The sequence below is a fragment of the Zootoca vivipara genome, chromosome 13 (assembly GCF_963506605.1).
Source record: "Zootoca vivipara chromosome 13, rZooViv1.1, whole genome shotgun sequence".
In the NCBI taxonomy this organism is placed as follows: Eukaryota; Metazoa; Chordata; class Lepidosauria; order Squamata; family Lacertidae; genus Zootoca; species Zootoca vivipara.
This window is the reverse complement of record NC_083288.1, coordinates 45,071,998-45,214,810: the sequence shown is the minus strand read 5'-3', so window position 1 is coordinate 45,214,810 and position 142,813 is coordinate 45,071,998. Positions and strand designations below refer to the sequence as shown.

The following is a 142,813-nucleotide window of genomic DNA, read 5'->3' as shown; positions in this document are numbered from 1 at the left end:
ACTTTCCTATAACAAAATTATCCATTGTTGGATGTATTGAAAGCACATGTTCCCCAAATGTGTGGTTTCACTATTATTATTATTATTATTATTATTATTATTATTATTATTATTTATTTTTAAAAAATATTGAAGAAAAAGAATTTTTAAATAATACAAATTACCATAACATAGCCAATTACATTTCCCCCCTTTCCCCCCCTTCCACTCCTCCCTCTCCCACCCTCTCCCACCCTCTAAGGACTTCCCTCAGCTCCCCTCTTTGATTTGTTTGTACATATTTTTTTCTGCATGTTATAAAATTATACATATCATTACCTTACCCATCATGTGTTCTACTAATAAATTGTGGGTGTTTATTCAAAACCTGCCAAGGAGTCCAGATCCTTTTGTTGTCTTTTTAAATAGTTTTTAAAAAGATCCCATTCTTCTTTGAAGTCACAGTTGTCCTCAAGTAGTCTTTGCCAACTCCACAAAACTCAGGCCCTGGAGACTTACCACTTTTTGTCCAATTTATTGCCTCTAAAACCTCTTGAGCTGTTATTTGGGTATTCAGAATCACTAATTGTTCCTCTTTTATTTATGGCAGTTTAGCATTTTTTATATATTCCTCTATATTGGAAAAAAAATCATTTCCTTTTTTTATACAAATCTGAGAAATATTTCACAAATGCATCTCTTATTTCCTTCATCTTATCTGTATTTTTCCCATTTACATTTATTTTATTAATAAAATTTCTTTGTTCACTTTTTTCAATTGCCATGCTAACAATTTTCCTGAGCTATTGGCATGCTCAAAATATTTCTGCTTCACTCTTTTTATTTTTCAACTTATTTCTTCATTCACTATCATGGCGTATTGAGCTTGTAGTATTTTAATTTTAATTAAAAATGCTTTCACTATTATTAACATAGTTATATAATAGATTTTACCTTCTTTGTAGTAGATTTGGTGCGCTGCTTATTTGATGTCAAGGACTGAGGCTGCAACCCTATACTAACTGGAAATAGGTCTCCTTGAACTCAATAAGCTTTACGTCTGAGTAGTTATGTACAGGGCTGCATTGTTATTTATTTACTTATTTACTTTCCTAGTTTATTTATTAAAATGTCTTCCATGCAGCTTTTCAGGTTGATAGAACTTTCCAAGGTGCCTTACAATAAAAAAGAACACAAAGAATAAACACTTTACTAACTACTCAATTAAATTGGGAAATAATCTAAAACTTCTTAAATACAAAATGAATGCAAATTTATTCTTTTATTAACCCCTCCATTTAAGCTGTGTGTGTGTGTGTGTATGTACATTTGAAGAAATGTTGGAGGGTATGGTAAAGGTAAAGGTAAAGAGACCCCTGACCATTAGGTCCAGTCGCGGACGACTCTGGGGTTGCAGCACTCATCTCGCTCTCTAGGCCGAGGGAGCCGGCGTTTGTCTGCAGACAGTTTTTCCGGGTCATGTGGCCATCATGACTAAGCCGCTTCTGGCGAACCAGAGCAGCACACGGAAACACCTACCTTCCTGCCGGAGTGGTACCTATTTATCTACTTGCACTTTGACATGCTTTTGAACTGCTAGGTGGGCATGCCACTGGCGGGCAGGCCAACGTCAGACATTCATGCACGACCCTGGTACAAAAATGACATATGCAGCATGTAGGCAAAGCTGCAAGCGACCTACACACAAGTTTTAGAAACAGCAGATCAGCAATTTTGACCAAAATAATAATAATGGAGCAACTTGTTGCTAGACACTTTAATTCTGAGAACTATAGCCTGTCGGACTTATCAATAATTGCTATAGAGATTCCAACAAAGATTTGGATTAACATACTAGACATATTAACACCACACGGCTTTAACCTGGAGGATGGTATCAGCATTTCTTCAGCTCAGTGAAGCTTTCCATTCCAAAAGTTCAGTACTGTACGTACTATATTGGACAGCATAATTTTTATCGGAGCAACAGAGAGAGAGAGAGAGAGAGAGAGAGAGAGAGAGAGAGAGAGAGAGAGAGAGAGAGAGAGAGAGAGAGAGAGAGAGAGAGAGACTACAATATTTCTTTTCTGTGATTCAGTTATGGTGCAAAGCTAATGTTTACTAGGTATTCAAGTGCCTGACATTAGGAACGTTGATAAATAAGATTTATTTGACAACCATCCAATTTCAACTTGTATTTCTGCAGTTGCTAAGGCAAAGTGTTTTTAACTTCTGATAACTTCTGATCCTCCGCAGAGCTCATTAGAGGCACACAGAGGGATTTCCCAGCTGCGAACTTTGCTGAATCTTTAATTGTCTCATTTGTTGCTAATGGCTTTTGGGTCATGCATTTCCCCCTGTCTAATTAAACAGCACCTGTAATTAGAGCCCTCCCTGGTGTTTAGTTAGGAAAGGCCTTGGGAGCGGCACCAGTGTTCAAATGCTTAAGGAGAGAATTCAATGCCCCATGCAATTCATGGCACGGCCGAAATGGAGACGAGCCAAAGTCAGATCAAACATTTTGAACTCCTGCCGTTCCCTCCAGGCCAATTACAGCATTAACAGGTAACAATAGGTATATTCGAGAGGCAGCTGTGTGGTTCCTATGCTTCGCACACACTCTGCAAGCAAGCAGTGGGTTTAATGTTCCAATTACACCAATCGGGGAGGTCACTCGATTGATTTCATTAGCACGGCAGCTGCGCAGAGTTCATTCCCCCTGTGAGTTTCGCTCTCCAGTGAAATGAGCAAATGCTAAGCAGATGCTGAGGACAGGGGAAAGGATATCGTGTAACATTTCCGAAGCAAATGGACTAGTGAGGCATGCTGGGGAATGAAAAACAAACGCCTTTGCTTCTCTTGGAAATGCTGCTGGCTCAGTAGCTCAGTGGTAGAGCTTCTGCCTTGCCTGCCAGGAGGTCACAGGTTCAAACCCCTGTGGGAAGGGCAGGGAAAGATCCCTCCCTCAAACTCTAGAAAGTCTCTGCCAGAGAAGATACTGAGCGAGGTGAATCAGTGGTCTGACTCAGTGTATGGCAGCATTATGTGTTCCCATGTGTTGGCATGCTTAAGGGATGAAACTAGTGAGGAAACAGGAAATAGAAATATCAAGCAAATCGACTAGTCCAGCAGCATCCTCTCTCAGCAAGCCAACCAAATGACTAGGGGAAGCCTGCAAGCAGAAACTGATCACAATACCACTCTCGCCACCTTTGATTCTCTGCAACTGCCAATCAGGGGCATCTGACAATGGAGTCAGAGGTGTCTTACCCATAGATGTTAGTAGCGCAGGGCGTCCAGATTTTGGAGGGCGCCACAGGCTGGGTGTCCAAGAAGGAGAGTCAGGGCATGCTCCATTCGCCGCTCTGGGGCAGCCCGCTCCTCTCCTCTCAGCCACCTATCAGAGCACGTTGTGTCTGGCTCAGGGAAGCCCCTTCACGTCCCCTCCCGCAGGGGCTGCCTGGGTGCCTGACGGGCGTGATCGGGGCAGGGGCGGGGCACCTCTCTCTGGCCATGTCGCTGCCTGTGCGCCTCCCTGCGGAGTCTGCGAGAGGAGCAGGGAAGTGCCCTGTGCAATCCCGGGGCCGAGCAAGGATGGCACAGCCGGCAAGCCACCTGATCTGCTTGCTGACCCTCCTGTGGCGCAGACCTACCCAGACGGGGGCAGGTAAGGGGCACCAGGTGCTTAGAGGGAGGCTTCGCACGAGGCCACCTGGGCTGCGATCCAGGCACCTCTTACTTACATGCAGCGCCGAGCGCACATCAGACCACGCAATGTAAATGAGCCGGACCGAAGCCCCCCCCCCCCTTAAGAAAGATTGACAACTCTGGGAAACCGGGGGGCGGGGGCGGCTGAGAGATATTTGCACCATGGCACCCGATATGCTTAAGACAGCCCTGAATGGAGTAGACCATTGTGGTTAGGAGCCAATGATAGCCTTATCCTCCATGAATTTGTCTAATTCTCCTTTAAAGCCATTTAAGTTGGTGGCTATCGCTACCTGTCTGAAGAAGGCCGGGTGAAATGTACTCGGAGTCGAGAGTGAATTTCATGCTCTTTATTCAGCTCATAGTCATCAAGGAGAAGAGGAGAAGAAGAATGGCTCTTTTCCCAAAACCATCTGCTTATATACATTATTTACACAATGGGCCTTGCGTGATTGGCTACTTCAGGGCTACACCTGTGGGCCAATTATATTGTGGATTGACTTCTGCCTGCAGCCTGATTGGCTGCTCCAGCAGGCCAATCAGGTTGCGGATTCACTTCCACCTGGAGTTGGATTGGGTAGCTCCCGCTGTTTCTGAATCCTATTGTTCTAGGATTCAGCTCAGTACATAACACCCCTCCCCTCTAAGTTCCAGTCCTGCCCGGGAAGTTGCATTCGTAGTCCCCAAGGTCTGCTGGCCGCCTCCGTGTGCGTTGTGGCCTGGGGTGTTCCTTGGTCAGGGGTTCTGGTTCTGGCTCGTGTTCCGAGGCTGCTGGCTGTGCCGGGGCTGTCTGGTCTGGCGCCACTGAACCACTAGGTTGTGGCTCTGGTTCCGGTGTCCTTCCAGCCTCGGGGCGCCCCTCTGTGCCTACTGCTTCTGCTTCCCCTGCCCACCCCTCTCGCTCTACAGGCCTCACTGCCCTGCTGTCCCCTTGGGACCCCTCTGTCCCGCTCTCCTCCCGGGTTCCTCCTGGGAATCGTCGCCGTAGCTGGTCGCAGTGGCGGCGCCAACATTGCCCCCCTTCCGTTAGTACCTCGTACGACACGGGACCGGTCACCTTGGTGACTGTGGCGGGTACCCATGCTGGGCCTGCCCCAAAATTCTTTGCGTACACTGCGTCCTGGGCCACAAATGTCCGGGGGTTCCTGCCTTTCCCCACCACTACCTCATCCTGAGCTCTGTCGGGGTGAAGTCGGTCCAGTCTAGTTGCAAGGCGCCGGCCCATTAGTAGTTCAGCTGGGCTCCGGCCCGTCGTTGTGCTTGGGGTGCTGTGCTGTGCTAGAAGAAATGCGGCAAGGCGGTATTCCCAGTCCCCTTGTGTCATGCGGCGGAGGCTGTCCTTGGTGGTCCGCACCATGCACTCCGCTTGGCCATTGGTGGCAGGGTGGAATGGTGCTGAGCGGATGTGGCGGATGGCGTTCTGCGCTGTGAAGGTCTGGAACTCCTCTGACGTGAATGCGGTTCCATTGTCCGAGACGAGGGTGTCAGGGAGCCCGTGGGTTGCAAAAAGCTTACGTAGTACCCGGATGGCTGCCGCCGTAGAAGTGGACGGTACCAGTGCGACCTCCAGCCATTTGGTGTAGGAATCCACCACTATGAAGAATGTTTTTCCCTGGAAGGGGCCAGCGAAGTCCACGTGCAAGCGTGACCATGGATGTCGGGCGGACTCCCAGGGCTGGACTGGGGCCCTTGGGGGATCCGGGCGGGATTCTTGGCAGGTCTGGCAGTGTTGGACCCAGGCCTCTATCTCTCTGTCAATCCCCGGCCACCACACATAACTCCTGGCAAGGGCCTTCATCCTCACTACCCCTGGGTGTGTCTCGTGTAGGGCTGTGAGGACCCTTTTGCGGAGGGGCTGGGGAACAACAACCCTGCTTCCCCATAACAGGCACCCCTTGTGGGCCGACAGTTCATGTTTGCGGTTTGTGTAGCCAGCGAATTCTGGCCCGGGTCTGCTGCTGGGCCATCCTCGCCACACCCAGTCCAGGACCCGGGAGATGACCCTATCTTTTGTGGAATGGTGCGCAACTTCTTGTGCCTGAATGGGTCGGTCGGGAAGCAGCTCCAGGGTCATAACCTCTTGCGCAGGCGCTGGGTCGGGGCCTGTTTCTGGTAGTGGTAGCCTGCTGAGGGCGTCTGCGTGGCCCATCGCCTTCCCAGGGCGGTGGATTAGTGCATACTGGTAGCCGGCAAGGAAAATTGACCACCTGAGGACACGTGGAGACAACACTTGGGGGGTCTGCTTCTCGGGGGCAAACAGGCCAAGCAACGGCTTGTGGTCAGTCACTATGGTAAAGGGCCGCCCGTACAAGAAATCATGGAATTTTTTTACGCCCTTCACGATTGCCAGACCCTCCTTGTCAATCTGTGAGTAGTTTCGTTCGGCTGCAGCAAGCGTCTGGGAGAAGTATGCCACCGGCACCTCTCTTCCATCCGGGAGTTGGTGTCCCAGGACAGCGCCGATGCCATAGGGAGAGGCGTCGCATGCCAGCACCACTGGCAGCCTCTCGTCGAAGTGTGCCAAGACCGAGTTCGAGACGAGCAAGTCCTTGACTGCCTGGAATGCGGCCCTTTGTCGCTGGCCCCACACCCAAGGGGCCCTTTTATCTAGGAGTCTGTGTAGGGGCTCCGCTACCGCTGCCTTATGCGGAAGAAAGGCATGGTAAAAGTTCAATAGTCCCAAGAATGACTGAAGTTCGGGCTTGCTCTTGGGCGCTGGGGCCTCACAAATGGCCCGTACCTTGTCACCGGTTGGATGGACCCCTTCTGCGTCCACCTTAAATCCCAGAAAGTCCACCTGCGGCACTCCCAGTAAACACTTTTCCCGCTTCACCTTGAGGCCCGCCGTCTGGAAACGGTGCAGGACGGAGCGGAGGCGGTCCTCAAATTCCTCTGGTGTGGGCCCGGCGATCAGTACATCATCGAAGAAGGGGGTGACGCCAGGAATCCCTTTAAGGAGAGAGTCCATTAGATTCTGGAATATGCCTGGTGCCACGCTAACGCCAAATTGCAGCCGCTTTACTCTGAATGCCCCTCTGTGCGTCACAATCGTCTGAGCCTCTGCTGTGGCTTCGTCCACAGGCAACTGTTGATACGCTTGGGCCAAGTCCAGTTTGCCAAAGATTTTTGACCCAGCCAGGGTGGCGAGGACATGGCTGACCACTGGCACTGGGTATGCATGGGCCGTGAGAGCCTTGTTTATGGTGCATTTGTAGTCTGCACAGATGCGGACCGAACCGTTAGGCTTGACGGGTGTGACAATTGGAGTTTCCCAGGGGGCGTTGGGCACCGGCTCCAGCACTCCTTGCTCCACGAGTCGGTCCAATTCCTCGTCTATGCGGGGTTTCAGGGCGAACGGGACCCGGCGGGCCTTGTGCCTGATGGGTCGTACCGCGGGGTCTAGCTGTAGGGCAATGGGGGGTCCTGTATATCGTCCCAATGCCCCATCGAAAACCCCTGGAAACTCTTTGCATATGGCGTCCACGTCCACTTGTAAGCTAGTGCGGTTCACCCCGGTAACGGCTAGCCCCAGAGGTCCAAACCATGCCAGTCCCAGTAAGCTAACGTAGGGGCCCTTAACTACCAGCAAGTCCAATTGTTGCTTTCGCCCTCGATATTGCACCCTGAAGGTCCCCACCCCCATTGTAGGGACCTTACGTTTCTGGAAGTCCCGGAGGGTGAATGGGGCCGGCCTTAGTTTGGGACCCCCATTAGGGCACAGTTCCCTTAATGTTCGGGCCGAGATTATGGATAGAGTTGAACCCGTGTCCAGCTCCATGCGGCATGGGGCTCCCTCTATCTGTACCTCTATATAAATTTTCTCTGTGCTGGGATGGGGCAACTGGAATACCTGGTAGTCCGTGATCTCCGTCGAGTTGCCTTGGTGCATGGTGCCGTGTGACCTGGGGCTCCTGGGTCGGTCATCTGATGCTTGTCGACGGGTGAGTCGAGCCCGACACACCCGGGCGATGTGTCCCAATTTTCGGCACTGCCTGCACTCTGCGTTGCGGAAACGACAGGTCCTCCTCTCGTGGTTCTCCCCGCAGCTTGCACAGTTCCCTCCTTCTCGTCGAGGCTGCTGTGGTGTGTGTGCTGCTTGAGTGCGCCGCTGTACTCGGTGTACTTCCTCCCTGTCAGATTCGGATTCGTCGGTGAGGTCTTCGTGGTAGACCCTCGGTTGGGATGGCGGGGCCGGTCGTGCCTCTTGCGTTGACCTCTCGGCGGCTTCGGTTGCCAGGGCTTCCTCCAGAGCAATCTGGAACGTGAGGTCTTTTTTGGCGTAGAGGCGTCGTTGCAAAATCTCGTCCCTCAGGCCACCGACGAGGCGGTCACGAAGCATGTTCTCCAACTCTGAGAAGTTGCAAAGCAGGGCGGCTTGGCGGAGGGAGGTCACAAACCCAGTTATGGTTTCCCCCGGGGCTTGCCGCTTTGCGTAGAAGGCATTTCGGCAAGCTACCACCGAGGGCTGTGGTGAGAAGTGCTCCTTCAGCCGTTCCATTATTGTTTTGTAAGAGATGGTAGCGACATCTCTAGGTGCAAGGAGAGCCCGGGCGATTTCAAACGTCTCCTCTCCACAGACGCTGAAGAATGTCGCCCTCTAACACCAGCCAAAATTGCGAAAATTTGCAAAAAGAATTCCAACATATGCTGGAAATGTAATAAGGAAATTGGCACCTATTACCACTGCTGGTGGGAATGCGACGAAATTCGGAAGTTTTGGAACAATGTTTATGAAAAACTGAAAAAGATGCTGAAATTAACGTTTGAAAAAAAACCTGAATTATTCCTATTGAATATGGTCCCGAATAACATCCCAGAAGAGAAAAAGAATGTATTGTTGTATGCAATTGTAGCAGCTAGATTACTTATAGCCAGAAATTGGAAAGGAGGGAAAGTACCATCAATCTATGAATGGCAGGAAAAATTAGTAGAGTTTATGAATTTGGCCAAAATGACCGCGGTAATTAGAAACATCCCCAAACAAAAATATATGATTGAATGGAAAGGTGTAGAGGAGTATTTCAAAAAAGAAAAATTTAATATTGATTTGGTGATTTGTCTAAATTGAAAAAGAAGCAGGAAATTTTATTAGATATAATGATGTAATTAATGAAATAAAGAGTGAGAAGTAAGTTAAAGCAAGAACAGAGGGAAAGAAAGAAGGAAAGCGATGCATGAATAGTAGGAAGTATTTTTGCTGTATTTTTATTTTCTTTTTTTGTGTATTTTATGTATTATAAGTAAGTATTTTAGATCTATCCTCGTTCCTTTACTACTTAAGTCTTAATTGAAATATCGAAATTATGGTTTGAGTAAAGGTTCGGATTAAGATAGGTTATGTTATGTTAATTTCTTTATATTATGCTAATTTCTTTATTTTGTTAATTTTGTTAATTTGTTATTTGTTGTTTTGCCAATTTGTTTATTGATTTGTTAATTTGTTAATTGTCTATTTGATTTTGCTTTGTCTATTTTGTATCGTTGTATAATTGAAATAAAGTTTTTTCTTTAAAAAAAAAAATGAAGAATGTCGCCCTCTTCATGGCATCGTTGGTGACTTCTTTCGCTTGCAGGAGGAAGTTGAAACGGGCGGCGTACCCTTCCCAGTCTCCTGATGCTGGTTTGAATGGCGAGAAGCTGCTGTCGGTTGCCATTCTGGGTTCCTTGGGTCCTGGAGCTGAAGCCTGGATGCACGGTGCGATGCAGCGGTGCAGCGGTGCAGCAGGTGGCGGTGCTGCGGTGCAGTGCGTGGTGGCGGTCAGCTCAGCAGGATCCCATCCTCGTCGCCAGTGAAATGTACTCGGAGTCGAGAGTGAATTTCATGCTCTTTATTCAGCTCATAGTCATCAAGGAGAAGAGGAGAAGAAGAATGGCTCTTTTCCCAAAACCATCTGCTTATATACATTATTTACACAATGGGCCTTGCGTGATTGGCTACTTCAGGGCTACACCTGTGGGCCAATTATATTGTGGATTGACTTCTGCCTGCAGCCTGATTGGCTGCTCCTACAGGCCAATCAGGTAGCAGATTCACTTCTGCCAGCCGCCTGATTGGCTGCTCCAGCAGGCCAATCAGGTTGCGGATTCACTTCCACCTGGAGTTGGATTGGGTAGCTCCCGCTGTTTCTGAATCCTATTGTTCTAGGATTCAGCTCAGTACATAACACCGGGTCAACCCATCCATGAGGCACCTGGGGATGGCTGTAGGCAGGATTTCTGAATCAAAGATAGTTGGGACAGGATTACCCTTGAACCCCACAAATCTCTGATCCTCTCAGGTCTCTTGTGAGATCTCGCCAGAGCCTGGAAGCTGCCGCCAAACCCATGTGACACCAGTGAGTGAGGTCCCATCTGCACTATACATTTAATGCCACGCCAGACGTTTGGCTTCCAAAAATTGTTCAAAAACCAGAACACTCACTTCCATAGCTGCTAAGTTTTCCCTTTTCTCTCGAGGAAGCCTATTCAGCATAAGGGAATTTCCCTTAAAAAAGGGAGAACTTGGCAGCTATGCTCACTTCCGGGTTTCGATTGTCCGGGAGCCGATTGGTTTGGGAGTCAAGGCATTCAAGATCCAGGGTACGACTATATACATAGCACATACCATTTACACTAGTCGTGGCTTCCCCCAAAGAATTCTGGGAGCTGTAATTTGTTAAGAGCTGTTAACAGATGTGCGCTCAGCGCTCCCCTCACAAAAACAATTCTCAAGGTTCCCTGTGAAGGGGAATTTGTTTTAAAACTATTGCAACCATTGTAGTTTGGTGAGTGAAATAGGAATAAACTGCCATGTGAAAGCAGCCTTATATTTGGTCACTTAACTGGCTTCAAATTGTCTTTTTGCTTGCAAAGCCTATATTATTATTATTATTATTATTATTATTATTATTATTATTATTATTATTATTATTATTTTATTCACACAATGTACATTCTTTACAACAGACAAATCCAAAATAAAATCATATATAGCAAAATCATAAGTCTCATGTTTTCATTTACACTGATCTCCTCTCCGATACCTTTACTTGATATTTCTTGCTGCTTCTTTCCTTATTTTAAGTCTCTTAAATCCTATGCCAATCTTTAACAATTTCAATTAATTTTTTTAATTTATATTTATTGAAAGGGTTTTTTTGATACAAAATAGAAGAAAAACAATTTTACATAGCCAATACAAATAAAAACAACAACAACAAGAAAAAAAGAAAGAAAACCACAGAAAAAAAACACTTCAAAAAAAGAAAAGAAAAAAGAAATTAACAATTTCAATTAATACCTTCAACTCCCTCCCCCACAACCCAGTACTTCTCTCCACCCGTGTGTGATCTTCTTTGCCTACTATTATTTTTGTTATTGTTGCATTACTCACATTATTTGTTATTCCATCCTTAGTATAATATTATCCTATCTCCTTGCACCTTTTAAACTTTTGCATATTAATTTTTAAGCTTCAGCACCGACTTTTTAAATGTATTCCTTAACACATTCCCACTCTTTATTAATTTTTTTGATTAAAGCAGCCTCTGATTGATGCTGTTAATAATTTGAAAAGTTTAGTTCCCCATTCTAATAATTCTGGTATTTTGTCAGTTTTCCAATTTTTCGCCACTACGAATCTGGCTGCGACGGTTGTGTAAAGGAATACATTTCTTTTATCCTTGGGGATGTCACTCGATCACTAAACCCAGCAAAAATGCCTCTGGTTTTTTAAAGATTGAACTCCTAAATGTCTTTTTAAGCTCTTCATGTATCATAATCCAGAATTGTTTCACCACTTTGCACCCCTACCACATATGGTACATCATCCCCACTTCTGTTTTGATTCTTTTTGGTACATCTTTGATAGTTTTACTGGGGTAAGGTACCAGCGGTGAGGGTGAGGTACCTATCTTAAGGGCATATTTGTATATGAATAAGTATTAACTATCACAAAAGAGACCCAGGTGCTTGCTGATCAGAAGGTCGGCGGTTCGAATCCCTGTGACGGGGTGAGCTCCTGCCAACCTAGCAGTTCGAAAGCACGTCAAAATGCAAGTAGATAAATAGGAACCACTAAAGTGGGAAGGTAAACGGCGTTTCCGTGTGCTGCTCTGGTTCGCCAGAAGTGGCTTTGTCATGCTGGCCACATGACCTGGAAGCTATATGCCGGCTCCCTCGGCCAATAATGCGCGATGAGCGCGCAACCCCAGAGTCGGTCACGACTGGACCTAATGGTCAGGGGTCCCTTTACCTTTATCACAAAAGAATGGTCAGACTGCCCAGGTAATTAAATCAGTGGCCATTATCAGGCATTCTGGCAGGCAGGATTTCTGCTGTAGACTGCCTCCTTCTGTGATATATGTATGATGTTTTTTTTTGGGGGGGGGTGGTCTTGGGCTACAGGGTGAGCAGTTTCAAAAGTCTATATAAGGGCTTGCACACCATTGTTCAGGGTTCTCCTCCCGCACACCATTGTTCAGGGTTCTCCTCCCTCCTGTGTGGGATGAGTGGGGACCCTGTTGCAACAATTATTTGAATAAAGATCAAGCTTGCTAGCTGCATTACTTCTCAATATACTCTCGTTTGCCTCTGTTATTTTCTCTGACCGATAGGGAACCCACTTAAGGACTCTATATGGGCTCTGGAATACCACATAAAGGAAAGGGAGCAGTTTTTCTTATAACAATTATATGACAGTTGGGCCACCCAAGATTTGTTGGTCTGCTAAATTCTGCCTCTGGTCATGCCTCCCACTGGTGTGTGTCCCAAACAAGGTTGCACAAAAGGGGCTGTGGCCCTGTTATTGGAACCAAGTCCAGAACACTGTCCCTCCCAAGCCAATAAAGAAACAGCAGTTGGAAAGTTAAAAAGAGTTTACTCAAGGCTGTAGCAGTGTGTCTTGTGTGTAGAGCACACAAAGCATTCATACAATTGTAGCAAGCACACAACTGCATGATTTCCTGCGTCACTAGTGGCTAGGAATGCATGCTTAAGTCAGGTATTTGTCTACTTGGCTACAGAAAAGTTACTTCCTGATCCTCCCTTATCTCAAGCTCAGGCCTTGTAGCTTCAAATGTGGGGACATCTTGCTGTTCTGACTGTGGGAACGTGTTTCTGCAGGCTCAGCACTGTTGTGCTCCTAAACCTGTGCAGAGCTTATTCGCCCTGTGGAATCTGAATGCCCAAACTATCGTTCCTGAGAAGCGGCATGCCTGTCGAATAATTTCCTCAACGCCTTCTCCACTTCCTTGTTCCGCAGTGTGTATATGAATGGGTTCAACATGGGAGTGATCATGGTTTGGAACACAGCCAGTGCTCCGTAGGTGGAGGCACTTGAAGATGGACGCAAATATATAAAGACTGGAGGCGCATACTGGAGCAGCACCACAGTAAGGTGAGCACTGCAAGTGGAGAAGGCACGGCGCCTTCCCTCTGTTGTTCGGATTTTCAAAATGGCGGATGCGATGTAGGCATAGGAGATACATATGAGCACAAAGCAGCCGGCAGCCACGGCGCCAATGTTAGCCAGTGTGACGACATGATTCACAGCTGTGTCGGCACAGGCTAGCTTGAGCACTGGTGGTATGTCACAAAAGAAGTAGTCCACATGGTTGGGACCACAGTAGGGCAGACGGAACGTCAGGCTGGTATGGATAGCGGCATGAAAGGAACCCGTGAGCCAGGTCCCAGCTGCCAGACCAGAGCAGACCCTCCTGTTCATGAGTGTACTGTAGTTCAGCGGGCGGCAGATGGCAAGGTAGCGGTCATAAGCCATGACGGTGAAAAGGAAGCACTCGGTGCTCGCCAAGAAGTGGTATGAATAGAGCTGGGTGATGCAGCCTCCAAAGGAGATGGTTCTGTAGCTGGACCTTAGGAAGCCCGCCAAGACTTTGGGCACTGTGACAGAGGAGAGGCATGTTTCTATGACAGAGAGGTGGCACAGGAAGAAGTACATGGGGAGACGATGGAGTTGGGGTTCGAACAAGATGGTGATCAGGATGAGGAGGTTCCCCAGGACAGTCAGCATGTAGATGGCCAAGAAGATGAGGAAGAAGAGAAGGGGGAGTTCGGCTGTGTTTGGCAGCACCCCCAGGATAAAGACCATCACAGTGTGGTTGGCAGGGTCCATCTGATAGCACAGGAGGCAAAGAATAAAGCGAGCAATCAGAATCGAAGCGCAAGACAGGATTACAGGTTAACCGAAGGATGCAACAACATGCCCAGACCTTGAACAATTCTTAACTGAAACAGACTGCCTTCTCCTTCTTGACCCAGCCAGGTGGGTGTGCTCAGTCCAAGGTTTGAGGATATTAAATTATCTAGGCAGCAGTTGCAACATGCAATTTAGTGGCTCACTACATGGGACAGCAGCACATATATACTAAGACTGGCAGTCTGAGCCCTGCAGCTCCTAACAAGTAAATTAGTCGTTCAAATGAAGAAAGAAAATAATAATGGTCAGGCTCATTGCATTTTCTCTGTCTTTGTCTCAGCCTCTGCTCTTCACACGTTCCCTCTGTGTGTGGAAATGCCTACAGGTGTTGCATTTAAATGATAGTCTCATAACCTAAAACTTGGAGAGTATGCTATGGGGAGGCCACAAGCAGGACCTGAGTGCAACAGCACTCTTCTCTCCTGCAGCTTCCAGCAACTGGAATTCAGGAAGAGATATTGTTAGGAGTACCTGATCTCCAGGGTTGTTTAGGTATTGAACCATCATCTAGAGCAGTGATGGCAAACCTATGACATGCATGTCAGACATGACACGCAGAGCCCTCACTGCTGGCACATGCCCCACCAGCCCATTCGCGCTGTTATTGTTGTTTTCCCCCCATTTGTTTTCCCATTCCTCCTACAGCTTGTCTCCGCTACAGCTTGTCTCCGCTGTTAAAACCCGGATCCTTTTTGTTGTTGTTGTTGCTGGTAGCCAGAGATTGGTTTTTAACCCTTTCTGTGCTGTTTTTCTGGCACTTTGGCAGACTATGATTGGGTGTAACAGCGTTCATTTTTTAATCCATTCTGTGCTGGGTTTTTTGGCGCTTTGGCAGACGATGTCGGTGCTGCGTGTTAGTTCCAGTGAAGGTATTATTCACCATTTATTTCTGTTCTCTTCCCCCCCCCCAAAAAAAGCGCAGAAGCTTTGGGGCCTCCCCCCCAAAAAAGCAAAGCAACTTTTGCACACACACACACCCAAAAAAACCTCCCAAACTTTGGTCAGCAGCTCCCCCCAAAAGCTCAACAACTCTGGGCACTGTGTAATAAATAAGGGGTTTTTGGTTTGGTTGGGTTAAATAATTAGTTTTTGGTTTATGAAATACAGTTATATATTACAATTATACACTTTTGATATTTAAACTATAAATATCGTAAAATTATGGGTTTTTTCTCAAAGTACACACCACCCGAGTTATGCTCGGTTTTTTGGCGAATTTTGACACACCAAGCTCAAAAGGTTGCCCATCACTGATCTAGAGGGCTTCCCAGAAGGAGAATACATGCATATCTTAATAGAAGCATAGCTTTTGCATTCAGGTACACTCACCTCCAGTAAAGCTGCAGTGCTGTGATGAATGTAGGCATTGTTTTCAATGTGGCACAGTTCTTGAGTGCCCACCATTCTATATACTTGCACAGTCCAAACCACAGGGGGAAGGATAGGCTCCATAGGAGCCTGAGAGGCCTTTGGCTGATGCCCAGGGGATATCAGGAATGCTCCCTCCTTCACTGGATGGTCCCAAGTACGGTGAGACAGGGAGGAAAACTCCCATTTCAGTGGGTGGGGTTGATGTTGAAGGTTTCACTCACTCATATAATATTTTTTTTAACCATTAAAGGAGAATGTCTAGCCAGCAACTTTCCATCCATGTGCATCAAGCTCTTCGTGGGGCTAAGTAGAGGCAGATCTTGGCACCTTAAATTTCAGCAACACCCTGAGTGATGCCAAAATTCAGTGTGCCCCCCCTCCACCTCTCCCCTTCCATTCTACATCATAGTTGTGGCGCTCGCAAGGCTCTGTGCCCAGTGCGAAAAACTGTTCATGTTTCCCTAAACCCATCTCTGGTCTGAGGAGCATTCAACACCTGTTCCCCCTCCTCTCAATTTGAAATGATAGAACCTTGAAATGAGAGGATGCGGTTTGGTTATATCCAGAATTATACTTGGCAAAACTGCTTGCCCCCCCCCCCCGCCAGACCAGGAACAATAGAATATGCTGTTGGTTTTCCGAAGACCAGTTTTGAAATCTCAAAATTCCACAGTGCTCCTTATGTGAGGCTCTTAATTTATAGAGCCCTGTGCAAGTTGGGTCTGGGACAGCTTAAGAACTCCCTGAGCTCTTATCTCCCTACCTCAATAATTGAGATTACCCAGAGGGCATGGTTGTCATTCCTTACGCTACAGTGGCCCTGCTGGTTTCAATCAGATGTTGGACATGAAGGCCTCATTTGCACTATACATTTAAAGTGATATCAAAGTACTTTAAACAGCCATGGCTTCACCCAAAGAACCATGGTATTCCTACTTTATTGAAGGTGCTGAGCATTGCTGTTGTTGTTTAGTTGTTTAGTCGTGTCTGACTCTTTGTGACCCCATGGACCAGAGCATGTCAGGCACTCCTGTCTTCCACTGCCTCCTGCAGTTTGGTCAGACTCATGTTGGTAGCTTCGAGAACACTGTCCAACCATCTCGTCCTCTGTCATCTGCTTCTCCTTGTGCCCTCAATCTTTCCCAACATCAGGGTCTTTTCCAGGGAGTCTTCTCTTCTCATGAGGTGGCCAAAGTATTGGAGTCTCAGGTTCACGACCTGTCCTTCCAGTGAGCACTCAGGGCTGATTTCCTTCAGAATGGATAGGTTTGATCTTCTTGCAGTCCATGGGACTCTCAAGAGTCTCCTCCAGCACCATAATTCAAAAGCATCAATTCTTCGGCGATCAGCCTTCTTTATGGTCCAGCTCTCACTTTCATGCATCACTACTGGGAAAACCATAGCTTTAACTATACGGACCTTTGTTGGCAAGGTGATCTCTGCTTTTTAAGATGCTGTCTAGGTTTGTCATCGCTTTTCTCCCAAGAAGCAGGAGTCTTTTAATTTTGTCTCTGCTGTCACCATCTGCAGTGATCAAGGAGCCCAATAAAGTAAAATCTCTCACTGCCTCCATTTCTTCCCCTTCTGTTTGCCAGGAGGTGATGGGACCAGTGGCCATTATCTTAGTTTGTTTGATGTTGAACTTCAGATCATATTTTGTGCTCTCCTCTTTCACCCTCATTTTAAGTCCTCCTCACTTTCTGCCATCAAGGTTGTGTCATCTGCATATCTGAGGTTGTTGATATTTTCCCCCGGCAATCTTAATTTCAGTTTGGGATTCATCCAGTCCAGCCTTTTGCATGATGAATTCTGCATATCAGTTAAATAAGCAGGGAGACAATATACAGCCTTGTCGTACTCATTTCCCAATTTTGAACCAATCAGTTATTCCATGTCCAGTTCTAACTGTAGCTTCTTGTCCCACATAGAGATTTCTCAGGAGACAGATGAGGTGATCAGGCACTCCCATTTCTTTAAGAACTTGCCATAGTTTGCTGTGGTCGACACAGTCAAAGGCTTTTGCATAGTCAATGAAGCAGAAGTAGATGTTTTTCTGGAACTCTCTAGCTTTCTCCATAATCCAGTGCATGTTTGCTATTTGGTCTCTGGTTCCTCTGCCCCTTCGAAATCCAGCTTGCACTTCTGGGAGTTCTTGGTCCACATACTGCTTAAGCCTGCCTTGTAGAATTTTAAGCATGACCTTGCTAGGATGTGAAATGAGCACAATTGTGTGGTAGTTGGAGCATTCTTTGGCACTGCCCTTCTTTGGGATTGGGATGTAGACTGATCTCCAATCCTCTGGCCACTGCTGAGTTTTCCAAACTTGCTGGCATATTGAGTGTAGCACCTTAACAGCATCATCTTTTAAAATTTTAAATAGTTCAGCTGGAATACCATCACTTCCACTGGCCTTGTTATTAGCAGTGCTTTCTAAGGCCCATTTGACTTCACTCTCCAGGATGTTTGGCTCAAGGTCAGCAACCACACTACCTGGGGTGTCCAAGACATCCATATCTTTCTGCTAGAAGACTCCTATTACCCCCAGAAAGCTACCATTCCCAGAGTGGTTTAACACACAATCCCTCTTCTCATGGACTACTGAGAATTGTAACTGGGAGAGGAAAGGGGGTTTCCTACCAACTCTCAGTTCCTTAAGGAATTAGAGTTCCCAGGATTCTTTGGAGGAAGGCAAGACAGTTTAAAGTGGTATCATACTGCTTGAAATGTATAGTTTAGATTGAGCTGGCTGCCATTGGATGAAGGAATCAAACTCAGACTATATATCTCAAATCGTAACAGAGTGGAAAGCAGGAAAGTGTTATAAATTAGGTGCCATGCAGGGCTAAACAAGCTAGGATGCATATCCGAACAAGTGACACACACTCTGTTAAGGATAATTGTTTAATTCACACTAAAATAGAAATTGCCTGTACGTCTATTACTAAGGGTTTAACATTGGAAATTCCATTGGAGTATACTAAGCTAGAAGAGTGCTCTCTAAGCTTCTAACTGAGTTGATAATTAACTGTTGGTGTTCTCTGCTAGCTCTCACATGAATGTTTAACCTTAAAACACATGTGATTAACGTATTCAATTGCAAATCTCCATTTTGAAACAGAGTTGCCTCTTGGGTTTTTGTTCCTGGGCAGTCAAAAAGCCTCTTCAGGAACTGCTTAGCTTTAGGCTGGATGCAAGCTATGGAAGAGACAGAGCTTTGATTTATTGCCCTGATCATAATTATGTTATATATTTAAGAAGAGAAACCTATGCTTGGATAAGAATATGCTTTATGGAATTATTTGGATGTATCATTGATTGTTTTTGTACCTATTTTGAAGAAGTTCTGGTTAGTAGAGCTGGACAATTTTTATTCCCAAAGGAATCAGATTTTATATATCCAGTTGCTTCATGCATGTGCAATATTAAGGGAAGTATAAAATACACGGGAAGGTTCTTACCATCTTTTTTATTCAATAATTACAGAAAGAGGCAAGAGAACCCAGCCTCTGGAATAAATGTGTTGTCCTGATTGAATCTCTACGTGCTGATTCTCCCACTTCTTCATTCGTCACTTCTACAGGTGCTGCTACATGCCCTCTGTCTTTGAGCTCTTTGCTCTCCTACTTTTAAGGCTCACTGGGTTCTGGGAGAGGGGGGTCTGGAAGGCTTTCCAATGGCACCGTGTCCGTCAGCTGATGCCTCACACCCTCCTCTCCCATTATCTCCCAACTTTTCCCCTCATCTACCTCTGAGCTGTGACCTCCCGGTTGTACATCTAAACCAGGGGTGTCAAACTCAAATTCATCGGGGGCTGCATCAGCAGTTTGGTCACCCTCAAAGGGCCGGTTGTATCTGTAGGACTATGTGTCCACTCTTTATTATCATAAATTATTGTCACTGCATTCAATTATTACTGTTTTTTTGTAATAATGTAAGTAATAACTAGCTCTGAAAGCAGAAACATAGTCAGAATAATGGCAAGTAGATATTATTGTACAATTTATTGAAAAATGATTTTTTTTGTAACTGCACTGGGTGGTGGAGGCTCGCTAGGGTTTCCTGCAGGAGCTTTGCAGAGCTACTGGTACCTGGAGATGCTGGGGTCCTTCTGCATGCAGGACAGATGTTCTGCCAGTGAGCCACCACCCTTCACCAAAGGGACTGGCTGAGGTTGACTCACTGGAGCTGCTCTCCTGGTTCCAGGGTTTAAGGGCCAGAAGTATAAAGCAGCATCCTATGTTTCTGAAGAGAAGGAGAGGGAGGGGAGGGGAGGGGAGGGAGAGAGGAAGGAAGGAAGGAAGGAAGGAAGGAAGGAAGGAAGGAAGGAAGGAAGGAAGGAAGGAAGGAAGGAAGGAAAGAGGGGAGAGAAAGAAGAGTAGGAAATAAGGAAGGGAATAAAGAAGGAAAGAAAAAGAAAGAGGGAGAAAAGATGGAAAGGGAGAAAGAAGGAAGGAAGTAGAGAGGGAAAGAAAGAATAAGAATGAGGGAGAGGAAGAAAGATGGGAAGGAAGGAAGGAAGGAAGGAGCAGGAGGGAGAGAGGAAGGAAAGAGGGGAGAGAAAGAAGAGTAGGAAAGAAGGAAGGGAATAAAGAAGGAAAGAAAAAGAAAGATGGAGAGAAGACAGAGATAAAGAAGGAAGGAAGGAGAGGGAAAGAAAGAATAAGAATGAGAGAGAGGAAGAAAGAAAGGGAAGCCTTGATTCAGCGCCAGAAAAGAGCGCGAAGGGACCCAGGGGCAAAAAGCATTTCCCGTGCAGCGTGAGGCAGCGGGTGTCCGTTTTAGCAGACGTGCGTAAAGCCTCAGAGTTGCACGTTCATGAGGCTGAGCCGCTGCTGAGCTCACGTTCATGAGGCTGAGCCGCGGCAGGAGGAGGAGGAGGTGAGGCAAGAGGAGGAGGAGGCGGCTTGTCGGGTCGGTGCCCGGCAGCACCGTACGGAGAGTGCCGAGCCTCTGGGACGCAGCAGTGCTCTGTAGCACTTTGAATCCTCCTCCACGCGGCGCTGCTGGGTGTTTTGTCTGTGCTTCAGCAGCAGCAACAGCAGCCGTTTCCAGGCACCGAGCCATGGCAGGAGGAGGAGGATTCAAAGTGCTACAGAGCACTGCTGCGTCCCAGAGGCTCGGCACTCTCCGTATGGTGCTGCCGGGCGCTGACCCGGCAAGCTGCCTCTTCCTTCTCCTGCTGTGGCTCGGGGCGCTCCACGCAGCGCTGCTCCGGCCGCCTTTCTACCCCCTCCCCAGGCCCCAGCTGTTTTTCGGTGCTTTGTCGGCGCGGCGCTTCAGCAGCAAGGTCCCGCTGCTGGGTCCCGCTGGCCGGGGCGCTCGGCGGGCCACATGACGAGGTCTGGCGGGCCGCATTTGGCCTGCGGACCTTGAGTTTGAAACCCGTGATCTAAACTGTCTTCCTCTTCCTCCTCCCTGGAAGGGTCAGGCTGAGGAGGTGGTCTCCACCATTCCTCCTCTGCCTAGTCCCCGACACCATGCATTTAAAGCACCATGATACCACTTACACCAGTCATGCCTCCCCCCCCAATATATTCCGGGAGTTGTAGTTTGTTAAGGGTTCTAACCCCTGTTCCTCTCACAAAAGCTACAGTTCCCAGGATTCCCTAGGAAGATAGGTTGTTGTAAAAACCATTGCAACAACTGTAGTTTGGTGAGGGGGATAGGAATATACTGCTGTGTGATTGCAGCCTTAAGCTTGACCACTTAACTGACTTCAAATTAGGCAATTGTGGACATACACATCTCAGGAATCTCACTCTGATGTTTCTGATATGGCTTTTGGTTCAGATCCTAGCAACACCTATAAGAGAGAAAGCATACCACAGCTGAGAGTAAGAGGAAGAACATTTAAATCACTCCCTACTATATTATATGAACGTTGGACCACTCAGGTTCTGTTGCTCTGCGTGTTTTTGCCCCTAGTCATGCCACCACTGGAATGTGTCCCTAAGAAGGTTGCACAGATGGGACTGTGGCCCTCATGTTGAAAATGGTACCCCAGCCCCTCTTCCATCGCAGTCCAATAAATCTGCTTCTAAATTTATGCAGAGCCCTGTGGAATCTGACTGCCCAACCTATCATTCCTGAGAAGCAACATGTCTCTTGAATGATTTCCTCAACGCCCTTTTCACTTCCTTGTTCCGCAATGTGTATATGAACGGGTTCAACATAGGAGTGATGATGGTGTAGAATACAGCTAGAGTCCCATAGGTGGAGGCACTTGAAGATGGACGCAAGTATATAAAGACTGGAGGGCCGTAGTAGAGCAGCACCACGGTAAGGTGAGCACTGCAAGTGGAGAAGGCACGGCGCCTTCCCTCTGTTGTTCGGATTTTCAGAATGGCGGATGTGATGTAGGCATAGGAGGTACATATGAGCACAAAGCAGCCGGCAGCCACAGCGCCTATGTTGGCTAGTATGATGGCATGGTTCACCGATGTGTCAGCACAGGCTAGTTTGAGCACTGGTGGTATGTCACAAAAGAAGTAGTCCACTTGGTTGGGACCACAGTAGGGCAGACGGAACGTCAGGCTGGTATGGATAGCGGCATGAAAGGACCCAGTGAGCCAGGTCCCAGCTGTGAGACCAGAGCAGACCCTCCTGTTCATGAGTGTACTGTAGTTCAGCGGGCGGCAGATGGCAAGGTAGCGGTCATAAGCCATGACAGTGTAAAGGAAGCACTCGGTGCTTGCCAAGAAGTGGAAGGTATAGAGCTGGACGATGCAGCCTCCAAAGGAGATGGTTCTGTAGCTGGACCTTAGGAAGCCCGCCAAGACTTTGGGCACTGTGACAGAGGAGAGACAGGTGTCTAGGAAGGAGAGGTGGCAGAGGAAGAAGTACATGGGGAGACGATGGAGTTGGGGTTCTAACAAGATGGTGATCAGGATGAGGAGGTTCCCCAGCACAGTAAGCATGTAGATGGCCAAGAAGATGAGGAAGAAGAGAAGGGGGAGTTCGGCTGTGTTTGGCAGCACCCCCAGGACAAAGACCGTCACAGTGTGGTTGGCAGGGTCCATCTGATAGCACAGGAGGCAAGGAACAAAGTGAGTAATCTGAATGGAAGGGTAAGACAAGATCAAAGGATAACTAAAGGATGTGAAAACATGCAAGTTGCAACATGCAGTTCAGTGGCACTGGCTCACCACAAGGGGAAGTTGCATATATACACAAAGGTTGGCAGTATGAGCCCTGCAGCTCCTAACAGGAAGAATAGTAATTTAGACATTCAAATGATGAAATAAAATAATTGTCAGGCTTGTTTCATTTTCTCTGTCTCTTTCTTTATCAATTCCTTCTCCCTCTTCCTCTCTCTCCTTCTTTTGCTCTTTTAACTGCCATGGGTATGTATTGCTAACCCTGATGACTATGTTTCACCTTCACTATTGGAGGAAGGATGCTTCTGAATTCCAGTTACTTGGAATCACAAGTAGGGAGAAGTGCTGCTGCACGGAAGTCCTTGTTTACAGCTTCTCTTAGGCATCTACCAACTTGGCCAACATTATATCAGGATGCAGGACTAGAATTTGACGTTTGGCTATTTTTTAAAAAACAACCAAACCTCAAACTCAGACATGCCCTCCCAACAGATGTCAAAGAGAACAACAACTACCAGACTTCTAGAAGACATCTGAAGGCAGCCCTGTTTAGGGAAGCTTTTAATGTTCGATGGATTACTGTATTTTAATATTTTGCGTGGACAGGCAGAGTCCCCCAAAACCCAGGCAACCCCCAAGTGGAATAATGACTCAATACAACTTGCTATGGGATTAAATTTGGCCACAATTTTATTAAGATTCAGATGTAGGGAGACCTTGGCTCAAGCATTGGGCGTTGTAAAATAAAAGTCAATTTTAGAAGAATTAAATTCTCTGAAGTTTTGGAGAGGGACGCTTTCCTCCCTTTGTCACAGCTGCAAGCTCCCAGCACATTTTCTGGACAAGCATACAATGGGAACAAACATTGCTTTCTACTGACCTAGCTTGCGGCTAGTCTGGATTCATTTCCTTTTTCAAAAATTGTTTTAAAACATAAGAACATCCAAAGGCCTATCTGGTCCAGCATTCTGGTCAACTGGATGCCTATGAGACCTGATTGCAACAGCACTCTTCTCTCCTGTAGCTTCCAGCAACTGAAATTCAGAAAGAGATGTTCTAGCAGAACCTGCTCCCCAATGCTCTTTGAGTAATGAACCACCAGCTAGAGAGCTTCCCAGAAGGATATGTGCATATCTTAATAGAAGCATAACTTTTGCATTCAGATATTCTCACCTCCTGTAAACCTGAAGTGCGATGATGTATGTAGGCATTACTTTCAGTGTGGCACAGTTCTTGAGTGTCCGCCAGTCTATATACTTGCACAGTCCAAACCACAGCCTTCTAGAGGAAGGATATGCTCCATGGGGGCCTGAGAGGCCCCTGGCTGATGTCCAGGGAGTATCAGGGATGCTCCCACCATTAAGGGGGCAATCTCGTTGCTCTCTTCCTTTCACCCAACCCAACTGACACGGCAACATTGTGCTGCTGATATCGGCAAGGGCATAACCAGCTAGGACAAACAGAACAGTTTCCTCTGGGTATTCTAGCAGGATCGCTTCATTAATTCCCCCTGTTGAGAGACAGAAGCTTCATTTTCCTAGCAAACACAGGGGAGGGAACTTTTACATACCAAAGCTACATTCCCTCTGGGTTTACAGGGGCCATACTCCAGTTGTGGGTGGAGCCAGAAGCAAAAGTAGACACAGCCATGCATGTGAGTTTTACCATTGTGCAATAAGTTAATTTCTACGCATGCTTGTATGCCTCTCTATACCCTATTAAGCTGTCTGACATTATGATTTTTATTATGCTTTAATCATTGATGCTCTGTAATGTGTTTTTAATGTGGTACACTGCCCCGGGATCTTCTGATGAAGGGTGAAATATAAATTGTAATCATCATCATCAACATCATCATCATCAGTACATGCTTAAGCCATGAAACTCACTCCCATAAGACACAACGATAGACTCCAACTTTGATGACTTTAGATTAGAGAGATTCATAGAGGATAAGGTTATCAGTGGTCACGAACCCTGATGGCTATGTTTTATCTCCACTGTCAGAAGCAGTTGTTGTTGTTGTTTAGTAGTTTGGTCGTGTCTGACTTTTCATGACCCCATGGACCATAGCACGCCAGGCACTCCTGTCTTCCACTGCCTCCCGCAGTTTGGTCAAACTCATGTTTGTCTCTTCGAGAACACTGTCCAACCATCTCATCCTCTGTTGTCCCCTTCTCCTTGTGCCCTCCATCTTTCCCAACATCAGGGTCTTTCCCAGGGAGTCTTCTCTTCTCATGAGTGGCCAAAGTATTGGAGCCTCAGCTTCAGGATCTGTCCTTCCAGTGAGCACTCAGGGCTGATTTCCTTCAGAATGGATAGGTTTGATCTTCTTGCAGTCCATGGGACTCTCAAGAGTCTCCTCCAGCACCATAATTCAAAAGCATCAATTCTTCGGCGATCAGCCTTCTTTATGGTCCTGCTCTCACTTCCGTACATCACTACTGGGAAAACCATAGCTTTAACTATACGGACCTTTGTCGGCAAGGTGATGTCTCTGCTTTCTAAGATGCTGTCTAGGTTTGTCATTGCTTTTCTCCCAAGAAGCAGGCGTCTTTTAATTTTGTGACTGCTGTCACCATCTGCAGTGATCAAGGAGCCAAAGAAAGTAAAATCTCTCACTGCCTCCATTTCTTCCCCTTCTATTTGCCAGAAGGTGATGGGACCAGTGGCCATGATCTTGGTTGTTTTTTTATGTTGAGCTTCAGACCATATTTTGCACTCTCCTCTTTCACCCTCATTAAAAGGTTCTTTAACTCCTCCTCACTTTCTGCCATCAAGGTTGTGTCATCTGCATATCTGAGGTTGTTGATATTTCTTCCGGCAATCGTCAGAAGCAACATGAGTCTTAATTCCAGCTGCTGGAAAGCACAGGATGGGGGAAATGCTGTTGCACTCAGGCCCTCCTTGAAAATTTCCCATGGGCATCTGGGTGGACACTGTGAGAACAGGATGCTGGACTAGATGAAACTCTGCCTGCCTGAACCAGCAGGGCTCTCATTGTATTCTCCATTCAGGCAAGCAAGGAGCATTAACAGAGCTCCCTGTCACATTCCAACCAGGCAAGGGGAGAGTATGAAGTAGGGCTGGTCAGGGGTGTGGCTTGGGAAAGGGGGTGTGGCCTAGAGACGTGGGTGGAGGAGGGAGAAAGGACACCCACCTGTCCTGTTCCAGAACTGAGCTACCTGCAACACGATTGGTCAGTTCATGGAAGCCACACCTATCACTCAGTCAGGTTGCTAGTTGCATTCCTAGAATGTGCTACAACGTCACGGGAGTGACTCCAGTGAGCATTTCAGTTTCAAATATTCTGATTATTTCTACTTTTAGTTAAGTATTTTTATTTATTTACTTGATTTAAGTGGGTGGTAGATTGCATTTGGTCCCGGGACCTGAGGTTCCCACCCTTACTGTAACATTTACCAGGGAGTAAGTCCTGTACTCGTCTACCTCCACCTCCACAAACCCCTTCATTTGTCCTGCTTTGCACATTGAGTTTTTTGCCTAATGGGAATGTGTCCTCAGACTCTTCATCTTGCTTCTCTGGATGAATCCATCCATCCTGCTTCTCTGGATGTATAAAGAAGTATGTGAGTGTGTGTGTACAAAGCTTATTGTATAAGACTAAAATTTACACACATTGCTCCGCTGACTCTCGCCAGTCGCCCAAAAGAGTTGCAGCCAGGTTGGGGGAAGGGGTAATGAAGATGCCAAAGAAAATTGGTTCAGCCTGCTTGAGGATTTTACATCTTCCTGCCACCCCAAGTTAAGAGCATGGATACCAATTGTGTTGCTGCAGTTGTACAGCTTGAACAGGTGAGAACTTGGTGAGAATGACCGCTTCACACATCAAATGGGGAGCGACCTTTGAGTGGTCGCGCGCAGCCCCCTGATCCCATAATGCAACTCCCTGGTAGTTTGGGGCTGGCACCGCCTTCCCAGGTAGGATGCCTGGGGTCTCCGCCTACCCCAGCCTAGCGTCCAATCCTGCCTGGGGAGATGTTGCCAGGGGATGGCCAGGTAAGGTGAGGGACTTTCCAGCTCACACAATAGAATTTGAATCTTACCTCCAAGCACCAGCTGGCTCCAGAGCTTCTCCCACCCTCCACACCCTCATTCAAGTTTCTTTTGCAGGTTAATCTTTTTCTACAGGTATACAGGTGCTGCTACGTCAAGGTCGCTGTTGATGGGCCGGAAAGGAATTTTCCTGCATTGGCAGGTTTTGCCTTTCCCATAGCAATACGTCACAACTTTGGCGGTTTCAGGCCTTGGGCAGAATTCTTTGGTGACTTTCCAAGAGGGAGGGGCATGAGGCAGACACCTCACCCCCATGCGGTGACAAGATTGGCGTATTGGGGGAAGCATTGACCATACCAATAGGTGTCATCGCTTCCCCCTTCCAGTGGCGGCGAACAGGGGGGTGGGCTCTCTCTGCTTGAACATATGTTCTCCAGAGCCAGCCCCAACCCCCATGTATTTGGATAACCCCGAAGCCTCCCAGAACCCCGGCTGGGCACTGGGGAGGATAACGCCCAATGCCTGAGCCAAGGTCTCCCTACATCTGAATCTTAATAAAGTTGTGGCCAATTTGAATCCCATAGCACATTTTCTTGCGTCATTATTCTGCTCAGGGGGTCGCCTGGGGTTTGGGGGACTCCGCCTGTCCATGCAAAAGTTTGTTGAGTTCTGCCATGGGTGGTGCTTATTCCCATCAGAAGCGTGAATCTTGGAAGGCCATCTCCCTTTTCCACTTGGTCTGGGAGCACAGGGCCCTGACTGACTTGAGCTACTGTGGCTGCTAAATGGACTCTTAGGCTGGGGTATTGTTTATGGGGTTTTGTTTATGGCGTTGTTGCTGTTAATGATATACCAAAAAATATATTTACTTTAGCTCTTATTATGTTGAAATTGTTTAATTTGGTTATGTGTTTTTGTGTATTTTGTGACTCGTTTTGTTATGTCAGAATTGTGTGGGGTTTTCCCCCTAGTTGTAAGTTGCCTCGAACATGGTTTGAACTATGGAAAGGTGGCATACAAATAAAATTTCATATATACATACATGATTTTATGTGTATGCCACTGTTGCACAGTTAAAACCATGCTCAAGGCAACTTACGTTTTTTAAAAAATGTAACTACAACATAACAAAAGTAGTCACAAACATTTAATAATACCCAGCCAAATAGAATAATTTCCATATAAATCACAACAATATCTAGAATAAAGATACAGAAAAACCAACAGCACCCTCACAACAAACCCCAGCCCCATATGTATGGGGAAGTTGATTCATTCCACATTCCCTTTCCCCAATGCCCACCTTTAAGAAAACTGATTAGCTAGAAACATTCTTTAGATCACCCAAGATTCTTGTTCACCACAGACACCATTGGAAAATGAACATATTTCTATTATGCACCAACATAGTATAAGATAGCATTCCCCATATTGTCTGAGTGAACACAGCTAATGGCCAGTGAAATCCTATTAGCTGCCCAGGTAATCATTCAATTGGTGAAGACATATTCCTGCTCCACAACTTTCTTAATGCACACTTCATCTCCTTGTTCCTCAATGTATAAATGACGGGATTCAGGAGTGGGGTTACAGTGGTGTAGAACACGGCCACCACTCCGTCCAGTGGGTCTTCAGACCCTGGCCTCAGATAGATGAACACTAGGGGAACATAGTAAGTTATGACAACTGTGATGTGAGCAGCGCAAGTGGAAAATGCTCGGCGACGTCCCTCAGCGCTACGGATCCTCAGGATTGCAGAGATGATGTACACGTAGGATGTGAGGATGAGGAGGAAGCAGGTCATGGCCAAGAAGCCAATGTCTACAAAGGTCACCATCTCGTTGAGTGCTGTGTCAGCACAGGCCAGCTTAAGCACAGCTGGGATGTCACAGAAGATATAGCCCACTTGGTCCCCATGGCCATAGGGCAAGTGGAAGGTGAGAGTGGTCTGTATCATAGAGTGCAAGGAGCCCCCGAACCAGGTCCCAAAGGAGAGGCAGAGGCAAGCTTTATGGCTCATGATAGTGCCATAGCGGAGCGGCTTGCAGATGGCCAGGAAGCGGTCATAGGCCATGACGGTATAGAGGAAACATTCAGTGCAGCCCAGGAAGTGGAAGAAGAAGAGTTGGGTCACGCAACCACCAAAGGAGATGACCCCACCACCTTCAAGAAACCCAGCGACCACCTTGGGCACCACCACTGAGGAGACAGTCATATCCAAGAAGGACAAGTGGCAAAGGAACCAATACATGGGTTTGTGCAGCCGGGGCTCAAATGCCACTGCCAAGAGGATCATGAGGTTTCCGATGAAGGTGAGCAGGTAGATGAGCAGGAAAAAGAGGAACAACGGGACTCGTAGTTCATGGGGATAAGGAAACCCAACAATGATGAAATGGTACTGTCCCGTTTGGTTTTCACACTCCATGTAACTTAATGTTCACCTTAGCGTTGTTAATGATTAGACTGCAAAATCCAAACAAGGGAGAGAAGGGGTTGGTGTGCAACATCAACTGCTCAATTCTGGGTAAAATTACTTATAATTTCTAGGAGATAAAATGAAAGTACAGATAAAATTAATATTGCGGGTGGGTGGCAGATTCCAAACCGTACTCTCAATTTTCATATGGAATATCAAACGTCTAGACCTTTAGTTATATGAATTTCAAACTAGGTGTTCAAGTTTTTAGTTGGACTGCTATGCTCAGATATTAATTTTGCTGAGAATCATAGTACTGATCTCCAAATAAACAAAGTTATGTTTGAATTGATGCTTTTGAATTATGGTGCTGGATGAGACTCTTGAGAGTCCCATGGACTGCAAGAAGATCAAACCTATCCATTCTTAGGGAAATCAGCCCTGAATGCTCATTGGAAGGACAGATCGTGAAGCTGAGGCTCCAATACTTTGACCACCTCATGAGAAGAGAAGAATCCTTGGAAAAGACCCTGATGTTGGGAAAGATTGAGGGCACAAGGAGAAGGGGACGACAGAGAACGAGATGGTTGGACAGTGTTCTCGAAGCTACGAACATGAGTTTGACCAAACTGCGGGAGGCAGTGGAAGACAGGAGTGTCTGGCGTGCTATGGTCCATGGGGTCACGAAGAGTCGGACACGACTAAACAACAACAACAACATGTTTGAGCTGTAAGAGTAGGTTGTGCTTTTTGTTTTTGTTTTTGTTTTGTTTGTTTTTTTGTAAGGATTTCATCTTTCACTAACAGGTTTTTGCATTATAGCTTTGTACAGTAGCCAAAACACAAGTTAATTTTTTGTAACTCCGATTTCAGAAGACCTTGGCTGCAACTGAAAGCAGAAGTTGTTTCTGAAATTTAGTATCATCTCTGTTTACTCATTCCAGCTATTCTCCAGGAATTACATAAAACAGGTCTCATGTTCAATCCCAGGCATCTCTAGGTAGGTCTGGGAGAGACCTCCTGCCTGAAACCCTGGATTGCCACCCAGGTTTGACACAGAATATAACAGTTCTGTAGGATCCTAAGAAACAAAAATGACATTGGCTTGTCATACAAATTGGCTTGGCACACCAATCTTCCAAGCAATGCTGGAATTCAGTCTGGGAGGCAATTCTCAAACAAATATTCTCAGATCCAGAATTTGCAAAACAATTTGAATTCTGAATGTGTCTGTTTTGCTTCCATCTATTTCTTAAAGATGGGATCTTGCTAGTAGAAGGGGGCTGCCCTGCTGCCCTGCTTCTCAGTCTATTATTCAGAGGTTCACGCCCAGCCTCAGCTTTAAGTTTCATTTCCTGGGAAGTGGGGCCAGACCATTATAAATAGGGGGAGGAGCCGGTATTAGCCAGGCAGTCGGCTCAGGAGCTTCACCCACCCAACCAACCCTCCCTTTGTTAATGTTTCTTGTTTAGAGGTTAACATTTTCTTCCTGTTTAGCGGACGCTGCTACGGTCTTTGACTGGTTGTTGTTGAAGGACCAGGAACAAATTTTCCTGCATTGGCAGGTTTTGTCTTCCCCATAGCAATTCGTCACAACTTTGGCGGTTATGGCCTTGGGTGGAATCCTTTAGTCTTTTCTTCCCTATAGTGTGTGTGTGTGTGTGTGTGTGTGAAGTGGTGACTCACCCCCCCTGTGGTGGTGATTCCAGGGTCCCCTCTTAAAGGGATTACATAAATGGGTGTCACTGGCCATACACTGAAAGGTCGTCAGTGAACTACCCTGTGTGCGGGGATATGGGCTCAGCTGCCTGCCTACACTTATGTCGCGCAGAGCACCCCAATATCCCATTTACCCTAATGTGCCCCAGTTCCCTGGCTGGGGGGCTGGGAGGGATACACGCCCAAGGCCTAAGCCAAGGTCTTCCTACATTTGGAAGTTTAATAAAGTTGTGGCCTAATTTTAATGCCATAATGTTGTCAGAGTCTTTACTTCCTTTCCTACATTCCCTGGTGGCTGTCACGCCTAGTCACGCAATGCTTAACTATGTCGAACTCATCCAATCACGAAATCTTACCTTTCTGCATGATGTAATGTGAGATGTTCTGTAGCCTGCAGAAACCGAAGCTCTCTTTAATTTACATCGCAGTCCTTTTCAGTGTTTCCTTAGTCTTCTTCCTCTGCATTTCAAGACAGTCACCACTCTTAAACATGAAGTCAATGCCTAGGTGAGAAAAGAACACCAATCCTTTCTCAACTTAGGCTTGTTCACGTGTTGTTCACATGTACAAGTTTCTATGTGAAAGAGTATACACTTGTTGATCTGTACAATTCTACTGTTGTGCATAGCTGCCAAGTTATCCCTTTTTTAAAGGGATTTTCCCTTATGCTGAATAGGCTTCCTCGCGAGAAAAGGGAAAACTTGGCAGCTATGCTGTTGTGTACACATGTACACACTGTACACTCATTGAACATTATATGTGAATAGCTGTATGAGCGTATAGCTGAACAATTTGGGTATGCAGGTACACATATTGTACTCTTTTTGACTGCGACATGTGAGCAACCTGCATATCTCTTTAACCTGAAACCATAGAAGACAAAAATGTTCTCCTGTTCCAGTAAGATAATATCTAATCTAAAGTCACTCCAGAATGCATGCTGCGAGCATAACAATAACCCTCCCTTTGTCTTGGGTTATTTCACCAATGGTTCTGGGATTCACCTAGATGGTAGCATCATGGCAATTTATGTCTTCAGGCTTCATCACCACCAGTTTCCATAACATTAACCTGTTTCCCTCAGGATCACCCACAGCCAACTAGTGGGTGGGGATTTCATTTGTTTTCAAAATAAATCTATAATGATATCTCATGTTGGCAAACTATAATGAGAGGTATTGAAAGGGGGAGGTGGTGGTATGTTATTACTGTTACATTATAGATTGCATTTATGAACCACCTTTTCTCCAACTGAATCCAGGGATTGCATCAATGATTTAAAAAAATACAAAAAAATGAGGTCCATAAATAACATGACTCCTTTAAAACACAAGGTCAGTTACATCATTCAGTAGATGTCACGGATTGGACTCAAGGGGACGAGATGGAGGAGGAATGGTAGAGATCACACACTGATGCTGCAGGAGAAGAGGAATGCTGTGTTGATTTACAGCAGGGGTTTGAGGTGTTGGGATTTTCCATTCCACCTTTACTTGCAGACATGGGATTGTTACGTGTCACATGTCTGTTTACATTCCAGCTGGTGTAAGTGGAACTTCCGCGGTATTACTTTTGTTTTCACTCTCTCTCTGAGCAGACAGCAAGGAGAGATGACATGTTTCTTTGTCTTGATTTATGATTAATAAATCCGTAGTTCATAGTATGTATCCACAGCCTCAGCCACTTCCGTTGTGCAGTTTACACTGCTACTGTAAGTATAGTATGCTCAAGTCTGTGAGGCCTGAGTCACTGATTTATGTCGGAGCCAGAGGTCGATGGATCTTTGCAGTGGCACGACTGAGAAGGAGACGATCCAGTTGGGGGCTAGCCAGCTGCCCTTTTGACCCCCAGATACAGACATGAGGAAGGTCACAGCTCAGAGATAGACGAACAGAAGAGTTGGGAAGTGTTAGGATAAGGGGGGGAGGCAGAGCAGCCAGCTAACACGTTGTCACTGGAGAGTATTTCTGACCCCCCCCCTTCTTCCAGAACTCGGCATTTGTTAAGGGTGCAGGAGCAAAGGTCTCACAGACACTTGACCATGAGCTGCCACCGTAAAGGGAAATGCTGTAGCTAGGGAGGAGGGAGGGGGGCTGAGTTGGAGCAACGCCATTGTTAGGGCTTGCTGCACTCTTTTGTCTCTCACTATTATGAATGAGCAAACTCATTAAAAAGGACTCTCCCTTGTTATCTCTACCTCTTGCTATCACAAGGGGAGGAATAGACTTCCCAAACCCTGACAGTAGAGAAGTGGCAACATTCACTCCACAAACTAATGACGTACAGTGGTACCTGTACTTACAAATTTAATGCGTTCCGAATGCACATTCATAAGTCGAAAAAAATTGTAAGTCGGATCCCATAGGAATGCATTGGGAGGAAAAAATCGTAAGTCGAAGCAACCCTATCTAAAAATTCGTAAGTAGGAAAAATCCTATCTAAACCACATCCAAGATGGCGGACGGAGCTCCGTTCGTAAGTAGAAACATTCGTAAGTAGAGTTATTCGTAAGTTGAGGTACCACTGTAATGGATTTGAAGTAGGGAAATCCTCAAAGACCTATCAGTTTTACATTCCCACCAGCATATGAGATGAAGTCCCATTCAACAGATTCCTCCTGTGTTGGCGCAAGAGGCCCCCAGGGCAAAAATGGTTCTCTCCATAACTAGACATGTCTCGCCTACACATATGGTTTTCCCCCCTCTTTCATAACACTAGAACTCACGGGCATCTAATGAAACTGAATATTGGAAGATACAGGACAAAGAAAATACAGTCGTACCTTAGTTCTCAAACGCCTTGGTACTCGTATGTCTTCGCTCCTGAATGTAAGTGTTCCAGTTTGCGGAAAAAAAATGGAAGCTGAATGTCTGATGCGGCTTACACGGCTTCCAATTGAGTGCAGGAAGCTCCTGCAGCCAATCGGAAGCCACACTTTGGTTTTTGTACATTTTCAGAAGTCGTTCGGACTTCCGGAACGGATTACATTGAAGAACCAAGGTACGACTGTGAAGTGATTCTTCACACACCATGCAATTAAAGTGCTGCTATGATCAGAACATGGAATGTATAATTGGCTTTATAAATTGTATTATGGTTCGGCATGATGTGATATTGTAATAATGTGGCCCATATTGGAGTGTTCTCAATGAAAAAATAATAAAAAATGTATTTTTTTAAAAAATAAAATGCTGCCACCAGAGGCAGTGATGGCCAACAACTTGGAAGGCTTTGAGAGGATTAGACAAATGTATGGCATATAAGACTATCTATCTCGGCAGCTACTAGCCATCATAGCTATGCTCTTCCTCCATAGTCAGAGCCAGTCATGTTTTTGAATACCAGTCGCCAGACACTGCAGCAGGGGAAAGAGTGCTTGTGTGCTTGGGTCCCATTTGCAGATTTCCTCTGAGCTTCTGCTTAGTCGCTACGAGAACAGGATGCTGGACAAGATGGGCCACGAACCTGATCCAGCAGGCTTTTATGTTCTTACGCATCAAACTACATATAGACCTACAGCACTTTTGCACCTTTATTTAGTTGAAAAAGGTCTAGTGGCTTACATAAAATCAATAATAAACAATATAATTATGGCTCACAGGCTTAAAATCCATAAACAGGGGTGAGCAGAAGGCAAAGGAAGATCTTCTGGTAGATTGGCAAGTTCCTGACTCCTAATAGTTTTCCCATAGCAAACAACCACAAGGAGTTGTTGTTATCTATCATCTATCTATCATCTATCTATCTATCTATCTATCTATCTATCTATCTATCTATCTATCTGAATAAAAAATAATAACAGCTGTTTACAACATTACCATTGTTATTATTATTTCAGTTTATTGGTTGGAGACTCCAAGCAACTTGCAGAATTTGAGGGCACAAAACATGACACAAAATAAAAAAGAATGGTACATTACAATAAAAGTCGTACAATAATCTATAAACAGACCCATAAACAGCAGCAAAACTTTCAGCAAGATGGTAAGTGGTGAGCAGAGCAGAGCTGGATTTTTAGCACATATGATACTGTGCCAGGGCCAGCCAAGATGCAATTAGATTGATTAACCAGGCTATTTATTTATTATTTATACCACTTAACTGCAATTGTCTCTAAGCAGTGTACAATAAGCTGAACAAATACAATAGAGATAAACTCCATTACAAGCCAGCTATAAAATCAGAAATGACCTTAAATTCTTACTGAAATAAAAAGTTATCGACTAGACGCCCAAAGTTCCATCAGGGAGTGGCCCTGTCTCATTTCAGTTGGCAGGGGGTTCCACAAAATTGAACCCAGCATATTGAATGCATGATGCTTCATGAATATGAGGTGTGCTGCCAAATTATGGGAGACAAATAGCCGTAACTCCCCTAAAGACCTCAGTGTTCAAGCAGGGGTTTGTAGAAAGAGACAGGTGGAAGATTCAGTTTAAAACAAAAACAAAAAAACGGTGGATGGTTGGGTGGAAGGGATGAAACATCCCACCACCGTTATTCTCACAGCAACCCATGAAGTAGGTCAGGTCAAGAGATTATGAACCAGACAGAAACAGTTTGCTCCCCCTTTCATAGTACTAGAACCAGGGCCGTGGAACGAAGCTGAAAGCAAAGAGATTCAAGACAGAGGAAGGGCATTCATCATCCCATAACACTCCATTAGATTGTGAAATTTGCTACCACAGGATGTGGTGGGAGCCACTAACAAAGATGGTTTTAGAATAGGATTGGAGAAGTTGATGGAGGATACAGCAATTGAAGGCTACTGGTAATGAGGGCTACGTACTGACCAGTTTACTTGAACTCACCACTTGCCAAGCTCTCTCTCTCTCTCCTTCATTCCTTCCCTTTCATTCAGGAAGATATCTTCCCAAAGACAAGTTTCTTCATTGCCCTTTTGATTTCTTCACTCCTCAAGGAATAGATGATGGGGTTAAGTGCAGGGGTGATAGCTGTGTAGAAAATGGACATCACCTTCTGAACCGAGTTGGTTGTGGCTGGCTGCAAGTATATGAGGACACAAGGGACATAGAGGGTCAAGACCACGATGAGGTGGGCTGTGCAGGTGGAGAAAGCTTTTCTCTTTCCTTCCTCCGAGCGCATCTTCAGTATGGTGGCAACAATACGTACATAGGAGCCCGTGATCAAGAGGAAGCAACTGAGGGCGACCACGCCAACATTGATCATGATGACAACTTTGTTTATCGATGTGTCAGCACAGGCCACTTTGAGCAAAGGTGGAACATCACAGAAGTAGTGCTCAAGCTCATAAGGGCCACAGTAAGGGAGACGGAAAGTGAGGACGGTCTGAATAGTGGAATGGATGGTCCCGACGAGGCATGTTCCAGCCATGAACTGGGCACATACCATCTTGCTCATAATGGAAGAGTAGCGAAGGGGGTTGCATATGGCCACATAACGATCAAAGGCCATGACAGTGAGAAGGAAGCCCTCTGTGCCCCCAAAGAAGTGGAAGAAGTAAAGCTGAGCCACACAGCTCTGGTAAGAGATGCTTTGAGAGCCATTGATGAACCCAGCCAGCATCTTCGGAACGGTGGAAGTGGAGTAACACACGTCTAGGAGGGACAGTTCAGAGAGGAAGTAGTACATAGGGGAGTGCAGCTGAGGACTGAGGCGGATTGTGAAGAGTATGACGGCATTGCCGAGCAACGTCGAGAGGTAAATGGCAAGAAAGAGAGTGAAAAAGAAGATCTGAAGACCCTGGACTTCAGAGAAACCCAGGAGAGTGAATTTAATCACAAGAGTGAGGTTGACTTTCTCCATCTACCTTCAATTGATTGTTGTGGTCTTTAATGGCACACACCTGAATATGGGAAGAAAATGAGAATTTTGAGGAGGGGAAGAGGAGGAGGAGAAACTAACCAGTCCATTTTGATTCATTGCCATTTCAATTTTTTCAATCTTGACTTCAGTTTGCCACATTTCCACATCAAATTGGGAGCAATATGCAGATCAGGAAAACTTGGCAGCTATGCAGATCAGGTGTGCTCTCGCCCTGAAATATCTAGGTTGAGGAGATAGCCTTCTTGAAGTCATATGCATGCTGAACATTAATCTATCATTGCTTTCCCTAAATATCCCTTCAGTTTCCCATTATCCCTGACCAACGTTGACTGTGGCTAAAAGATGTTGTGTATCCAGCAGCATCTGGGGAGTGGATACCATGGTTAGGGAATACTGAGCTATGAGAACATCGATTCTTCACTATGGACCTTTTCAATTGGCAGTATTTGAACTTACCTGAACCACAAATAAGCTGGAAAAAATCAGTGGCATTGGCCTTCAAATGCACAACATAGTTGTATATCTCTGGCAGAAGATCTCCCTGTCTTTATAGAAGCTCTAGGATGACTCCAGACAATGACTCTTGCATCAAAGTCGCATGCATGATCTACAAGAACATGAGTCCCTCAGCTATGGAAATTTCCAGTTGGAAGGATTTGAACTGTTGGTAAAACTGAATGTCAGATTAGTTGTATTCACATGTCAATGCACAATATTCTTGCATCTTGCAAATACTCTGACAAATAGATCTTCCTGTATTTTTAGAGAGGGGTGATCCAAGTCAATGACCCATGCAGCTTCATTAGCTGCCTTGAGAAGGAGCCAGTATTTGCATCTTCTTCAGAAGTTGCAAGACGATTAAGGTTGGTTGGAGGAATTATGAACCCTCTTCTCACCATATCTCTGGTTCTTATTCAGCATGGGAGACGAGATTTCTCCCCAAGCATATTCTGACATCAGTTTGGTGACTCCAAGGAAAAGAACCCTAAAGGATCTACAAACCAAGTGTAATGAGCAATTACTGATGTTTGCATCATTAGTGCAGAATAATAACTACCAGTGTCAGTCAATTTACTAACATGACATGAGATAATGATTTATTGACTTTGTATACCGCCCTATACCCAGGGGTCTCAGGGCAGTTCACAGAATAAAATCAAGATATAAAATCACAAAATACATAATAAAAACAAAAATAACAGCCCCCCCAAGATACATAATAAAAACAAAAACAATAGGCCCCCCATTGCTTTCATCCAGCCTTCCAGGCTGATTTGTCCCCAGTTCTGGTTGCACATATAAATGGGGTGAAAGAAGTAATTCTTTAACTATGACATGCATGAATACTAAGATCTACCTCTATACATTGGAATGGCAGAGAGTTATTGAGGGCCAGCACTAAGTCTACTAGCTCATGGAGTTGTGAACAAATAATAATAATAATAATAATAATAATAATAATAATAATAATAATAATAAATTTATACCCTGCCCATCTGGCTGGGTTTCCCCAGCCACTCTGGGCGGCTTCCAACAGACATTAAAATACAATAATCTATTAAACATTAAAAGCTTCCCTAAACAGGGCTGCCTTCAGATGTCTCCTAAAAGTCTGGTAGTTGTTTTTCTCTTTGACATCTGGTGGGAGGGCGTTCCACAGGGTGGGTGCCACTACCAAGAAGGCCCTCTGCCTGGTTCCCTGTAGCTTGGCTTCTCGTAGCGAGGGAACCGCCAGAAGGCCCTCAGCATTGGACCTCAGTGTCCAGGCAGAACGATGGGGTTGGAGACGCTCCTTCAGGTATACTGGACTGAGCCCATTTAGGGCTTTAAAGGTCTCTTGATGGCCTCTTGCCAAAACAAAAAACAAAAAAACCCCTACCCCAGATCAGAATTGCATGTTTTGGGTCAACTTTTATTTATTACAATTGCTCCGTGCTTATTCATTACATCCATGTGAAGTTGTAGAGAAAAGAATACAAGCCACCAAGTTGTGGAAGCAGACAGTACAGAGAAAACCTAGTGTCTGAACCCAGCATGCTGCACTCATTTGCATGTTATCGTAGAGTTGGTAGGAACTCCCAAGGGTAATCTAAGCCCAACCATCTGCAATGCAGAAATCACAGGTACCTTTTGAGGTTGTCCATTCCACTCTTACCATCAGAATAGATGTTCAATAGAGTTGCACACTGTGTTTTCTTGTAACTGTTGGAATAAGGGTGCCTAGACTGCTCATGCTGCCTTGTAAGCGAGCTACCCTGCCCTCAGTTAAGGATGACGATTCTAGTTTACACGGAATGTAAGTAGCCTCTGGAGAGCAGGGGTATCAGATCTGATGAGGGAGAGAAAGGGCTTTCTGTTTGTGAAGGAGACAATATTCCAGGTCTGAGCTGGTCTCCTGCAGAATACTTCCATTAGGGCCGTGAGCATCAAAGTAAAGTGTGAAGAAAAGGTCAGTGTGGTATAGTGCATAGAGTGTTGGACTTGGGCCTGGGTTCAAATCTCCATCCTCCTGTAACAGATTAGCCCCGGGATGGAAGATTTATTACACCCTGGATTAGAAAGAGTTAATCCACCTCCAGCTTAACTGACAGTGCATCTTTAGGAGGCGGGACGGTGACCAGTTTAAAAAGGAGGGAATAACCATTTTGGCAGTTGGAAGAGGGGGAGTGTGGTGATGAAGAGGGGAGAAGAAGGTTGTGGGGCCAGGATAGTGGTGGTTTAGGTTAGGCTTAGGATAACTTGAAGTTAAAGTCTGACAGAGTTAATGTATAACTGTAACAAAGATTGTAAACTTATGCACCGTTAAGAAAAGAAAAACCTATGTTCTCAAGAAAATAAAATTAATCTTCTTTTTGTGCCAAAGAGTATCGTCTTGGTTATTCCAGCTGCGTATTAAAACTCACAGAGGTGGAGACTCAGAAAAGGGCAAAACTTACCTAGGGGAAAAGGGATAGTTTGTGTCCTAGAGTCACACAGGAAGGGCAGTATGGTGAAAACCTAGAGTGCCACAAGTTTGCCAGGGTGATATGGCAGACTGATACAAGAGGGATCTGAGTTGAGGGAGTCCCTGTTCTGTAGGCAAGAGGTTGTTCATTCAAATAGCCCTGAGTGTTTGTGAGATCAGGCCATGAAAGCTGGAATTAGACTCTCTTTACTGAGAAGCCCAGAATTGAGGGGTTTATTTTAAGGCGTAAGGAATTGAGTGGCGATTGCTTTACCCCTGTACCCTTTCGTCTCATAATCTATTGGCAACGTCGGCGAGGGGGTTCGTCGCACCTGCCAAAGAAGCTTAGTTGGCCAGCTTTGGCCAGTCACTATCTTTCAGCCTAACCTACCTCATAGGATTGTTGTGAAAATAAAAATGGGGGTGGGGAGAATCGTATGTACCAACTTGAGCTCCTTGGAGGAAAGATGGGATTTAAATGTGATAAAGAAAGAAATTAGAGTTTTCAATGTAAGGGTGGTTGTATTTGTTTCCATGCAGTATTTTATCTCTCCTAAGGACTTCTAATTTCATCAGACACCAGGGCTTACTACATTTGATCATGAAATACAACAAATAACATTTTAGAATGAGAACAGGTTTTATAAAAGATAAATAAAGTTTTGATAAATTTGCACTTCTCCAAATTGTGCAATATAGGTTTTCAACCAAAAATGTATATTAGGACATGTATAAAAATGCAAATTGCTATGTATGTATAAAAATGCAAATTGCTTGCAAAAATTTGTACATCTGGAGAAATTTGCTCTAAAGTGCTGATGATGTTTAGTGAGCACATTATTCCTGCAAACTGGTGCAGAAATGTAGCAAATTCAACCTAAGATTTGAAGTATGTGAAATTGAGAGAAACCAACACTGACAGTTTTAAGGATTCCTAAGTGTTACTGTCAATGGAGAGAGATATAGTGGGGATATATAGTGCTGGACCAACTCTGGGAAATTCAGGGGGAACCTTTCAGTCTTATGTTCACAGAGGATTAGAATCTTCTAACCATGTTTTAACTTGTCAGTTTGCATTTCTTGGTACAGAAAGAATTGATCTAATGTGTAGAGATCTTTCCTATTCTAATTAATTCAAGAGGGTTCTGGAAGCTTCTCTCTGTGAAAGAAACTGGTGCAAGCTGGATGTTTAGATGACATGAAATTTCTAGAAACAAGCAGAAGGTTCATGATGTTTGGGTTATTCCTTCATAGAAGCTGAGTACGGCTGGACAGTGCCAATCCTGAATGTATTGGATTTGTGACCATTATGCTCATTTGCCTTCAGTAGCCATAAAGCTCTGCTGAATCAAATATTAATTGCCTCTCTGGTCTTTTTTTGAGGAATCCTGCAACTAACCTTTTACTCTGCTAACTATACGTTGGAGTTCTGCTCTGGATCAATATGAGTAGAATTCATGGCACAACTATCCCCCACAAATAGACATAGGATTGTATCTAACAAAGTTATGCTCAAAATAGACACATCGAAAATATTGGAGCAAATATAGTCATGCCCATTAAGAACATAACATCGGAAGAGCACTACTGGATCATGCCCAAGGCCCAGCTAGTCCAACATCCTGTTCTCACAATGGCAAACCTATAACCCACACGAAGATCTGTGTGCAACAGCAACTCTTCCCAGTGATTCCCAGCAACTGGCATTCAGAGGGTCTACTCTGAGCAGGAGTAGCAGTGGACACAACTCATAGAGGTACAATTCATCCCAACTCATGGTCTTCTATCTACAGAATCTGCTGTCCTTCAAGAAAACACCTTCTTGAATGCCAGTTTCTTCACCATCTTCTTGATTTCTTCATTTCTCAAGGTGTAGATGATGGGGTTCAGGGCAGGTGTCACAGATGTGTAAAAGAGGGCCACAATGGTCAGGGCAGAGTGGTCAGTGGATGGCTGCATGTAAATGAATATGCAAGGGCCATAGAGGAGGAGGACTACAGTGAGGTGAGATGCGCAGGTGGAGAAGGCCTTCCTCTTCCCTTCCTCAGAGCGCATCTTGAGAATTGTGATGGCAATGCGGATGTAAGAACCAAGGATCAAAGCAAAGCTACTCAGTGCCACAACACCAATGTTCACTCTGACCACGGTCTCATTCAGAGAGGTTTCTGCACAAGCTACCTTCAGTAAGGGCGGGACATCACAGAAATAGTGGTCAAGTTTGTAAGGCCCACAGTAAGGGAGGCGAAAGGTGAGCACAGTCTGAAGAGTCGAATGAAGTGCCCCCACCAGGCAGGTTGCAGCCACCAGTCTGATGCAAGTCATGTTGCTCATGATCCCAGAGTAGTGGAGAGGGTCACATATGGCCACATAGCGGTCATATGCCATGACAGTGAGCAGGAAACACTCGGTGCCTCCAAAGAAGTGGAAGGCATAGAGCTGAGCCACACAGCCCTCAAAGGAAATGGCTCGGGAACCAGTCAGGAAGCTGGTCAGCATCTTGGGCACGGTGGTGCTGGAATAAAGCACATCCAGGATGGAAAGCTCGCCAAGGAAATAGTACATGGGGGAATGGAGCACAGGGCTGGACCAGATGGTGAGGAATATGAGGATGTTTCCGAGAAGAGTCAACATGTAGATGAAAAGGAAGAGCAGGAAAAAGAGGAGCTGGAGCTCCAGAACATCAGAAAACCCAGAGAGGGTGAACTGAATCCCCACAGTCAGGTTGGGTTTCTTCATCTAATCGTGGTTGTGTTCCAGATCATGGGAGCCTAAGTAAGAAGGTGTAACACCTAAGCAAGAAGATCAAACAAAAGCAGAAATTCTTCTCTACCCCACAGCTGCCATTAGAAAAAACGGAGAAAGAAATGTTAAACACATGTCACTATGCCATTCCTTTGCTGGGCACTGGGAAGAACACAACGAGCAGGATTTAATAAGCAGAAATATTAGATGTACATTTGATGGATGAGATGGGGTGGAGGCAAGCATGAGGATGGAAGTGGATTGGGTGTTCGGTGCCAGTAGAGGTGCTGGCAAGTTGAGGATAGGCTCCTTCTAGGGATGGAGGAGAAATTTGGTTCAGTTCACATCTGAAGGCAAACCTACCTAATTTACATTTCCCAGCCCAACTCACAAACCAAAATGCAGCCATTCATTCAAAGTTCTCACTTCTCTGAATTTTGCAATCCAATTAGGCTCGCCATGCATCAGAAAAATTCCTGACATGTCCTAGTTTCCAGGTGTAAAAATGGTGCCAGGGGGGATTTTTGCAGAATTGGGAAAATGTGATGGAAAAAGCAGCGGTAAGAGCTCTAAAAGCTTAAAATAACTATTTTGGAGGAAGGTTTCCTCAACAATGTGGGTTTCTTCCCCCAAAAAATCCAACAACTTTGTGAGTGTCAGGAATTTTACTTTTTGAAATATGGCAACCCTAAATACAGTTGTCCTGCCATGTAATGTGTACGACAATGAACGAACATTAGTTTTGCACCCCTATGTTAACGCAAAAACAAACTTGAATCTGATTTACGTTTGCCAGAGTAAAACAAAACAAAGCAAAACAAAAAAACATTTCGAAGACTCATCCAAGCTACCTTTCCTCCGAAGGGCTACAGAAATCAAACCATGGGTACGCCTGATGTCAAGGCTTTTGAAAGTCCCTTCTAAATTTTAATCCATTGCAGTTGATTGCTTTATCGTCACGAAGGAATTTATGGAGGCTCTCCTGTTGTGCATCTTGAACATGGGCTGGATGGAAAGAGAAAACATTTTATAAACATTCTGTAACCCCAGGGAGACAACCAAATAATTCCCCTAAGAGTGAAGGTGCTGAGACGCAGGCAAACATGTGTTCATAAAATATATTGATTTATTTCCCTTGCTATTTCCTAAGCAAGGCACAAGATTAATGTTGCATTAAGAGGGGGTTCATAAGGAGTGGACTGTAGGTTCATTCCTTATCTAAGATTCTATAGTGCGACAAATATGATTACATTGGCAGTTCCCCTTCTGCTAGTGCTTTTCTTCTAGAAAAACAGTGCCAGTACTCACTATGAAGTTGTTACACTAAGTGCCACATTTTTAACCAGTGCTTTTCACCTGGGAAAACAGGTGCCGGTACTACATAACCTTGAGTACCATCAGAAAAAAGCACTGCCTACTGTTTATATGCCATAGACTCCAAAAGCACTGCACAATTGATATTCTTCCCTGTAATTATTAAAATTACAATAATCAATTCACATGGCCAAGGCTCCAGAAGTCAGAGTGGAAAAAGGCTCAACAAGCAAGTCTGAAATGGTTATAAGCTCCCCAGTGCTTCATAGGCAGCTATGGTAAGGGAGGAGAGAGAGAGGCTGGGCTTTGTTACCTATCAGTTACTGTATCAGTTTCCCTCTTTCATATCAAATCACTACGTCCTATTTGGCATCCAAGGCATTCTGTTGTGACAGTCTTTAAGTTGACAATAAGGTGGATACGTGTCCCTTAAAGTGCTAAATTGACAGAGTCAGCTGCCACCCAATTTGTTTTATTCAGATCAGGTGGAGGAGAGTAATAATACTCTAGAGAGAACCAGGGGAGTCCATGCACACAAGAGTATTTGCCATCAGGATGTTGCTCCTTGTGCTTCTGCTGCTCCCCAATCTGGTGTCCCAAGTACAAAGTGTTAAATGCACAACTAATAATTCTGTTCATGTTCCGCATGAGTGGTATGAGCCAGGTGACCTGGTCATTGGGGCAATGGCATCTCATATCTGTTATATAGTCCCCAAATTATCCTTCGATACACACCCTTCCCAAGTCTTCACTGATACCCCAATGTAAGTAACGAGTATTTATTTTTATTTCATTTATTTCTGAAATGTTGAATCTGACTTAAAATAACTTTGATTGATTCGGAATAAAAGCTTTAGAACTGTGTTTTTTTAGAAATCTCCAGGCACACAGGCGCTTTAATATATTCTTCTGAAACAGCGGTATAATACTATTCTCAAAACAAATAAATAAACCTTTCTGGTTGTGTCCTCTCTTTACAGAAAGGCAAGTGAATCTCTCATATCTAGATTATGCACACTCTGTAATTTTCCCACTAAACAGTAACTCAATTCATTTGCAGAGTGATGACAAAGTTTTACCAGCACATCCTTGCTTTGGTGTTTGCTGTCGATGAGATCAACGAGAATCCCAGGATGTTGCCCAATGTCTCTGTGGGATTCCACATCTACGATAACTATTATGATTCAAAGATGAGCTACCGAGCCACCCTAGACCTGATCTTTAAAGCACATCACTTTATTCCCAACTACAGGTGTGGCGTCCAGAAAAATGTAATAGGAGTCATTGGGGGACTTAGCTCTGATACCTCCTGGTGCATGGCAAACATCTTAGATCTTTTCAAGATTCCACAGGTAGAATATGGGGTTTGAAAAGAAAAGAAAAATTTTCATGCCATAATTCACTTTTCCTTTCCCTGCTCTCGAAACCTATCGATCTTAGCTGCCAAGTTTTCCTTTTTCTCGCGAGGAAGCCTATTCAGCATAAGGGAAAATCCCTTTAAAAAAGGGATAACTTGATAGCTATGCTATCGATTCATAACTATGGAGTGGTAAAATGGAAAAAGTAAAAGGGGCTGCAATTGGGGTGGGGAAATAATATGCATATGCAACAATGTTTATGAGAGGGACAATTTGTAGATGTAATAGAATATTGCTGTAAAGGTGCATGGTTCATAAATGAGGTGTCTAATCTCAATTTTTGATGTTAGCACAGGCTTACAAATGCATAAATAAACACTGCTCCAAAGCCCACAAAACCCCTTTGACGCGATCAAAAAACAATGGGGGGATAATATATGCTCCAAAATTAACCCCACACAATGGACTAGAACATGGTCTAAATGTCCCTTTAAATCCATATCAGTGAAAAGAAAAGAACTCACTCTGAAAGTCACTTACCAATGGCACCTAACACCATGGAACCTGGCAATGATATGCCCAGTAACCTCACCAAAATGCTTGAGAGGCTGCACTTCCACAGGCCCATATGTCCACATGTGGTGGGAATGCCCCCAAACCCAATTCTTCTGGACAATAGTCACACAAGATATAAGCAAAATAACAGGTACTAGAGGCCACCCCAGAACTGACCCTACTGAACATCTTCCAAGATAACAACGTCCACTCACACTATAAAGAGCTTGTAACCCACCTACTCTCAGCAGCCACAAACATCATAGCCAGACACTGGAGGGACCTGTCAGGAACAAACATGGAACATTGGTATCAAGTAGTATGGGAAACAGCCTTCCTAGAAAAGCTAGCCAATAGACTGAAACTGACACGGGGAGAAATAGAAGAGGATGTCTTCATTCTGGTATCTCCCCTTGATCACATACACAGCCCAATAAGACAACAACACAAACACACCGACAGTATACGATTCAATAGGACTAACTTAAAACCAACAACCCGCGCTCACACACATGCAAACAAATCCCACTGCAGCCAACTAAAGACAATCAACCACACCCTAGACAACGCCAACCTCACTCACCACCACGAAAACATAACAAGTGAATAGAAAAATAACTTACCCAAGTGATGCTGAAACAAAAACCCCACGCATACACTAAGTAAAAGAACATGTTTGACCACCCCACACCCTCTCTCCTCTCCCCGCCTATTTTCTTCCCAACCCTATACTGCATATAACACCAATATCTCACAACAAACGTAACTGATCTGTAGAAAACACAAGATGGAGAAAGAGACAATGTGTGTGCTTTTGTAAATGAGGAAAATCTTTAATAAAAAAAGACAAATGCATAAATAATTCATGACACGTTACCTAATAAAGTCCCTCCCATTAAAAATCAAGATTTTCCATTCGTAGGGATGTAGGATGTTATTCGGCATTATTAATTTTCCGAGGCTAATTGAAAACACTATTTATAGTTACTGTTACGGCATTTGGCATTTGGCCTTCTGCAGAGTTATATAGTAGTGTCAGTACTGGGCTGTTCTCCTGCATTGTTGGATTTCATTCTTTGTTGTTATAACCTTGGCTGAAAGTTTTTGGTATGGTATTTCTGTATTTTACTGATATTTTATATGGTGTGGTTGATTGTGCTCAGAGAATAATAACATATACAGTCTAATGGAGATCTTCAGGATTCCCCAAGATATCTTCCCGAGAGAGTTCTTTGTAGATAGAGAACCAACCTCTCCCAACAATCGCTATAAAGGTTAGAGAGCAAAAGTGCATGGTCAACCATTTCTATTGCTCTGCCTTCGCCTTGGAATTTTGTTGAGTCACCCACCTAGCAGTATATTAACATGAGCCATGATAAATGCTCCCCTGTTCTTGGAGACTATCAATGTGTACAAGTATGAAGATCTGATGATGCCACAATAACAATAATAAATATGCAGAAACCATTGAGCAATATTGTCTTTGTTATCTATGCAAATTGAGGTTGGTGCGGTCCCCAAACTTTGTACAGTAGGTAGGGATACAGAGGTTTTCTATTTATATTCAAAGAAATTTGAATAACATGAGTACTTTTTTGCACTTGGCTATGGTTGGCTTTTCCCTTCTCTAGATTTCATATGGTTCATTTGAACAAGCCATAAATGATCAAACCAAGATCCCTTCTTTCTACCGCATGGTCCCCAATGAAGACCTTCAGTATCAGGGAATTATCCAGTTACTTCTGCATTTCAGATGGAAATGGGTTGGGCTCGTGACTACAGCTGATGAAGCTGGTGAACATTTCTTACAGACAATGGAACCCATGTTTTTCAAGAATGGAATCTGTTCGGCATTCACAGAAAGAGTTGAACTCAATCTGCATTATAATGGTAACTTACTAGAAATGCTGGGTAACTCAAGGATTTTGTTACCAACTTTCAAAACCAGCAAAGCCAGTGCAGTTCTTGTATATGGAGAAAGTAGATTTAATATATGGTTGTCAAGTGCTTTAAGCATAATGGAGTTCACTCAGCTACTATTTCCTCAAAAGAAGTCACGTGAAGGAAAAGTATGGATTACAACAGCACAACTTGATTTCATATTATATAGCCTTCAAAGAAAATTGAATGTTAATATCCAAATGCTCCATGGTGCTATATCATTTGCAATTCACTCCATGGAAATTCACAAATTTCAAGACTTTCTTCAGAATATACATCCCCATTGGAGAGACACAGATGGTTTTATCAAAGATTTCTGGGAAGATGCATTCGGTTGTTCACTTTCAAATTCCACTATGTCAGCAGACATTAGAGAATGTACTGGAGAGGAGATGCTGGAGAGCCTTCCTGCACCATTTTTTGAAATGAGCATGACCGGGCAAAGCTACAGTATCTATAATGCTGTCTATGCTTTGGCACATGCCTTAAATAGCAAGCACTGGGCTGGAGCGATCCGCAAGAGCAGAGATGCTAAGGAAAAACTCTCTCCTCAATATGTAGAACCTTGGCAGGTAACGTTCTCTCTTACAAAGCATTTGCTGCATTGATCCATTACGTTAGTAAGCATTTAATTATCAGTAAAGAAATAACAGAAAAGGACTTGAGAAATTAGAAAGCAACCTTGAGTCATTTTCTTGTATAAAGCATGAGAATTAGAATATTTCCTTAGAGACCAACTAAGTTTGTCATTGGTATGAGCTTTTGTGTGCATGCACACTTCTTCAGATACACTGAAACCAATGACAAACTTAGTTGGTCTCTAAGGTGCTAATGGAAGGAATTTTTTAATTTTGTTTCGACTATGGCAGACCAACACGGCTACCTACCTGTAACTAGAATATTTCCAATCAAGATACTAAACAGATTTTAGATGGCACAGATTTTCATAAGCAACAAACTTAGAGATGACACACATTTTACAGGGAGCAGTTGCACGTACAGGCAACATCATTTAAAGCCAGAATAACCTCTAGAAAACCATTTAAAAAAACATCTTAAGAATTGCTGTACTTACTGGCAAGGGACAAGTGTGGCTCTTCCTCTTCCTCCTCCACTCCCTCACTGAATGATGCTTCAGATGCTACAAGGACCAAAGAGTTTGAGATTGTGCAGCTTTGAAGTCAGTGAGGCCACAGTCACACCGTTCTCCTTCTCAGACATATTAACAACAGAAACTAATGAAAGGTCCAGTCAGATGTTCACATGTTCCATTCCTATGCTTAGAGAGCATGATGTTTGAGAACATGAACAAATTCCTTCCCTTTCTTGGATCTTGACAATGGCAGGTCTCAATCAAAAAGGTCTATATACTTAACTCTTTCACATTTATTTATGGAAGTCTGTCAACTGTTGAATTTACACTGATTCATATTTTCCTAGTCTTCCCATATGAGAAATTGAAACAAGTATGCTCTCCATTGTAAACTGAAGTGTTTAACTCTTAGAGGAAAGGGATTTAATACCATCTAGGAAAGCTATTCAACCATCATAATCAGACTATGACAATGCTGTATTGAACTTTTGATTCTCTTTCCACCTAGCTACACTCATACCTGCAGAGAATCTCATTCAACAACAGTGCTGGAGATGAAATTAAATTCAATGAATATGGAGAGTTGGCAGCTAGCTTGGATATTACAAACTTGGTCACATTCCCAAATACATCGTACATCAGAGTCAAAGTGGGAAGGTGGGATCCTCAGGCCCCTCCCGGCAAAGAGTTCACCATTAATGAGGACAGAATCAAATGGCACAGAGGCTTCACTGAGGTACAGAAATAACTGCACAGGCTCTGAAATTCCATAATTAAGACTCCAGTCTTAGAATCAAGGAGTAGAATCAAGGAGTAGCCCAGACTTAAGAAGTTCTTGCTGGTCAAATGTAGGAACCACCAACCCAAAGCATTTCTCTCCTATAAGGACTCAGTCCCCATCCCATCCATCACTGTCTTCAGACACCTGCCCAGCACCTTCACTACCTCCTCTAATTCCAATGGAATGAAGAGATAGAGCTAACATCATCAGCAAACAGATGACACCATGAGCCAGATCCAAGGATATTATTCCTAACAGTTTTGTAGAGATAATAAAAAGCACAGGAAACAGAATGGCATAAAATAGGATACTACAACCCCAAAGCATTGCAGTGGTTTCCTCGTACTAGTTTCTCAAATGACCCGCCAAGTAGGAACAGAAATAAATCCCCCAAAATATTGTCTTCATATTAACCTCTTCCTATCTCTTTGAATAGGTGCCACCGCTTTCTATATGTAATGACAACTGCCGTCCTGGTTATGGGAAGAAAAGGAAGGAGGGAAAGAAGTTTTGCTGTTATGATTGTGATCCATGTCCAGAAGGAATGATCTCAAATGAGAAAGGTGGGAGATGTCATCTTAGGCTATACCATTTTTTTTAATAAGCTCTGAACTCTTTGCCATTAAATTGATGGAGGAGGGAAGCCTTAACTTAAATAGATGTGTTGTTCTCATTGTTAATAGTTAATATCAATTTAATTCTATCCTAAAAACACATTAAAAATATTTTTAAAAAGAGGTAATATATTTTACCTCCAACTTCTACAAAGTTACAGTGGAAAAGAAGTTGTAGTTTCTCCTGTAAGATTTCGGTTGTTTGACAGGAGGGTGAAAGTCTCATTAATCTTGCCTTTCTGAGCTCCAAAGATTTCTGCTGTAATGTATTTCTCATTTTGCTATCACTACATGTCGTTACAACAAAAAGGGAAGGGGACCAGTAAAAAGAGATGTCACCCATGTAGAAAATTGCAGATTTGATACAAAAGTTTTGATTTTCATGCATCTAGGGCAAAAGAAGGTGGGCCAGAAGTTCTTAAACATTTTGAGATAGAAAACTCTATCCTAAAATTTCAGTGAGGAAATTCTTAAGAATAGTATTGGATGCTTCAAAATGTCATGCATTCTTTATTTGTTTTCAGACATGGAAACATGTGTCAGTTGCCCAGCAGATCAGTATCCAAACAATGACCAGGATCTATGCATAGCTAAAATTCCAAACTTCCTGGGCTTTGATGAAACCCTGGCCATTGTTTCAACTTCTTCTGCGCTTCTGTTCTCTCTGATCACAATTTTGGTGCTTGGCATCTTCATTAAGCATCGTGATACAGTCATAGTCAAAGCCAACAACAGAAGCCTGACCTACGGTCTCCTTATCTCCCTCCTCTTGTGTTTCCTCTCATCTTTGTTGTTCATCGGAAAACCTAATATGGTGACCTGCCCTCTCCGACAAAATGCTTTTGGCATTGTCTTTTCTGTGGCCCTCTCCAGCATCTTAGCCAAAACCATATTGGTGGTTTTGGCATTCATGGCTACCAAACCAGGATCCAGGATCAGGAGATGGGTAGGCAAAAAACTGGCTTATTCCATTGTCCTTTCCTGCTCTGTGATTCAAGTAGGGATCTGTGTCTTCTGGCTGGCAACCTCTGCCCCATTCCCAGATGTGGACATGCACTCAATGACCGAAGAAATCATATTTCTATGTAATGAAGGGTCAGACCACATGTTCTATTGTGTTTTTGGCTACATGGGCTTCCTGGCCACTGTCAGCTTCACGGTGGCCTTCCTAGCCAGAAAGTTGCCTGACACTTTCAACGAAGCCAAGTTCATCACCTTCAGCATGCTGGTCTTCTGCAGCGTTTGGCTCACCTTCATTCCAACGTATCTGAGCACCAGAGGAAAATACATGGTGGCTGTGGAGATCTTCTCCATCCTGGCTTCCAGTGCTGGCCTGTTGGGTTGCATCTTTTCCCCTAAATGCTACATTATTGTGGTGAGGCCAGATCTGAACAACAGAGAGCAGTTAACACATAGAAAGTTATAAAAGACAGAAAAATTTGTGGTTCCTTTAGGTCTGAGGCTTAATGGACTTGCTGGCAGGTATCACTTTCCCTGTATTTTCTCAACCAAGACCCTACCAGAAAATTTACTTTCCCTTCTTACCCTTCTCCTGAATACTGCAAACAGCCTAATTCTGAGTCAGAGCAGTTGTCTATCCAGTGAGACTGTGCACTGGATTTGGCACAGTCCTGAGCTAGGTTGAGAATATTTTGAAAACACTGGGCATCAGTTAAGTCAAGTTAGAGCAGCTATGTATCACTCAAGGTGTCACGAACACATCTACCCCACGTAGAGAAACACAGCATGAGTTAGGAAGCAGTCAAGCAGCTGGGAGCAGTCCCCTTCCCCTCCCTGTGACATGGATTGGAATGTAGATAAGGTGTTAGAAGAGAGTGGGAGGGAGAGAAGCCACATCACTGAAGAACAGGCAGCCTTGGAAAGCAGGAGGGGTAGCATTTCCTCAGCGTAAGAGGAGGCAATCAATCCCATGAGCCCAAAGAAACGAAACGAACCCAGAAATGTAATGGTCATAGGTTCATGATATTCTGCAGAACCAGGGGCACTCCTCAGAAGGGTCAACTGACTCGTAAGACACAGAAGCTTGGTTAGATGTCCGAGGTTAATTGTATTATAATAAATTAAATATTACAATTACGGCATGCGTGCTGTGTTATCAAGATGGCAGCCCAGGCTCCTGACACAAGGTAAAGATAGATGCCTCAGAATATTCTAGGGTTTTCAGGCAGTGGTGCATGAGGCAGGAACTAAACTCAGGTATTAAGCTGGATAACCTGTGAAATAAACTAAACCTAACTGAGCTCTGGGTGTGTCTTCCCATGATAATGTAGGAGATTGGCTGAATGATTCTCCTTCCTACCTGATGCCCCACCCCATATCATCTTTGCCTTCACTGGCTTCATCCAGTGTACCTTGGACTTTTTGGAGGGCATCATGGGATATGAAACACATAGCAGTTGAATACAACACTCCTAGAATGGACATGTTGGGGGATGCTTTGTACCACTCAGGAGAAAACTTCCTGTTTCCTCCTGAGGTAGGACAAACTTCCTCTGCATGTGACTAAATGTGGGTGTGGCCTGACCTGAGGATGAGACCACACCTCCTCCTTCTGCTCTCTCCTCCATTTTCAGAAGTGACTGCCTGTTCACAGTCACTTGAGAATAACTCCCTTATGGGATAGTTCCACATGTATATATACTTTTGTAACCCAAGTCTGCCTTCAAGGAACCAACTCTGAACTGAATGATTGTGAGTAAACTACTTTTATATTGACTTTAACGAAATTGTCGTGTCTATTCTTTTTAAGAGGGACAAGAAGGAATCTTTTGTGTTTCTCCAAAAATAAGACACCATCTAATATTTTTTTTTCTCAAAACAAACAAACACGGTGGCTTATTTTTTAAATTTATTTTTTTAAAATTAAGTATGGTACAGTTTAACCTACAAGGTTAAACTGCCTATCACTATGGCTTATTTTCGGGGTATGGCTTATTTTCGGAGAAGCACGGCACCTCAGGTTAAGTACTTAATTGGTTCAGGAAGTCATTACTTAACCCAGTGTTTCTCAACCTTTTTTGGGCCACGGCACACTTGTTCTATGAAAAAAAATCCCGCGGCACACCAACTCTGTGCCGCCCTATATTTAGTTTAGTTTGGAGGGGAAAAGCATGCCACTGAAGAACTGCTGCACGGTAGCCAGGCGGACCCACCAGGCGCTCTCACCTGGATTAGGGGGTGGCGAGGGGCCCTCTCCTCCCTATCTTTCCCTTTTTCCCTCACCTGGGGGGGGGGCTCCCTCCTTTTCCTCTTCTCCTGCGGCGGCTGGGGTGGCGACGGCTGCGGCGACGAGGCAGGGCCGTCGCGTCGTGGGAGGTCCCGGGCTTCAGAACTTTTCCCGGCCGCAGGCGGGCTCGCTGGGGGGCTTTAGCGGCTCCCCGCTTGATCCGCCGGGCGATTCCGACGCCCACGCGGCAGCCGTGGAGCCCAGGGGTCCGTCGATCCTCCAGCCGGGCGCTTTCAGTGTCGCTCCGGTGGGGTCACGGGGGGGGGCCTCCAGCGGCTCCCCGGTCGATCCGGCGGGCTCACTTGGCGCCCGTGTACCGGCGGCAGCGGTTCCGGCGGTCCGGAGGCTAGGCTGGCGGCACGGGCGTGCTGGTTGCTCTCAGGAGCTTCGCGCTTGCCTCGCCGGAAGTCCGTCAGCAATGCAAAGCGCCCTTTTCCTCGTCGCACGTCGCGGCACACAAGCCGGTTTCTCGTGGCACACTACTGTGCCGCGGAACACCGGTTGAGAAACGCTGACTTTACCTGAAGTGTGCTTAACCTGAAGTGAATTTCCCATTGAAAGTAATGGAAAGTGGATTGCAGCGAAACGATATTCAAGAGTACAGTCCATATAGTATCAAAATAAAATTCATCCAGTGATATAATTTGAATGCTTAGTGATAAAAATAGTTTTATGACCACTGCTCCTTAGAAGTTGACGGTATACATTTCTGAGTTGAACGCTGAGGAAGACCACGTCGAAACAGTGTCATTATCCGGATCACTGTCTATTATTTGCTATTATTTGCATCGACAGATATCGCTAAGCATTCAAATTATATCACTGGATGAATTTTAATTTGATACTATATGGAGTGTACTCTTGAATATCGCTTCACTGCAACTTACAAAGATATACATTTATGCCCTCATTTTTCATTCGGTCCATGTGTTGACGCTGTTGTCTTTAGTCTGGAGTTTGCAACACAGGGGTTAGTTGATTTAGTGTTTACTCAGAAAAGGTTGGCTCAACTCTATAAAAATTTTAGGAAGAGTATTGATTTCTGCTAAACAGTGGTTTCAAAAAACAACAAAGACTTGTGGATATTCTGCATTGCCAAGGAGTTAACTGGTTGACCTTCTAGGTCAATCCTAATCTCTGATTCTGTAATGTCACAAATATGATTACTTTTGGCAGTTTCCTTAGTGCTGGTGTGCCATAGACTCCAAAAGCACTAGAAAAGTAATTCTCTCTCCTGAAATTATTTAAATTACTATAATCAATTCAACCGGCTGAACTCCAGATGTCAGAGTGTAAAAAAAAAAAAAATCAAAACACAAGTCTGAAATGATTATAAGCTCCTTGATGCTCCATAGACAGCTATGGTAAGGGAGGAGAGAGAGGCTGGGCTCTGTTACCTGTCTGTTTTCAGTTTCCCTCTGTCATATCAAATAACTGCATCTTATTTGGCATCCAAGACATTCTGTTGTGACAGTGTTCAAGTTAACAATAAGGTGGATATGTGTCCCTTTAAGTGCCACATTGACAGAGTCAACGACCACCCAATCTCTCTTGTTCAAATCAGGAGGAGGACAGCAATAACATTGTAGAGAGAAACAGGAGTGTCTATGCAGAGAAGGACATTTGCCATCAGGATGTGGGTTCTGCTTCTGCTTCTCCCCAACATGGGGTCCCAAGTACAAAGTGTTAAATGCACCACAAATCACCCTGTTCATGTTCCACACGAGTGGTATGAGCCAGCGGACCTTGTCATTGGTGCAACGGTATCTTATATGTATTACATATTACCCCAAATATCTTTCAATAAACACCCTTCCCTGGTCTCCATTGATCACCCTCTGTAAGTAACTGGTACTTAATATTATTTTATTTAATCTTTATATGTCATGGCTGATGGGAAGAAAACTTTTTATTGGTTTGTAGAATAAAGCTTTAGAACTTTTTAAAGAAAAAGAATGGAAAGATTTTCTACACACACAATTTTATTAGAAATCTGCATGCACATAGGCTACAAACATATACTGTCAATGAACGCTGAGCTTTATTTATCAAATTCTATAAAGGCAGAGAGAAAAAAGAGTAAGAGCAAGAGAAAAGAAAAGGAATGGCATAAAAACATACGAAGAACAAATGGGCAAGCAGTGAGGTCCTTAACTTTGCTGATGATACCAAAATGTCCAGGGTGGAGAAAACAATCATGGGTTGCAAAGAGCAACAAAATGATCTCTTCAAAGGGAATGCATGGGCAGGAAAATAGCAAATTCAATTCACTGCAAGCAAGTGCAATATGATGAGCAAAAAATTAATTTCACTTCTACCGTCATGGGGTCTCAACTGGTTGTAAGAAATCATCAATGAGATGTTGTGGTCTTAGTAGATAGTTTGATGCAGACGACAATGAAGTTTGCAGCAGCTGTAGAAAACACTTTAATATATTTTTATTGACACAGTACTATATAAAGGTTGTCTAAACAAATAAATAAACCTTGCTGGCTGTGCCCTCTCTTTATGGGCAGGTGGGTGAATCTCTGCTATATCTAGATAATATGCACTGTTTAATTTTCCCATTAAACATTAATTCAGTTCATTTGCAGGGTGATGACAAAGTTCTACCAGCACATCCTGGCTTTGGTGTTTGCTATTGATGAGATCAATGAGAATCCCAGGATTTTGCCCAATGTCTCTCTTGGATTCCACATCTATGATAACTATTATGATTCAAAGATGGCCTACCGAACAACTCTGGACCTGATCTTTAAATCACGTCACTTTTTTCCAAACTACAGATGTGGCATCCAGAAAAATGTAATAGGAGTCATTGGGGGACTTAGCTCTGATACTTCCTGGTGCTTGGCAAACGTCTTAGGTCTTTTCAAGATTCCACAGGTAGAATATGGATTTTGAAAAACAGAATTCATGCTTTCCTTCAGTAGGAATCTACTGATTCATAAATATGGAGTTGTAAAATGGACAAAGTAAAAGGGCCATAATATCCATATCCAACAATGTTTGTAAGAAGGTACAATTTGTGTTTAATAGATGTAATAGAAGATTGCTGCAAAGCTGCCAGGTTTGTAAAGGAGGCACCTAGACTGGTTCATATACATCATTCCTGAAATCACTGCACTGGCTTCGTGTGAGCTACTCAATTTATGAAATTGACAATGGCTTCAAAGGTATGAATGACTCAGGACACGTTAATTAAAAATGTTCCTCCCCTTAAAAATCAAGATAGCCTTTCCCAAAGTATGATGTTAATCAACATTGTGTGGCAATGTCCCTCCTTCCCTGTGACAAATAAGACACAAGACACAAATGAATAGATTTTAAGTGGGCGAAAAGGCCACAACTTTATTGGTTACGGATGTTGACTTGGCTTAGGCATTGGAACCTAACTGACTATATCCGACTCCAGCCCGTGTGTTGGAGTCTGGGACCAAGCCCCGCCCCTTTAACGGAATACTTCTCCATTTCTTGCGCAGTTGATGACGCAACCTGACCCCCCACCATCTTTTTATGCAAATTTCCAATGCCTAACCGCCAAACCAAAAGTTGTGACGAATTGCTACGAGGTAGGCGAAAAAAAAAGATCTTGGCTAGACCAAGTGGGAAAAGTATGACCAGGCCCCTGGCCAACCAGGCAACCAACCGAAGTCCATAGCAGCATCAGCCTAGCCTAAAGGGTGGGTGGGCGAAACGATCGCACTGGCGAGTGAGAAGGCAAGAGGCAGAGTTCCCGTCTCTAGGATGTTTAAAGACTGCAAGTCCCACCGCCCGACCAACCTCATTGGTCAGCCCTGGACCGACGGAGGCGGGAACAGCCAATCGAGAGGGGCTGAGCTCTCAGCCCCATCGTGAGAGTTCAGTCATGATGCCCACAACACCACCTCTGTCGCAGGCCCGGATGTGGTTTTGTTCACTTTCAGAGGCTAATTGAAAACACTTTTCTTGACATTTTCCTGGCATTTGGCACCTGTCCTTTCAGAAAGTTATATAGTGAATTGTGCTGTTCTGCTTCATTGTTGGATTTCAATTTACCGGTAGTTGTTTTAATTAGTGTTGGTACACTAATTTGCATTTTACTGATATTTTATATGATGTGGTTTATTGTAGTCAGAGAACAATAACATATATAATCTTTTGGAGCTCTTTATGATTTCCCAGGAAACCTTCCTGAGAGAGTTTTTAGTAGATAGAGAATCAACCTCTCTCTACAACTGCTGTAAAGATTATGGAGCATAAGTACACAATCAACCTCCACTTTGGAGTTTTGTTCAATCATCCACTTACATGAGCAATGATAAATGCTCCCCTATTCTTGGATATAATCTGTGTGTACAAGTATAAAGCTGTGGTGATGCCATAAGAATAAAAATAAATATACAGAAACCATTGAGCAGGGCTGTCTTACCCATAGGTGCTAGGGGTGTGGGGTACCCAGGCACAGGGCTCTCAGGGGCATCAGGCCAAGAGTCCGGGGCCTGAGAGTTCAGTCTGGGGAAGAGCCTTCCCATCGGTTAGAGCGACGTGGTTGGTTCTTTTGCGCCGCGAGTTCAAGGGTGACCGAGTCAGGGGGACGCTGATGCGTCCAGCCAGCTCCCCCCTCCAGCACCTCTAGGACTGGGGGAGAGGCCCCGGGCGGATCTTTGCACCCCGGAACCGCATATGCTTAAGACAGCCCTCTATGAGATGGGGTTGGTGCTGTCCCTAAACTTGGTATATTTGGGGTATATATTCCATTTATATTGTGTGTGTGTGTGTGTGTGTGTGTGTGTGTGTGTGTTTATATTTAAATTAATTGGAATATCATGAGTTCTTGTTTCCACTTGGAAACATTTGGCTTTTGCTTTTTCCAGATTTCATATGGTTTGTTTGAACCGGCCATAAATGATGGAACCAAGTTCTCTTCCTTTTACCGCATGGTCCCCAATGAAGACCTTCAGTATCAGGGAATTATCCAGTTACTTCTGCATTTCCAATGGAAATGGGTTGGGCTCGTGACTACAGCTAATGAAGCCGGTGAACATTTCTTACAGACAATTGAAGCCAAGTTTTTCAAGAATGGAATCTGTTCAGCATTCACAGAAAGAGTTGAACTCAATCTGCATTTTAATGGTAACTTTCTAGAAATGGTGGATGACACAAAGATATTGTTACCAACTTTCACAACCAGCAAAGCCAATGCGGTTCTTGTATTCGGAGAAAGCAGATTTATTCTGTGGTTGGCAAATGCTTTAACGGTGATGGAGTTATCCCAGCTACTATTTCCTCATATGAAGTCACGTGAAGGAAAAGTATGGATTACAACAGCCCAACTTGATTTCATATTACATAGCCTTCAAAAAAAAGTTTATGTTAATATACGAATGTTCCATGGTGCTACCTCCTTTGCGATTCACTCCAAGGAGATTCACAAATTTCAAAACTTTCTGGAGAGTATATATCCCCATTGGACAGACACAGATGGTTTTATCAAAGATTTCTGGGAAGACGCATTTGATTGTTCACTTTCAAATTCCACTGTGTTACCAGGCATTCGCAAATGTACTGGAGAGGAGTTGCTGGAGAGCCTTCCTGCACCATTTTTTGAAATGAGCATGACTGGGCAAAGCTACAGTATCTATAATGCTGTCTATGCTTTGGCACATGCCTTAAATAGCAAGCGCTTCGCTGGAGTCATTCGCAAGAGAAGAGATGCCAAGGGCAAAATCTCTTCACGATATGTAGAACCTTGGCAGGTACTGTTCCCTTTTACAAAGCACTCACTGCATTGATAAATTATGTGAGATGACTTGTAGTTATCAGTAAAGAAAAAAAGAATAGAACTTAAGAAATTAAAAAGAAATCTAAGGAACTTTTATTGAATCAAAGATGGGAATTAGAATATTTCCTATGATACTGAACAGACATTAGATGACACAGACTTTCATAAGCAAGAGACTACCAACAACTACACGTAAGTAAAGCTGTTGCCAGCCGCTTCCTCCACACTGCACAACCCCTCAGTTTACTCCCCATATCCCTCCAGAATTCTCTCTGGCTCTCTATCCTGTCCAGTTACCCAGTGGTGTAAAGTTGGAGGCCAGGGTCCATGGCCCCAGGCCCATAATTCTGAGGGAGCAAAACCAGGATGCCAACACAGGCACTGGCTTCTGCAAGGATCCTCAGCCTATCCAAGAGAAAACAGGAAGGCAGGTCCCTATCCCTGACTCATCTTTCCCTGCCTTCCCTCCAAAAGGGGTTTCTGAACCACGAAGCCTAAACCCAGAAGAGGCTAACAACTGTGCGATCTCTGTCTCCAGACCCTGCTTCTCTCCATCCTCCTCTTCTGCCTCAGAGACTGGATTGCTGTCTGCCACAGCCTCTTCCTTCTCACTTAACCCTGTTGCTTCTTTGGTTTCTGACACTTCCTCCTCCCAATCAGGACCCTCTTCTACCTCTGAACACTCATTGTCATCCCACCACTAATCCCCTGTCTTTGAGCCTCCTTTCCTTGGGGTGTCCCTTGGGGGTTCCCCAGCTCCTGCTTCCTGCCACTCCTCTGCATTCAGCAATTCCATGATACCATGCTCAAATCCATTCTATAGACAAAGGAAAGGCCCAGTCAGATGTTCTCATGTTGCATTCCTATCCTTTCAGAACATGAGCTCCCATCACTTCTCTTACATCACTACTCAAATTCTGTACCTTTCTTGGATCTTGACAAAGGCAGGTCCCAAGCAAGCAGGTCTATGGGCTCAACTCTCCTTCATAATATCTTTATGGAAGTCTGGCAAATGTTGAATTGACACTGATTCATGATTTTCCCCTCCTCCTGTATGTGCAACTGAAATATGGATACCCCCCATTGTGAACTTAATTCATTGTTTACCTCCTAGAGGAAAATGAATTAATTCCATCTTGGAAAGCTATTTAACACTTTTAATTAGACTATTAAAATGCTTTATACACCTTTTTATTCCCTTTCCACTTAGCTCCACTCATTCCTGCAGAGAATCTCATTCAACAACAGTGTTGGGGATGAAATTACATTAAATGAATATGGAGAATTAGCAGCTGGCTTCGATATGATTAACTTGGTCACGTTCCGAAATGGATCATATGTCAGGGTCAAAGTGGGAAGGTTGGATCCTCAGGCCCCTCCTGGCAAAGAGTTCACCATTAATGAGGACAGAATCAAATGGCACAGAGACTTCACTAAGGTATGGGAATAACGGCAGAGTCCGTGAAATGCCATAAATTGTGGTTATTCACAAAATGTGATGTAACAAAAGCACTTCATACATTATTAACTTTGAAATTCACAATTAAATATGGGTTAAAATAAGAAGTTTTCATATCTAGATGGAGAGTACTTTAATTGAGAGATATTCTATTTGAAAGAGTGACTTTTCCTTTAGGTTTGCACCTAAAGCTTCTGAGGCCATGCTTGTTGGCCTTCAATTTTGCTAATGGCACTTTTCTTTGTACATAATGTTACATTACATGGCATAGTGGCATTCCTTTTTTATTTATAGCATGCTAATAAGCCATCTAAGAAAACATATTGTCCTGTACATAAACAAATGAGCCACCATACTGGAATGAGCAACATGCACAGAAGACATCTCACACTAAGAAGAGCAATTTCTATCACAGAGTCTGGCAATGTTCACCATATTTGTTTATGAAATTTCTGAAGCAAATCTCCAGTTCGTGGCATTAGATTGAAGACTAAGCTAGCTGTATCAGTATTTGAGTTGAGAATGAACAACATAATTTTCTTGAGTTTGTATGAATCTACATTTAGGACATATGCATCTAGGAGAAGTTGTAGCTGGTGAAAAGGTCTAAGCAGGGGATAAGCTCAGCACCTGGAACAGGTCAGGCCTTGGAACCACCCACCCAAAACATTTTTCTCTGATAAGGATTCAGCCCCCATCCCTTCCATCCCTTCCATCACTGCCTCCAGACACCTGTCCAGCACCTTCACCACCCCCTCTTGTTCCAATGGAATGGAAAGGTAGAAAGGTAGAACTTCACACCATCCGCATCCAGATGACACCATGTGCCAGATCCTAGGATATTATTTCTAAGAGTTTCATATAGATGATGAATACCATAGGAGACAGAATGGGCCCTAACAGGACACCACAACACAAAGGTCATGGACCGATTTCCTAGTACAGTGGTACCTCTACTTACGAATTTAATGCGTTCCGAACGCACATTTGTAAGTCGAATCCCGTAGGAATGCATTGGTAGAAAAAATTCGCAAGTCAAAGCAACCCTATCTAAAAATTCGTAAGTAGAAAAAATCCTATCTAAACCGCATCCAAGATGGCAGACAGAGCTCCATTCGTCAGTAGAAAAATTCGTAAGTAGAGTTATTCATAAGTAGAGGTACCACTGTACTGTTGGGATATCACCATTGGGAGGTCCAGCCGGCAGCCCCCTCTTCTCCTCAGTCCCAGTGATTCCCATGGAACATGACTCAGGGTCTCAGTGACCTGAGCACGCAATCAGCAGAGATGCCCACGCAGTTTCAGCGGAGATGATAAGGCAGCAGAAAGACATTTTAAAGCGGTTTATTTACAGCGTATCTGAAGAGAGAGCGAAATGATGCTTTATCTCATCCATCAGTTCAAACAGTACAGTAAAGAAAAAGTACAAACGGAAATGCCTAGACATGTGACATACATCAGCAGCAACATGCCTAAGCCTTAAGGTGGAACTGAATCTCCTGACATGTACTAGTTTGTTTAATGACTCTGCAGGTTGGAGCAGAACAACTATAATGGGGTACCTTTAATTCCTGCCTCCGTGAGCTACCACAAAAGAACACCCCATGGGATTTGCCACTTGTGTACATATGGATCATTTCACACTATTCGTCCCCCTATTTTCTGAAATAGGATATTGGATAAATTTCAAAAAACAATATCATAATATTAAACTATTCCTATCTCTTTGTAAAGGTGCCACCACTTTCTATATGTAATGCCAACTGCCGTCCTGGTTATGGGAAGAAAAAGAAGGAGGGAAAGAAGTTTTGCTGCTATGATTGTGATCAATGTCCAGAAGGAATGATTTCAAATGAGAAAGGTGGGATATGATATCTTAACATAATACAAAAGCTTTGGGCTCTTGGGAAATTTGTTGACATAAAACTGTTGCAGGACAGAAGGCTTAAATTATTAGACGTGCTGTTTAAATTGTTTATAGATACCATCAAAATATGCTTCAAATTGTCATGTATTGTTTGTTTCAGATATGGAAACATGTGTCAGTTGCCCAGGAGATCAATATCCAAACAAAGACCAGGATCTATGCATTCCCAAAATTCCAAACTTCCTGGGCTTTGATGAAACCTTGGCCATTGTTTCAACTTCTTTTGCGCTTCTGTTCTCTCTTATCACAATTCTGGTCCTTGGCATCTTCATTAAGCATCGCAATACAGCCATAGTCAAAGCCAACAACAGAAGCCTCACCTACGGTCTCCTTATCTCCCTCCTCTTGTGTTTTCTCTCTTCTTTGTTGTTCATTGGAAAACCTAATAAGGTGACTTGCCTTCTCCGACAAACTGCTTTTGGCATTGTCTTCTCTGTGGCCCTCTCCAGCATCTTAGCCAAAACCATATTGGTGGTTTTGGCATTCATGGCTACCAAACCAGGAACCAATATGAGGAAATGGGTAGGCAAAGAACTGGCTTATTCCATTGTCTTTTCCTGCTCCATTGTTCAAGTAGGGATCTGTGTCCTCTGGCTGGCAACCTCTCCCCCATTCCCAGACATGGACATGCACTCAATGACGGGAGAAATCATATTTCTTTGTAATGAAGGGTCAGTCCCCATGTTCTATTGTGTTTTGGGCTACATGGGCTTCCTGGCCACAGTGAGCCTCACGGTGGCCTTCCTAGCCAGGAAGTTGCCTGACACTTTCAACGAAGCCAAGTTCATCACCTTCAGCATGCTGGTCTTCTGCAGTGTTTGGCTCTCCTTCATTCCAACTTATCTGAGCACTAGAGGAAAATACATGGTGGCTGTGGAGATCTTCTCCATCTTTGCTTCTGGTGCTGGGTTACTGGTTTCCATTTTTGCCCCTAAATGCTACATTATTGTGGTGAGGCCTGACCTGAACAACAGAGAGCAGTTAACACAAAGAAAGTTATAAATGACAAAATAATTTGAGGTTCCTTTAGGTCTGAGGCTTAATGGACTTGCTGGCAGGTATCACTTTCCCTGTATTTTCTCCACCAAGACCTTACCAGAAAATTTACTTTCCCTTCCTACTCTTCTCCTGCATGCCCATGGGTGCCCCACGTTTCTTCTCAAGAGGAGGTTCTGTGCCTTTCCTGGGGAGACCATAGGAAGCTGCAGAGAAAGAAGAGAAAGTGAAACACAGGAATACTGCAAACAGCCTAATTCTGAGTCAGAGCAGTTGTCTATCCAGTGGGACTGTGCACTGGATTTGGCACAGTCCTGAGCTAGGTTGAAAATATTTTGAAAACACTGGGCATCAGTTTAGGCAAGTTAGAGCAGCTATGTATCACTCTAGGTGTCATGAACATATCTGCCCCAAGTAGAGAAACACAGCATGAGTTAGGTAGCAGTCAGGCAGCTGGGAGCAGTCCCCTTCCCCTCCCTGTGACATAGAATGGAATGTAGATAAGGTGTTAGAAGAGAGTGGGAGGGAGAGAAGTCACCTCACTGAAGAAGAAAACCAGGCAGCCTCAAAAAGCAGGAGGGGTAGCATTTCCTCAGCGTAAGAGGGGGCAATCAATCCTCTGAGCCCAAAGAATAGATATATGGGAAAGGAAACAAACCCAGCAACGTAATTTTCATAGATTCAGGATATTCTGCAGAACCAGGGGCACTCCTCAGAAGGGTCAACTGACTCGTAAGGCACAGAAGCTTGGTTAGATGTCCAAGGTTAATTGTTTGTATTGTAATAAATCTTCAAACTAATTATGACTTGCGTGCTATGTTATCAAGATGGCAGCCCGGGCTCCTGACACAAGGTAAAGATAGATGCCTCAGAATTTTCTAGGGTTGTCAGGCAGTGGTGCATCAGGCAGGGACTAAACTCAGGTATTAAGTTGGATAACCTGTGAAATAAACTAAACCTAACTGAGCTCTGGGTGTGTCTTCCCAGGATAATGTAGGAGATTGACTGACTTATTCTCCTTCCTACCTGATGCCCCACCCCATATCATATCATCCTTGCCTTCACTGGCTTCATCCAGTGTACATTGGACTTTTTGGAGGGCACTGGATTGCTTTTCACCCCTGTTTTTGTGGGATCTGAAACACACAGCATCAAGTACAACATTCCTAGAATAGACATGCTGGGGGATGCTTTGTACCACTCAGGTGAAAACTTCCTTTTTTTTCTCCTGAGCTGGGACAAACTTCCTATGCATGTGATGAAATGTGGGTGTGGCCTGACCCGAGGAGGAGACCACACCTCCTTCTTCTGCTCTCTCCTCCATTTTTGTCTTCTTTTCCACATGTGGGCAGAAGTGACTGCCTGTTCACAGTCACTTGGGACTAACTCCCTTATGGGATAGTTCCACATGTATATATACTTTTGTAACCTAAGTCTGCCTTCAAGGAACCAACTCTGAACTGAATGATTGTGAGTAAACTACTTTTATATTGACTTTAACGAGATTGCTGTGTCTATTCTTTTTAAAAGGGACAAGAAGGGATCTTACCAGGAATCTTATACAGTGGTACCTCAGGTTAAGTACTTAATTGGTTCCGGAAGTCATTACTTAACCTGAAGTGTACTTAACCTGAAGCGAACAATTTAGGGGGTGTTTAATTTAGCACGAATTTTATTTCTAACGAGACAAATGACCCATAAAATGGAGGCAATAATCAACATACTGTACTATAAAAACAAATGAGACAGTATTTTAGATGATAAAAATTAAAATTGATTCCCCCCCCCTTACATGCACTGATGATAGTTAGTTGGTGCATCCCTGCCTCCTGTGAAAGGGAGTTCCATAGATTAACTGTGCATGGCATGAAAAAGGACTTGGTTGCCAGGACACAGTGGTATTTTGAACCATCACCTTAGAGGCAGAGCCGAGCTAGTAGGCATCGGGAATAGTGGATGGAGGCCTGCCCCTTCCCAATGGGTGGGGGAAAGAGGGCTTTACTCCCCAGGCAAGGTCTTTGGGGTGAGGGGAAACACCCCCTCCCCATATCGTCCCTGTCCCAGGAAACTCCAGGCCAGCTTTGCCAGGAGGCTGTTGGAGCCGGAGATTTGGGGCGGTGCTGCTTGGGAAGGGAGGGGAGGAGGAGGAGGAGGAGGAGGAGGAGGAGGAGAACATCTTGAAGCTCTTGCTGCTCCATGCGCTGAAAATGGGAGCCAGGAAGAGGGAGCGGAGGAGGTCACGGGGCTCTCACTTCCAGGTTACTTACTTCCGGGTTAAAATGGTACGTAACCCAAAAAAAACGTAACCTGAAGCGTACCTAATCTGAGGTACCACTGTATACAGAGGCTCAGACGAGCCTGCAACAAGCAAAGCACTGCTAATGGTATCTTCCCTAGTTTCCTTCACAGAGCTCCAACAATGTACTTCTGACACTCAGACAGGGCAGTCTCGAGCAGGTCGGCCGCCCTGGCGCTGAAGGGCCGGAGATCGCTCCGGCGCCCCCGCCCTCGCAGGGCGCAGCATGGTTTCCGCACGCCTTCTCCGCACGGCGCCCTGCCTACGGGTCCGGCGCCAAGGTGCACCGCGCCACCGGGGGTCTACCTAGAGCCGGCCCTGCACTCAGAAATGGTTGGCTCAACTCTATAAAAAAAATCGATAGAGAAATTTTAGGAAGAGTCTTGTTTCCTGCTTATCAGTGGTTTCAAAAAATAACAAAGACTTGTGGATATTCTGCATTGCCAGGAAGTGAACTGGTTGACCTTCTAGGTCAAGCCTAATCTCTGATTCTGTAACGTCACAAATATGATTACTTTGGCAGTTTCCTTAGTGCTGATGTGCCATAGATTCCAAAGCCCTAGAAAAGCAATTCTCTCTCCTGCAATTATTTAAATTACTATAATCAATTCAACCGGCTGAAGCTGCAGATGTCAGAGTGTAAAATAATAATAATAATCAAAACGCAAGTCTGAAATGATTATAAGCTCCTTGATGCTCCATAGACAACTATGGTAAGGGGGGGGGGGGAGAGGCTGGGCTTTGTTATCTCTCTGTTTTCAGTTTCCTTCCGTCATATCAAATCACTGTATCTTATTTCGCATCCAAGACATTCTGTTGTGACACTCTTTTAGTTAACAATAATGTGGATAGGTGTCCCTTAAAGTTCCTAATTGACAGAGTCAACGACCACCCAATTTGTCTTGTTCAGATCAGGTGGAGAAGAGTAATAATACTGTAGAGAGAACCAGGAGTGTCTATGCAGACAAGGGTATTTGCCATCAGAATGTTGCTACTGCTGCTCCTGCTGTTCCCCAATCTGGTGTCCCAAGTACAAAGTGTTAACTGCACAACTAATAATCCTGTCCATGTTCCACACGAGTGGTATGAGCCAGGTGACCTGGTCATTGGTGCAATGGCATCTCATATCTGTTATATAGTCCCCAATTTATCCTTCAATAAACACCCTTCCAAGGTCTTCATTGATACCCCACTGTAAGTAACTGGTACTTAATATTATTTTATGTATTCTTTATATGCCATGCTTGACTCGGGAAAAAACTTTTGATTGGTTTGTTGAAAAAAAGCTTTAAAAAATTTTTAGAAAAAGAATGGAACTATTTTCTACACACACACGCGCGTTTTTATTAGAAATCTCCATGCACATAGGCTATGCATATACTGCCAATGAACGCTGAGCTTTCTTTGTCAAATTCTATAAAGGTAGAGAGAAAAGAGAAAAAGAGCAAGAGAAAATAAAAGGGATGTCATAAAAACGTAAGAGGAACAAATGGGCAAGCAGTGAGGTCCTTAACTTTGCTGATGATACCAAAATGTCCAGGATGGAGAAAACAAACATGGGTCGCAAAGAGCAACAAAATGATCTCTTCAAAGGGAATGCATGGGCAGGAAAATGGCAAATTCAATTCACTGTAAGCAAGTGCAAAGTGATGAGCAAAATAATAATAATTTCACTTCTACAGTCATGGGGTCTCAACTGGTTGTAAGAAATCATCAATAAGATGTTGTGGTCTTAGTAGATAGTTTGACGAAGATGTCAATGAAGTTTGCAGCAGCTGTAGAAATCACTTTAATATATTTTTATTGACACACTATTATATAAAGGTTGTCTAAATAAATACATAAACGTTGCTGGCCGTGCCCTCTCTTTATAGGCAGGTGGGTGAATCTCTCATATCTAGATTCTGTGCACTGTTTAATTTTCCCATTAAACAAAACCTCACTTCATTTGCAGGTTGTTGACAAAGTTCTACCAGCACATCCTTGCTTTGGTCTTTGCTGTTGATGAGATCAATGGGAATCCCAGGATGTTGCCCAATGTCTCTCTCGGTTTCCACATCTATGACAGCTATTATGATTCCAAGTTGACCTACCGAAACACTCTGGACTTGATCTTTAAATCACATCACTTTGTTCCCAACTACAGGTGTGGCATCCAGAAAAATGTAATAGGAGTCATTGGGGGACTTAGCTCTGATACTTCCTGGTGCATGGCAAACGTCTTAGGTCTTTTCAAGATTCCACAGGTAGAATATGGGTTTTGAAAAACAGAGATTTCATGCTTTGCTTGCATTAGGAATCTACTGATTCATATATATGGAGTGGAAAAATGGACAAAGGGCCATAATATCCATATCCAACAATGTGTGTAAGAAGGGCAATTTGTGTTTAATAGATGTAATAGAAGATTTCTGTAAAGCTGCCAGGTTTGTAAACTAGGTACCTAGACTGGTTCATATATATCAGTCCTGAAAACTCTGCACTGGCTTCCTGTGAGCTACTCAATTATTAACATTGACAATGGCTTCAAAGGTATGAACAACTTAGAACTCATTAATTAAAAGTGTTCCTCCCTTTAAAAATCAAGATAGCCTTTCCCAAAGTATGATGTTAATCAACATTTTTCACTTTCAGAGGCTAACTGAAAACACTGTTTTCTTGACGTTGTTTTAGCATTTGGCACCTGTCCTTTCACAAAGTTATATAGTGAATTGTGCTTTTTTGCTTCATTGTTGGATTTCAGTTTAGTTGTTTTAATTTGTGCTGGTACGTTAATTTCCATTTTACTGATATTTTACATGATGTGGTTTATTGTAGTCAGAGAACAATAACATATATGATCTTTTGGAACTCTTCATGATTTCCCAGGAAACCTTCCTGAGAGAGTTCTTAGTAGATAGAGAATCAACCTCTCTCTACAACTGCTGTAAAGATTACGGAGCATAAGTACACGATCCACCTCCACTTTGGAGTTTTGTTCAATCATCCACTTACATGAGCGATGATAAATGTTCCCCTATTCTTGGATATAATCTGTGTGTACAAGTATAAAGCTGTGGTGATGCCATAAGAATAAATATATATATATAGAAACCATTGAGCAGGGCTGTCTTACCCATAGGTGCTAGGGGTGTGGGGTACCCAGGCACAGGGCTCTCAGGGGCATCAGGCCAAGAGTCCGGGGCCTGAGAGTTCAGTCTGGGGAAGAGCCTTCCCATCGGTTAGAGCGACGTGGTTGGTTCTTTTGCGCCGCGAGTTCAAGGGTGACTGAGCCAGGGGGACGCTGAGGCGGCCAGCCAGCTCCCCCCTCCAGCGCCTCTAGGACTGGGGGAGAGGCCCCGGGCGGATCTTTGCACCCCGGAACCGCATATGCTTAAGACAGCCCTGCCATTGAGCAAGATTATCTGTGTTTTCCTCTATGAGATGGGGTTGGTGCTGTCCCTAAACTTGGTACATTTGGGGTATATATTCCATTTATATTGTGTGTGTGTGTTTATATTTGAAAAAAAATTGAATATCATGAGTTCTTGTTTCCACTTGGAAACATTTGGCTTTTGCTTTTTCCAGATTTCATATGGTTTATTTGAACCGGCCATAAATGATGGAACCAAGTTCTCTTCCTTTTATCGCATGGTCCCCAATGAAGACCTTCAGTATCAGGGAATTATCCAGTTACTTCTGCATTTCCAATGGAAATGGGTTGGGCTCGTGACTACAGCTAATGAAGCCGGTGAACATTTCTTACAGACAATTGAAGCCAAGTTTTTCAAGAATGGAATCTGTTCAGCATTCACAGAAAGAATTGAACTCAATCTGCATTTTAATGGTAACTTTCTGGAAATGGTGGACGACACAAGGATTTTGTTACCAACTTTCACAACCAGCAAAGCCAATGCAGTTCTGGTATTCGGAGAAAGTAGGTTTATTCTGTGGTTGGCAAATGCTTTAACGGTGATGGGGTTATCTCAGCTACTATTTCCTCATATGAAGTCACATGAAGGAAAAGTATGGATTGCAACAGCCAAACTTGATTTCCTATTACATAGCCTTCAAAAAAAAGCTTTTGTTAATATACGAATGTTCCATGGTGCTATCTCCTTTGCAATTCACTCCAAGGAGATTCACAACTTTAAAGACTTTCTTCAGAATATACATCCTCATTGGACAGACACAGATGGTTTTATCAAAGATTTCTGGGAAGACGCATTTGATTGTTCACTTTCAAATTCCACTGTGTCAGTTCGCGAATGTACTGGAGAGGAGTTGCTGGAGCGACTTCCTGCACCATTTTTTGAAATGAGCATGACTGGGCAAAGCTACAGTATCTATAATGCTGTCTATGCTTTGGCACATGCCTTAAATAGCAAGCACTGGGCTGGAGTCATTCGCAAGAAAAGAGATGCTGGGAGGGAAATCTCTCCACAATATGTAGAACCTTGGCAGGTACTGTTCCCTTTTACGAAGCATTCACTGCATTGATAAATTATGTGAGATGGCTTTTAATTATCAGTAAAGAAATAAAACAATAGAACTTAAGAAATTAAAAAGAAATCTAAGGATCTTTTATTGAATCAAAGATGGAAATTAGAATATTTCCTATGATACTGAACAGACATTAGATAACACAGACTTTCATAAGCAAGAGACTACCAACAACTACAGGTAACTGCACCTTTGCCAACCACCTTCTACACACTGCAAACCCCTCCATTTTCTCCCCATATCCCTCCGGAATTCTCTCTGTCTCTCTTTCCTGTCCAGTTACCCAGTGGTGAAAGTTGGAGGCGGGGGGTCCATGGCCCCAGGCCCATAATTCTGAGGGAGCAAAACCATGACCCCAACCCCAGTCTTCGGTGGGGATCAGCCACCCAGAGTGACTGGCGGAAACTCATCCAGATAGGCAGGGTATAAATTATTATTATTATTATTATTATTATTATTATTATTATTATTATTATTATTATTATCCTCAGCCTATCAAAGAGAAAAAAGGAAGGAAGGCCCCTGTCCCTGTCTTCCCACCACCAGGGGTTTCTTGGCCATGAAGCCTAACACCAGAAGGGGCTAACAACTGTCTGATCACTGTCTCAAACCCTGCTTCTCTCCAGCCTCCTCTTCTGCCTCGGAGACTGGAATGCCATCTGCCACAGCCTCTTCCTTCTCACTTAACCCTGTTACCTCCTCAATTTCTGACAACCCCTCCTCCCAGTCTGCTCGCTCTTCTCCCACTGACCACTCATTGTCATCCCACCACCAATCCCCTGGCTCTGAGCCTCCTTTCCTTGGCGTGTCCTTTTGGGGTCCCCCAGCTGCTGCTTCCTCCCACTCTTCTGCATCCAGCAAGTTCATGAAACCATGCTCAAATCCCCTGATATGTATAAACTAAGGAAATGTCAAGTCAGACGTTCTCATGTTGCATTCCTATCCTTTGAGAACATGAGCTCCCATAGCTTCTCTTACAGGACTTCTCCAATTCTGTCCCTTTCTTGGATCTTGACAAAGGCAGGTCCCAAGCAAGCAGGTCTATGGGCTCAACTCTCCTTCATAATATCTTTATGGAAGTCGGTCAAATGTTGAATTGACACTGATTCATGATTTTCTCCTCCTCCTGTATGTGCAACTGAAATATGGATTCCCCCCCCCCCCATTGTGAACTTAATTCATTGTTTACCTCCTAGAGGAAAATGAATTAATTCCATCTTGGAAAGCTATTTAACACTTTTAATTAGACTATTAAAATGCTTTATAGACCTTTTTATTCTCTTTCCACTTAGCTCCACTCATTCCTGCAGAGAATCTCATTCAACAACAGTGTTGGGGATGAAATTACATTAAATGAATATGGAGAATTAGCAGCTGGCTTCGATATGATTAACTTGGTCACGTTCCGAAATGGATCATATGTCAGGGTCAAAGTGGGAAGGTTGGATCCTCAGGCCCCTCCTGGCAAAGAGTTCACCATTAATGAGGACAGAATCAAATGGCACAGAGACTTCACTCAGGTATGGGAATAACGGCACAGTCCGTGAAATGCCATAATTTGTGGTTATTCACAAAATGCGATGTAACAAAAGCACTTCATACATTATTAACTTTGAAATTCACAATTAAATATGGGTTAAAATAAGAAGTTTTCATATCTAGATGGATAGTACTTTGATGGAGAGATACTCTATTTGAAAGAGTGACTTTTCCTCTAAGTTTGCACCTTCAGTTTCTGAGGCCATGCTTGTTGGCCTTCAATTTTGCTAATGGCACTTTTCTTTGTACATAATATTACATTACATGGCATAGCGGAAAAAATATTGGCCTTTAAGAAATGCTTGAAGCTCTGTCTGTACATAAACAAATGAGCCACAATACCAGAATGAGCAACATGCACAGAAGACATCTCACTCTAAGAAGAGCAATTTCTCCAGTTAGTGGCATTAGATTGAAAACTAAGCTAGCTGTATCAGTATTTGGGTTGAGAATGAACTTCGTAATTTTCTTGAGTTTTTATGAATGCAAGTTTAGGACATATACATCTAGGCGCGGTTGTAGCTGGTGAATAGGTCTAAGGAGGAGATAAGCTCTCCTAGCTAGCACCAGAAACCACTTCAGACTCTAGTGATGAATTTGAATAAAGGAGTGATCGCAGTTGTCTTGCTTCAAGGGGAATGCAAGCCCTCCCAGTGTTGGTACGTATAAACCATGCCTGGGCTTCTGAACCAACTTGGAAAATGGCAGGCAGCTGCGTTCGACCCCACAAGCGACTCTTGGGATGATTCATCACTCTTCTTTCCCAAAGCACTTCTGCGACATATATCTGAGGGTAAAGGTAAAGGGACCCCTGACTATTAGGTCCAGTCGTGACCGACTCTGGGGTTGCGCGCTCATCTCGCATTATTGGCCGAGGGAGCCGGCGTATAGCTTCCAGGTCATGTGGCCAGCATGACAAAGCCGCTTCTGGCAAACCAGAGCAGCACATGGAAACGCCGTTTACCTTCCCGCTGTAGCGGTTCCTATTTATCTACTTGCATTTTGACGTGCTTTCGAACTGCTAGGTTGGCAGGAGCTGGGACCAAGCAATGGGAGCTCACCCCATCACAGGGATTCGAACCGCCGACCTTCTGATCAGCAAGCCCTAGGCTCAGTGGTTTAACCACAGCCCCACCTGGGTCCCTATATCTGAGGATATATGCACACAATACATTAGCAGAGTCCAAGCAGAAGCTTGGCATTTGAGTTGTGGAATCTAAGCTACTTTATTATACAAGTGTAACAGAACAAAGGAAACATGGCTTCTCTCTCCTTCTTTTCCAAGAGAGAGTAGACTAAAAACAATAGTAGAACCTAACGTAACAGTGTAACTGAACTGCCATTCTCATGACTCCAACAGTATGGAATGTCAACACAGACATGTGATGAAAACAATCACATATCCAACAACGGAGGAATGAAATCCCAACACCCAGAACAGGTCAGGCATTGGAACCACCAACCCAAAGCATTTCTCTCCTATAAGGACTCAGTCCAGATCACTTCCATCACTGCCTCCAGACACCTGTCCAGCACCTTCACCACCTCCTCTCGTTCCAATGGAATGGAAAGGTAGAACTTCACATCATCAGTATCCAGATGACACCATGTAGCAGATCCTAGGATATTATTCCTAAGGGTTTCATATAGATGATAAATATTGTAGGAGACAGAATAGGCCCTAACAGAACACCACAACCCAAAGGTCATGGTCTGATTTCCTAGTACTTGTTTCTTTAATGACTCTGCAGGTAAAAGCAGAACCACTATAATGGGGTACCTTTAATTCCTGCCTCCGTGAGCCACCACAAAAGAACACCCCATGGGATTTGCCGCTTGTGTACATATGGATCATTTCACACTATTCGTCCTCCTATTTTCTGCTATAAGATATTGGATAGATTTCCCAAAACAATATCATAATATTAAACTCTTCCTATCTCTTTGTATAGGTGCCACCACTTTCTATATGTAATGCCAACTGCCGTCCTGGTTATGGGAAGAAAAAGAAGGAGGGAAAGAAGTTTTGCTGCTATGATTGTGATCAATGTCCAGAAGGAATGATTTCAAATGAGAAAGGTTGGGGATGACATCTTAAGATAATGCAAAAGCTCTAGGCTCCTGTCAGTATTGTTGACATTAAACTGCTGCAGGACAGATGGCTTAAATTAAAAGATGTGTTGTTTTAATGCTTTATAGATACCATCAAAATATTAAAATAGTTTTGGATGCTTCAAAATGTCATGCATTGTTTGTTTATTTTCAGACATGGAAACATGTGTCAGTTGTCCAAGAGATCAATATCCAAACAAAGACCAGGATCTATGCATTCCTAAGATTCCAAACTTCCTAGCCTTGGATGAAACCCTGGCCATTGTTTCAACTTCCTCTACACTTTTATTCTCTCTGATCACAATTCTGGTGCTTGGCATCTTCATCAATCATCGCAATACAGCCATAGTCAAAGCCAACAACCGAAGCCTCACCTATGGTCTCCTTATCTCCCTCCTCTTGTGTTTTCTCTCTTCTTTGTTGTTCATTGGAAAACCTGATAAGGTGACTTGCCTTCTCCGACAAACTGCTTTTGGCATTGTCTTCTCTGTGGCCCTCTCCAGCATCTTAGCCAAAACCATATTGGTGGTTTTGGCATTTATGGCTACCAAACCTGGAACTAATATGAGGAAATGGGTAGGCAAAGAACTGGCTTATTCCATTGTGTTTTCCTGCTCCATTGTTCAAGTAGGAATCTGTGTCCTCTGGCTGGCAACCTCTCCCCCATTCCCAGATGTGGACCTGCACTCAATGACTGAAGAAATCATATTTCTGTGTAATGAAGGGTCAGTCCTCATGTTCTATTGTGTTTTGGGCTACATGGGCTTCCTGGCCACTGTCAGCTTCACGGTGGCCTTCCTAGCCAGGAAGTTGCCTGACACTTTCAACGAAGCCAAGTTCATCACCTTCAGCATGCTGGTCTTCTGCAGCGTTTGGCTCTCCTTCATTCCAACCTACCTGAGCACCAGAGGAAAATACATGGTGGCCGTGGAGATCTTCTCCATCTTTGCTTCTGGTGCTGGGTTACTGGCTTGCATTTTTGCCCCTAAATGCTACATTATTGTGATGAGGCCTGACCTGAACAACAGAGAGCAGCTAACACAAAGAAAGGTTTAAAGGACAGTGGAATTTGTCATTCTGTTGAATTTGCTGGCATGTATCACTTTCCTGGTAATATCCTCATGAAGACCTTACCAGAAAATTTACTTTGCCTTCCTATCCTCATTTCTGCTCAGGAGCCCCTGTGCCTTTCCTAAACAAATTTGGGTAAACCATTGGGAGCTGGAGAGTGTGTATTCCCAGGATAATGTAGGGGATTGACTGCCTGATTCTCCTTCCTACCTGATGCCCCAGCCCACAGAATTCTTGCCTTCACTCAACGGTTGAGTGGGGCAGAGATCTTGAAGGGTGCTCAACCTCAAGCAGCTTCCCCACAAATAAGTTGTTTGCAAAAGAGAACCCTGTGGTATTTAAACGCACACACCCCAAATCCTGAATTTGGAGAAAATGCAACATCATATCTTCCCACTCTTCTTCCAGCCCTATGTGTAATTAGAGTGTTTGACAGTAATTAGACATTAGGCCAACTCTTGAACTGCTTCTGGATGGAAATGAGATCATCCCAGAGGTGTCTGGGTTCATCAAGTGCGGCCTCGACTCTTTGGGGGGGCCCTGGAATATTTTTCACCCATTTCTACCTTCACCCTATGTCCTGGCTAGCTCCCTGACACCATAGCTACCCATATGGATACAGGGTTCCACAGGTTACAGATAAAGGGAGATCCACAGGAAGGACAAAATTGCAGCAAAAGAAACTTCAGATTTTGGGTAATCGGAATCTAAACATAGTTCTACTGTGATTCTGATTGGCTAAGAAGGGGAGAGAAACAATATATCCAAGTAGAGCTGTCAGCCAGGGTTTTTCAGAGAGATTGTATTTCTCTTGGAAACTGAGGATGAACAACATGAAATAAGAATAGGAGGCTCCGGGGTTCCGCTTCCGCCTGCAGGAATGGCTGACCCTTGTTCCATCCCTCCGACCTTCATGAGGAATTCGGCGGTTGCCAGGGGAGTTAAAGGCAACCCCCTTACCTCTCCGGGGGTTACGGAGAGGGCCCGCGGGCCCGCGATGCCCCCAAACCCACTCCGACTGTTCAAGGAGTGGGGGGGGGGCCTGGGCTGAGAGCACTCATGAAATGTCGGATCTCCCGGACGCCAACTTGCAGAGCGGGATCTCCATGATTAAAGAAGATAATTAGGCGTATTCATGGACATGCTTCGGAAGGAGGGGAAGAAGCTCTGTTTACTGCCAAGGAATTTGAGCTGCTGAGGGCGAGAAGTCAAAGCTGTATTTTATCTGGAAGAAAGATTGATGGGGACGTAACGAGAAGGGAAGCGAACTTTTTTATTTTTTTTCATATACTCTACGAGTTACTCCATACCTTCCCGGACGGGACGTCCTTGTTTGTTTGGAACAAATGAGAGATAAAGAATACCTGAGTGAGTAATGAATTATAAACTATTCTATTGAGCATATCCTTTGAAGTTGTAAAACTACTGAAGAGAGAGGCCCCCCTTTAACTGGACGGTCGGAGTCCCTGGAATGCGTTCGGTGGATTTATGGTTGTGACGCACTTTGAATTTGAACAGCGATCTGAAGCTAAGTTCAGCTACAGGGCAAGGAGAGCCACAAACTTATCAAGAGTCTATGCATAATGTGACTGCTGTTTCTTTGCCTGGAAAAGCTGTAAATTTTACAAAGATTGTTGGTTTAAAAAATAAAAAGCTTAAGAAAGAGAAAGTGATCTAAGCTTTTTAAGATGGCGCTGCTCCGTGTTTAAATGCTGACGCAACAGGACATTCCAGACAGAAGATATATGGGGGGGGCCAGGACGATTAAAACTCACACAGGAGAAGAATATATGTGAACTCTCGTTTGATACTTATTTCAGCAGCTGTGAAAAAATCGGATGAAAGAAGAAAATATTTTAGTGACTGGTGGGGAAAGATCGGGATTATTTTGGATTTTGAGTGAAGATTTGGACTTTAGAAAAATAGACGGGTGCGAGGAATCCCCAAATTTTTGAAGCATGGGAACTCCAGAAAATATTATATGATTTGGCATAATATTCGGTTTAATTGATATGTATTTGTATAATTTGAAATAATGAATGTGATATAATCGTGTTTTAATTGGAAAATTAATAAAAATAGATTATAAAAAAAAGAATAGGAGGCTCCAAGAACAAAATAAGAAGAAGTTTCTGAGGGATTGGATGTTCTTGCTGAGATTGGTCTATTTGGATCTGCAATTGCTTCATTTTTAAGCATTGTCTTTAGTAGTGAACACATCTAGATGCTATTTAGCAGGAACTGTTTTGCTATTTTCATTCGGTTTTAAGTTTACTTGTTCAAACTGTGGTTATTTACTACTAGTGTATTTCAGCCCGTTCAATAACGGGCGCTAGAACATCCTGGGGTTTGGAGAAGCGCTTGCGCAGTGCTTCTCCGAACCCTGGGACCTGTCCTTGCTGTCGGCGGCAGGGGGACAGGAACGGAGGAGGAGAAAGCGCTGCTTTCTCCTCCTCCGTTCCTCTTCCCAAGCCGCTGACAGGAAGGATGCGGGACACAAACGCCTACCTCGTCACCGCTGCTTCGCGGCCTCCCGCCGCTCCTCTCACAGGCCAGGGAGGGTTGTGAGGAGGAGGCAGAGGGGGGGAGAGTGCGCACGTGCAGTCTCTGCTGTCCAATTCCTGTGTCCCTGGGGCACATGCGCAGTAACCCAGGGACACACGGGAAAACTGGACGCAGAGACACTTGGACTTTATTATATAGGATATGTCTTAGTGCACTACCACCCAAACAAGTGCATACACTTGGCTTTCCCAACCTGGAATTTCTCTCGTATATATTATATTTATATTATTTTATATTTATTATATTATATTATATTTGAAAAATTTCAATGGAATACAATAAGAATCAACCTAGTCTGTAGAACAAGGCTAATCAAAAGGGGGGGAAACCCACAAAAATAAGGAGAGGGAGAGAGAAGATGGGCCCTTTAACATATTTATATCGTAAATATCCAGTCATTTATTCAAACAGAGAGAAGTAGACCTTATCATCTCCCACCTGAGACCCTACTTCTTCTGGGAGTCCCTTTCTACCATGCCTTTCATCCAGGGAACCTCCTGCTTCCTTCCCCACCTCCCAATCTTTTTTGAAAAAGAAATATATATATATATTATTAAAGATTTCTTCGTTTAATAAACTATGTGCAATGTCTCTTTTTTCAAGTTACACTTTCTACCGATCAGTATCATTTGTTGATACATGAGGACTACATTAGCAAGAAATGGGGGCAGGGGGAGGGGAATGGTGAGGTCGGGTGGCAATGCTTCTATTCTACTTAGTGGGGGGGGTCCGTGTCAGCGTCACTTGTGTGGCTTCCCTTTACTATTCACTAGTATTCCTTTGGTGGTGAAAGAGGTTGGGGGTGGCCAAGGGTGTGGTCGGTTGTCTTTGATTGGCTGTAGTGAAATTTGTTTTTGTGTGTGAGCAAGGCGTGTTTGTGTTTGGATCAGGTTAGCCAGATTGATTCGTATGCTGTTGGCTTGTTGGGCTGTGTATGTGATAAAATGGAACCATACCGAGGTGAAGGCAGCTTCTTCTATTTCCCCCATGTCAATTACAGTTTACAGTATTGTTTTTTCCCCCTAATAAGGCTGTTCCCCATACTATTTGATACCATTGGTCTATGCTTACTCCTGACAGGTCTCTCCACTGTCTGGCTATGATGTTTCTGGCTGCTGAGATCAGGTGGGTTATGAGCACTTTGTTTTATGAGTGGACATTATTGTATTGGGAGATGTTTAGTATGGCCAGTTCTGGGGTGACATCTAATACTTGCTTAGTTATTTTGCATATTTCTTGTAGGATTGATGTCCAGAAAGGTTGGATTTTAGGACATTCCCATCACATGTGGTGGTATGTACCTGTGGAAGTGAATCCTCTCCAGCATTTTGGTGAGGTTCCTGGGCATATTAGTGTTAGTTTCTGTGGTGTTAGGTACCACCTGTAAGTGAGTTTCAGAGTGAGTTCTTTTCTTACCACCAAAGCTTCTTATGAATATTTCCAAATCTGAATGATAATGATTTAAAAAACAAAGAGAGAGAGAGAGAGAACAAACAAAACAATGTAAAAACCAATAAAAAACAACAAAGACTTCTGGATATTCTGCATTGCAAGGGAGTGAACTGGATGACCTTCTAGGTGGAATCCTAACCTATGATTCTGTAACATCACAAATATGATTACTTTGGCAGTTCCCCTACTGCTGATGCACCATAGACTCTAAAAGCACTACAAAAGTATTCTTTCTCCTGTCATTATTTAAATTACTATAATCAATTCAACCAGCTGAAGCTCCAGATGTCAGAGTGGAAAACACACAACACGCAAGTCTGAAATGATTATAAGTTCCCTAGTTTTTCATAGAAAGCTATGGTAAGGGAGGAGAGGGAGTGTGGGCTCTGTTACGTGTTAGTTATAGGCCTTTAGTTATCAGTTTCCCTCTGTTATATCAAATCACTGCATCTCATTTGGCAATCAAGGCATTCAGTTGCCACAGTCCTTAAGTTAACAATGGGTGGATACATGTCCCTTAAAATACCAAATTGACTGAGACAACGACCACCTAATCTCTATTGTTCAAATCAGGAGGAGGACAGCAATAACATTGTAGAGAGAAACAGGAGTGTCTATGCAGAGAAGGACATTTGCCATCAGGATGTTGGTTCTGCTTCTGCTTCTCCCCAACATGGGGTCCCTAGTACAAAGTGTTAAATGCACCACAAATCACCCTGTTCATGTTCCACACGAGTGGTATGAGCCAGCGGACCTTGTCATTGGTGCAATGGTATCTTATATGTATTACACATTACCCGAAGTTTCTTTCAATAAACACCCTCCCCAGGTCTCCATGAATACCCCACTGTAAGTAACTGGTACTGAATATTATTTTATTTATTCTTTATATGTCATGGCTGATGGGAAAAAACTTTTGGTTGGTTTGTAGAAAGAAGCTTTAGAATTTTTTTTGAAAAAGAATGCCAATGAACGCTGAGCTTTATTTGTCAAATTCTATAAAGGTAGAGAGAAAAGAGAGTAAGAGCAAGCGAAAAGAAAAGGGATGGCATAAAAACGTAAGAGGAACAAATGGGAAAGCAGTGAGGTCCTTAACTTTGCTGATGATACCAAAATGTCCAGGATGGAGAAAACAAACATGGGTCGCAAAGAGCAACAAAATGATCTCTTCAAAGGGAATGCATGGGCAGGAAAATGGCAAATTCAATTGACTGTAATCAAGTGCAAAGTGATGAGCAAAATAATAATAATTTCACTTATACGGTCATGGGGTCTCAACTGGTTGTAAGAAATCATCAATGAGATGTTGTGGTCCTAGTATATAGTTTGATGCAGATGTCAATGAAGTATGCAGCAGCTGTAGAAAACACTACATTATATAAATATTTTCTAAATAAATAAGTAAACTTTGCTGGTTGTGCTTTCTCTTTATAGGCAGGTGGGTGACTCTCTCCTATATCTAGATAATATGCACTCTTTGATTTCCCTATTAAACATTAACTCAATTCATTTGCAGGGTGATGACAAAGTTCTACCAGCACATCCTTGCTTTGGTGTTTGCTATTGATGAGATCAATGAAAATCCCAGGATGTTGCCCAATGTCTCTCTCGGGTTCCACATCTATGACAGCTATTATGATTCAAAGATGACCTACCGAAACACTCTGGACTTGAACTTTAAATCACGTCACTTTGTTCCCAACTACAGGTGTGGCATCCAGATAAATTTAATAGGAGTCATTGGGGGACTTGGCTCTGATACTTCCTGGTGCATGACAAACCTCTTAGGTCTTTTCAAGATTCCACAGGTAGAATATGGATTTTGAAAAAATGGGTATTTCATTCCTTAATTCACTCCTCTCGTTTCCATGCAGCAGGAACCTAGTGATTCATAAATATGGTAAAATGGAAATAGTAAAAGGGACTGCAAAATGTGGATATAATTGGGGTTGGGGCTTAACATATCCAACAATGTGTGCAACAGGGGCAATTTTTGTCTAATAGATGTAATAGAAGATTGCTGTCAGGTGCCAGGTTTGTAAATGAGGCAACTAAGTGGTTCAGATTGAATCAGTCCAGAAAGGAGGGCACTGCATGTCTCTGAGCTCCCAGTATAAATTTATGCTGTTCACTACCTTACAGATGCATAAATAACTAAGAATTTCCCTTCCCTTCAAAATTATGAAATTCCTTTCCTGGGGAAGTATGGTTTTATTTAGCATTGCTCACTTTCAGAAGCTAATTGAAAACACGGGTTTTTGTTGTTGTTTTGTTATTGTTCAGACATTTGTCATTCTGGAAAGTTATATGGTAGTGGCAATATTATGTTGTTCTGCTGTATAGTTAGTTTTCATTTTAGTTGTTTCGGTCTTTCCAACCAGTCTATGATTTTCTATGATTCTGTATTTCACTGATAATTTAAATGATGTGGTTTCTTGTCGTCAGAGAATAATAACAAATATAATCTTACGGAGATCTTCCCAGGAGAGTTCTTAGCAGACGGAGAATCAACCAATTTCTATAACCACTATAAAGGCTACAAGGCAAAAGAACAGTTTCTATTGCTCTATTTCCACCTCAATCTTTCATTTATTGGTATATTAATATGAGCAATGATAATTTCTTCTCCCTACTTGGAGAGAATCAATGTACACAAGAAGGAAACAGTGATATAACAATAATGGTAGCAGTAGTAGTAGTACTAGTAATATCTACAGAAAGCATAGAGCAAAATTGTCTATGTTTTTCTATGTAAATTGAGGTTGGTGCTGCCCCTAAACTTCATATGTTTGGGATATATAGGATTTATATTTATATTCAAGGTAGTTGGAATACCATTAGGTTTTTTTTTTATTACACTTGGAAATATTTGGCTTTTTCCTTTTCCAGATTTCATACGGTTCATTTGAACCAGCCATAAATGATGGAACCAAGTTCCCTTCCTTTTACCGCATGGTCCCCAATGAAGATCATCAGTACAAGGGAATAATCCAGTTACTTCTGCATTTTGGATGGAAATGGGTTGGGCTCATCACTCCAGATAATGAAGCTGGAGAACATTTCTTGCAGACAATTGAACCAATGCTGTTCAATAATGGACTCTGTTCAGCATTCACAGAAAGAGTTAAACCCAATATACATTGTAACGGTAACATACTAGAAACGCTGGGCACATGGTTTTCGTTTACACCTTTCACAGCCAGCAAAGCCAATGCAGTTCTTGTATATGGAGAAGGTAGATTTATTATATGGTTATCAAGTGTTATACAGACAATGGAGATGACTCAGCTTCTACTTCCTTATAAGAAGTCACATAAAGGAAAAGTATGGATTACAACAGCCCAACTTGATTTCATATTATATAGCCTTCAAAAATTATCAATTAATATAGGAATGTTCCATGGTGCTATCTCTTTTGCGATACACTCCAAGGAGATGCACAAATTTCAAGATTTTCTTCGTGATATACATCCTCATTGGACTGACACAGATGGTTTTATCAAAGATTTCTGGGAAGATGCATTCAGTTGTTCACTTTCAAATGACACTGCGTCAGCAGTCATTCGAGAATGTACTGGAGAGGAGATGCTGGATACCCTTACTGCACCATATTTTGAAATGAGCATGACCGGCCATAGCTACAGTATCTATAATGCTGTCTATGCTTTGGCACACGCATTAAACAGGATGCACTTGGCTGCAGACATCCGCAAAAGGAAAGATGCTAAGGGAAAACTCTCTCCTCACTATATAGAACCTTGGCAGGTAATGTTCTCTCTTACAAAGCATTTGCTGCATTGATCCATTATGTGAGTTGGCATTTAATTATCAGTAAAGAAATAAAAGAATAGAACTTAAGAAATTAAAGATAAACCTTAAGTAATTTTATTGTGGGACCCAGGTGGCGCTGTGGTTAAACCACTGAGCTTAGGGCTTGCTGATCAGAAGGTCGGCAGTTCGAATCCCTGTGACGGGGTGAGCTCCCGTTGCTTGGTCGCAGCTCCTGCCAACCTAGCAGTTCGAAAGCATGTCAAAATGCAAGTAGATAAATAGGAACCGCTACAGCGGGAAGGTAAACGGCGTTTCCATGTGCTGCTCTGGTTTGCCAGAAGCGGCTTTGTCATGCTGGCCACATGACCTGGAAGCTATACGCCGGCTCCCTCGGCCAATAATGTGAGATGAGTGCGCAACCCCAGAGTCGGTCACGACTGGACCTAATGGTCAGGGGTCCCTTTACCTTTACCTAATTTTATTGTATCAAAGATGGAAATTACAATATTTCCTGTAGTGATGCTGAACTGATTTTACATGACTCAAGCTTTCATATCTAACCAGGCAACAACTACGACAGTTAACTCACATTTTACATACATTCCTGGCTATCACACATATAAGCAGACTCCTCTAAAGCCAGAGTAACTCCTAGAAAATCAATTTAAAGCTTTTTTTTTTTTTAAACTGCTTCACTCCCCGGTGAGGGACAAATGTGGCTTTTCCTCTTCCTCTTCCTCCTCATCTCCCTCACTGAATGATTCTTCATTTGATAGAAGCAACAGAGGGTCTGACTGAGAGATAGAAGTGGTGTTGGGCTTGTTGTGCAGGGTACATTTTGGCAGCCTCTTCATCTGCAGATTCCGCCTCCCCTGTCATTCAGACATTCTTCAGGTTTAAGCAAATCTTAAGGCTGTTAAGCAAACCTGGGCTGGCTTTAAATTCCATTGGCAAGCTGGTCCTCATCTGTGAATGATTTGAAGTGGTCTTAGAGGATCAGAGCATTTTGGTGCAAGATGCTGTCATCCTCAGAATAATAATAATAATAATAATAATAATAATAATAATAATAATAATAATAACGTATTATTTGTACACCGCCCTGCTGGCTGGGTTTCCCCAGCCACTCTGGGCGGCTTCCAACAAAGATTTAAAATACATAAACATTTCATACATTCAGATTTCTTCTAAATGTCAGGTCGTTATTTGTGTCTTTGACATCTGATGGGAGGGCATTCCACAGGGTAGGTGCCAGTACCGAGAAGGCCCTCTGCCTGGTTCCCTGTAGCTTTGCTTCTCTCTCCCCCCCCCCCAAATATATTGATTGGTTTTATAAATATTAAACAAACATACAATAAACACAAGGCATAATATACAATGCAGAATACAAAATACGAAAAAAACAAAACAATACATAATACAAAAATACATTAAAAAATACAAAATACAAAAATCTTATTCTAACTTGATTCTAAACTTGTTGACTTCTTCCTTTCTCTCTCAACTGTGTTTCAAAATGTCTCATCATTAGTTCTTTCCACATCTTATTCCATCTATTTTTAAAAATTATTTAAACATCTCATAACTTCATTAACTTATCTAACATATTATATCTCTTCTTATATCTTATCTTATATCTTATCTTAAAATTCTAATTTCTATAACACTTTCATCTATATATCACTTTCTATTATCTCAACCTTTATCTAAATCTTAATACTGTATACATTTCACCCTTATCTAAATCTTAATATAATAAAATCTTAATATACAATTCACCCTCAACCAAATCATTTCTGCAGCCTTCCAAATCTTTTACTAAACATTAATAATCTTAAGATTGTTTTCTAAATACACTTTAAATTTCTTCCAATCTTCCTCCACCGACTCTTCCCCCTGTTCACGGAGTCTTCCGGTCAGATCAGCCTGTTCCATAAATTCAATCAGCTACAACTGCCACTCGTCCACAGTAGGTAAAACTTCACTCTTCCAATTGCTTGCTAATAAAATTCTCACTGCTGTTGTGGCATACAAAAAAAAGTGATATCTTTCTTTGGTTATTCCTCTCTAATTATCCCAAGTAAGAAAGCTTCTGGTTTCTTAACAAAGGTGTTTTTCAACACTTCATTTCATTATAAATCTTTTCCCAAAAGCTCTTTACTTGGGGGCATGGCCACCACATATGGTAAACGGTACCTTCCACTTTCTTACATTTCCAACATTTATTGTCCTTTTTATGATGATAAATCTTAGCTAATTTTACTGATGTAAGATGCCACCTATACATCATCTTCATCATATTTTCTTTTAAAACATTACATGCGGTAAACTTCATATTCTTTCTCCATAACCTTTCCCAATCTTCCACCATTATATTTTGCCCTACATCTTTTGGCCAATCAATCATTACAGTTTTTGTCTGTTCATCCTTAGTATGCCACTCCAACAATAAATTATACATCTTTGATAGATTCTTTATTTTAGATTCTAACAAACCCGTTTCCAATTTGGATTTTTCCATTTGAAAACCTACTTTTTTATCCATTTTAAACATTTCATTTATTTGATAATATTGCAACCAATCATTTAAACTTTTCTTCAACTGATCATAAGTTTTTAACTTAAATTGGTCTTTCTCCTCCTCCAATAAGTCTTTGTATGTCAGCCACTTAGTTTCCATATTCAATTTTTTATGTACTTTAGTCTCTAAAGGTGAAATCCACCTGGGTGTTTTCTTTTCTAACAATTCTTTGTATCTGTCCCAAACATTGAACAATGATTTTCTTATAATATGACATTTAAAACCTTTGTGGACCTTGATCTTATCATACCACAAATATGCATGCCATCCAAATGCATTATCAAAACCTTCCAGATCTAATACGTCAGTATAATCAAGTAGGAACCAATCTTTCATCCAACAAAATGCTGCAGCTTCAAAATATAACTTTAAATCTGGCAGTGAGAAACCTCCTCTTTCTTTCGCATCCGTTAATATCTTATATTTAATTCTCGGTTTTCCCCCCTGCCAGATAAATCTTTATAATGCTTTCTGCCATTCTTTAAAACATCCTAACTTGTCAACAATAGGTAATGCTTGAAACAAAAATAACATTTTTGGCAATACATTCATTTTTATCACTGATATTCTGCCCATCAAAGATAATGTCAGATTTGACTATATATCTAAATCTCTCTTAATTTCATTCCATACTTTCTCATAATTTTTTTTAAACAAATCTATGTTTTTCCCAGTCATATTCACTCCCAGATATTTCACCTTTTTAACAAACATCAAACCAGTGGCTTCCTGTAATCTATTTATTTCGTCTGCTGATAAGTTCTTACTCAATACTTTGGTTTTCAATTTATTCAATTTAAATTCTGCAAGCTGTCCGAACTCCTGTATTATTTACAGTGCTTTAACAGCACTGGTCTCTGGGTCTTGTAACATTAATACTAAATCATCTGTGAAGGCTTTTAACTTGTACTGTTTTGATCCCACTCCTATACCTTTGACCTCTTTGTCCTTTCTGATCATATTCAGCAAGACTTCCAGAACCGTTATGAACAAAAGAGGGGAAAGGAAAGTGGGCACCTTTGCCTGGTCCCTTTTTCAATTCTAATTTCCTCTGATACCACATTGTTCACAATAATTTTTGCATTTTGCTCTGAATATATTGCAGTTATTCCATTTATAAACCCTTGCCCAACCTCCATATTCTCCAAAATTTTTTATAATAAATGTCCAAGAAACATTATCAAATGCCTTCTCTGCATCTATAAAAATTAAAACTGCACCAGTATTCTTTTTTGCTTCTAACATTTCCAACACATCCACAATGTTTCTAATATTGTCTTTCATATGCCTAGCAGGTAAAAACCCTGCCTGATCTTTGTGTATTTGATCTTTTAATACCTTTTTAAATCTTGAGGCCAGAATACTTGCAAAAAAAATTATAATCCCCATTCAAGAGGGAGATTGGGCGGTAATTCTTCATCTGTGTTCTATCCATATCTGGTTTTGGGATCAGAGTTACATATGCTTCTCTCCAGGTCTCGGGTGCTTTGTCCCCTCCTAAAATCTTGTTACATACATCTACCAATGGTTCTATCAGCCAGTCCTTCAATGTTTTATAGTACTTTGCTGTTAATCCGTCAGGTCCTGGTGCCTTGCCTACTTTTAATTGATTTATGGCACCTTCCATTTCTTGTTTTGTGACTCTATAGTTGAGTGTAGATCTCTTATCCAATGGAATCTTTTACAGTCCATGTTTATCCAAAAATTGCTCAATTTTATCCTGATGTTCCTTGTCTTTTTTATACAGCTGTTTGTAATATTTCTGGAAATATTTTCTTATTTCTGTCTGGTTCTTGATGGTTTTATCCTCTATCTTGATATTGGTAATGTGTACTCTGTTTTTGTCTTTTTCAATTGCCACGCTAGCAATTTTCCACATTTATTTGCAGATTCAAATAATTCCATCTTGGAAAGCTATTTAACACTTTTAATTAGACTATTAAAATGCTTTATAGACCTTTTGATTCTCTGTCCACTTAGCTGCAATCATTCCTGCAGAGAATATCATTCAACAACAGCGCTGGGGAGGAAATCACATTAAATGAATACGGAGAGTTAGCGGCTGGCTTTGATATTACAAACTTGGTCACGTTCCGAAATGGATCATATGTCAGGGTCAAAGTGGGAAGGTTGGATCCTCAGGCCCCTCCTGGCAAAGAGGTCACCATTAATGAGGACAGAATCAAATGGCACAGAGACTTCACTCAGGTATGGAAATAACAACACAGTCCCTGAAAAACCATAATTTGTGTGATGTAACAAATATTCACTATTAAATATAGGTTAAAATAAGAAGTTTTCATATCTAGATGGATAGTACTTTAATTGAGAGGTACTCTATTTGAAAGAGTGACTGTTCCTCTAAGTTTCCACCTTCAGCTTCTGAGGCCATGCTTGTTGGCCTTCAATGTTGCTAATGGCACTTTTCATTGTCCATGATATTACATGGCATAGTGACATTCTTTTTTTATTTATTGCATGCTAATAAGCCATCTAGTGATGATATTCCAGCTGAACTATTTAAAATTTTAAAAGATGATGCTGTTAAGGTGCTACACCCAATATGCCAGCAAGTTTGGAAAACTCAGCAATGGCCAGAGGATTGGAGAAGATCAGTCTACATCCCAATTCCAAAGAAGGGCAGTGCCAAAGAATGCTCCAACTACCGCACAATTGCGCTCATTTCACACGCTAGCAAGGTTATGCTTAAAATTCTACAAGGCAGGCTTAGGCAGTATGTGGACCGAGAACTCCCAGAAGTGCAAGCTGGATTTCGAAAGGGCAGAGGAACCAGAGACCAAATAGCAAACATGCGCTGGATTATGGAGAAAGCTAGAGAGTTCCAGAAAAACGTCTACTTCTGCTTCATTGACTATGCAAAAGCCTTTGACTGTGTCGACCACAGCAAACTATGGCAAGTTCTTAAAGAAATGGGAGTGCCTGATCACCTCATCTGTCTCCTGAGAAATCTCTATGTGGGACAAGAAGCTACAGTTAGAACTGGATATGGAACAACTGAGTGGTTCAAAATTGGGAAAGGAGTACGACAAGGTTGTATATTGTCTCCCTGCTTATTTAACTTATATGCAGAATTCATCATGCGAAAGGCTGGACTAGATGAATCCCAAGCCGGAATTAAGATTGCCGGAAGAAATATCAACAACCTCAGATATGCAGATGACACAACCTTGATGGCAGAAAGCGAGGAGGAATTAAAGAACCTTTTAATGAGGGTGAAAGAGGAGAGCGCAAAATATGGTCTGAAGCTCAACATCAAAAAAACCAAGATCATGGCCACTGGTCCCATCACCTCCTGGCAAATAGAAGGGGAAGAAATGGAGGCAGTGAGAGATTTTACCTTCTTGGGCTCCTTGATCACTGCAGATGGTGACAGCAGTCACGAAATTAAAAGACGCCTGCTTCTTGGGAGAAAAGCAATGACAAACCTAGACAGCATCTTAAAAAGCAGAGACATCACCTTGCCGACAAAGGTCCGTATAGTTAAAGCTATGGTTTTTCCAGTAGTGATGTATGGAAGTGAGAGCTGGACCATAAAGAAGGCTGATCGCCGAAGAATTGATGCTTTTGAATTATGGTGCTGGAGGAGACTCTTGAGAGTCCCATGGACTGCAAGAAGATCAAACCTCTCCATTCTTAAGCAAATCAGCCCTGAGTGCTCCCTGGAAGGACAGATCATGAAGCTGAGGCTCCAATACTTTGGCCACCTCATGAGAAGAGAAGAATCCTTGGAAAAGACCCTGATGTTGGGAAAGATTGAGGGCACTAGGAAAAGGGGACGTCAGAGGACAAGATGGTTGGACAGTATTCTCGAAGCTACCAACATGAGTTTGACCAAATTGCGGGAGGCAGTGGAAGACAGGAGTGCCTGGCGTGCTATGGTCCATGGGGTCACGAAGAGTCGGACACGACTAAACGACTAAACAACAACAACAATAAGCCATCTAGGAAAAAATATTGTCCTTTAAGAAATGTTGTAAGCTCTGTCTGTACATAAACAAATGAGCCACAATACCAGAATGAGCAACATGCACAGAAGACATCTCACACTAAGAAGAGCAATTTCTATCACAGAGTCCAGCAATGTTCCTGGAGCAAATCTCCAGTTAGTGGCATTAGATTGAAGACTAAGCTAGCTGTATCAGTATTTGGGTTGAGAATGAATATCATAATTTTCTTGAGTTTGTATGAATCTAAGATTAGGACATATACATCTAGGAGCGGTTGTAGCTGGTGAATAGGTCTAAGTAGGGGATAAGCTCTCCTAGCTAGCACCAGAAACCACTTCAGACTCTAGTGATGAATTCATGGGCGTAGGCAGGGGGGCAGGAGGGGGCAATTGCCCCCCCTAGAAGCAGGGCCACTGGCCAGCCTGCCCCACTGCCCGCCCGGTGCCGTCTCCCTTCTCCCTGGCTGGCTGTGGGGCGGGCGGCGGGAAAGCACCAGAGCCGCGCAAAGCGTTTGGCTGGCTTTCCCTCCCTCCGCCCCACAGCCAGCAAGGGAGAAGGGAGACGTCCCTTCTAGCCGGCTGGCTGTGGGGCGGGCGGAGGGAAAGCCAGGCAACCGCTTTGCGCGGCTCTGGGGCTTTCCCTCCACCTGCCCCAGCGATTGCAGAGGGGGAGGAGGGAGTCGGAGCAGCCCGATTTCGGGCTGATCCTGGCTCCCCCTCGTCCCTTCCTATCGCGGAGGGGGAGGAGGGAGTCGGAGCAGCCCGATTTCGGGCTGATCCTGGCTCCCCCTCGTCCGTTCCTATCGCGGAGGGGGAGGAGGGAGTCGGAGCAGCCCGATTTCGGGCTGATCCTGGCTCCCCCTCGTCCGTTCCTATCGCGGAGGGGGAGGAGGGAGTCGGAGCAGCCCGATTTCGGGCTGATCCTGGCTCCCCCTCGTCCGTTCCTATCGCGGAGGGGGAGGAGGGAGTCGGAGCAGCCCGATTTCGGGCTGATCCTGGCTCTCCCTCGTCCGTTCCTATCGCGGAGGGGGAGGAGGGAGTCGGAGCAGCCCGATTTCGGGCTGCTCCGATGTGGCCCTGCCCCCACCCCTTGGCCCCGCCCGTTGCTCCCCGCCCCTTGCCCCCCCTGATTTTCATCCTGGCTACGCCCCTGGATGAATTAGAATCAAGGAGTGCTCCCAGTGCTCTTGCTTCAAAGGGAATGCAAGCCCTCCCAGTGTTGGTACGTATAAAGTCTGCCTGGGCTTCTGAACCAACCTGGAAAACGGCAGGCAGCTGCATTTCCCCCCACAAGCGACTACTGGGATGATTCATCACTCTTCTTTCCCGAAGCGCTTCTGCGACTTACTGGTATATCCGAAGATATATGCACACAGTACGTTAGCAGAGTCCAAGCAGAAGCTAGGCATTTGAGTTGTGGAATCTAAGCTACTTTATTATAAACAAGTGTAACCGAACAAAGGAAACATGGCTTCTCTCTCCTTCTTCTCCAAGAGAGAGTAGACTAAAAGCAATAGTAGAACCTCACGGAACAGTGTAACTGAACTGCCGTTTTCATGACCCCAAGAGTATGGAATGTCAACACAGACATGTGATGAAAATAATCACATATCCAACAATGGAGGAATGAAATCCCAACACCCAGAACAGGTCAAGCTTGGAACCACCCACCCAAACCTTTCTCTCTGATAATATTTCAGCCCCCATCCCTTCCATCATAGCCTCCAGGCACCTGTCCAGCACCTTCACTACCTCCTCTCGTTCCAATGGAATGGAAACGTAGAATTTCACACCGTCAGTATCCAGATGACACCATGTGCCAGATCCTAGGATATTATTCCAAAGGGTTTCCTATAGATGATAAATACCATAGGAGACAGAATGGGCCCTAACAGGACACCACAACCCAAAGGTCATAGACCGATTTCCTAGTACTTGTTTCTGTAAAGATTTCCTAGTACTTGTTTCTTTAATGACTCTGCAGGTAGGAGCAGAACCACTATAATGGGGTGCCTGTAATTCCTGCCTATTTTCCTATTTTCTGATATAGGATATTGGCTAGATTTCCCAAAACAATATCATAAAATAAACTCTTCCTATCTCTTTGTATAGGTGCCACCACTTTCTATATGTAATGCCAACTGCCGTCCTGGTTATGGGAAGAAAAAGAAGGAAGGAAAGAAGTTTTGCTGCTATGATTGTGATCAATGTCCAGAAGGAATGATTTCAAATGAGAAAGGTGGGAGGTGATATCGTAAGATAATATGAAAGCTCTGGGCTCTTGGGAAATTTGGTGACATTAAACTGCTGCAGGACAGAACGTCTTAAATTAATAGACGTGCTGTTTTAATTGTTTATAGATACCATCAAGATATTAAAAATAGTTTTGGATGCTTCAAATTGTCATGCACTGTTTGTTTGTTTTCAGATATGGAAACATGTGTCAGTTGCCCAGGAGATCAATATCCAAACAAAGACCAGGATCTATGCATTCCTAAGATTCCAAACTTCCTAGCCTTGGTTGAAACCTTGGCCATCGTTTCAACTTTCTCTGCACCTCTATTCTCTCTGATCACAATTCTGGTGCTTGGCATCTTCATTAAGCATCGCAATACAGCCATAGTCAAAGCCAACAACCGAAGCCTCACCTACGGTCTCCTTATCTCCCTCCTCTTGTGTTTTCTCTCTTCTTTGTTGTTCATTGGAAAACCTAATAAGGTCACTTGCCTTCTCCGACAAACTGCTTTTGGCATTGTCTTCTCTGTGGCCCTCTCCAGCATTTTAGCCAAAACCATATTGGTGGTTTTGGCATTCATGGCTACCAAACCGGGAACCAATATGAGGAAATGGGTAGGCAAAGAACTGGCTTATTCCATTGTCTTTTCCTGCTCCATTGTTCAAGTAGGGATCTGTGTTCTCTGGCTGGCAACCTCTCCCCCATTCCCAGATGTGGACATGCACTCAATGACAGAAGAAATCATATTTCTTTGTAATGAAGGGTCAGTCCTCATGTTCTATTGTGTTTTGGGCTACATGGGCTTCTTGGCCACTGTCAGCTTCACAGTGGCCTTCCTAGCCAGGAAGTTGCCTGACACTTTCAACGAAGCCAAGTTCATCACCTTCAGCATGCTGGTCTTCTGCAGTGTTTGGCTCTCCTTCATTCCAACCTACCTGAGCACCAGAGGAAAATACATGGTGGCTGTGGAGATCTTCTCCATCTTTGCTTCTGGTGCTGGGTTACTGGCTTGCATTTTTGCCCCTAAATGCTACATTATTGTGGTGAGGCCTGACCTGAACAACAGAGAGCAGCTAACACAAATAAAGGTTTAAAGGACAGAATATTTTGTGGCTCTGTTGATTTTTTGGCTTCCATGGATTTGCTGGCAGGTATCACTTTCCTGGTAGTATCCTCATGAAGACCTTACCAGAAAAATTACTTTGCCTTCCTATCTTCTCCTGCATCCCCATGGGTGCCCCACATTTCTACTCAGGAGGCTCTGTGCCTTTCCTGAACAAATTTGGGTAAACTATTGGAAGCTGCAGAGTGTGTATTCCCAGGATAATGTAGGGGATTGACTGCCTGATTCTCCTTCCTACCTGATGCCCCAGCCCACAGAATCCTTGCCTTCACTCAACGGCTGAGTGGGGCAGAGATCTTGAAGGGTGCTCAACCTCAAGCAGCTTCCCCACAAATAAGGGCCCTGGATTGCTTTTCACCCCATGTCCTGGCCAGCTGCCTGACCTTTTGTGATCCCCATCTTACACAATAGCTACCCAGATGGATACAGGGTTCCACATGTTACAGATAAACCAAAGACTCCAAAGACTGGCAATTAAAAGCCATCTGGTAAGTGTGAACTGGGCTCAGTTCTATAAAAAGAAAATGTTACTAAGCTATGGTCCTTCTCTTGTCTGCTCATGGAAATCTGCTGTACTCACATGTAGATACAATAGCATGGCACCCTGTCTCATTGATTTTGCTTTTAGAATAATCACCACATTTCCCTGGAATACTCTTTTTAGCAGCTGCAAAGGAAGATCCACAGGAAGGACAAAATTGCAGCAAAAGAAACTTCAGATTTTGGGTAATGGGAATCTCAACATAGTTCTACTGTGCTTCTGATTGGCTAAGAAGTGGAGAGAAACAACATATGCAAGTAGAGCTGTCATCCAGGGTTTTTCAGAGTGTTTGTGTTTCTCTTGGAAACTGAGGAAGAACAACATGAAATAAGAATAGGAGGCTCCAAGAACAAAATAAGATGAAGTTTGTGAGGGTTGGATGTTCCTGCTGAGATTGGTCTATTTGGATGGGAAATTGCTTCATTTTTAAGCATTGTCTTTAGTAGTGAATTCATCTAGATGCTATTTAGCAGGAACTGTTTTGCTATTTTCATTCGGTTTTAAGTTTACTTGTTCAAACTGTGGTTATTTACTATATGCCTAAGTGCACTACCACCCAAACAAGTGCATACACTTGGCTTTCCCAACCTGGAAGTTCTCTCTCTTATATATATGACCCAGGTGGCGCTGTGGGTTAAACCACAGAGTCTAGGGCTTGCTGATCAGAAGGTCGGCGGTTTGAATCCCTGCAACGGGGTAAGCTCCCATCATTCGGTCCCTGCTCCTGCCAACCTAGCAGTTCGAAAGCACATCAAAGTGCAAGTAGATAAATAGGGACCGCTCCGGCGGGAAGGTAAACGGCGTTTCTGTGCACTGCTCTGGTTCACCAGAAGCAGCTTTGTCATGCTGGCCACATGACCCGGAAGCTGTCTGCGGACAAATGCTGGCTCCCTCGGCCTATAGAGCAAGATGAGCGCTGCAACCCCAGAGTCGGACACGACTGGACCTGATGGTCAGGGCCCTATATATATGGTATATGAAAAAATTTGAAATTGAATACAGAATACAATAAGAATCAACCTAGTCAGTAGAACAAGGCTGATAAAAAGAAAAAAAACCAAAAATAAGGAGAGAAAGAAAATGGGCCCTTTGTCATATTTATATTGTATATATCCAGTCATTTATTCACACAGAGAGAAGTAGACCTTCCCATCTCCCACCTGAGACCCTATTTCTTCTGGGAGTCCCTTTCTACCATGCCTTTCATCCAGGGACCCTCCTGCATCCTTCCCCACCTCTCAATCTTAATTTTTTAAAAAAGAATATATATATATATATATTATTAAAGATTTCTTGGTTTAATAAACTATGTGCAATGTCTCTTTTTTCAAGTTACACTTTCTACTGATCAGTTTCGTTTGGTGAGACATTAGGACTACATTAGGAAGAAAAGGGGGCATGGGGTGGGGGAATGGTGAGTGTGGTGGGGTCGGGTGGCAATGTGGGGGTGGGTTCATGTCAACGTCACTTGTGTGGCTTCTCTTTCCTATTCACTAGTATTCCTTTGGTGCTGAAAGAGGTTGGGGGTGGCCAAGGGTGTGGTTGGTTGTCTTTGATCGGCTGTAGTGAAATTTGTTTTTGTGTGTGAGTGAGGTAGGGGTGTCTGTGTGTGTTTGGGTCAGGTTAGCCAGATTGATTCGTATGCTGTTGGCTTGTTCTTGTTGTTCCCTTGTTGCGCTGTGATGTGATAAAGGGTAACCATACCGGGGTGAAGGTGGCTTCTTCTATTTGCCCCCGTGTCAATTTCAGTTTACAGTATTGGTCCCCCCCCCTAATAAGGCTGTTCCCCATACTATTGGTCCTGACAGGTCTCTCCAGTGTCTGGCTATGTTATGAGCTCTTCGTGTTATGAGTGGACATTATTGTCTTGGGAGATGTTTAGTAGGGCCAGTTCTGGGGTGACTTCTAATACTTGCTTAGTTATTTTGCATATTTCTTGTAGGATTGATGTCCAGAAAAGTTGGATTTTAGGACATTCCCATCACATGGGAATGTATGTACCTGTGGAAGTGAATCCTCTCCAGCATTTTGGTGAGGATCCTGGGCATATAAGTGTTAGTTTCTGCGGTGTTAGGTACCACCTGTAAGTGAGTTTCAGAGTGAGTTCCTTTCTTACCTCCAAAGCTTCTTATAAAAGTTTCCAAATCTGAATAGTAATGACAAAAAAACAAGGAGAGAGAGAGAAAGAAAGAAAGGAAAGAAACAGAAAGAACAAACAAAACAATGTAAAAAAGATAAAAAGAAGAAAAAACACAGACAGTAAAAACAAATAGGTACTTCCACATCTCCATCTGCCAATTGTATGTATTACAGTTATTCAAAATTGTTGGCATATACGCTCTATGTCAGTGAAGCTCAGATGCCAAAAGAAGAAGAAGAAGAAGAAGAAGAAGAAGAAGAAGAAGAAGAAGAAGAAGAAGAAGAAGAAGAAGAAGAAGAAGAAGAAAAAATAGAGAGGGAACAGTTAAAAGTGGAAAGCAGAGAGGAGGCGGAGAGCAGCTGTAATCTGAGCTCTGAACAAAACTCCTAATGGTATCTTCCCTAGTTTCCTTCACAGAGCTCCAACAATGTCCTTCTGACACTTAGAAAAGGTTGGCTCAACCCTAAAAAATATTTGATAGAAAAAATTCATGAAGAGTGTTGTTTCCTGCATATTGGTGGTTTAAAAAAGAACAACAAAGACTTCTGGATATTCTGCATTGCCAGGGAGTGAACTGGATGACCTTCTAGGTGGAATCCTAACCTATGATTCTGTAACATCACAAATATGATTACTTTGGCAGTTCCCCTACTGCTGATGCACCATAGACTCCAAAAGCACTACAAAAGTATTCTTTCTCCTGTCATTATTTAAATTACTATAATCAATTCAACCAGCTGAAGCTCCAGATGTCAGTGTGGAAAACACGCAACACGCAAGTCTGAAATGATTATAAGTTCCCCAGTTTTTCATAGACAGCTATGGTAAGGGAGGTGAGGGAGGCTGGGCTCTGTTACATATCTTATTTGGCATCCAAGACATTCTGTTGTGACAGTGTTCAAGTTAACAATAACGTGGATACATGTCCCTTAAAATACCAAATTGACAGAGTCAACGACCACCCAGTCTCTCTTGTTCAAATCAGGAGGAGGACAGCAATAACATTGTAGAGAGAAACAGGAATGTCTATGCAGAGAAGGACAATTGCCATCAGAATATTTCTTTTGCTTCTGCTTCTCCCCAACATGGGGTCCCTAGTACAAAGTGTTAAATGCACCACAAATCACCCTGTTCATGTTCCACACGAGTGGTATGAGCCAGCGGACCTTGTCATTGGTGCAACAGTATCTTATATGTTATACATATTACCCCAAATTTCTTTCAATAAACACCCTTCCCAGGTCTCCATTGATCACCCTCTGTAAGTAACTGATACTTAATATTATTTTATTTAATCTTTATATGTCATGGCTGATGGGAAGTAAACTTTTTATTGGTTTGTAGAATAAAGCTTTAGAACTTTTTAAAGAAAAAGAATGGAAAGATTTTCTACACACACACACACACACACACACACACACACACACACACAATTTTATTAGAAATCTGCATGCACATAGGCTACAAACATATACTGTCAATGAACACTGAGCTTTATTTATCAAATTCTATAAAGGCAGAGAGAAAAGAGAGTAAGAGCAAGAAAAAAGAAAAGGAATGGCATAAAAACGTAAGAAGAACAAATGGGCAAGCAGTGAGGTCCTTAACTTGCTGATGATACCAAAATGTCCAGGGTGGAGAAAACAAACATGGGTCGCAAAGAGCAACAAAATGATCTCTTCAAAGGGAATGCATGGGCAGGAAAATGGAAAATGCAATTGACTGTAAGCAAGTCCTAGTATATAGTTCGATGCAGATGTCAATGAAGTATGCAGCAGCTGTAGAAAACACGATATTTGTATTGACACAGTATTATATAAATATTGTCTAAATAGATAAGTAAACTTTGCTGGCTGTGCCTTCTCTTTATAGGCAGGTGGGTGAATCTCTACTATCTGTGTAATGTGCACTCTTTAATTTCCCTATTAAACATTAACTCAATTCATTTGCAGGGTGATGACAAAGTTCTACCAGCACATCCTTGCTTTGGTGTTTGCTATTGATGAGATCAACGAGAATCCCACGATATTGCCCAATGTCTCTCTTGGATTCCACATCTATGATAGCTATTATGATTCAAAGATGGCCTACCGAACAACTCTGGACCCGATCTTTAAGGCAAATCACTTTGTTCCCAACTACAGGTGTGGCATCCAGAAAAATGTAATAGGAGTCATTGGGGGACTTGGCTCTGATACCTCCTGGTGCATGGCAAACATCTTAGGTCTTTTCAAGATTCCACAGGTAGAATATGGATTTTGAAAAATGGGTATTTCATTCCTTCATTCTTCTCGTTCCCATGCAGCAGGAACCTAGTGATTCATAAATATGGTAAAATGGAAATACTAAAAGGGACTACAAAATGTGGATATAATTGGGGTCGGGGCTTAACATATCCAACAATGTGTGTAACAGGGGCAATTTGTGTCTAATAGATGTAATAGAAGATTGCTGTCAGGTGCCAGGTTCGTAAATGAGGCAGTCCAGAAAGGAGGGCACTGCATGTCTCTGAGCTCCCGGTATCAATTTATGCTGTTCACTACCTTACAGATGCTAATAACAAGGCCAGTGGAAGTGATGATATTCCAGCTGAACTATTTAAAATTTTAAAAGATGATGCTGTTAAGGTGCTACACCCAATATGCCAGCAAGTTTGGAAAACTCAGCAATGGCCAGAGGATTGGAGAAGATCAGTCTACATCCCAATTCCAAAGAAGGGCAGTGCCAAAGAATGCTCCAACTACCGCACAATTGCGCTCGTTTCACATGCTAGCAAGGTTATGCTTAAAATTCTACAAGGCAGGCTTAGGCAGTATGTGGATCGAGAACTCCCAGAAGTGCAAGCTGGATTTCGAAAGGGCAGAGGAACCAGAGAGCAAATAGCAAACATGCGCTGGATTATGGAGAAAGCTAGAGAGTTCCAGAAAAACGTCTACTTCTGCTTCATTGACTATGCAAAAGCCTTTGACTGTGTCGACCACAGCAAACTATGGCAAGTTCTTAAAGAAATGGGAGTGCCTGATCACCTCATCTGTCTCCTGAGAAATCTCTATGTGGGACAAGAAGCTACAGTTAGAACTGGATATGGAACAACTGAGTGGTTCAAAATTGGGAAAGGAGTACGACAAGGTTGTATATTGTCTCCCTGCTTATTTAACTTATATGCAGAATTCATCATGCGAAAGGCTGGACTAGATGAATCCCAAGCCGGAATTAAGATTGCCGGAAGAAATATCAACAACCTCAGATATGAAGATGACACAACCTTGATGGCAGAAAGCGAGGAGGAATTAAAGAACCTTTTAATGAGGGTGAAAGAGGAGAGCGCAAAATATGGTCTGAAGCTCAACATCAAAAAAAACAAGATCATGGCCACTGGTCCCATCACCTCCTGGCAAATAGAAGGGGAAGAAATGGAGGCAGTGAGAGATTTTACTTTCTTGGGCTCCTTGATCACTGCAGATGGTGACAGCAGTCACGAAATTAAAAGACGCCTGCTTCTTGGGAGAAAAGCAATGACAAACCTAGACAGCATCTTAAAAAGCAGAGACATCACTTTGACGACAAAGGTCCGTATAGTTAAAGCTGTGGTTTTCCCAGTAGTGATGTATGGAAGTGAGAGCTGGACCATAAAGAAGGCTGATCGCCGAAGAATTGATGCTTTTGAATTATGGTGCTGGAGGAGACTCTTGAGAGTCCCATGGACTGCTAGAAGATCAAACCTATCCATTCTGAAGGAAATCAGCCCTGAGTGCTCCCTGGAAGGACAGATCGTGAAGCTGAGGCTCCAATACTTTGGCCACCTCATGAGAAGAGAAGAATCCTTGGAAAAGACCCTGATGTTGGGAAAGATTGAGGGCACTAGGAGAAGGGTACGACAGATGACAAGATGGTTGGACAGTGTTCTCGAAGCTACGAACATGAGTTTGACCAAACTGCGGGAGGCAGTGCAAGACAGGAGTGCCTGGCGTGCTATGGTCCATGGGGTCACGAAGAGTCGGACACGACTAAACGACAACAACAACACCTTACAGATGCATAAATAACTAAGAATTTTCCTTCCCTTCAAAATTATGAAATTCCTTTCCTGGGGAAGTATGGTTTTATTTAGCATTGCTCACTTTCAGAAGCTAATTTTTTAAAAAAGGGGTTTTTGTTATTATTGTTCAGACATTTGTCATTCTGGAAAGTATATGGTAGTGGCAATATTATGTTGTTCTGCTGTATAGTTAGTTTTCATTTTAGTTGTTTCGGTCCTTCCAACCAGTCTATGATTCTGTATTTTACTGATCTTTTATATGGTGAGTTTTCTTGTGGTCAGAGAATAATAACAAATATAATCTTATGGAGATCTTCCCAGGAGACTTCTTAGCAGATGGAGAATCAACCAATCTCTACAACCACTATAAAGGCTACAGGGCAAAAGAACAGATTCTATTGCTCTCTTTCCACCTCAATCATTCATTTATTAGTATATTAAAATGAGCAATGATAATTTCTTCTCTCTACTTGGAGAGAATCAATGTGCACAAGTATAAAACTGTGATATAACAATAAAGGTAGTAGCAGCAGCAGTACTAGTATTAGTAGTAGTAACATCCACAGAAAGCATAGAACAAAATTGTCTATGTTTTTCTATGTAAATTGAGGTTGGTGCTGCCCCTAAACTTCATATGTTTGGGATATATAGGATTTATATTTATATTCAAGATAGTTGGAATACCATTAGGGTTTTTTTTATTACACTTGGAAATGTTTGGCTTTTTCCTTTTCCAGATTTCATATGGTTCATTTGAACCAGCCATAAATGATGAAACCAAGTTCCCTTCCTTTTACCGCATGGTCCCCAATGAAGATCATCAGTACAAGGGAATAATCCAGTTACTTCTGCATTTTGGATGGAAATGGGTTGGGCTGATCACTCCAGATAATGAAGATGGAGAACGTTTCTTGCAGACAATTGAACCAATGCTGTTCAATAATGGACTCTGTTCAGCATTCACAGAAAGAGTTAAACCCAATTTGCATTATGACGGTAACATACTAGGAATGCTGGGCACATGGGTTTCGTTTGCACCTTTCACAGCCAGCAAAGCCAATGCAGTTCTTGTGTATGGAGAAGGTAGATTTATTATATGGTTATCAAGTGCTATACAGACAATGGAGTTAACCCAGTTACTACTTCCTCATAAGAAGTCACATAAAGGAAAAGTATGGATTACAACAGCCAAACTTGACTTCATATTTTATAGCCTTCAAAAAAATACTTTTAATATAGGAATGTTCCATGGTGCTATCTCTTTTGCGATTCACTCCAACGAGATTCAAAAATTTCAGGACTTTCTTCGTGATATACATCCTCATTGGACAGACACAGATGGTTTTATCAAAGATTTCTGGGAAGATGCATTCAGTTGTTCACTTTCAAATGCCAGTGTGTTAGTTCGCGAATGTACTGGAGAGGAGATGCTGAAGACCCTTACTGCACCATTTTTTGAAATGAGCATGACCGGCCATAGCTACAGTATCTATAATGCTGTCTATGCTTTGGCACATGCCTTAAACAGAATGCACTTGGCTGCAGTCATCCGCAAAAGGAGAGATGCTAAGGCAAAACTCTCTCCTCAGTATATAGAACCTTGGCAGGTAATGTTCTCTCTTACAAAGCCTTTGCTGCATTGATCCATTATGTGAGTTGGCATTTAATTATCAGTAAAGAAATAAAAGAATAGAACTTAAGAAATTAAAGATAAACCTTAAGTAATTTTATTGTATCAAAGATGGGAATTAGAATATTTCCTATAGTGATACAGTGGTACCTTGGTTTACAAACACAATTGGTTCCGGAAGTCTGTACTTAACCTGAAGCGAACTTTCCCATTCAAAGTAATGGAAAGTGGATTAATCTGTTCCAGACGGGTCCGCGGAGTACTCAACCTGAAGTGTACTTAACCCGAGGTATGAGTGTAATTGGTTCCGGAAGTCCGTACTTAACCTGAAGCGTCCTTAACCTGAAGCGAACTTTCCCATTGAAAGTAATGGAAAGTGGATTAATCCGTTCCAGACGGGTCTGCGGAGTACTTAAAGTGAAAATACTCAAACCGAGGCGTACTTAAACCGAGGTATGACTGTACTGAACTGATTTTACATGACTCAAGCTTTCATATCTAACCAGGCAACAACTACGACAGTTAACTCACATTTTACATACATTCCTGGCTATCAAACTTATAAGCAGACTCATCTGAGGCCAGAGTAACTCCTAGAAAATCAGTTTAAAGCAAAAAAAAATTAAAAAAAACAAACTGCTTCACTTACTGTTGAGGGACAAATGTGGCTTTTCCTCTTCCTCTTCCTCTTCCTCCTCATCTCCCTCACTGAATGATTCTTCATATCATAGAAGCAACAGAGGGTCTGACTGAGAGATAGAAGTGGTGTTGGGCTTGTTGTGCAGGGTACATTTTGGCAGCCTCTTCATCTGCAGATTCCGCCTCCCCTGTCATTCAGACATCATTCAGGTTTAAACAAATCTTAAGGCTGTTAAGCAAACCTGGGCTGACTTTAAATTCCATTGGCAAGCTGGTCCTCATCTGTGAATGATCGGAAGTGATCTTAGAGGATCGGAGCATTTTGGTGCAAGATGCTGTCATCCTCAGAAACCCTTGTCCAGTTCATATCTTCTACCCACAAGTTCAGTGTCATCTCTGCTTCACCAAAGCCTTGTCCCCCTGGCTGGTCAACTTTGCAGTCAGTGCTGCCAGAGTCCCATGTTTCTCCCTCTCATGAACATTGATGACTTGGATACTAGATTCATTGTGGCCAAATTTGCATGCCTCAGCACTCACTGACGTACTATCCCTCAAGAAGTCCAGCACCTCCAACTTCTTTTCCAGTGTGGAAACTGCCTTCCACTTTTCTGGTTTCTCGGCAGCTGATGATGGCAATCAAAATGCCTTGTGTTTGGGAGCTATTCTGCAATCTGAGGCTCTGCCAACCACCACCTCCTCCACAATCTCTGTTCTCTCTCCAAAACCCTTTGCAAATCTCTCTTTCTCTCGGACCTTCTCCAATTATGCAGTGGTGTAGAATTGGGGGGGGGGGGAGAAGAGCAGCCTACTGTGGGGGGTCACCACACAGGGACATCCTGGTGGTCCGCCTCCCCAACTACCCAGTCCTTCCTTGCATGCATTCCTGCCACCAGTTGTCTCTGGACCCTGGAGCCTGCCTGGCCTCACTGCCACATCCACAGCAGAAGCTCACAACCACCTCTCCCCTGCCCCTTTGCCCCCTTCTCTCCAGCCTCCTCTTCTGCCTTGGAGACTGGATTGCTGTCTGCCACAGCCTCTTCCTTCTCACTTAACCCTGTCGCCTCTTCCGTTTCTGACACCTCCTCCTCCCAGTCTGCTCCCTCTTCTGCTCCCTCTTCTGCTCCCTCTTCTGCTCCTCTTCTGCTCCAGCTCTAGAGAAGTGGACACGGAGCAATGGATTCAAACTACAAGAAAGAAGATTCCACCTAAACATTAGGAAGAACTTCCTCACAGTAAGAGCTGTTCAGCAGTGGAATTTGCTACCAAGTAGTGTGGTGGAGTCTCCTCCTTTGGAGGTCTTTAAGCAGAGGCTTGACAGCCATATGTCAAGAATGCTTTGATGGTGTTTCCTGCTTGGCAGGGGGTTGGACTGGATGGCCCTTGTGGTCTCTTCCAACTCTATGATTCTATGATTCTGCCACTGACCACTCACTGTCATCCCACCACGAATCCCCTGGCTCTGAGCCTCCTTTCCTAGGGGTGTCTCTTGGGGTTCCCCAGCTGCTGCTGCTTCCTGCCACTCGTCTGCATCCAGCAAGTCCATGACACCATGTTCAGCTCCACTCTGTAAACTAAGGACAGGTCCAGTCAGACATTCTCATGTTACATTCCTATCCTTTGAGAACATGAGCTCCGATCTATTCTCTTACATGACTTCTCAAATTCTGTCCCTTTCTTGGATCCTGACAAAGGCAGCTCCCAAGCATGTAGGTCTAGGAGCTCAACTTTCCTTCATGATATCTTTATAGAAGTCTGTCAAATGTTGAACTGACACAGATTCATGATTTCCCCCTCTTCCTGTATGTGCAACTGAATAATAATAATAATAATAATAATAATAATAATAATAATTTATTATTTATACCCCGCCCATCTGGCTGGGTTTCCCCAGCCACTCTGGGCGGCTTCCAACAGAAAAATAAAACACAATAGTCTATTAAACATTAAAAGCCTCCCTGAACAGGGCTGCCTTCAGATGTCTTCTAAAAGTCTGGTAGTTGTTTTCCTCTTTGACATCTGTTGGGAGGGCGTTCCACAGGGCAGGCGCCACCACCGAGAAGGCCCTCGGTGCTGGACCTCAGTGTCCGGGCAGATTGATGGAGGTGGAGACGCTCCTTCAGGTATGGAAATATGGATACCCCCCATTGTGAACTGAAGTGTTTACCTCATACAGAATAAATGAATTAATTCCATCTTGGAAAGCTAATCAACAAACTTAATCAGACTATTGGAATGCTTTATAGACCTTTTGATTCTCTTTCCACTTAGCTGCAATCATTCCTGCAGAGAATCTCATTCAACAACAGTGCTGGGGATGAAATTACATTAAATGAATACGGAGAATTAGCAGCTGGCTTCGATATTACAAACTTGGTCACATTCCGAAATGGATCATATGTCAGGGTCAAAGTGGGAAGATTGGATCCTCAGGCCCCTCCTGGCAAAGAGTTCACCATTAATGAGGACAGAATCAAATGGCACAGAGACTTCACTCAGGTATGGAAATAACGGCACTGAAAAACCACTATTTGTGCAATGTAACAAAAGCGCTCCATACATTATAAATTCACTATTAAATATAGGTTAAAATAAAGTTTTCATATCTAGATGGATAGTACTTTAATTGAGAGATACTCTATTTGAAAGAGAGACTTTTCCTGTATGTTTGCACCTTTAGCTTCTGAGAATGTGCTTGTTGGCCTTCAATGTTGCCAATGGCACTTTTCTTTGTACATAATATTACATTACATGGGATACTGACATTCCCTTTTTATTTATTGCATGCTAATAAGCCATCCAGGAGAAAATATTGTCCTTTAAGAAATACTGCAAGGTCCGTGTGTACATAAACAAATGAGCCACAATACCAAAAATGAGCAACATGCACAGAAGACATCTCACACTAAGAAGAGCAATTTCTATCACAGAGTCCAACATCGTCCACCATTCTTCTTTTTGAAATCCCTGAAGCAAATCTCCAGTTAGTGGCATTAGATTGAAGACTAAGCTAGCTGTATCAGTATTTGGGTTGAGGATGAACATCATAATCATTTTTAGTTTGAATGAAACTAAGTTCAGGGTGCATGCATCTAGGAGTAGTTGGAGCTGGTGAATAGGTCTAAGGTGGGCGGAGGACTCCTAGCTAGCACCAAAAAAAAACCTTCAGACTCTAGTTATGATTTAGAATCAAGGAGTGCTCCTAGACCTCTTGCTTCAAAGGGAACGCAACCCCTCCCATAACAGGTCTGCCATTGGAACCACCAACCCAAAGCATTTCTCTCTGATAAGGATTCAGCCCTCGGCCCTTCCATCACTGCCTCAGGACACCTGTCCAGCACCTACCACCTCCTCTTGTTCCAATGGAATGGAAAGGTCAAACTTCACATCCTAGGATATTATTCCAAAGGGTTTCCTATAGATGATAAATACCATAGGAGACAGAATGGGGTCTAACAGGGCACCACAATTCAAAGGTAATTCAGCGATTTCCTAGTACTAGTTCCTTGTTGTGATCCTGCAGGTAGGAGCAGAACCACTATAATGGGGTACCTTTAATTCCTTGAGCCACCACAAAGGCTTGAACAAAATGCAGTTAAGTGGTGACTCCATCAAAAGACAAAGCCAGGGGTGAAATTACACTGCAATCTAGTAATACTAAACTATTCCTATCTCTTTGTATAGGTGCCACCCCCTTCTACATGTAATGACAACTGCCTTCCTGGTTATGGGAAGAAAAAGAAGGAGGGGGAGAAGTTTTGCTGCTATGATTGTGATCAGTGTCCAGAAGGAATGATCTCAAATGAGAAAGGTGGGAGATGTCATATTCAGATATTATGAAACGTCTGGGCTCTTGGCAATTTTGTTGAAGAGAAGAGGCTTAAATTAATAGATGTCCTCTTCTAATTGTGTTTTTTTCAAATAAAATTTATTCATTTTAAAACAATACAGAATACAAAAAAATCTCAAAAACAAAATGACAAAAAACAAAAATAAAACATAATAAAGAAATATCAATTACAGCAAATCTTTCATTTTTACTTAACATTGTAGACTTCCTCAATCCCCCCTCACTGGGTCCATTTTTAAATCCAACTTAAGCAATTTTCATATTATATCTTTAATTATTTTAACACATTTTTTCCATTATCTCTCAACTATTCTTAATCTATAAATATCAACTATCCTTAAACCTATAATTCATCAATTATTCCAAATCATAAATCATTTTCCCAACCATCTATCTTCTATTTCACCCCTTAGCCTATAATTTATTCCCAAAAAATATCCATGAATTCAGATATTGGTTCTTCTATCCTAATAACATTTATACATTTAAATCTGATTCAGCCCCCCCCCCCCTGGACTCAAGGTCTCCCAGACGATTCAGCCAGTTCCATAGGTCATTCCAGTTTCGGACCACCTTAATCAATCAGAAAATAACATCCAATATTGCTCTTTACCCCACTCCCACTCTGTCACAACCTATCCACCACACTTCCTTCTTCATCCCCTGCTGTCTCCCCAATTTTCTAACTGTTGCATGATACCATCCGTCTAGATTTCCACCTTTCAATCCTTCCACATTTTTGTTCCCCTTAGATTCTGACCCCAGTATGGATCCTGCCCTCCCTCTTTCACTGGGAGGGCATTATTCCATGCTGGTTCTTCTTTAAAAACCCTTTGAATCAAGCATGGGTCTTGTTCCTCCCCTCTCACTGGGAGAGCAATGCTCCATGCCCCTTCCTCTTCTTATTTAGATTCAATTGCATTGTCCAGGACTGATGAATGTTCCTCTTTCTTCTCTAATGTCTCTGCTGAAATTAATCCTTCTTCAATTTCCGCACACTTCTGGTTTATTTTTCCAATCTGTAATGTATTCTAATGTACTTCACTTCTTTGATCTCGTAGCAAGTTCAGGAATTCCTCTTGAAAATCTGAGAAGTCAGCTGATGTTATGTCTGCTGGCATCTTGCTCGTCTCCAATTTCATGGGAACAGCACAGATAACAAGACAGGAAATGGCGCAGTTCGTATTTCGAGACTTCAAGAACAGAAATTGTATCCGAACTGGTTGTAGACTAGCATTTTCAGTTCTTCATACCTTAAAATTCTTATGTCCATTTGCAAAAAGAGCATTTATCAAACTTCTTGTTTACAGCCTTATATTCTGCGCTCTCTTCAATACTGACAGTTCCTGACCTCAAAGAGGTAAACAAATTCCTTCCTATTGTGACATCATAATGGCGGCTCGCTGATCCCTCCAGGGACCCAACTCCAGCTTACGGGGGGGGGGGCTTTCCCCAGTCCAAAATGAAATTTTGAACAGGGATTTTACTAAGTTCCACCCTTCTCCCCTTTACCTTGCCTCAGAGGGAAGGTTTTAAGTCCAATCTTTGGAAATTGAAAGCTTCCTGTCAATCTTTCCGGCTTCGGGCAAATTAACTGCCCCAAATCACTCAATGGGGGAGATCAACTTCCGTTTTTAAATCTCCTCCCGTGGCCAATTTTTTTTTTCAAATTACAAATCCCTTTTCTTCTACTCACGATAACCAAAGTCCTAAATTCTTTCAAAATTGGAAGAATCCACTCCTCAACATGCTGTCGGCTCAGAGCTTCACGCTGCGGAGGTACCAAAATCACTCAAGGCACCCACGTCTCAACTCCGCTTGCTCTTGGGGCTCCTAATAGAGCTTACCGGGGAGCAAAGGATATGTTCTGGGGCTCAGGTGAGTCTCCACGACCCCAGAAAGCTCAATCTGGGGTTCTTTTGGGGGTGCATGGTGCTTCTCACGGCTCCCCCCTCCTTCGCAGCACCAGGAACCATGGAGGTTTCCTCACAGCTCGGCATTGGCGGTAGACCGGAAGTCCCTAACTGTATAGCTAACATCAAAATATTTTTATCTTTAAAACATCCTGAAGAATTTTTCAATACACATTTTACCTCCAACTTCTACAAAATTAGGGTGGAATAGAAGTGAAATTTTCTCCTTTAAGAATTAGGTAGTTTGACAAGAGGATGAAAGTATCATTGAACTTGCCTTACTAGGCTCCTAAGATATCAGCTGGAATTTATTTCTTAATTTGCTGTACAGTTTATGTAGTTCTAAGAAAAAGCAGGGGGACTGTAAGAGCAGGTGTCTCCAAGTAGAAAATTCCAGAGGTTTGTTTTTGATATCTCTAGGGTAAAAGCATTTGGGTTTGAAGCTCTTAAACGTTTTTAGGTAGAAAACACTATGCTAGATGGAGTAACGATAAGGAAATTTGGTTGCTTCAAATTGTCACCCATCGTTTGTTTATTTTCAGACATGGAAACATGTGTCAGTTGCCCAGAAGATCAATATCCAAACAATGACCAGGATCTATGCATTCCTAAGATTCCAAACTTCCTAGCCTTGGATGAAACCTTGGCCATCGTTTCAACTTCCTCTGCGCTTCTATTCTCTCTGATCACAATTCTGGTGCTCGGCATCTTCATTAAGCATCGTGATACAGCCATAGTCAAAGCCAACAACAGAAGCCTCACCTATGGTCTCCTTATCTCCCTCCTCTTGTGTTTCCTCTCTTCTTTGTTGTTCATTGGAAAACCTAATAAGGTGACCTGCCTTCTCCGACAAACTGCTTTTGGCATTGTCTTCTCTGTGGCCCTCTCCAGCATCTTAGCCAAAACCATATTGGTGGTTTTGGCATTCATGGCTACCAAACCAGGAACCAATATAAGGAAATGGGTAGGCAAAGAACTGGCTTATTCCATTGTCCTTTCTGGCTCCATTGCTCAAGTAGGCATCTGTGTCGTCTGGTTGGCAACCTCTCCCCCATTCCCAGATGTGGACCTGCACTCAATGACGGGAGAAATCATATTTCTTTGTAATGAAGGGTTGGACTCCATGTTCTATTGTGTTTTGGGCTACATGGGCTTCCTGGCCACTGTCAGCTTCACGGTGGCCTTCCTAGCCAGAAAGTTGCCTGACACTTTCAACGAAGCGAAGTTCATCACTTTCAGCATGCTGGTCTTCTGCAGTGTTTGGCTCTCCTTCATTCCAACCTACCTGAGCACCAGAGGAAAATACATGGTGGCTGTGGAGATCTTCTCCATCTTTGCTTCTGGTGCTGGGTTACTGGCTTGCATTTTTGCCCCTAAATGCTACATTATTGTGGTGAGGCCTGACCTGAACAACAAAGAGCAGCTAACACAAAGAAAGGTTTAAAGGACAGAGGAATTTGTGGCTCTGTTGGTTCTTAGGCTACCTGGATTTGCTGGCATGTATCACTTTCCTGGTAGTATCCTCACCAAGACCTTACCATAGAATTTACTTTGCCTTCCGATCTTCACCTGCATCCCCATGGGTGCCCCACATTTCTGCTCAGGAGGCTCTGTGCCTTTCCTGAACAAATTTGGGTAAACTATTGGAAGCTGCAGAGTGTGTATTCCCAGGATAATGTAGGGGATTGACTGCCTGATTCCCCTTCCTACCTTGATGCCCCACCCCACAGCACCAATGGTGGCTGTGGAGATCTTCTCCATCTTTGCTTCTGGTGCTAGGTTACTGGCTTGCATTTTTCACCCCTAAATGCTACATTGTTGTGGTAAGGCCTGACCTGAACAACAAAGAGCAGTTAACACAAAGAAAGTTATAAGTGACTGTGGAATTTGTGGTTCTGTTGGGTCTGAAAATACATGGACTTGCTGGCTGGTATCACTTTCCGGGTCCCCGCTCCAGTTCTTTGTACAGTTTGGTCCTTAACTTTTTCTTCTCCCAAAGATGTCTCAAAGGCAATCGGTGCAGATTTTTCCTCGGGGTCTACTCCCAAACCCTTTTTCACGAATGAGTACAGCCGTAAAGCAATTGGAGGTTTATGTTCAGAGTTTTCCTTCTCCTTGATGGGCTCCCTTCCTAGGTTTACGAGCCCCATCTGCCCCTCACTTCCCTCTGCTGCACCTGCAGTAGCCACATTTTTGTGCGTTGGGCCTGCTATTGCTGTCATCCACTTAATCTGCCAGATCCTGCCTTTGCATGCAGAGAAATTCCCCAACTCACTGTGGATTTGAGGCCAAATGGCTGCCCTCTCCTGGTTTAGGCAGCCAGTTGGATCTGTTTCCTGGGGTGTGGCTGCTGTTGCATCTTGACAGCTTCTAGGAGCCAAAGGTGAGAGATGAGTGCAGGGTGGGGATCAGAGGTAGACAAACTACCCCAGAAGAAGCATGACTTGTTCCCCACTAGAGTTACTCTCCATCCGCTAACACTCTATACACCAATGATATGTATTGCTGTACCTTTCAAAGGTACAACACTCTATACACCAATGATATGTATTGCTGTACCTTTGAAAGGTACAAATCGGCGGTTCGAATCCCTGTGACGGGGTGAGCTCCCGTTGCTTGGTCCCAGCTCCTGCCAACCTACCAGATTGAAAGCACGTCAAAATGCAAGTAGATAAATAGGAACCGCTACAGCGGGAAGGTAAACGGCGTTTCCATGTGCTGCTCTGGTTTGCCAGAAGCGGCTTTGTCATGCTGGCCACATGACCTGGAAGCTATACGCCGGCTCCCTTGGCCAATAATGCGAGATGAGCGCGCAACCCCAGAGTCGTTCACGACTGGACCTAATGGTCAGGGGTCCCTTTACCTTTACCTTTACCTTTGAAAGAAATAGATTCTTAATAGCCAAACTGTCAGACTACCAATTAAGAAAGGGTTAAGATGATGGATATTGTACATATATGAGTGCTTGATTATTAATAAAACGTCTCTTATCAATTATTTCATGTTATCTGCAATTTCATGTTAAAGACAACACAGGGTACCAGAAGGAACACACATTGTGAAATAGTTGAGGGCTCTACATTCTTTATCTCTCACACACAAGTCAGCTGGGGAATAGAAGAAGGATAAATTTATAACGGCCATTTCCCCTTATTTTTTAAAATAGTTTTTTAAAGGAAAAGTAGCAAAGATATGCAACAATATCTGGAGGGAAACACATTGGATACTATTAACCCGAATAGGACAAGCCTTTTAGTTTTCTGAATTACACTTCTATCCAGTTTGAAAGAGTGGTGGCAGAGAATATCTCAAGTAAGCCAAATGGCTTCAGAGAATACAGATGTGTTGTTTCTAAAGTTGATTCTAAGTCTAAGTCTATTTATGCTATTTCTTTTACAATCATTTTTGTTGATTTTCAATTACTATCCAATAATACCCTCATTATAACAATACCAAATTATAATACTAATACTAATCAATCAAATACCGAATTATATAATTTAGGTGGGGATCCCACGTGCTAGAAGTGATGGTGTGATGATTTTCTTTATCTCTGCATTCCAAAATCTTATTAATTTCTATTACATTCTGGTCAAAATAATAATCCCTTATACAATAACTGAAATATTAATAACTTATATTAATGTTGACACAGAACTACAAGTGAGGAAGAGGGGAAAGGATGGAGCTAGCTCAACTCTAGATATCCTGCCATACAAAGGAGGGAACTTAATAATAATAATAATAATAATAATAATAATAATAATAATAATAATAATAATTTATTTATACCCCACCCATCTGTCTGGGTTTCCCCATCCACTCTGGGCAGCTTCCACATAATGCGTTGCAGGTTCATTCCTTGCCTATGATTTTGTTATGTGACATATATAATTACATTGGCAGATCCGGCTTCCTGTCTACCAGCTGCGGGAATAGAAATTTTTGGATTAAGTATCTGCAGTCTGGATTCAGACCATTCCTCATTGGCTGGGGAAATGGTGAACATTGCTTTTTTTCTGGAAGTCGAAGTTCCCTCCCTCCTGGTCAATTGTTCAGGAGCTTGAAAAGCCCGAACATCACAGTGACTGATGCCAACTGACATCAGCACACTTACGGATCAGCAGACTTTGCGCAGTTGAGTAAAAGACCTCAGCAACTCAGCATTTTAGCTTATCTATTTTTATTTACATATAAACACACACGGAGCATTGCAGCATGGCTTCAGCTCTCTCTAGCATCAATCAGCAAAGAGAATGAACAAAGAACAATAGTCCCACTTCAGGAAACACATTAACACAAACATCCTGTTTCCGTCACGTCTGACTCTGTGGAATGAAAACATACACCATCATAAATGCAAATACGGGGAATGAATCGCCAACAAAAACATTGTGGGGGAAAATTGTCACACGCAGGAAAGAATAAGGAATACAGTTAGAGTTCCTCACTTCAAACTTTATAAATTACTTATATACAAACACAAATAGAACTCACAAGACTGTAGCTGTTATATAAAGGATTATTATAAATGCATGGAATGTAATGGAAATTACTAACATAGTGGAAAGCAGAAATAATGTAGAAGAATGAAGCCATCAAATCTAGCATGCAAGGGGCCCAATTAAATTAAATTATATAATCTGACATTTGAATAATTGGCATTCATAATTGCATTAACTGGATAAAATTGGTATTGTTATAATGAGGCTGCTATTGGAACAATATTGGGAATTCAAGAAAAAATATATTTAAAAAATAATAATAGTAATATTTTAGCAGTTCCCCTACTGCTGATGTGCCAGAGAAGACAAAAACACTGCACAACTAATTCCCTCCCCTATCATTGTGAAAATTGCAATAATCAATCTACCTGACAGAACCTCCTGATGACACATTGGGGAAAAAGAATCAACAAGCAAACCTGAAATGATTATAAGCTCCTCGGTGCTCCACAGACTACTAGGCTGGGCTCTGTTACTTATCAGTTATCAATTTCCCTCTTTCATATCAAATCACTGTATCTGATTTGCCATCTAAGGCATTCTGTTGTGACAGTGTTCAAGTTACCAATAAGGTGGATACGTGTCCCTTAAAGTGCCTAATTGACAGAGTCAGCTGCCACCCAATTTGTCTTGTTCAGATCAGGTGGAGGAGAGTAATAATACTCTAGAGAGAAGCAGGGGAGTTCATGCAGACAATAGTATTTTCCATCAGGATGTTGCTCCTGCTGCTTCTGCTGCTCCCCAATCTGGTGTCCCAAGTACAAAGTGTTAACTGCACAACTAATAATTCTGTTCATGTTCCACACGAGTGGTATGAGCCAGGTGACCTGGTCATTGGGGCAATGGCATCTCATATGTATTATATAGTCCCCGAGGTTTCCTTCAAGAAAACCCCTTCCCAGGACTTCATTGATACTCCACTGTAAGTAATCAGTAATTAATATTATTTTATTTATTCCTTATATGCTATATCTGACTGAAAATAACTTTCATTGATTTGGAAAAATATAGCTTTAGAACTTTTTTTTAAATGAGTGAAGAGATTTTATTAGAAATCTCTGTGCACATAGGCTATGTGCATACTGTCAATGAACAATAAGGTTTTTTTTTAGTCTAATTGAGTAAAGAGTGATAGAAAAGAGAGTACGAGAAAGCAAAAAGAGATGGCATAAAAAATAGGAAAAGCCTATAGCCAAGTATTATGTTACTGAACTTTGTTAATGATACCCAGATTTTCAACTGGTGAAAACAAACATGGGATGCTGATGATATCAAAGAAATGTACAACAGCATTTTTAATGACATAGTATTATTTGATTGTCTAAATATTTTTAAAAAAAACTTTGCTGGCTTTGTCCTTTCTGTATAGGAAGGCAGGTGAGTCTCTCCATACCTAGATAATGTACAATTTACCCACTCTAACTTCATTTTCAGGGTGGTGACAAAGTTTTACCAGCAAATCCTGGCCTTGGTGTTTGCTGTTGATGAGATCAATGAGAATCCCAGGATGTTGTCCAATGTCTCTCTTGGATTCCACATCTATGATAGCTATTATGATTCAAAGATGACCTACCGAAACACTCTGGACTTGCTCTTTAAATCACATCACTTTGTTCCCAACTACAGATGTGGCATCCAGAAAAATGTAATAGGAGTCATTGGGGGACTTAGCTCTGATACTTCCTGGTGCATGGCAAATGTCTTAGGTCTTTTCAAGATTCCACAGGTAGAATATGGCTTTTGAAAAACAGAATTCATGCTTTCCTTGCATTAGGAATCCACTGTTTCATAAATATGGAGTGGGAAAATGGACAAAGAAAAAGGGGCATAATATGCATCTCCAACAATGTGCGTAAGAAGGGAAATTTGTGTTTAATAGATGTAATAGAAAATTTCTGTAAAGTTGCCAGGTTTGTAAAGGAGGCACCTAGACTGGTTCATATACGGTATATAAGTCCTGAAAGCACTGCACTGGCTTCCTGTGAGCTACTCAATTTTTGACATTGACAATGGCTTCAAAGGTATGAATAACTTAGGACTCATTAATTAAAAATTTTCCTCCCTTTAAGAATCAAGATAGCCTTTCCCAAAGTATGATGTTAATCAAGATTTCTTGAAAACACTGTTTTCTTGCTATTGTTCTGGCATTTGGCATCTGTCCTTTCAGAAAGTTATATAGTGAAGACAGAATTGGGCTGTTCTGCTTCATTGTTGGATTTCAATTTAGTTGTCTGAATTAGTGCTGGTACATTATTTTGCATTTTACTGATATTTTATATTATGTGGTAGATAGAGAATCAATCTCTCTCTTTAACAGCTAAAAAGGTTACAGAGCAAAAGTACATGATCCACGTCCACTTTGGAGTTTTGTTGAGTCATTCATTTAGTATATTAACATGAGCGATGTTAAATGCTCCTCTCTACTTGGAGACAATCAGTGTGTACAATTATAAAGCTGTGATGGTGCCATAATCTCTATATATAAAAATGTAGAAGGTCCATGTTTGTTAAAGAACAATGTTTTCCGAAACCGCTTACCCGATTGGCCTCAAATTTGGCCACAACCTCATATGCGGCTGCGGGAGTGTTTCCATGCACTTACATTGGATAGAACACATCTAGGGCAGGTAAAGAAAACCTGGATTTCCGTAAAAAAAATAATTGCGCCCTCCAGTGGACGTCAAACTCACATACAACAAAAATACTGCCACAATCCTGCCCACTCATCAACCCCCACCACCCGGGACCCACCCCACCCCAGAGACCACACCCACCCTGAGAACAGGCCTATCCCCTGGGAGCAGGCCGCTCCACAACCCTCGCCCGCCCCAGAGATCCCGCCGCCGCTAGGCAACAGGCCACCCCGAGACCAGGCCACACCCCATACCTCACCACCCAAGGAGACCGCCACCATCCAGGGACCATGCCAATTCCCATCCCACACCCGCCCCGGAGATCGCCACTGTCCACGGAGCAGACCACGCCAGAGGCCTTGCCCGCCCCGGAGATTCCGCCGCCAACAGGGAACAGACCCCGAGACCAGACCACTCCCCATCCCACAGCCACCCTGGAGATCACACTGCCGCCAGGGAGTGGACCGCCCCAAGACCAGGTCGTTCCACGTGACAACCCCACAACCCCCATGAACAAGGGGGATACAAGTAGAGGGGGGAGTCACAGGAGTGAGCTGAGGGGTGGGAGGAGGAAGGGGGTTCAGGAAAGGGTGTTGAGACACTCACAGGGATGTGTTCGGTGATTGGAGGGAGGGGCCACGGCAACGCATGGCAGGGTACAACTAGTAATAACAATAAATATCTACAGAAACCATGAGCAAAATTATCTCTGCTTTCTTAAGTTGGGGCTGGTGCATTTGGGATATATAGTCATACCTCAGTTTAAGTACGCTTCGGTTTGAGTACGTTCAGTTTAAGTACTCCACGGACCTGTATGGAACAGATTAATGCACTTTCCATTACTTTCAATAGGAAAGTTCGCTTCAGGTTAAGTTACGCTTCAGGATAAGTACAGACTTCCAGAACCAATTACATTCATACTTCAGGTTAAGTACGCTTCAGGTTGAGTACTCCTCGGACCCATCTGGAACGGATTAATTCACTTTCCAATACTTTCAATAGGAAAGTTTCTTTCAGGTTAAGTTCGCTTCAGGTTAAGTACAGACTTCTGAAACCAATTGTGTACTTAAACCGAGGTACCACTGTATAGTCATTGTGTGTGTGTTTATATTTGAATAAATTGGAATATCATGAGTTCTTGTTTCCACTTGAAAACATTTGGCTTTTGCATTTTCCAGATTTCATACGGTTTATTTGAACCTGCCATAAATGATGGAACCAAGTACCCTTCCTTTTACCGCATGGTCCCCAATGAAGACCTTCAGTATCGGGGAATTATCCAGTTACTTCTGCATTTCAGATGGAAATGGGTTGGGCTCATGACTCCAGCTAATGAAGCAGGAGAACGTTTCTTGCATAACATTGAGCCAATGCTTTTCAAGAATGGAATCTGTTCAGCATTCACAGAAAGAGTTAAACCCAATGTGCATTATAAGAGTAACTTACTAGATATGCTGGACACAAAGATTTTGTTACCAACTTTCACAACCAGCAAAGCTAATGCAATTCTTATATATGGAGAAAGTAGATTTATTATATGGTTGTCAAGTGCTTTAAGCATAATGGAGTTTACTCAGTTACTATTTCCTGAGAAGAAGTCAGGTGAAGGAAAAGTATGGATTACAACTACCCAAATTGATTTCATATTATATAGCCTTCAAAAAATTACTGTTAATATACGAATGTTCCATGGTGCTATATCCTTTGCAATTCACTCCAAGGAGATTCACAACTTTAAAGACTTTCTTTGGAATATACAACCTCATTGGACAGACACAGATGGTTTTATCAAAGATTTTTGGGAAGATGCATTCAGTTGTTCACTTTCAAATTCCACTCTCTCAACAACCATGTGTACTGGAGAGGAGATGCTGGAGAGCCTTCCTGCACCATATTTTGAGATGAGAATGACCGGCCATAGCTATAGTATCTATAATGCTGTCTATGCTTTGGCACATGCCTTAAACAGAATGCACTTGGCTGCAGTCATCCGCAAAAGGAGAGATGCTCAGGGAAGACTCTTTACTCAATATATAGAACCCTGGCAGGTATTTATTCCTGTTACTGCATTGTATTCACTGCATTGGTCATTATGATAGTAGGCATTCACTTATCAGTAAAGAAATAAAAGAATAAAACGTAAGAAATTACAGATAAACCTAAAGTAATTTTATTGTATCAAAGATGGGAATTAGAATATTTCCTACTAGCTGTACCCTGCCACACGTTGCCGTGGCCCCTCCCCCCTCCCCCGGCACATCCCCGTGAGTTTCTCGGCCCCCTTTCCTGAACCCCCTTCCTCCCCCCCCACCTCGGCTCACCCCTGTGACTCCCCCCCCACATGTATCCCCGCGGTTCACGGGGGTGTTTGGGTTGTCGCACGGGTTGTGGAGTGGCCTGGTCTCGGAGCGGTCTGCTCCCTGGCAGCGCTGTAATCTCTGGGGCTGCCGTGGGAAGGGTATTGGCCTGGTCTCGGAGCAGCCTGTTCCCTGGCGGCTGTGGTATCTCCAGGGCAGGCGAGGCCTGTGGAGGGTCTGCTCCATGGATGGTGGCGATCTCCGGGGCGGGTGTGGGATGGGGATTGGCGTGTCTTTTGGGGTGGTGATGGATGGGGGCGGCCTGTTCCATGGCGGCAGCGGGATCTCCGGTGCAGGCGAGGGTTGTGGAGCGGCCTGCTCCTTGGGGATCGGCTTGTTCTTGGGGTGGGTGTGATCTCTGGGGTGGGGTGGGTTCCGTGGTGGTGGAGGTCGATGAGGAGTGGGCGGGATTGTGGCAGTATTTTTGTTGTATGTGATTTTGATGTCCACTGGAGGGCACAATTATTTTTTATGGAAATCCAGGTTTTTTACCTGCCCTAGGTGTGTTCTGTCCAATCATGGAAGTACTCCCACAGTCGCATGTGAGGTTGTAGCCAAATTTGAGGCCTATCGGGTAGGCGGTTTCAGGAAACATTGTGCTTTAAAAAACATGGACTTTCTACACACACACACACACACACACACAATATATATATATATATATATATATATATATATATATATATATATATATATATATATATATAATGATCCTAAACACACTTTATGTGGAACAGACTTTCAGAAGCAACAGACTACCAACAACTACACGTAACTGAAGCTGTGCCAATCATCTTCTCCACACTGCAAACCCCTCCATTTTCTATCCACATCCCTCCGCGATTCTCTCTGTCTATCTCTTAGTCCAGTTACCCAGTGGTATAAGGATGGAGGATGGAAGCCCGTGTCCCAGCATACATAATTCTGAGGGAGCACAACACGGACCCACACACCATGAATTCGGGGGGGGGGGCGCCCCTGCCTGGTCACATCCTGGAAGGCCCCATCTTTCCCTGTCTGCCCACCGCCAAGGGTTTCTGAAGCCGATCCTGGCCTCACTAATAGATCCCCAGAAGAGGTTAGCAACTGTTTGATCATTGTCTCTAGACCCTGTTTTTCTCCCTCCTTTGCCCCCTTCAGTCCAGTCTCCTCTTCTGCCTCTAAGTCTGTATTGCTGTCTGCCACAGCCTCTTCCTGCTCCCTTAACCCTGTTGCTTTTTCAGTTTCTGACACCTCATCCTTCCAGTCAGCTCTCTCTTCTCCCACTGACCACTCCTTGTCATCCCACCACCAATCCCCTGGCTCTGAGCCTCCTTTCCTTGGGGTATCCTTTTGGGGTCCCCCAGCTGCTGCTTCCTCCCACTCTTCTGCATCCAGCAAGTCCATGACACCATGCTCAAGTCCACTCTATAAACTAAAGAAACGTCAAGTCAGACGTTCTCATGTTGCATTCCTATCCTTTGAGAACATGAGCTCCCATCGCTTCTCTTACATGACTTCTCAAATTCTGTGCCTCTCATGCATCTTGACAAAGTCAGGTGCCAAGCAAGCAGGTCTAGGAGCTCAATGTTCCTACATAATATCTTTATAGAAGTCTGTCGAATGTTGAATTGATACAGATTCATGATTTCCTACACCTCCTGTATGCGCAACTGAAATATGGATGTTCCCCATTGTGAACTGAAGTGTTTACCTCCTAGAGGAAAAGGAATTAATTCCCTTTTGGAAAGCTATTCAACAATCTTAATCAGGCTAATGGAATGCTTTATAGACTTTTTATTCTCTTCCTCTTAGCTCCCTTCATTCCTGCAGAGGATCTCATTCAACAACAGTGCTGGGGATGAAATTACATTAAATGAAAATGGAGAGTTAGCGGCTGGCCTTGATATTACAAACTTGGTCACATTCCCAAATAGATCATACATCAGAGTCAAAGTGGGGAGGCTGGATCCTCAGGCCCCTCCTGGCAAAGAGCTAACCATTAACGAAGACGGAATCAAATGGCCCAGAGACTTCACTCAGGTATGGGAAATAAATATACATTCCCCGAAACGCCATAATTTGTGGTTCTCCACAAAATGGGATGGAACAAAAGAACTTCAGACTTTATTAACTTTGATATTCACTATTGAAATTATTATCTCAAAACAAGAAGATTTCAATCAACATAATACTGTTTTGATGGAGAGATACACTATTGGAAAGGGTGTCCTCTATGTTTGCACCATCATCTCCTAAGGCCCTGCCTGTTTGAATGTATACATCATAATATATTGCATGTGAAACTGAAATTCCCTGTACTGTCCAGTATTTTTATTTCATGCCTATAAGCCATCTAGGAGAAAGAATAATTATCAGAGAATCTAGCATTGGCCAACATTCCTGTTTGTGGAATCCCCGAGGCAAATTTTCAGCATTAGATTGAAGGCTAAATTTGGGCTGAGAAGGAACATTATAATCTTCTTGAGTTTGTATGATGCCAATTTCAGGGTGTGTACATCTAGGAGCAGTTATAGCTGGTGAATAGGTCTAAGGTGGAAGTCAGCCCTCCTAGCCACAGAAGCCACTTAAGAATCCAGTGGTGAGTTAGAATCAAGGAGTACTCCCAGACATAAGAACCTCTGGCCTCAGAGGGAGTTCAACCTCTCACAGAATAGGTCAGGAGTAGGAACCACATTCCCAAAGCATTTCCCTCTTATCAGGATCCAGCCCCCATCCAATCCATCACTCTCTCCAGACACCTGTCCATTACCTTTACCACCTCCTCTCTTTCCAGTCATCAGCATACAGATGACACTGTGTTCCGGATCCTAGGATATGATTCATACAGATGATGAATGGCAACAAAGAACAGAATGGGTCCTAAAGGGACACCAAAGCCCAAAAGCCAGAGAGTGGTTCCCTAGTACTAGTTTCTCAGAGTGACCCTGCAGGTAGGAAGAGAACCTCTATAATGGGGTACCTTTAACCCGCATCTCTTTGAGTCACAATAAATAACATATTTGATATCATTGAAGAAAATGCAGTTAGGTTGTGAGGTGAAATTAAACTGAATTCTGGCACAGCTGTAAGGGTGGATGGTCCAGGTATGAATATTGCAGTTTTCTTGAGTTTGTATAATGCTTAGAGGAGCTGTTGTTTACCACACTATATGTGCATATATGGATCATATATTTCTCATTATGAGTCCTCATATTTACTGTTAAATCACCTGATATTGGATACTAGATAAATCCCCCCAAACATTTATCTCTCCCTACCTCTTTGGATAGGTGCCACCCCCTTCCATATGTAATGACATCTGCCATTCTGGATATGGGAAGAAAAAGAAGGAGGGGAAGAAGTTTTGCTGCTATGATTGTGATCCATGTCCAGAAGGAATGATCTCAAATGAGAAAGGTGGACAGAGTCATCTTAAGACAATACCAAACAATGCAATTTATTTTTGTAAGCGGTGGGCTCACTGGCAATTCTGTGGTTATTATACTGCTGGAGAAGGACAGGTTTAAATCAAATTGATGTGTTGGTCTAATTTTTTTTATAGATAACTTCGATGTAACCTTATATTTCAAATGGTTTTTTCCACCCAGTGGAACGCCCTCCAACCAGATGCCAAAGAGAGAAACAACGACCAGACTTTTAGAAGACATCTGAAGGCAACCCTGTTTAGGGAAGCTTTTAATGTTTAATAGATCATTGTATTTTAATATCCTTCTGGAAGCCGCTCAGAGTAGCTGGGGAAACCCAGCCAGATGGGCGGAGTATAAATAATAAATTTATTATTATTATTATTATTATTATTATTATTATTATTATTATTTGAATAAAATTATTTAAATTGTAGGCAATATATTTCACCTTCGACTTCTGCAAACTTGGGGGGGGGGGGATAGAAGTGGTGGTTTCTGCTCTAAGGTTGTTTCATGAGAGAGTGAAAATCAACCTCACCTTTCTGGGCTCCAAAGATTTCGGCATGTATTTCTCATTTTGCTGTGCAGTATATGTGGTTCTAAGAAAAAGGAAGGAGGGCACTAAAAACAGATGTCCTCGGTGTAAAAATTCCAGAGTTCATACATGAGATTTATTGTTGATGCATCAAGAGGGAAGGCATATGGGCTGGAAGTTCAGAAACATTTTCAGATAGAAAGCACTATGCCGAATGAACTAGTGATGAGACAATTCTTAAGATTAGTTATGTTTGCTTCAAATTGTCATGCACTGTTTGTTTGTTTTCAGACATGGAAACATGTGTCAGTTGCCCAGGAGATCAATATCCAAAGAAAGACCAGGATCTATGCATTCCTAAGATTCCAAACTTCCTAGCCTTTGATGAAACCCTGGCCATTGTTTCAACTTCCTCTGCACTTTTATTCTCTCTGATCACAATTCTGGTGCTTGGCATCTTCATTAAGCATCGTGATACAGCCATAGTCAAAGCCAACAACCGAAGCCTCACCTATGGTCTCCTTATCTCCCTCCTCTTGTGTTTCTTCTCTTCTTTGTTGTTCATCGGAAAACCTAATAAGGTGACCTGCCTTCTCCGGCAAACTGCTTTCGGCATCGTCTTCTCTGTGGCCCTCTCCAGCATCTTAGCCAAAACTGTACTGGTGGTTTTGGCATTCATGGCTACTAAACCAAGAACCAATATGAGGAAATGGGTAGGCAAAGAACTGGCTTATTCCATTGTCTTTTCCTGCTCCATTGTTCAAGTAGGGATCTGTGTTCTCTGGCTGGCAACCTCTCCCCCATTCCCAGATGTGGACATGCACTCAATGACAGAAGAAATCATATTTCTTTGTAATGAAGGGTCAGTCCTCATGTTCTATTGTGTTTTGGGCTACATGGGCTTCCTGGCCACTGTCAGCTTCACGGTGGCCTTCCTAGCCAGGAAGTTGCCTGACACTTTCAACGAAGCCAAGTTCATCACCTTCAGCATGCTGGTCTTCTGCAGTGTTTGGCTCTCCTTCATTCCAACCTACCTGAGCACCAGAGGAAAATACATGGTGGCTGTGGAGATCTTCTCCATCTTTGCTTCTGGTGCTGGGTTACTGGCTTGCATTTTCACCCCCAAATGCTACATTATTGTAGTGAGGCCTGACCTGAACAACAAAGAGCACCTAACGCAAAGAAAGGTATAAATGACAGTGGAATTTGTGGTTCTGTTGGGTCTAAGAATACATGGACCTGCTGGCTGGTATCACTTTCCAGGTGCCTACTCCAGATATTTTTGTAGAGTTTGGTCCTTACCTTTTTCTTCTCCCAAAGATGTCTTGAAGGCAATGGGTACAGATTTTTTTCTCAGGCTCTACTCCCAAAGCCCTTTTCACAAAGGAGTAAAGCTGTAAAGCAGTGGTGGTTTAAGTTCAAAGTTTCCTTCTCCTAGATGTGACAGTGGAATTTGTGGTTCTGTTAGGTCTGAGGCTACATGGACTTGCTGGGTGGTATAAATTTTCAGGTCCCTACTCTGGATATTTGTAGAGTTTGGTCCTTACCAAAGAGAGAGCTGAGTGCAGGGTGAGGATCAGAGGTAGACACACTACCCCAGAAGGAGCATGACTTGTTCCCCACTAGAGTTACTCTCCACCCCCTAACACTTTATACACCCCTGATATGTATTGCGGTACCTTTGAAACAAATAGATTCTTAATAGCAAAACTGTCAGACTATCAATTAAGAGAGGGTTAAGGTGATGGATGTTGTGCATATATGAGCATCTGATTATTAATAAAAAGTCTCTTATCAATTATTTTATGTTATCTGCCAATTCATGTAAATGACAACACAGGGTAACAGAAGCATAATACATTGTGAAATAGTTGATGACTCTACAATCTTTATCTCTCACACACCAGGAGGCTGGAGAATAGAAGAATTTAAAACAGCCATTTCCCCTTATTTTAAAAAATCTGGAGGGAAACACATTGGATATTACTAACGCTAATAGGACAAAACTTTTAGTCTTCTGAATTGCACTTCTATCCAGTTTGAAAGAGTGGTGGCACAGAATATCTCAAGTAAGCCAAATGGCTTCAGAGAATCCAGATGTGTTGTTTCTAAAGTTGATTCTAAGTCTGTTTATAATCATTTTTGTTAATTTTCAATTTCCGTCCAATAATAACCTCATTAAAGCAATACCAAATTATAATACTAATCATTTATATACTGAATCATATAATTTAGGTGCCCCACCCTTTTTGAGCATTCAAACCACTTTCAATCTCATCCAGTCAGTCTGCGAGATCCTGTCTTTGCATGCAGAGAAATTCCCCAACTCACTGAGGATTTGAGGCCCATTGGCTGCCCTCTCCTGGTTTAGGCAGCCAGTTGGATCTGTTTCCTGGGGTGTGGCTGCTGTTGCATCTTGACAGCTTCTAGGAGCCACAGGTGAGAGCTGAGTGCAGGGTGGGGATCAGAGGTTGACAAACTACCCCAGAAGAAGCATGACTTGTTCCCCACTAGAGTTACTCTCCACCCCCTTACACTCTATACACCCTTGATATGTATTGCAGTACTTTGAAACAAATAGATTCTTAATAGCCAAACTGTCAGACTATCAATTAAGAAAGGGTTAAGTTTATGGATGTTGTACATACTTGAGTGCTTGATTATTAATAAAAAGTCTCTTATCAATTATTTCATGTAATCTGCAAATTCATGTTAAAGACAACACAGGGTACCAGAAGGAACACACATTGTGAAATAGTTGAGGGCTCTACATTCTTCATCTCTCTCACACAAGGCAGCTGGGGAATAGAAGAAGGACAAATTTAAAACGGCCATTTCCCCTTATTTTTTAAAATAGTTTTTAAAAGGAAAGGAAGCAAAGATATGCAACAATATCTGGAGGGAAAAACATTGGATATTACTAACCCTAATAGGACAAGACTTTTAGTCTTCTGAATTGCAATTGTGTTGTTTCTAAAGTTGATTATATGTCTAAGTTTATGCTATTTCTTTTACAATCATTTTTGTTAATTTTCAATTACCATCCAATAATAGCCTCATTAAAACAATACCAAATTATAGTCTCCAGCCGGACAAGGACAGAATGCAACTTTTGCTACAATTAGTGTATGAACTAAGAGAGGACGTGTATGAATACACGAAACAGACACAAAATCTCAAAAAGGAGATACAACTGTTTCCCCCAAAGGTTGCTTTAGACTTACAGGAAGAAAGCAAAGAAGAGCCGAAAACGGAGGAACCCGAGCAACTTGTGAGAGAGGCTGCAAAGGACATGGATTCTACTAAGATGGCATTAGCCCAAGAGACCCAGAATGCTGGACTCTCAGTGAGAGAGGGAGCCCAGAATCTGGGCATGGACAACCAGAGAAAGTTTGCAAATTTGATCAAGTGGTGGCTTTGGGGGGGGGGGGTAAAGAGGTGACAGTGGGGAAAGAGAACTGGAGAAGGAGATTGTATCAACACAAAGAGGAATGGAGAGAGGAAGGGGGCATGGAGTGGGTAAGAGATGGAGTGGGGTGAAAAAATAATGAATTTTTAATAGGGGATGGATTAAATGGCTGGAAACTGGACTGTTATAAGGAACTGGTCGAGGTTTTCGCAGGGAATTCCCTAGCAGGGGAAGAAGGGGGAAGCTAATAAATTAATGGAGATTTCTTTTATTCTTTTATTCTTTTTTAAAGTAATTAATGGGGAATATGTTTTAGGGAAAATATAGGCTAAGGGGTTTAGTTTAGATACTTTAAGTATTTTTGAGGGAATTTTGATGGAATGTGAATATAAACAATTATGTAATAAATTAGATTATTGATATAAGAATAATTTGAAAATAAGGAAACTGTTAAAGATGGGTTTAAAATGGACTCGGTAAGGGAGGAACGGGGAGGTCGCAGATATGTTAAGTAATATTAGATGAGATCAAAAAAATCTTTTTTGTTTTCTCTTTTTATTATTTTTCTATTTTTCTTGTTCTTTTCTTTTTTCTTTTTTTTGGATGTGCCTTTTTTGCATTGTATTTAGGATATTATATGTTATGATGATATGGAAAATGTTTAAGTTGAAAATTCTTAATAAAAATTATTTTTTAAAAAAAAATAAAACAATACCAAATTATAATACTAATCATTCATATACTGAATCATATAATTTAGGTGCCCCACCCCACATGCTAGAAGTGATGGTTTGATTATTTCCTTTATTTCTGCATTCCAAAATCTTATTAATTCTATTATATTCCGGTCAAAATAATAATCCTTTCTACAACAACTGCAATATTAATAACTTCTTTTCGTGTTGACACATTAAATGATTTATAGAACTACAAATGAGGCACTCAAACTATATCCCTGTACTTCCTGTGTGTGGCAATTATTCTGTCCGTGGTGTTTCTTCCAGTGCTTGTAAAATGTTGTGTCTCTTGTGATGGAAAAGTTCGTTCCACAAGTATTTCTTTTTACTTTTTTCTCCTGCCAGCAAATGGTTAAAGATGGCAGCCTCTGATTGCCTGTGGTTCCAAGAGGGAGAGTTTAAAAGAGAGATGGATTTAGAGTGTGGTAAGAGGGGGGTTGAGTTGAGGTGGTTGAGGAGGGAGTTAGGGAGTTAGGTAGGGAGATAGGATAGGAGTCAGGTTGAAATACAAAGAGTGTTGAGAAGGGAGAGTTGGTTCTGGAATAAAACATCCACTCCGAGTGTACAGTGAACAACTGAGTGTAGTGTCCTGCAGGAGTAATAGGACCGAATCTTGCTGAGAGACTGGGGGTGGGACAGGAGAAGTAGGAGCTGAAAGAGATGAGTCTACAGTGGTGCCTCGCTAGACGAATTTAATTTGTTCCACAGGTCTTTTCTTACAACGAAAAATTTCTCTAGCGAATCCCATAGGAATGCATTGAATTTTTTATTTTTATTTTGCCCATAGGAACGCATTAATTGAATTTCAATGCATTCCTATGGGAAACCGCGATTCGCTAGAAGAATTTTTCGTAAAACGCATTCGTCTAGCGAGGCAACCTCCGCTAGAAAAAATCTTTCGTTAAGCGGAAATTTTGTTAAGCAGGGCATTCGTTGAGCGAGGCACCACTGTACTGAGGTCTCAAACTAATCTGGAGGGGAGATACTCTTCTGAGGAATGAAGAGACTCCCAAAACCCAGTGAAGGAAGGGTGTGTGTGGTGAGCCCTTAAGTCTATTACTGAAAGTACCTCAGGAGCTGGTTTGGTTAAAGTGGTGGATAACTGAAGGAAAGTACCGTCTTAGAAAGGAACCGAACTATAAAGCAGAAACCTCTGAAAGTGAATTGAAGTGAACTAGAATATCATTATTGAAGTAACCTAAGTTTCTCTGAAGCTCAACATAAAAAAAAAACCTAAGATCATGGCCACTGGTCCCATCACCTCCTGGCAAACAGAAGGAGAAGAAATGGAGGCAGTGAGAGATTTTACTTTCTTGGGTTCCATGATCACTGCAGATGGTGACAGCAGTCACGAAATTAAAAGATTCCTGCTTCTTGGGAGAAAAGCAATGACAAACCTAGACAGAATCTTAAAAAGCAGAGACATCACCTTGCCGACAAAGGTCCGTATAGTTAAAGCTATGGTTTTCCCAGTAGTGATGTATGGAAGTGAGAGCTGGACCATAAAGAAGGCTGATCGCCGAAGAATTGATGCTTTTGAATTATGGTGCTGGAGGAGACTCTTGAGAGTCCCATGGACAGCAAGAAGACCAAACCTACCCATTCTTAAGGAAATCAGCCCTGAGTGCTCACTGGAAGGACAGATTGTGAAGCTGAGGCTCCAATACTTTGGCCACCTCATGAGAAGAGAAGACTCCCTGTGAAAAATTGAGGGCACTAGGAGAAGGGGACGACAGAGGATGAGATGGTTGGACAGTGTTCTCGAAGCTACAAACATGAGTTTGACCAAACTGTGGGAGGCAGTGGAAGACAGGAGTGCCTGTCGTGCTATGGCCCACGGGGTCATGAAGAGACGGACATGACTGAACGACTAAACAACAACAACAATCCAATTCACTCAAAAAAGGTGCCAAACTGTTGCAAATCCTCCCCTGATACGTTTGGCGGTAGAAACAGAAGGTTTTTCATCATTGCCCAAAACATCAGGCCTCGAAAACTTACCCTGCGGAAAGACATTTTTTAGAAAAAATCCCTGACCCGCGGGTCAGAATTTCAAAAAAATCTGAAGTTATCCAATTCACGCAAAAATGGTGCCAAACTGTTGCAGTTCCTCCCCTGATACGTTTGGCAGTGGAAACAGAAGGGTTTTTATCGTAGGCAAGAAAATCAAGCCTTGACAACTTAACCTGTGCAAACAATCTTTTTTGAAAAAATCCCTGACCCGCCCCATGGATCAGAATTTCAAAAAAATCTGAAGTTATCAAATTCACTCAAAAATGGTGCCAAACAGTTGCAAATCCTCCCCGGATACGTTTGGCGGTGGATACAGAAGGTTTTTCATCATTGTCCAGACCATCAGGCCTTGACAACTTAACCTGCGGAAAAACATTTTTTTGAAAAAAAATCCCTGACCCACGGGTGAGAATCCCTGGTCAGAATTTCACCAAAAATCTCAAATGATCCAATTCACTCAAAAACGGTGCCAAACTGTTGCAAATCCTCCCCTGATACCTTTGTCAGTGGATACAGAAGCGTTTTTATCATAGGCAATAAAATCAGGCCTCGACAACTTAACCTGCAGAAAAACATTTTTTTGAAAAAAATCCCTTACCCCGCGGGTCAGAATTTCACCAAAAATCAGAAGTACAGTGGTACCTCTACTTACGAATAACTCTACTTACGAATGTTTCTACTTACGAATGGAGCTCCGTCCACCATCTTGGGTGCAGTTTAGATAGGATTTTTTTCTATTTATGAATTTTTAGATAGGGTTGCTTCGACTTACAATTTTTTTCTCCCAATGCATTCCTATAGGATTCGACTTACAATTTTTTTCGGCTTACGAATGTGCGTTCGGAACGCATTAAATTCGTAAGTAGAGGTAGCACTGTAATCCAATTCACTAAAAAAATGGTGTCAAACTGCTGCAAATCCTCCCCTGATACGTTTGGCGGTGGAGACAGAAGATTTTTAATCATTGCCCAGAACATCAGGCCTCGACAACTTACCCTGCGGGAAAACATTTTTTTGAAAAAAAAATTCCTGACGCACGGGTCCGAATTTCACCAAAAATCTGAAGTTATCCAATTCATGCAGAAATGGTGCCAAATTGTTTCAAATCCTCCCCTGATACATTTGGCAGTGGTAAAAGAAGGATTCTTCATCATAGGCAAAAAAATCAGGCCATGACAACTTGACCTGCGGAAAGACATTTTTTTGGGGGGGGGGGGAATCAGTGACCCGGGGGTCAGAATCTCAGCAAAAATCTGAAGTTTTCCAATTCACTCAAAATTGGTGCCAAACTGTTGCAAATCCTACCCTGGTACGTTTGGTGGTAGGAAAAGAAGCTTTGTAATCATTGCCCAGAACATCAGGCCTCAACAACGAACCCTGCGGGAAGACTTTTTTTTGAAAAAAATCCCTCAGTTACTTATCAGCTCTGTTACTTATCAGTTATCAATTTCCTTCTTTCATATCAAATCATTGTATCTTATTTGGCATCCAGGGCATTCTGTTGTGACAGTGTTCAAGAAAACAATACGGTGGATACGTGTCCCTTAAAGTGCCTAATTGACAGAGTCAGCTGCCACCCAATTTGTCTTGTTCAGATCAGGTGGAGGAGAGTAATAATGCTCTAGAGGGAAGCAGGGGAGTCCATGCAGAAAATGGAATTTGCCATCAGGATGTAGCTCCAGCTGCTTCTGCTGCTCCCCAATCAGGTGTCCCAAGTACAAAGTGTTAAATGCACAATTAATAATCCTGTCCATGTTCCACGTGAGTGGCATGAGCCAGGTGACCTGGGATTATTTTAATTGCATGGAATGTAATGGAAATTATTAACTTAGTGGAACGCAGAAATAATGAAGACGAATGAAGCCATCAAATCTAGCATAAAAGGGGCTAGTTTAATTAAATAATATAATTTGACATTTGAATAATTGGCATTCATAATTGCATTAATTAGATATAATTGGTATTGTTATAATGAGGCTGCTAGTGGAACAGTATAGCAAAATAAAGAAAAAATATATTTTAAAAATAATAATAGTAATATTTTGGCAGTTTCCCAACTACTGATGCGCCATAGAATACAAAAACACTGCACAAGCGATTCTCTCCCCTATCATTATGAAAATTACAATAATCAATCCACCTGACGGAACCTCCAGGTGTCAGAGTGGAAAAAAAGGAATCAACAAGCAAGCCTGTAATGATTATAAGCTCCTCAGTGCGCCATAGACAACTAGACTGGGCTCTGTTACTTATCATTTATCAATTTCCCTCTTTCATATCAAATCACTAACTTGTTTGGCATCCACGGCATTCTGTTGCGACAGTATTCAAATAAACAATAATTGACAGAGTCAGCTGCCACCCAATTTGTCTTGTTCAGATCAGCTGGAGGAGAGTAATATACGCTAGAGAGAACCAGGGGAGTCCATGCACACAAGAGTATTTGCCATCAGGATGTTGCTCCTTATGCTTCTGCTGCTCCCCAATCTGGTGTCCCAAGTACAAAGTGTTAAATGCACAACTAATAATCCTGTCCGTGTTCCACATGAGTGGTATGAGCCAGGTGACCTGGTCATTGGTGCAATGGCATCTCATATCTATTACAAAGTCCCTGAATTATCCTTCAAAAAACACCCTTCCCGGGACTTCATTGATTCTCCACTGTAAGTAACCAGTAATTAATATTATTTTAATTATTCCTTATATGCTATATCTGACTGAAAATAACTTTGATTGATTTGAAGGGGGGACAGATTTAGAACTTTATTTTTAAACTATGTGGAGAGATTTAGAAATCTGCGCAAAAAGGCTATGTGCATACTGTACTGTCAATGGACAATAAGTTTTTTTGAGTCTGATTGTGTAAAAAGAGAAATAAAAGAGAGTAGGAGAAAGCGAAAGGAGATGGCATAAAAAATAGGAAAAGCATATAGCCAAGTATTATGTTACTGAACTTTTTTCATGATACCCAAATTTTCAAGGTGGCGAAAACAAACATGGGTTGCTGAAAAGAACAGAAGAAATGTGAAACAGGCTTTTTTTAATGACACAGTATTCTTTGATTGCCCAAAAAAATTAAATAAACTTTGCAGGCTTCATCCTCTCTTTATAGGCAGGCAGGTGAATCTCTCACATCTAGATTCTGTGCGCTGTTTAATTTTCCCATCAAACAAAATCTCTCTTCATTTGCAGGGAGGTGACAAAGTTCTACCAGCACATCCTTGCTTTGGTGTTTGCTGTTGATGAGATCAATGAGAATCCCAGGATGTTGCCCAATGTCTCTCTAGGGTTCCACATCTATAACAGCTATTATGATTCCAAGATGACCTACCGAAACACTCTGGACTTGATCTTTAAATCACGTCACTTTGTTCCCAACTACAGGTGTGGCATCCAAAAAAATGTAATAGGAGTCATTGGGGGACTTAGCTCTGATACTTCCTGGTGCATGGCAAACGTCTTAGGTCTTTTCAAGATTCCACAGGTAGAATATGGATTTTGAAAAACAGAGTCCTGAAAACTCTGCACTGGCTTCCTGTGAGCTACTCAATGTGTGATTTTGACATTGGCTTCATAGGACACGGGTGGCGTTGTGGGTTAAACCGCAGAGCCTAGGGCTTGCCGATCAGAAGGTTGCCGGTTCGAATCCCCACAACAGGGTGAACTCCTGTTGCTTGGTCCCAGCTCCTGCCAACCTAGTAGTTCGAAAGCACGTCAAAGTGCAAGTAGATAAATAGGTACCGCTCTGGCGGGAAAGTAAACATCATTTCTGTGTGCCGCTCTGGTTCGCCAGAAGCAGCTATGTCATGCTGGCCACATGACCCAGGAGCTGTATGCCGGCTCCCTCAGTCAATAATGTGAGATGAGCACCGCAACCCCAGAATGGGTCACGACTGGACCTAATGGTCAGGGGTCCCTTTACCTTTACCTTCATAGGCAAAAATAACTGAGAACACATTAACTATAAATGTTCCTCCATTCAAAAATCAAGATAGTCCTTTCCCAAAGTATAATGTTAATCAACACTGTTCATTTTAACAGGCTAATTGAAAACACTGTTTTCTTGCTAAAGTTCATTTGTCACCTGTCATTTCAGAGTGTTATATACACAGTGGTGTCACTCTTGTGCTATTCTGCTGCATAGCTGGATTTCATTTTAGTTGTTTTAATTAGTGCTTGTACAGTATTTTGCATTTTAATGATTTTTTATATGATTTGGTTTATTGTGTTCAGAGAAGAATAGCATGTACAATCTAATGGAGATCTTCAGGATTTCCCAGGAAACCTTCCCAAGAGAGTAGATAGAGAATCAGCCTCCCCCATAGCTGCCAAGTTTTCCCTTTTCTCGCGAGAAAGCCTATTCAGCATAAGGGAAAATCCCTTTAAAAAAGGGATAACTTGGCAGCTATGGCCTCCCCCTATAATCACTATAAAGGTAACTGACCAAAAGAACATGATCACCAATTTCTATCACTCCACTTCCATCTTGGAGTTTTGTTTAATCATCCACTTTGTATATTAACATGAGCCATGATAAATGCTCCCCTATTCCTGGATACAATCAATATGTACAAGAATGAAGCTGTGATGATGCTATAATAATAACAATAAATATCTACAGGAAACATTGAGGAAGGTTTTCTGTGTTTTCCTATATAAATTTGGTTGATGCTGTCCCTAAACTTCGTAAAATTGGGATATAGATTTAATATATATTCAATATTTAAGTGTGTGTGCGTGCACATGTTTATATTTAAATAAATGGGAATGCCCTGAGTTCTTGATTTCACTTGGAAACATTTGGCTTTTGCTTTTTCCAGATTTCATATGGTTTATCTGAACCCGCCATAAATGATGGAAACAAGGTCCCTTCCTTTTACCGCATGGTCCCCAATCAAAACCTTCAGTATCGGGGAATTATCCTGTTAATTCTGCATTTCAGATGGAAATGGGTTGGGCTCATCACTCCAGCTAACGAAGCAGGGGAACGTTTCTTAGAGACAATTGAAAAAATGTTTTTCCAGAATGGAATCTGTTCGGAATTCACAGAAAGAGTTGAATTCAATATAAATTATAACAGTAACAAACTAGAAATGATAGGCAAAAGGGTTTTGTTTTCAAATTTAACAACCTACAAAGCCAATGCAGTTCTTGTATACGGAGAAAGTAGACTTATTATATGGTTGTCAAATGCTTTAAGTTTAATGGAATTTACTCAGCTACTATTTCCTCAAGAGAAGTCACTTGAAGGAAAAGTATGGATTACAACTGCCCAAATTGATTTCATATTAGATAGCCTTCAAAGATATTATATTAATATACGAATGTTCCATGGTGCTATATCCTTTGCAATTCACTTCAAGGAGATTCACAACTTTAAAGACTTTCTTCGTGATATCCATCCTCATTGGACAGAGACAGATGGTTTTATCAAAGATTTTTGGGAAGATGCATTCAGTTGTTCGCTTTCAAATTCCACTCTCGCAAAAAACATGTGCACTGGAGAGGAGATGCTGGAGAGCCTCCCGGCACCATTTTTTGAAATGAGCATGACTGGCCATAGCTACAATATCTATAATGCTGTCTATGCTTTGGCACATGCCTTAAACAGAATGCACTTGGCTGCAGTCATCCGCAAAAGGAGAGATGCTCGGGGAAGACTCTCTACTCAATATGTAGAACCTTGGCAGGTATTTATTCCTGCGTTGTATTCATTGCATTGGTCATTATGGGAGTAGGCTCATCAGTAAAGAAATAAAAGAATAAAACTTAAGAAATTACAGAAGAACCTAAAGTAATTTTATTGTATCAAAGATGGGAATTAGAATATTTCCTATAATGATACTAAACAGACTTTAGATGACACAGACTTTCAGAAGCAAAAGTCTACCAACAACTACACATATGTGAATCCGTGACAACCACCTGCTCCACACTGCAACCCCCTCTGTTTTCTCTCCAAATTCCTCCGCAATTGCCTCTGTCTCCTTATCCTGTCCAGTTACCCAGTGGTGTAAGGTTGGGGGCCAGGAATGCATGGCCCCAGGCACATAATTCTGAGGGATCACATACAGGACCCCAAACCCCAGGCACTGGCTTCTGTGGGGATCCTCATCCTGTCCAAGAGAAAACAGAAGAGCAGTCAATCAGGGAGCTGCCGCTGCTTGGGCACATCCTGGAAGGCCCTTCCCCAACTCCTCATATTTCCCTGTCTGCCCACTGCCTTGGGTTTCTGGGCCCTCAAGCCACATCTGACTTCACCACTTGCTCCAAAGAAGATGCTAGCAAAATGTTTGATCACTTTCTCCAGACCCTCCTTCTCTCCATCCTCCTCTTCTACCTTTGAGCCTGGATTGCTGTCTGCCTCTTCCTGCTCCCTTAACCCTGTTGCGTCTTCATTTTCTGACACCTCCATCTCCCAATCAGCTCCTTCTTCTCCCACTGACCACTCACTGTCATCCCACCACCAATCCCCTGGCTCTGAGCCTCCTTTCCTTGGGGTGTCCCGTTGGGTTTCCCCAGCTTCTGCTTCCTACCACTCGTCTGCACGCAGCAAGTCCATGATACCATGCTCAAGTCCACTCTATAAACTAAGGAAAGGTCCAGTCAGACGTTCTCATGTTGCCTTCTGATGTTTTGAGAGCATGAGCTCCCATCTCTTCTCTTACATGACTTTTCAAATTCCTTCCCTTTCTTGGGTTTTGACAAAGGCTGATCCCAAGCAACCAGGTCTATAGGCTTAACTCTCCTCAACATTTCTTTATAAAAGTCTCTTGACTGTTGAATAGAGTCTAATGCATGCTTTCCCACTCTTCCTGTATGTGCAACTGAATATGGATGCTCTCCATTGTGAACTGAAGTGTTTAACTGCTACACGGAAAGGGTTTGATTCCATCTAGGGATGCTATCCAACAATCTTAATCAGACTATGGACTTTTTGATTCTCTTTCCACTTAGCTGCACTCATTCCTGCAGAGAATCTCATTCAACAACAGTGCTGGGGATGAAATTACATTAAATGAAAATGGAGAGTTAGCAGTTGGCCTTGATATTACCAACTTGGTCACTTTCCCAAATAGATCATACATCAGAGTCAAAGTGGGAAGGCTGGATCCTCAGGCCCCTCCTGGCAAAGAGCTCACCATTAATGAGGACAGAATCAAATGGCACAGAGCCTTCACTCAGGTATGGGAAATAAATACACAGTCCCTGAAATGCCATAATTTGTGGTTATCCACAAAATGTGATGGAACAAAAGAACTTAAGACATTAGTAATTTTGATATTCACTATTGAAAATATTTTCTTAAAATAAGAAGATTTCAATCTACATGAATACTACTTTGATGGAGAGATACTCTATTGGAAAGGGTGACTTTTCCTCTATGTTTGCATCATCATCTTCTAAGTCCCTGCCTGTTCGACTGCATATATTGCATGTGAGACTGAAATTCCCCGTATTTTTATTTTACGCCTATAAGCCATCTAGGAGAAAACATTGTATAAGTAGTACTGTAAGATCTATCCGTACATTTTTTAAAAAAATCAGCCACAATACCAAAAAAATCAACAGGTGCAGAAGACATCTCACACTAAGAAGGAAGAACAACTCATCAGAGACTCCAGCATTGGCCAACATTCCTGTTTGTGGAATCCCTGAGGCAAATCTTCAGTTAGTTGCATTAGATTGAAGACTAAGTTTGGGCTGAGAAGGAACATTATAATCTTCTTGAGTTTGTATGATGCCAATTTCAGGGTGCATACATCTAGGAGCAGTTATAGCTGGTGAACAGGTCTAAGGTGGAAGTCACCCCTCCTAGCCACAGAAGCCACTTAAGACTCTAGTGGTGAGTTAGAATCAAGGAGTACTCCCAGACGTAAGAACCTCTGGCCTTAGAGGGAGTGCAACCTCTCCCAGAACAGGTCAGGAGTAGGAACCACATTCCCAAAGAGTTTCCCTCTTATCAGGATTCAGCCCCCATCCAATCCATCACTCTGTCCAGACACCTGTCCAATACCTTCACCACCTCCTCTTTCTCCAGTGGAATGGGGGGGATAGAGCTGCAGATCATCAGCAGACAGATGACACTGTGTTCCGGATCCTAGGACATGATTCCGGAGAGTTTCATACAGATGATGAATGGCAACAAAGAACAGAATGGGTCCTAAAAGGACACCAAAGCCCAAAAGCCATAGAGTGGTTCCCTAGTACTAGTTTCTCAGAGTGGCCCTGCAAGTAGGAACAGAACCACTGTAACGGGGTACCTTTAATTCCCATCTCTTTGAGTCACAATAAATAACATATTTTATCATAGAATCATAGAGTTGGAAGAAATCATAGAATCATAGAATCGTAGAGTTGGAAGAGACCACAAGGGCCATCCAGTCCAGCCCCCTGCTGAGCAGGAAACACCATCAAAGCATTCTTGACATATGCCTGTCAAGCCTCTGCTTAAAGACCTCCAAGCATGACATATGCCTGTCAAGCCTCTGCTTAAAGACCTCCAAATCAAGATAGGCTACATCCACAGCGTTCCCTTCATCTACCAGGCTTGTGATTCTGTCAAAAAATGAGATCAAATTAGTCTGACATGACTTATTTTTCAGAAACACATGCTGACTTATAGTGATCTTTCTAGGTGCTCACAGACCATTTGCTTAATGATCTGCTCTAGAACCTTTCCTGGTATTGATGGTATTCTCTAGAATCTTTCCTGGTATTTTATATCCTTGAAGAAAATGCAGTTAGGTGGTGAGGTGAGGTTAGACTGAATTCTGGTGCAGCTGAAAGGGTGGATGGTCTACGTATGAATATTCCAGGTTTCTTGACTTTGTATAATGCTTAGAGGAGCAGCTTTTTACTGCACCGTATGTGCCAAATCGTATGTACTGTTACATCACCTTATATTGGATATCAGATAAATCCCGCAAAGCATTTATCTCTACCTACCTCTTTGGATAGGTGCCACCCCCTTCCATATGTAATGACATCTGCCGTTCTGGATACGGGAAGAAAAAGAAGGAGGGGAAGAAGTTTTGCTGCTATGATTGTGATCCATGTCCAGAAGGAATGATCTCAAATGAGAAAGGTGGACAGTGTCATCTTAAGACAATACCAAACAACGCAATTTATTTTAGTAAGGTCTGGGCTCGCTGGCAATTCCATGGTTATTAAACTGCTGGAGAAGGACAGGTTTAAATCAAATTGATGTGTTAATCTCATTTATGTAAATTTATATTTTGAATGGCTTGAAGAAAATTATTTAAATTGTAGGCAATATGATTCACCTCCAACTTCTTTAGGTTGTTTCATGAGAGGGGGGAAATAAAATCAACCACACCTTTCTGGGCTTCAAAGATTTCAGCTGTAATGTATTTCTCATTTTGCTGTGCAGTATATGTGGTTCTAAGAAAAAGGAAGGAGGGCACTAAAAACAGATGTCCTTGGTGTAAAAATTCCAGATTTAATACATGAAATTTAATGTTGATGCATTAAGAGGGAAGGCATTTAGGCTAGAAGTTCAGAAACATTTTCAGGTAGAATACACTATGCTAGATGGACCAGTGATGAGAAAATTCTTAAGATTAGTTATGTTTGCTTCAAATTGTCATGCACTGTTTGTTTGTTTGTTTGTTTTCAGACATAGAAACATGTGTCAGTTGCCCAGCAGATCAATATTCCAACAGCGGCCAGTATCTATGCATTCCTAAGACACTAAACATCCTATCCTTTGATGAAACCCTGGCCATTGTTTCAACTTCCTCTGCACTTCTATTCTCTCTGATCACAATTCTGGTGCTAGGCATCTTCATTAAGCATCGCAATACAGCCATAGTCAAAGCCAACAACCGAAGCCTCACCTATTGTATCCTTATCTCCCTCCTCTTGTGCTTCCTCTCTTCTTTGTTGTTCATTGGAAAACCTAATAAGGTGACTTGCCTTCTCAGACAAACTGCTTTCGGCATTGTCTTCTCTGTGGCCCTCTCCAGCATCTTAGCCAAAACCATATTGGTGGTTTTGGCATTCATGGCTACCAAACCAGGAACAAATATGAGGAAATGGGTGGGCAAAGAATTGGCTTATTCCATTGTCTTTTCCTGCTCCATTGTTCAAGTAGGGTTCTGTGTCCACTGGCTGGGAACCTCTCCCCCATTCCCAGATGTGGACATGCACTCAATGACAGAAGAAATCATATTTCTTTGTAATGAAGGGTCAGACTTCATGTTCTATTGTGTTTTGGGCTACATGGGCTTCCTGGCCACTGTCAGCTTCACGGTGGCCTTCCTAGCCAGGAAGTTGCCTGACACTTTCAACGAAGCCAAGTTCATCACCTTCAGCATGCTGGTCTTCTGCAGTGTTTGGCTCTCCTTCATTCCAACCTACCTGAGCACCAGAGGAAAATACATGGTGGCTGTGGAGATCTTCTCCATCTTTGCTTCTGGTGCTGGGTTACTGGCTTGCATTTTCACACCGAAATGCTACATTATTGTGGTGAGGCCTGACCTGAACAACAAAGAGCAGTTAACACAAAGAAAGGTATAAATGACAGTGGAATTCGCGGCTCTGTTGGTTCTTAGACTACATTGTCTTGCTGGCTGGTATCAATTTCCAGGTGCCTACTCCGGATATTTGTAGAGTTTGGTCCTTACCTTTTTCTTCTCCCAAAAACGTCTTGAATGCAATGCGTACATATTTTTTCTCAGGCTCTACACCCAAAGCCTTTTTCACAAAGGAGTAAAGTTGTAAAGTAGTGGTGGTTTAAGTTCAAAGTTTTCTACTCCTAGATGGGCTCCCTTCCTAGGTTTACGAGACCCATCTGCCCCTCATTTCCCTCTGCAGCACCTACAGTAGCCACCTTTTTGAGCATTGGACCCACTTTCGCTCTCATCCACTCAATCTGCTAGATCATGTCTTTGCATGCAGAGAAATTCCCCAACTCACTGAGGATTTGAGGCCCATTGTCTCCCCTCTCCTGGTTTAGGCAGCCAGTTGGATTTGTTTCCTGGGGTGTGGCTGCTGTTGCATCTTGACAGCTTCTAGGAGCCCCAGGTGAGAGCTGAGTGCAGGGTGGGGATCAGAGGTTGACAAACTACCCCAGAAGAAGCATGACTTGTTCCCCACTAGAGTTACTCTCCACCCCCTTACACTCTATACACCCTTGATATGTATTGCAGTACTTTGAATCAAATAGATTCTTAATAGTAAAACTGTCAGACTATCAATTAAGAAAGGGTTAAGTTTATGGATGTTGAACATATTTGAGTAATTGATTATTAATAAAAAGTCTCTTATCAATTATTTCATGTAATTTGAAAATTCATGTTGAAGACAACACAGGGTACCAGAAGGAACACACATTGTGAAATAGTTGAGGGCTCTATATTCTTCATCTCTCTCACACCAGGCAGCTGGGGAATAGAAGAAGGAGAAATTTTAAAAAGCCATTTTCCCTTTTTTAAAAAATAGTTTTTCAAAAGGAAAGGTAGCAAAGATATGCAACAATATCTGGAGGGAAATACATTGGATATTACTAAGCCTAATAGGACAAGACTCTTAGTCTTCTGAATTGCACTTCTATCCAGGTTGAAAGAGTAGTGGCAGAGAATATCTCAAGTAAGCCAAATGGCTTCAGAGAATACAGATGTGTTGTTTCTAAAGTTGATTCTAAGTCTAAGTCTATTTATGCTATTTCTTTTACAATCATTTTTGTTAATTTTCTATTACCATCCAATAATAGCCTCATTAAAAACAATACCAAATTATAATACTAATCATTCATATACTGAATCATATAATTTAGGTGCCCCACCCCACACGCTAGAAGTGATGGTTTCCTTTATTTCTGCATTGCAAAATCTTATTAATTTCTGTTATATTTCGGTCAAAATAACAATCCTTTATACAACAACTGCAATATTAATAACTTCTTTTCGTGTTGACACATTAAATGATTTATAGAACTACAAATGAGGCACTCAAACTATATCCCTGTACTTCCTGTGTGTGGCAATTATTCTGTCCGTGGTGTTTCTTCCAGTCCTTGTAAAATGTTGCGTCTCTTGTGATGGAAAAGTTGGTTCCACAAGTATTTCTTTTTCCTTTTTTCTCACAGTCTCTGATTGCCTATGGTTCCAGGAGGGAGAGTTTAAAAGGGGAGGCTTTGGAGGGAGATGGATTTAGAGTGTGGTAAGAGGGGGTTTTTGAGTTGAGGTGGTTGAGGAGGGAGGTTGGGAGTTAGGTAGGCAGATAGGATAGGAGTCAGGTTTAAATATAAAAAGTGTTGAGAAGGGAGAGTTGGTTCGGGAATAAAACATGCACTCTGAGTTTACAGTGAAGAACTGAGTGTAGTGTCCTGCAGGAGTAATAGGACCAAATAAGATAAGATAAGATAAGATATCTTTATTGTCATTGTCCCCTTGCGGGAACAACGAAATTACTCGGTTGCTACATCCACTCAGATAAAGCATTCCGCATAATCCAAAATTACAAAAGCTAATTAAAAACAGTAAATATACTACAAAATAACAAGTAAAATAAGATGACTTCAAATCTTGCTGGGAGACTGAGGGTGGGACAGGAGAAGTAGGAGCTGAAAGAGATTAGTCTACTTCAGCCCTGAGTGCTCACTGGAAGGACAGATCCTGAAGCTGAGGCTCCAATACTTTGGCTACCTCATGAGAAGAGAAGACACCCCGGAAAAGACCCTGATGTTGGGAAAGATTGAGGGCAATAGGAGAAGGGGATGGCAGAGGACAAGATGGTTGGACAGTGTCTTTTCCAAGTTGTTGCTGTTCTCCATCATGCCTTGTGTGGATCTGATATCCCAATGGTCTATTGATGTTTTATTCCAGTGTCCCTACTTCTTGATTAGGCAAGGATAAATTATCTAATATAACGAACAGAAATCACAAGACTGTAGCTGTTATATGTGCATGGAATGTAATGGAAATTATTAACATAGTGGAACGCAGAAATAATGAAGAAGAATGAAGCCATCGAATCTAGCATAAAATGGGCCAGTTTAATTAAAAAATAGGATTTGACATTTAAATAATTGGCATTGATAATTGCACTAATTAGATAAAATTGGTATTGTTATAATGAGGCTGCTATTGGAACAATATTGGGAAATCTATAAAAAATATATTTAAAAAATAATAATAGTGGCAAATCCCCTACTACTGATGCGCCAAAGAATTCAAAAACACTGCGCAAGCGATTCTCTCCCCTATCATTATGAAAATTACGATAATCAATCCACCTGAGCCTCCTGATGCCACAGTGGGGGAAAAGAATCAACAAGCAAGCCTGAAATGTTTATAAGCTCCTCAGTGCTCCATAGAAAACTAGGCTGGGCTCTGTTACTTATCAGTTATCAGTTTCCCTCTTTCATATCAAATCACTGTATCTTGTTAGGCATTCTGTTGTGACAGTGTTCAAGTTAACAAAAAGGTGGATACGTGTCCCTTAAAGTGCTAAATTGACAGAGTCAGCTGCCACCCAATTTGTCTTGTTCAGATCAGGTGGAGGAGAGTAAGAATACTCTAGGGAGAACCAGGGGAGTCCATGCAGACAAGGGAAATTGCCATCGGGATGTTGCTCCTGCTGCTTCTGCTGCTCCCCAATCTGGTGTCCCAAGTACAAAGTGTTAAATGCACAACTAATAATCCTGTCCATGTTCCACATGAGTGGTATGAGCCAGGTGACCTGGTCATTGGTGCAATGGCATCTCATATCTATTACATAGTCCCTGAATTATACTTCAAGAAACACCCTTCCCAGGACTTCATTGATACTCCACTGTAAGTAACCAGTAATTCATATTATTTTAATTATTCCTTATATGCTATATCTGACTGAAAATAACTTTGATTGAGGGGGGAATAGCTTTAGAACTTTATTTATAAAATATGTGGAGAGATGTTTTTAGAAATCTCTGTGCATATAGGCTATGTGCATAATGGACACTAAGCTTTTTTGAGTCTAATTGTGTAAAGAGAGAAAAGAGAGTAGGAGAGATCGAAAAGAGATGGTATAAAAAATAGGAAAAGCATATATATAAAGTTATATAAAAGGGAAAAAGAAGATTTAGATGGAATTGAGAAGTTTATAAAAGAAAATGGACTGCAAAAAATTCCAACACAACAAAAGAGCCTACTGAATGGATTGATTACAAGACAGGAGGTTGAAACAGCAATACAAGAATTGAAAAACGACAAAGCCCCAGGACCTGATGGACTTACCTCCAAGTACTACAAAACATTAAAAAACTGGTTGATACAACCATTAATGGAGGTAGCAAATGAGATTTTAGGGGGGGGCAAAGCACCAGAGACTTGGAAAGAAGCTTTTATCTCTCTGATACCAAAACCGGATGTGGATAAGACTCAGGTTAAAAATTACAGACCAATCTCCTTATTAAATGTGGACTATAAGATATTTGCTAGTATTTTGGCATCAAGATTGAAAAGGGTGTTGAAAGACTTAATTCATAAAGACCAGGCAGGATTCCTGCCTGGTAGACATATGAAAGACAATGTGAGAATTATAATAGATATTCTTGAGAGATTGGAAGTGAAAATAAACACCAAAGCAATGTTAATTTTTGTAGATGCCGAAAAAGCTTTTGATAATATCTCTTGGAATTTTATGAAAAGAAATTTTGTAAAAATGGAGGTTGGCCAAAACTTTGTTAATGGGATTAATGGTATTTACTCTGAGCAAAGAGCTAAGATTATTGTAAATAATGTGGTCTCAGAAGAGATAAGAATTGAGAAAGGAACAAGACAAGGGTGCCCACTCTCCCCCCTGCTATTCATTTCCGTTCTGGAGGTTTTGTTGAACATGATAAGGAACGATGATGGTGTTAAAGGAATTACAGTGGGTACAAAACAATATAAGTTAAAAGCCTTTGCAGACGATTTAGTACTGACCTTGCAGAACCCTGAACAGAGTGCAGTGAGAGTACTGCAGATAATTCAAGAGTTTGGCAGTGTGGCAGGCTTTAAGTTAAATAAAGGGAAAACTAAAGTACTAGAAAAGAACTTGACATTGCAAGAGAGACAGAATATAGAGGATTGCACAGGACTGAAGTGTGTAAAAAAGGTGAAATACCTAGGAGTTAATATGACGTCAAAAAATTTGAACTTGTATAAAGACAATTATGAGAAACTTTGGAAAGAAATCCAAAGAGATTTGGAAGTATGGTCAAGGTTGAAATTGTCCTTAATGGGAAGAATTGCAACTGTTAAAATGAATGTATTGCCGAGAATGTTGTTTTTATTTCAGGCCCTACCGATAGTTGACAAAATGAAATGTTTTCAAGAGTGGCAGAAGACACTGTCTAAATTTGTCTGGCAGGGGAAGAAACCCAGGATTAAATACAAACTTTTGACTGATGTAAAAGAAAGAGGAGGATTCTCCTTGCCAGACTTAAAGATTTATTTTGAAGCCGCAGCTTTTTGTTGGTTGAAGGAATGGTTTTTGTTAGACAATGATGACTTGTTGGATTTAGAGGGCCATGATAATGCGTTTGGTTGGCATGCATATTTATGGTATGATAAAGTAAAATTACACAAAGGTTTTAAAAGCCATATAATTAGGAAATCATTGTTTAATGTTTGGATTAGATACAAAGATCTATTGGAAAGAAAAACTCCTAGGTGGATCTCACCACTTGAGGCAAAGAAACCTAAAAGGACAAATATGGATGAGAATAGGTTGAAATACAAAGATATCCTGATGGAGGTGGGAAACCACTTTAAGTTAAGGCCATATGAACAACTGAAAGATAGGTTGAGTGACTGGTTTCAGTATGTGCAGATAAATGAAGCATTCAAGCTAGATAAAAAAATAGGATTCCAGACAGAAAAGTCGAAATTAGAAACGGAGTTATTAGAGACAGACTACAAGAATTTGTCTAGAATGTATAATTTGTTGCTAGAATGGCATTTGAAAGATGAGCAAACAAAATCAGTGATGATTGAATGGGCCAAGGACTTGGGTCATAATGTGATGATGTCGGAGTGGGAAAAATTGTGGAAGAAGAGTATGAAATTTACGGCTTGTACTGTGTTGAAGGAAAATTTGATGAAAATGATGTATAGATGGTATTTGACGCCGGTCAAGCTGGCTAAAATGTATCACAAAAGCGACAAAAAATGTTGGAAATGTAAGCAGGATGTTGGCTCATTCTACCATATGTGGTGGACATGCCCTAAGATAAAAG

At 42.7% G+C, this 142,813-nt stretch overlaps 11 protein-coding genes across 11 annotated transcripts; 6 read left to right on the top strand and 5 right to left on the bottom strand.

Annotated features, from left to right (window-relative positions):
* Positions 1–12,856: 12,856 nt before the first annotated feature.
* Positions 12,857–13,798, bottom strand: LOC118095047 (olfactory receptor 10S1-like). Its single transcript, XM_035135925.1, has one exon. The coding sequence runs from the start codon at positions 13,796–13,798 to the stop codon at positions 12,857–12,859; it is 942 nt and encodes a 313-aa protein (XP_034991816.1).
* A 7,535-nt stretch (positions 13,799–21,333) lies between these two features.
* Positions 21,334–22,272, bottom strand: LOC118094990 (olfactory receptor 10S1-like). The gene has a single exon (XM_035135820.1). The coding sequence runs from the start codon at positions 22,270–22,272 to the stop codon at positions 21,334–21,336; it is 939 nt and encodes a 312-aa protein (XP_034991711.1).
* Positions 22,273–27,853: 5,581 nt separating this feature from the next.
* Positions 27,854–28,792, bottom strand: LOC118095728 (olfactory receptor 10G6-like). The gene has a single exon (XM_035136967.1). It carries the CDS (start codon positions 28,790–28,792, stop codon positions 27,854–27,856), a length of 939 nt encoding a protein of 312 aa, XP_034992858.1.
* Positions 28,793–35,356: 6,564 nt separating this feature from the next.
* On the bottom strand, positions 35,357–36,286 carry LOC118095729 (olfactory receptor 10G4-like). Its single transcript, XM_035136968.1, has one exon. It carries the CDS (start codon positions 36,284–36,286, stop codon positions 35,357–35,359), a length of 930 nt encoding a protein of 309 aa, XP_034992859.1.
* A 4,771-nt stretch (positions 36,287–41,057) lies between these two features.
* Positions 41,058–41,987, bottom strand: LOC118095016 (olfactory receptor 10G7-like). Its single transcript, XM_035135861.1, has one exon. It carries the CDS (start codon positions 41,985–41,987, stop codon positions 41,058–41,060), a length of 930 nt encoding a protein of 309 aa, XP_034991752.1.
* A 2,004-nt stretch (positions 41,988–43,991) lies between these two features.
* Positions 43,992–51,254, top strand: LOC118095730 (vomeronasal type-2 receptor 26-like). Its single transcript, XM_035136969.1, has 7 exons — positions 43,992–44,071; positions 44,368–44,659; positions 46,852–47,289; positions 48,763–48,990; positions 49,472–49,598; positions 50,174–51,056; positions 51,212–51,254. Exons 1-7 carry the CDS (start codon positions 43,992–43,994, stop codon positions 51,252–51,254), a joined length of 2,091 nt encoding a protein of 696 aa, XP_034992860.1.
* Positions 51,255–55,494: 4,240 nt separating this feature from the next.
* Positions 55,495–63,048, top strand: LOC118095731 (vomeronasal type-2 receptor 26-like). The gene is made up of 5 exons (XM_060281342.1): positions 55,495–55,782; positions 57,753–58,190; positions 59,871–60,098; positions 61,926–61,980; positions 62,147–63,048. Exons 1-5 carry the CDS (start codon positions 55,495–55,497, stop codon positions 63,046–63,048), a joined length of 1,911 nt encoding a protein of 636 aa, XP_060137325.1.
* Positions 63,049–63,869: 821 nt separating this feature from the next.
* On the top strand, positions 63,870–74,527 carry LOC118095732 (vomeronasal type-2 receptor 26-like). Its single transcript, XM_035136971.1, has 7 exons — positions 63,870–63,895; positions 67,293–67,584; positions 68,906–69,241; positions 71,113–71,340; positions 72,720–72,800; positions 73,384–73,438; positions 73,626–74,527. Exons 1-7 carry the CDS (start codon positions 63,870–63,872, stop codon positions 74,525–74,527), a joined length of 1,920 nt encoding a protein of 639 aa, XP_034992862.1.
* A 4,705-nt stretch (positions 74,528–79,232) lies between these two features.
* On the top strand, positions 79,233–92,208 carry LOC118095733 (vomeronasal type-2 receptor 26-like). Its single transcript, XM_035136972.1, has 5 exons — positions 79,233–79,408; positions 80,076–80,367; positions 86,892–87,119; positions 90,991–91,117; positions 91,307–92,208. Exons 1-5 carry the CDS (start codon positions 79,233–79,235, stop codon positions 92,206–92,208), a joined length of 1,725 nt encoding a protein of 574 aa, XP_034992863.1.
* Positions 92,209–96,874: 4,666 nt separating this feature from the next.
* On the top strand, positions 96,875–108,430 carry LOC118095734 (vomeronasal type-2 receptor 26-like). Its single transcript, XM_035136974.2, has 6 exons — positions 96,875–97,162; positions 99,695–100,029; positions 100,486–100,564; positions 103,495–103,722; positions 104,908–105,034; positions 107,529–108,430. The coding sequence occupies exons 1-6, from the start codon at positions 96,875–96,877 to the stop codon at positions 108,428–108,430; spliced, it is 1,959 nt and encodes a 652-aa protein (XP_034992865.2).
* Positions 108,431–112,333: 3,903 nt separating this feature from the next.
* Positions 112,334–121,619, top strand: LOC118095735 (vomeronasal type-2 receptor 26-like). The gene is made up of 6 exons (XM_035136975.2): positions 112,334–112,413; positions 112,926–113,217; positions 115,303–115,737; positions 118,276–118,503; positions 119,754–119,880; positions 120,718–121,619. The coding sequence occupies exons 1-6, from the start codon at positions 112,334–112,336 to the stop codon at positions 121,617–121,619; spliced, it is 2,064 nt and encodes a 687-aa protein (XP_034992866.2).
* Positions 121,620–142,813: the final 21,194 nt, after the last annotated feature.

Excerpts from the sequence above, each read along its gene's own strand:
- LOC118095047 (XM_035135925.1), bottom strand. The coding sequence starts at position 13,798 with ATGGACCCTGCCAACCACACTGTGATGGTCTTTATCCTGGGGGTGCTG.
- LOC118095016 (XM_035135861.1), bottom strand. The coding sequence starts at position 41,987 with ATGAAGAAACCCAACCTGACTGTGGGGATTCAGTTCACCCTCTCTGGG.
- LOC118095732 (XM_035136971.1), top strand. The coding sequence starts at position 63,870 with ATGGCAGCCCGGGCTCCTGACACAAG. Across the intron at positions 71,341-72,719 it reads GGCACAGAGACTTCACTCAG|TATGGAATGTCAACACAGAC; the intron begins GTATGGGAATAA and ends TGACTCCAACAG. Across the intron at positions 73,439-73,625 it reads AATGATTTCAAATGAGAAAG|ACATGGAAACATGTGTCAGT; the intron begins GTTGGGGATGAC and ends GTTTATTTTCAG.
- LOC118095733 (XM_035136972.1), top strand. The coding sequence starts at position 79,233 with ATGGGGTCCCTAGTACAAAGTGTTAAATGCACCACAAATCACCCTGTT. Across the intron at positions 80,368-86,891 it reads GTCTTTTCAAGATTCCACAG|CTGCAATCATTCCTGCAGAG; the intron begins GTAGAATATGGA and ends CTGTCCACTTAG. Across the intron at positions 87,120-90,990 it reads GGCACAGAGACTTCACTCAG|GTGCCACCACTTTCTATATG; the intron begins GTATGGAAATAA and ends CTCTTTGTATAG.
- LOC118095731 (XM_060281342.1), top strand. The coding sequence starts at position 55,495 with ATGACAAAGTTCTACCAGCACATCCTGGCTTTGGTGTTTGCTATTGAT. Across the intron at positions 55,783-57,752 it reads GTCTTTTCAAGATTCCACAG|ATTTCATATGGTTTGTTTGA; the intron begins GTAGAATATGGA and ends TGCTTTTTCCAG. Across the intron at positions 60,099-61,925 it reads GGCACAGAGACTTCACTAAG|TTTTGCTGCTATGATTGTGA; the intron begins GTATGGGAATAA and ends GAGGGAAAGAAG.
- LOC118095734 (XM_035136974.2), top strand. The coding sequence starts at position 96,875 with ATGACAAAGTTCTACCAGCACATCCTTGCTTTGGTGTTTGCTATTGAT. Across the intron at positions 100,030-100,485 it reads AAAGCCAATGCAGTTCTTGT|AATGCACTTGGCTGCAGTCA; the intron begins GTATGGAGAAGG and ends TGCCTTAAACAG. Across the intron at positions 100,565-103,494 it reads AGTATATAGAACCTTGGCAG|CTGCAATCATTCCTGCAGAG; the intron begins GTAATGTTCTCT and ends CTTTCCACTTAG.
- LOC118095730 (XM_035136969.1), top strand. The coding sequence starts at position 43,992 with ATGGCATCTCATATCTGTTATATAGTCCCCAAATTATCCTTCGATACA. Across the intron at positions 44,660-46,851 it reads ATCTTTTCAAGATTCCACAG|ATTTCATATGGTTCATTTGA; the intron begins GTAGAATATGGG and ends TCCCTTCTCTAG. Across the intron at positions 48,991-49,471 it reads GGCACAGAGGCTTCACTGAG|GTGCCACCGCTTTCTATATG; the intron begins GTACAGAAATAA and ends CTCTTTGAATAG.
- LOC118095728 (XM_035136967.1), bottom strand. The coding sequence starts at position 28,792 with ATGGAGTGTGAAAACCAAACGGGACAGTACCATTTCATCATTGTTGGG.
- LOC118094990 (XM_035135820.1), bottom strand. The coding sequence starts at position 22,272 with ATGGACCCTGCCAACCACACTGTGACGGTCTTTGTCCTGGGGGTGCTG.
- LOC118095735 (XM_035136975.2), top strand. The coding sequence starts at position 112,334 with ATGGCATCTCATATGTATTATATAGTCCCCGAGGTTTCCTTCAAGAAA. Across the intron at positions 112,414-112,925 it reads GACTTCATTGATACTCCACT|GGTGGTGACAAAGTTTTACC; the intron begins GTAAGTAATCAG and ends CTTCATTTTCAG. Across the intron at positions 118,504-119,753 it reads GGCCCAGAGACTTCACTCAG|GTGCCACCCCCTTCCATATG; the intron begins GTATGGGAAATA and ends CTCTTTGGATAG.
- LOC118095729 (XM_035136968.1), bottom strand. The coding sequence starts at position 36,286 with ATGGAGAAAGTCAACCTCACTCTTGTGATTAAATTCACTCTCCTGGGT.